This window comes from Vipera berus, assembly GCF_964194415.1.
Source record: "Vipera berus genome assembly, chromosome: 6".
NCBI lineage: Eukaryota > Metazoa > Chordata > Lepidosauria > Squamata > Viperidae > Vipera > Vipera berus.
In genome coordinates this window covers 71,549,234-71,679,751 of record NC_138208.1, presented here as the reverse complement: position 1 = coordinate 71,679,751, position 130,518 = coordinate 71,549,234, and the positions used below count along the sequence as shown (strand labels likewise).

At 38.9% G+C, this 130,518-nt stretch overlaps 2 protein-coding genes and 1 long non-coding RNA gene across 3 annotated transcripts; 1 reads left to right on the top strand and 2 right to left on the bottom strand.

Annotated features, from left to right (window-relative positions):
* Positions 1–11,438: 11,438 nt before the first annotated feature.
* Positions 11,439–16,066, bottom strand: LOC308669943. Its single transcript, XR_014026890.1, has 3 exons — positions 15,992–16,066; positions 13,444–13,582; positions 11,439–12,204 (listed from the first exon to the last, which is right to left on the bottom strand). It is a non-coding gene; the product is annotated as an uncharacterized lncRNA (long non-coding RNA).
* A 140-nt stretch (positions 16,067–16,206) lies between these two features.
* On the top strand, positions 16,207–77,942 carry KDM7A (lysine demethylase 7A). Its single transcript, XM_081330992.1, has 20 exons — positions 16,207–16,408; positions 43,611–43,696; positions 49,643–49,760; positions 50,309–50,469; positions 50,847–50,988; positions 52,393–52,579; positions 53,228–53,390; positions 54,431–54,518; positions 56,582–56,688; positions 62,249–62,340; positions 62,474–62,563; positions 63,037–63,243; positions 64,161–64,285; positions 65,095–65,237; positions 66,010–66,107; positions 67,796–67,944; positions 68,083–68,288; positions 70,622–70,704; positions 71,541–71,814; positions 73,431–77,942. The coding sequence occupies exons 1-20, from the start codon at positions 16,290–16,292 to the stop codon at positions 73,523–73,525; spliced, it is 2,733 nt and encodes a 910-aa protein (XP_081187118.1). The 5' UTR covers positions 16,207–16,289; the 3' UTR covers positions 73,526–77,942.
* A 1,437-nt stretch (positions 77,943–79,379) lies between these two features.
* On the bottom strand, positions 79,380–100,674 carry LOC308669739 (cystine/glutamate transporter-like; the record flags this gene model as incomplete). The annotated part of the gene is made up of 12 exons (XM_081330614.1): positions 79,380–79,741; positions 80,967–81,144; positions 81,852–82,001; positions 82,393–82,489; positions 83,163–83,266; positions 85,905–86,028; positions 88,572–88,616; positions 89,617–89,716; positions 91,544–91,669; positions 95,391–95,506; positions 97,231–97,357; positions 100,461–100,674. The coding sequence occupies 12 exons, from the start codon at positions 100,672–100,674 to the stop codon at positions 79,677–79,679; spliced, it is 1,446 nt and encodes a 481-aa protein (XP_081186740.1). The 3' UTR covers positions 79,380–79,676.
* Between the last annotated feature and the right edge of the window lie 29,844 nt (positions 100,675–130,518).

Here is a 130,518-nt window from a genome sequence, read left to right as displayed (position 1 = left end):
AGTCCTTGTTTACCAACTGCCTCATTTAGTGACCAACCTTTACAATTACAATGGGGTTGAAAAATTTAACTTCATGACCAGTCCTCACATTTGTGTTGGGAAACGCTCAGCCAGACAGGGATCAAGTGGATAATTAGCCTTGAATCATTGCACAGCCATAAGAGATCGAGGACTGACCCTTCCTGCCAAACTCCACCTTATCTGACTGTTCCCAAGGGAAGGCAAGCAGTCTGGGGAGATTCCTGTATTATAGGCAGAATACAATAAAGTAGTTAACCTGAACCTTACATATGTGGATCTGGTTGCTTGCACCTGATATTTTGCGCCCTTTGCCCTTCTGTAAAGCAAAGGGAAGTTGAAGTAAGAGCATAAGCACAATCACAGTTTCACTTAGTATCCACTTTGCCAAACAACTGAGATTGCTAAATGAGGACAACTTATATATCAACATTACGTTTTTCAGAGAGACAAATACTGGATGAGATCTGTTAATTCACAATTTATTATGCATTTCAGAGATATGATGCAACTCACCAAGACAATTTTAATAAAAAGGAGCAGAAATTCTTCGTAAGGTTTGAAGGGCAGCTGGTGAATATATGTACTATCAAGTTAATAAGATTAAAATCCAGCTGCTTTAGGTTTTGGTATTTCATAATACTAATAGCAATGCTATTAGCTTAACAGTAGAGTATTGATTCTCTGATGGACACGAAAGCATTTTTGTTTTTGATATGCATGACACGAGGCCACTTAACTGTTTATAAGAATCTCTTCAGCTATATAATTCATTTGTTGAGGAAAAACATAGATATTCTGAAATAATATATTTTGATATATTTCATTCTTATTTCTTTAAAATAAACTGACAGCAGCCAAAATTTCCTGGGTGATTTACAATAAACCCCTGCATTTTATTAGAAGTTTGTATGGGTAATTCTGCCATTGGGCAGAATGAGGCAGGGGTCACCAGGTAAGCAATGCAGGGGGTGTGAAACATAAGAAGTTATATGCTAAGGACAGAGTGTAGATGTCCCACATGCTGTCTGACTCTTAAACTAGTCTGTTGCCCTCAGGTGCAGTGGATTTTGTCCTCAATAGACGTTGAAACTGCTATGAACTGCAGCCTGTGCTACCCCAATTGGAGTAGCACAATATCCTAGTTTAAAAACCTGGTTTAAAATATAGATCTCTAATTTCTTCTCTCTTGGTTGTGTAACATAACTACACTAAGAGTGCCAATTATTTAAGCATCACTTGCAAGCCTCTGAGAGAACAGCAGGAAAGTCATTTACACACAGTAGTGCTTGCTCATTAATCTTTCAGTAAACACCTGCCATTATAAGGAGTAAATGGTTTATTTGGTCAGCGAAGCCTGAATAAGAAACTGATTTTGCACTTGATAAGATAATGTAATTAATGAAATAGTTTCACCAGGGAAAAGAAATGAGGAAAAAAGAACAATTTTCTCCACTTTCTTTCTTTTTTTAAACAAGTTTTATTGATTTTTTAAAATATTTACATATACATGTATTTGTGAAACAATATGGTGGTTGGGTAGTTAAAATAAGAAACAGTTGTAAATAGTTCAGGTTACATCAACAGAGATGCCCTCTCTACTTCCCTTAAGTTATTACATAGTCAAAATAGGCAAGTTAGTACATTTCTAGTTGTAACCTAATCAATCAACAAAACTTAAAATATATTTTCAGTAATACATATGAATATCCTGTTTTTAAATTTTATCTAATTGCAATAGAATACTGCAGAATGGCCTATAGTATATAGGAAAAAGCTTGATTTTTGGGTAACCCACAATTCCCTATTTCAATAAAGAATAATTTTTTTGTCTACAAAACTTATATTGTTCATTACAAAGCATTCTTATGTTTTACCATTAAAGTCTAATTTTCATCTTAACACTCACCAGTTATTAGAAGTATGTTTTTTGCCTTAACCATTCAAGAATTATTAAAATACTATCTTTTATATATAAAATTCTAAATTCTATAATATGGTTCAAAAGTAACCACTGAATATTCTATGTCATCTTAACCGTACATCAATTATTAAAATACTATCTTTTAATATGTCATTCCAGATTCTAAAATATACTTCAGAGTTATATTCTAAAAGCTTACATTTGTTTTCCTTTACAGATCTAAAAGCTAAATGTAAAATCAGTGATATTTTTAGGGATTTCCCTTAATCCATAAAAAAGATACTTTTATAGTCTATCTTTAGGAATCCCAAAAGCGAAACAAGTTCAGTTTTTTTAAAATCTAACTCTAGCCTTCTTTTTGTGCCAATCATGCTTCCCTTTTGGCATCTTTAAAATCTCAAATGTATCTTCCTTACTTCCTATACCCCTTATTTGAATCCAGGGAGCATATCCAAATGTCAGTTTTGCAAGGAAGATGTCCCCTTTGTAACCATTGTATTTTTGGTTTGATAATTCAGTTTCTGATGATTGATATAATATAGTTGTCATTAAATCAGTCAGATCTTTTTGTTCTTCCAATTCTATCTGGGTTAGGTAGAAAGTAGTAGCTGGTATTATGATTGTCCTTTGATTAATTAAATTTTCAATATATTGTATTTGAAGGCCTTTAGTGTCTTCAGTCTTGGTGTTGTTTTCTTCAGGTGCTGCTGCTTTTAGGGTTGCATGTTTTGTAGTTGCCATTAAAGTTTGGACTTTAAGGTCTTCTGTAGGTTGCTTTTGTTGTTCTTTGAAATCTCCTATTTTAGTGTTAGTTTCCACTTCTTCTATCTGATTTTGGGTTATCTTTTCCTCATTTAAAGTCAAAATTTGATTTGGTGGCTTTAAGTTTAATTGCAAGATTTTTCTTGCAATTGGCTTTAATTTGCTCTGTCATTGCCAAAATTGTGTCCAGTATCAGCTTATAATCAAGTGGTGGGATGTATTCATTCATTTCATTGTTGTTTGTAGTTAAATCTTCCATGGAGGCTGTTTTAATAATAGTCTAAGATTTTCCACCTCCTGAAGAGTTGTATTCAGTGCCAGGTGTTCCCACCCTTATCTTAGTATCAAGGACAGCTCTGTTATTCAGTGAGCTCTCACAACAACAAAAAGGAAATTTACTTGTTGTACCAGGTTTTGCCACAAGATGTCATCAGTAACATATAACATGCAATGTAAGAATTTTCTTTTCTTTTCTTTTTCCAAATTAATATAGAACTTTTGTAGGATTAGTCCAAATTTTTTCCTTAATTCACAGCTTAGAGAGAAGATAGGGTAGTGGATTCCCAGCAACAAATAGAAGCTTTTTAGTAAATACAGATGAAATAACTTAATTTCTTTGCTGAATTAAAGTTCTTTTGTAGATTTGAGGCTTTAAGATTTGTTCCCAAAGTAAATATTCGCCATTTTCTTAAAAAATGGGGAAAGAGATTTTCAGGAAAGTCCCACAGGAAGATGGTTAGGGAAGAAGAAAGGTAAAAGCTCACCCAGGTCCTCCAGATTGCTTCTTAGTGCTAGGTAGTGCTTTGGCTTTCGGCAGGGAGCGGCTTAATGATTGGCCATCTTTATGGCCAGTCTCTTCTTCGGGCCAAAGATGATGATTCCGGATTCCAGCAGAGGGCTGCCACCCTTCCGCGATCGCAGGAAAGTCCTCCTCTCGGTAATTGCCCCTCCAGGGCGGGTTTTGACCCTTTTCAGGGTCCTCCAAACAAGAAAGAAACGGAGGGCAGGAAGCAGGCTGTTCCTGCACATCCGGAAGCGCCGCGCGCACAAACCGGAAGCCTCCACTTTCTTTCTGATGTAGCAGACAAATCTTGTTGTTTTCATAAATGTATCATTTAATAGGACTATGAAATAAAAGTATTTAAGTTAAGCTGCAAGACAGAAGTCTCTAACCTGCTGGGTCTGAATAGCACATCTGGGATTTTGAGAGCATGCTACTGGCATCCTCACAAAATGGCTGCCTTGAGGGATATGTCTGGTCCAAAGACAGTAGGCAAACTGATGAAGATGTTTCCTGGTATTTAATTTACTAAAACTCTCCTGTCTGTCTGTTTGTCAAATTCATTTGGGCTAATGGTGCATTATAAAGCTACAGTTTTTGAATCAGCATACTTCAATTGGGTTAACTTAAATAATACATCCAAAATCTGGATATCTATTATTCCCTTGGAATTGAAATTTATTAATTAATTAAATTTATATAGCCACCCATTTCACAAGAAGTGACTCTGGGTGGCCTACAACAGTCAATAAAAACAATACACATATAAAAATAGATATTTTAAAATAGAAGAATCGGCATTAGAAGTAGAGATAATTAAAACTAAAATAGGTACAAACTTCAAGCACACTATCTCAGTAGTGGAGCCATCTAAATGAATCTCTGGTTCCCTCTGATTATGCCATCAGACACCTAGGTCTGACGGCATAATCAGGACTTGAGGGACTTCCAGAACATCCAAAGTGATGGAGATAACTTAAAATGTTCCATATGGCTGGTGCCACAGCAAAGAAGGCCTTCTATCTAGGACCCACCAAATATAGGTTCCTGGCAGAAATTTGGCAAAGTTGTGACTGCTTCAGTGTCACCATGCTGCTGCCCTCAGTCATGATTACATGATTGTTTCCAATATTTCCTGACAACTTCCCATAAGGAAAGTCAATTGGGAAGCTGGCGGGAAATCAGAAGTCACTCCTGCCCCTACTGCTTTTTTTGCCCATCCATAGTCATTCTGTTTCTCTATTTAGGTAAGGAAATATGTTTGAAATAATGACCCAACAGGTCATAGGTTGTCTAGTCCATTCTAGCACCTGAAGAAACTTTCCTGTCCACTGCTGCCTACTGTTTGTTTCTGGGCTGACTCTACCAAGCAAAGTATTTGCCAAAAAATAGCCATAGAAAGACTATAAGGATCATGTGAAGTCTAGGGACATTCTTGGAAATAAAGATAATGATGGATATGAAGTTTTGCTTGGATCATGTCAGCTTCCCATTTATTTATGTATTTCTGAAAGTTCCAGTATACATTGGGTAGGCACCAAACCATATGTCTGTGGCCACAATGGTGCCCATGAATATCATAATAATGGCCCAAGCGATCTATATACTACTAAAACTCACATGGCTGTAAACCTTAACTGGCTTAAATAGTGTATCGTAGGGCAAAATGTTTTGAACTGATCGCCTGTTACCCGTCCCAGCTTCTGCCAACCTAGCAGTTCGAAAGCACGTAAAAATACAAGTAGAAAAATGGGGACCACTACGGTGGGAAGGTAACAGCGTTCCGTGTGCCTTTGGCGTCTAGTCATGCCGGCCACATGACCACGGAGACGTCCTCGGACAAGCGCTGGCTCTTCGGCTTTGAAACGGAGATGAGCACCGGCCCCTAGAGTCGGAAACGACTAGCACGCATGTGCGGGGGAACCTTTACCTTTACTTTTTACCTTACCTCAAATAGGCCAATTTACAGTGTGTGTCCAAAATCTGGGACCCATGGCTCCCGTGGAATTGAAATTTAAACATCTTATGACATAAGAACTATCATAAAACATTTTATGAAATAATACAAAATGTCATAAAACATTTCCTAAAGTCAACTCCTGAAGTTTGACTATGCTATGCAGTTCAACATGGACTACTTTCAAGGCAGCTACATCTCTGAATATCTCTCTGAATTTTTAAGAACTTTTCCAGTATCTTCCAAGTTCTGCCATTACTGAAGGCACTGAGGAATTTGGCATCTCTGAAACGATGACCCAAGGGGTCATGGGTTGTCTAGTAAGTTCTAAATTTCCAATTTTGTACTACATATCTACTACCATTTCACAAAAAGGAAACCTCAATTCTCATATTATGGATAAGAGTTTTAGGTATCTTTCTTCTCTCATTGTAATTATGATTAATAATTACTTTATCTTAATATTTGTTAGCATGACATTTCAAAGATCTAGGCTTCTATGCAACTAAATTTAGAGAGGATGCAAGATACAGCCACTGGATTGTTATTCATTGGGAGATTCACTTCCATACTTTGAAAGAAAAATGCCCTTCGCCCAGTGCGCTCCCACAGGGAGGGTCTGCTCAGGGTCCCACCGGTAAGAGATTGCCGGCGGGTGACACCCAGGGATAGGGCCTTCTCAGTGGGGGCGCCTGCCCTCTGGAACCAGCTGCCAGTGGAGTTGAGGACTGCCCCCGACCTCCGGTCATTCCGCCGGGGCCTGAAGACCTGGCTCTTCGAGCTCTCGGGCCCAGGCTGAGGAGTAATTTATTTTAATGGGGTTTTAACTGCACAGGGCTAGTTTAATCTTTTTTAAATTGGTTTTAACTTTTGTATTGCTGGTTTTTTAACTCCCTGTAAACCGCCCTGAGTCCTCAGGGAAAGGGCGGTATATAAATGTAATAAAATAAAATAAATAAATAAATAAGAAAAATGGTACTGAAAGAAAATTACTATTTCTAGGATAAAATGTTTCTGCATGTGCTAAGTAAATCATGTTGTAAACAATCTTTGTCAATAATATAACTCTTTGTATTTTCATTTCTCTCTGATCTTGTTATGGACACTTCTACTACTGCCACCACCATTATGATTGTGAGAAAGATATGTGTAATTCAAGATACATTCCAAGCATCTGAACAAATGGATTGATATCCACTAAAATGAATGTCTAATAAATTTATTAGTCTTTAAGATGCCACAAGTTTATTAGTCCTCCTGAAAATAACATTAATTGCATGGGATGTACACATTATTAAATATTACAGAAGATCTTGTTCATAAAAGATCCTAACTAGGTAATAAGGATATGCAAATCTGTGCATAATTGTTTTAATTTCTTTTCCAGCTATTTATGGAACAAACAGTGTCTCAATGTCTGAAGAGATCTGTTGAATAGGTGAATGATACAAATAAAACGAAAACATACTGTTTAAGCAAGAATCTTTGTATTTTCTTTCTTTCTACTTTTGCTTCCTGATATTGTAATTGAGTGTTGCCCTTTGATGCTACTTCTTTTTAAAACTGGCAGTTTCAGTTCTTGCTCCCATTTTAAAGTTTTATTATGTGATTTGTATTTCTGAGACCAGTGCAGTCTTTTGTGATGTTGTTGTTAAACAGAAGTGGTTATTTCTTGCCCTTTCCTTGCCTCCTCTACTAATGCGCAATCAAGACGTGCTGTTGAATTAGACTATGTACAGTTATTTTCAATAACATCGATGTGTAGGCCATGTGTGGGAGAGAATTTCTTTCATTATAATTTAGTATTTGCTAAGAGCAATCTGCAGCATGGGAACAAAACTGTGAGACATTTTTTTTTCTTCACCAACATGTGGGTGAATCTTGAAAATTTTCAGCTTTTTTATTTTTGTGAGGAATGTGTGGGTGGAAAAATATGACTCAGTATTTTGCTTCATAGATAAAGACATCATAGCTGAGTTTTGAAGGTTTTTAGCTGATCTTTAGATAATTCCTTTATTTCTAATCTTGTCTTTTTAATAAAGGAAAGCTTATGTCATTTACAATTTAACTAAGATATGAATCTTTTATTTATTAAAGATACTTTGATACCTTCACTTCTCTTTCTAAAGTTTAAAGCCACTTGTATTCATGTTATTCATTTAAATTTTAGCCCAACCAGTCCTTGAATATCACAGCTATGTATAACCAGTATATGCAACAATGGTTTGGGCTAATTTCTCTGCCATATAACCTTTGAAAACTGAAAGGTTACCTTTGAAACTAAATTACAAGTAAGGGGAAATTGCCATCAGAGGACTTTGTTGACATTATTGGCTCATATCTCTCCCCTCAGTAACACATCATTTAAAAAATAATATTAGCCTTGTCCCAAATTGTTTTACTTCCTTGGCTTCAGCTTGTGAGAAGGAAAAATAATCCAAAACTCAATCCAAACTTTTTCCTTGTTAATGCAACAAGGGGGCATATGTATGAAGTTTGCTTACTTGAAGATTTGTTTTCATGACATAATTATTATTATTACCCTTGATTAACTAACACACCTATTTCAATTTCCATATCATCTTCCTCAAAGAAGAGTTGAGAGCAGTTAACAAAAGAATAATGGAAGCCACAATAAAACAATAAAATAAAAGTGGTTCAAAACAACCGTAAACATATGAAAATACTATGTTCTTTGTAAAAAACAAAAACAAAAATGACAATCAAAATATGGGTTGGGTCCAAAGTACTTGTTCTGTAAATGTCAGATTGAACAGATATGTCAACTGTTTTCTATAAGAAGAAAGCATGGGGCAGCTGAACTCTTTGGGAGACAATGTTCCCTAAAATCAGGCTGTAAATTGCTTATAAATTGTTTAAATAAGTAAATAAAATAGGATGCTGTCAATGAGAAGGTTCTGTTGCTAACCTGTCCCATGAATTAAGCCCCTCAACTGATCTTTATGAGGTAATATCCTCACCTCATAAAATGCTCATAAAAATGGCTCAGCAATTAAATATACTGGTGAGCTCCCACTACGTGGCCCAGCTCATGCCCACCTAGCAGTCTGAAAGCATGCAAATGTGAGTAGATAAATAGGTACCATTTAGTGGGAAGGTAACAATGTTCAGTGTGCCTCAGTGTATAGTTATGCTGGCCACATGAGCACAGAAATGTCTTTGGACAACTCAGGCTCCCTCAACTAAGAAACGGAGATGAGCACTATTTCATTATGTTACTTACATTTTATTATTTCATATAATATGCTCTAGGATGGGAGTAAACAGTCCTGATCTTCTTCTAGGACAGGGGCAGGCAAAAAAGAGCCAAGGTTGCCTACCTCTGTTTTAAGACATCCTTTCAGTTATTTGAAGATTATTTTTGCAGGGTCCCTCAGCTGTCTTTTTTAAGGCTAGACATGCCTAGCACTTTTAACCTCTCTTCTCTTAATTTCTAGTCCATTCATCATTCTCATTGCCCATTTCTAAATCTTTCCAATTTTTAAAAAAATGCAAAGTATGGTCTCCAGAATTGGACACAGGACTCTAGATGGAGTCTGATCAATGTATTATGAATTATTGGCTCACATTCAGTTTACAATAAGCTGTATTTCAAGATCTTTTTCCCATGTACTATTACCAAGCCAAGTATCTCCAATCCCATAACCAACCATTTATTTGTTTATTTTGTTCATTCATTCATTCATTCATTCATTCATTCATTCATTCTGAAGAACTTTGCTAATTACCTGTTAAATTTCATTATTATGTGTTCTTGAGTGTATCAAGATAATTTTGAAATCTATTTCTGTTATGTGTGAAATGTATCCCCAATTTTGTATCATTTGCAAATTTGATAAGCAATTTTTCATTTCTCATCACTAATTTACTAATGAAAATATTGAAGAGTACAGGATCCAAGGCTGATTCTTATATCTCATTTGATATTGTCCTCTGATTTGATGGAAAAACATTAATAAACAGTCTTTGCTTATAATTTTTGAGCCATTTGTGTATCAATTTGCTATTTTAGCTATCTCACATCTAATCAGCATGTCATGAAGTACTTTGTCAAATGTTTTGTCACAAGCCAAGATTTATTATATTTTCAATGAACTACACTATGTAAATCTGACAAGATTTGTTCTTGAAAAAATTAGATAGACTTCTACCAATTCCCACATTGTTTCCAAAGTGTTTATAGATCAACCTCTTTAAGTTCCAGAATTTTCCAAAATATCAATGGCAGACTAATTGGCCTGTAGCTTGTTAGTTTTCCCCTTTCCTCCAAACACCTGGCATGTCACTAGTACTATAATTTATAAACAATGATACATAAAGTATCAGTGCAACCACCAGCTAATTCCTCCAATACTCTAAAATACAACAATCATCCCAAGGTTCAATCTTGTTCTTTCATCCTGCCATTAACATCCCTGGTATAACTTCACTTTTTGTGGAAAAAGATTAAACCAAAACAGCTCTGTATTTTGTTATCAGTTAGCATCTTGCACTGTTCATTGCATAGCTGCTTTACCGATTATTTTCATTTGGAACATATCTAAATAAGCCCAGAACCAACTCTACAATTCTAGTCAATCTATATGCATCTTTTTGTTGTTGTTCCTTGGTCTCCTTTCTGTCCCATCTCTGTTATGCAGTCATACTGACTTACTGTATGCTTTTTTCAGTGGGGTGGTGGTGGTGGTAGCAGTGGGACTGAGGAGAAAGTCCAATGGATTTTTGACTGAGGTTTGTGCCTTAACATGCGCAAAATAAAAAAAGCTGTCATCTTGGATATCTATAAACTGGGGTAAGAAACTGTTGCAACTTTGAAGTGTTTTCTTGTAGCAGTCTCTGGAATAGTGTCTCCCTAGAGACCTCTACTCCTACCACATTACTGATTTTTCACAAATTGTTAAAATCTTGGATACTTTCCCAGGCCTTGGGTTAGGATGGTCACTGAGCCCTCTTGGGATTTTGGTGTTATTTGGACTTTCTGTGTTATAGGATCAGGTTTCTGTTGTTATATTTCTTCTTCTTTGATACACATTGCTTTCCTTTAAATGCTTTTTTCATGGGAAACCACTCAGAGTCATTGGGGCCTTGGGCAATCTCAAAATAGAAATATTATATTAAACCTTTTGGTCTGCATGACACAGTAAACCATAAATTTCATTTAACAATATGCAATTGGATAAAACTGCAGTTCTCATAAGATCATTACATGAGTCTTATAATTGGCATGTAGTAGAAAAACCAGAGAGCTATAGTAGACGGTTTTATATTGTTTAAGATGATTAAAAAAAGGTTAAATCCAGATGAAATACACTTGCTTTTAATCACTGCAAAATCTGACTCAGGGATTTTGGAAAGTGTTGTGCTCTTTCTGAATGATCAGATATGTTGATGCACCCTAATTTTTATCTCTAAAAAGATCTATCATATGGAAAAGATGAAATATACAGCTCACTTTTGTCAGATCTCTGAGCCAGTGTCACACACTCAGTACCTACATTTTTTTCCAGTATTCATGAAATCTACTTTCTGGCACACAGGGTCTATACCTCGTAGATCAGGTTTGCCCAATATGTGGACCACCAAGCAGTCTTGTGCAAGGTGATGGCACTTTCAAAAAAACAATCAATTGCTGCCAAACTTCACAGCCACCAGGAAAGAGGCACTGCTGTCATTTTCACAACTACTTCTGTTCTGAAAGATACACTGTCTCTAGGCCTTATGGACCTTGCTAGCTTCAATGTTTCCGTCATACCACTAAGCACTTGGTACACCAGGATTCCTTTGTGACCCACAATTATTTTGGGCACCAATCCTGTCTTTCTCCCTCTATGAATTGTGCAGGCCTACTTATAAACTTTTAATTATCCCATTTTACTTTTTTGTAGCAATCATAGATTTTTATTTATGTTTTGTTATTTAAATGTGATCCTAATGGTAGACCTTTATTACATTTGTTTACACAACAGTATTAACAATCTGATCTTAAGCCTCACCAAAGTGATGTACTTTTGATAGCTGATATAGTTTTCTCCGTTGGTAATCTGTGGTGTTTTATTTATTCTGTTTGTCATGTCCTAATATTTGGTTTATTGTTTATTACATTATATTTTTTTCTATTACATTACATAGATCATCACCCACAAATTTAATAACAGGAAAAACAATAATGTGACGATGTTGGCAAAGGTTTCTTGTTCTTAAGCTGTTTCTGGATCTTCAAGCATCAAGAACTTAACCTGCACAACCAAATTTACTTTTTCCACCTTCAACTACATTCATTTCTATTTAATTTGGCAACATTATTCAAATCCAGGTTATGTCATTTCTAGTTATAAAGAATTTCCAATTGATACATTAATCAAAACATATACAAAGCACATTAGAACTTCACAGTCATATATTAAAATATCTACCACATACTTTTGGAGACATTTAGTCTGAAAGAATAAGTTGTTGTGCAGTCTGCAGGAGTACACAAAACTATTATTTGAGAATGTAACATTAAAGGGGAAGGTGTATGTGTGTGTTAATGTGTCTGAAGGAAAGGAAAAACCCTAATGAAGCCTGAACTATCTATAATTCAGTCAGGAAAGTTCTGAGTAAAGGTAAATTGTCAACAGGTTTGTAAAATAAAGGTGCTGTATGGACTTCAGAACAGATAGAATTCCAGAGGATAGGTGCCAAAGAATGACAATGCCAGCTGAGGTCTCATCTACCAGTGATCACAAGGTCCACCTATAACTTGTTCACAAGATGATATTGTCAATTGGACACACAAGCACAATACAACCTTATTATTTTAAAAATCAACTGATGCTCTAGCTTTGCAACTAAGATGATAGATATCATGATCCCAAGGCATCTAGAAGCTTATACAGCAAAAGCATTTTGAATATGACTTAGTAGCCAATTGCTATGCAAAGCACCAGAATGACATACTGAAAAACTAGTTCAACATCTAAGACAAAAAACCACCTTTCATGGAAGAGCTCTAGTAGCTGTAAAGAATGATAGAGAACATGTTCATATGGGGCATCTGCTTGCATTGCTAGTCTGATCGCTTCTTCTAGGCATACTGAATTTCCCATCAATAGCATGGCTTCCTTCCTTGTTCTCTTAATGATTCCTAAAGATTAAACTTAATTCAGACACAGGATGCATGCTACTTTTGGTTTATGGAACCTTAACTGATCATTGATAAGCCAGGCCAGAAATAGAATTTGTTGTGTTCAGATGACATGCTTAAGAGTTATAAAACATAGGTGGAACTACAATATGTTTCATTCCTTAGCCATCTTATTATAATAGTAGACATGTAAATGTGAGCAACAGCTTATTTAGATGTGCTGATACAATACAGTCAATCCTGCCTCTGGGTACAATATTCATCCATGTATCATCACTGTTCACAGGTTTTACAAGTTTTTGTAGTATTATGAAACATGCAACACCTGCTTAATTAGAAATGAGGCAAGCCACCTGATCATAAAACATTAGGCAAGGAAGAGCTAGTAGTAAGAGTCAAAAGTGGGTAAAGAAACATATTTGTCTGGAAAAGTAGTTTCTTCTAATAACTAGGGCTGAAGAAAGGATCCACAAAGGCTATACTCTTGTCCCAGGGAGTTCAACCCAACTGAATTCAATGAAATTTATTTCTGAAATTATTTCCAAAATCTGAAACACAACTCTTGTAAAAGATGGTGGGATTCAACATTTACATAAAAATTAAATTTTCAGAATAAAAATACAACCATTTTGAATTTCCACTAAAATTTCTACTACAAAATCCATTACAGAGCTTGACACAGAAATTTGTCAAAAAATTTGTAAATGGTAGCCAGAGACATTTGCTCTATTGCATATTCCAGATGAACCAAAGGGTGAGATGATATGTATGGCATCTAGGCATTCAAATTTAGTACATATCTGTAGCAGCTGCACTGGCAGCCTACCAGGTGCACAAATGCTATTTTTAATTACCATAAAATGGAGCAGATTGCAGCTGGCCTTATTGAATAGCAGGTTTTGGTTTATGAGATGGTGAGTTTCTTGCAGCTGGGACTTGTCACACTGCAAAGAGGACTGGTCTCAGAGGCAGGATCAGGCTGTCAGTCACCATCTAAAATGGCAGAATACTCTTAGAGATTTTTTCTTAACTGAACAATACAACAAGTGCAAGAACCACCATTTCACTGAACAAGAAGCTGGTTTAAATGAACTTTAGAAATCAAGTACCCTGCAAGTTCTGGTCTCAACAGTGCCATCCTTCTTAACAGCTCACAGATTAATATGTTGATATCTATGAGAATTCCAGAGTTTTCTTTTTCTGCTCCTAAATCCTGAGTGGGAAAATCAATAACTTTTCCTTTGAAAATAAGACAAAGTGATAACTTGAGAGCTGTAGGAAATTTGAGGCTATCTATGAAACCTATAATAATATTTGCAGGCATAGTAGCCATTTCTAGAACAAAGTATATCCAACAAAATAAGCCAGAAAGATGTATTAGCCAGAATCACCTAACTTTGCCCACTGAATATTCATACTCTATGGCTGGATATAAAGCTTATAAAGAATTTCATTGTGACTTTAGGGTTTCCATATTTGTGCTGCAAAAAATCCAATCACTACATAGTAGCAAAGATATGCAGAAAACCTTTGATTACTATCTATTAGTCATCTGGATTTTTGCAGCATTGCTATGATAGCACTAATGTAAGTTCTTCATAATTTTGTTCTGACAGGCATAGCAAGGTAGGATTTACATTCTGAACAGTTATCATATTAAAAGCCTTTAGCTCAACTTTCTATGCTTTTACTATTGAAATTTCAATGCTGGTAAAGTTCACCAAGCAGGATAGTAGCTCATTTAGGACATTCAAAGTTTCCCAAAGCATTATTTTTTAAAAACTTTTTATGAAAGGTCTTTGCTTTAATTTAAAGGAATATCTCCTTTTATTCATGTTCACAATATGGTCATTCATTGTAAAATATTTAAAATAAAGAGGCTTTATTTGCAAAGATATTTACTTAGAAGTAAATCTCACTGAAATCGATAGGCCTAAGTGTTAATCCTTTGTTGTTGTTAGTTGTGAAGTGGTGTCCGACCCAGCGACCCCATGGACAACGTTCCTCCAGGCCTTCCTGTCCTCTACCAATCAATCCTACGTTACTTTAAAATTATCATATTGTTCCTAATATCAATTGTCCTTTCTTTTGAAGCATTGGTATTTATAACTGAAATATCATTTCAAAATATGCAAATGGATTAGTTCCTCCATTTGTTTTTCTTCAGAATATATTTCTAAAAAGGTCAGACAAGGCGTCCCTTTAAATCTGTAGTACAGGATTGACTGGAAATTCTAAATTTCACCGTCACTCTTTATTCTAATGCTTCAAATCCCCTCACCTGCAGCTAAGAGAGCGCCGCATAAAGCTACAATGGCTAATGTAACATCGAGGCGCTCGACGTTAAAGCAGCATCTCCAGAATTCCTTAAAAATATTGACGAGACAGGGAAACCCCATCCCAATTGTGTAACAACCTATCTTACGGGCAGTGAAAAGTGAAAGGACAGATAAAATACTGTTAAAAAAAACACCAAACGTTTGGCTGGAAGGCAGCCCGCAACCCTAGCGCAGGGGTAGGCAACCTTGGCTCTTTTATGACTCGTGGACTTCAACTCCCAGAATTCCTGAGCCAGCACAGCTGGCTCAGGAATTCTGGGAGTTGAAGTCCACGAGTCATAAAAGAGCCAAGGTTGCCTACCCCTGCCCTAGCGGAACCTATTTACAACCCAGTTGTTAGGGATTGTCTTTCGGCTCAGTTCTGAGTGAAAAAGTAACCAACGGGGGAAAATACGTTTATGCTCAATCAGCTATGCTGTCAAGAGATCTTTCAGCCTCCCCCAGACCGAAGAAACCAAGTCAAGAGCGCAATTTCCGCACGGCGCTCTCTTCTGCCCGTCCTCGGCTCAGTTGCGTAAGAGGGAGGGAGCGACCGACGCTTGACAGTGCCTGCTTTTTTGTTTTTTTTTTAAAAAATCATTTTCTATGTCCTCGCGGCACCTTCCTTCCCGCCTCACGTGACGACTTTCAAGCAGGACGAGGCGGAATGGGGCGGAGTCAGCATGTGCCCGAGACATCATTATCCGTTTGTTCCAGCCAGCTAGAGCCCCGCCCACCCAAAAAAGCAAAAAAAAAAAAACACACAAAAAAACCAGAAGGGAGGGGGGAGAGGGTTGTGTGGTGACACGTGCTCTTCCCTGCTGTCTGTTTCAAGTCCGAAAAAGAGTTACTTGTACACACTTCCGGCAACGGTGCACGCGCCCCTTCTTTCACGCAAACCACCCCCCCCTCTTCTTTTCTTCGCGCGCGTCTCTTAGAGCCGAAAGAGACGCGCGAAACCTTCTACGTTTCAGAGGTGTTTCCCAGCATCTCGCCCTCTTCGGCTCCCCCGCACCCGTCGCCGTCAGTGTCATTCCCCACAAGCTTATTATGGTGTCTTTAGAGCGCATGCTCCAAGATGTACCTTACGTGACGGTTCCTTTTTTATCGCGCGTGCCCTCGCCGTTTGTTCGCTGGCCAGGAAGAAGGGGCGGCCGCGCGCCTTCAATGTGGGAGACTGGGGCGCGGGCGCGCGCGCGCCGGCGCTCCGCACGCGCGCTGTTGTTATTGGTGCTGCCGACTTGACTGGCTGGGCCGGCGGCGGCTGTTGGTTGGGGCTCGTGGTGGTGGGGAGGGGGAGGAGAAGGCGGAGGGGGGAGCGCGAGAAGGGAGAGCAGGGTGGCTCAGGCAGTCACTCAAGAGAGTGAGCGAGTTCTTTAAAGATGGCCGGAACGGCGGCGGCGGCGAGCGCGACCCCTGTGTATTGCGTGTGCCGGGAACCCTACGATGTGAACCGCTTCATGATCGAGTGCGACATATGCAAGGACTGGTTCCATGGCAGGTAAAAGGGCTGGCTGGCAGCCACGCGTCCTTTTTCGGGGGAGACGACAAAAAAAAACCAAAACAAAAACAAAAACATTGTCCCACTTTCTGAGGGGGGGAGACCTTCGGTGGGCGCTGAGGGGAAAACAACGAACAACGGAGGACAATGAGGAAGAGGCGGCTCAGGGCTTTCGGCTAACCAGGAAGCAGCAGCGTTTAAGCGGCGGTCGCCCTCCTCTTCTCTCTCTCCCCCCCCCCCCTTCTTCGGTGTGGAGTTATATAAGGACTCCGGAACTGAGGTTAGCGAAGAGCTCTCGGAGGTTTTCGGTGGGCTTTAGAGGGTACGGAAAAGTTAGGTGCCGTAATTCAGTTTCTCGTAACGCTGGGGAGGGAGGGAGGGAGGGAGGAGGCTGAGCTGTGTTCTCGTGTCTTTTGTGCGTGAGTACCAGTAACGAGGTTAGGGGTTAGTGCCTGTGCCTCTGTCCTCCGCTGTCTAGGTAGAGGGACTTCGAGGAGACTTCTCCTGCCTTTCTGAGTCAGAGTGCCCGAGTTTCGTGGGCTTCGGGCTCTTTCTGACGTGGTACCCGTCCTCCGCGGAGGCGCGTGTCTTTTATGCGTGGGCGCGGGAGGGAGAAGAGCCCTGCCAAGTGCGAGCCTTGTGGCGTTTCAAAAGGCTGGGTTGCTTCTGCCCGGAGAGAGAGCGAGCGCGGGGTAGTGGTGGTATCCACGGACCTTGAAACAAAGGAACAAGTTTCAGAGCTGCCTCGCTGGTGGCGCAGGGGACACTCTTGTCTCTTTTCGGCTTTGATCTTCCAACTACCGGGCTGGAACCCGTCGCTGGCGGGTGGAGGCGGCGTTGAAGTTTCGGAAGAAGAGGCAGCTTTCGGAGAGTATTTATCCAAGGAAACCCCTCGCTGCTGTCGCGGCTTTCAGGGGAAGTGCTCTTTGATTGACAGCACGACATTTAAATACCCCCCATTTAACAAAAACAAGAGTCACGATGGAACTGGCGAGACGGTCTCATCGCCCTCTGCTGGCTTTCAGTGGGAAATTAATTTTAAAGGGGCAGACCCCGGAATTCAGAATTCAGAGAGTGGGAGAGGAGGTGCTGGAACACCTTAAAAATAAATAAATAAAGCCAGCACTGAACCAGGTCTGTAGCGGTGCCTTGGCTCCAGTCTTTATTGCGGTTGCATTGTTCATGGTTTGCTACCGCTCTGACGAGCCTTCTTTCAGAATGCACCTGGCTGCTGCTGCTGCAGATGCAGCTTCACCGCTGGGTTATGTGTTTGTCTGCGAGGGTAGAAAGGTGCATGCAACTCTACAATTTACGTGAATGTAGTGTTCAGGCTTCTTAACAGGTATGCGTGAGATGGTGCTGTATATTAATAGTTGCTGTATTGAGGAAATACGTACAGCAACATTTATTTTGAAAAGTGGTTAGTTCTTGGGTAAAAAAAATCATTCTTTAGTGTTTTTCGGCATACTCATTATGGATGGGCATGAATAATGTGAAACAGTTAATTATATGTAATTGGCATACATCCAATATGCATGTGAGTGTAAGGACAGCTACATTTAGTTGTGTGCAGTTAAACTAAAATATTACCTGCAAGTTTTGGTGAAATCACTGGAGTTTAATTCTGCATAAACATATATAAGAATGTGTTCTAAGTAGCTTGTATATATTTTATTATGCGCTTTCACATACAATTAGCTCCTGAACGTAGAATATAGCTGGCCAAGAAGAAAATTGCTGTTATTTCCATGCCATGTTTAAGTTTATGTAACAAGGACTAATAATGTTGCTGTCTGCTAAATTTGTATTTCCAAAGTTATAAACATTTGTTAGATGCCTATTACATTTCTTGATGATTTCTTTCACTGCAATATACTTCCATTCACATTATCTGGAAACAAGTGTAATTGTAAACAATCATTTTCAAGTTAATGTGATTAAGTTCTCCAAAAGAGCTTATGACCTTTCCATGCTTAATACATATGTCTTGTACTTATTGTAAATATTTGCATTTTATGTTCATTAAATCATTTCATAGGTTTATCCACAATGTCTTAAACTGCTCTAAATTTTAACATTTTACTTAGGACTTCAACATGCAAATTGTTAGATAAAATGTGATAAAAATAAAAAATAAATTAGGCCAGGAATTGTACCTTTATTCCTTGACTAAGATATTTTATCCCACTCCTGTGTTATCTGCAGTAGAGATAGTTGCATCTAGCCTGTATGCAAGACAGAGGAAGACACATGCTTACTTTAAAAAAAACCACAATGTATATAGAATATTTACACATGTAGCAATTTACAAATCTATTGTTTTATTTAAATTACATAATTGGCATATGTTTGCAGGTGGATCCCATGGTCATTTATTTATTTAGTGTATTTTTCTTTGACTACTGTGTTATATGTCTCTGTATAATATGCCACACAATTGTTGTGACTGCTTCTTTAATCCAAAAGTCTGTTGAATTTCCAGATACATGTTAGTATCAGGTTTAAAATGTAAATGAGTTTTGCTATTCCTGCAAGACATTTGTGCATAATTTGATTTGTCAACTACCCAGAGTTTGGTTCAAAATGGGCAGCTGTGTAAATATTTTAAATAAGATGAATAAATAATTAGTATCAAATATTTAGTCCATAATGCAATACTGACAGAGTAATTAATCAAATCTGCAAAACTGAGAGTCTCACTTTAAATAATAATTTTATCCATATCATGATCTCCATGACCCATTGTTACATACCACCTTGCTATTTTTTAAAAAAGAAAACCTCCAACGTGTACTGGGCTTCAAGCATGAATGTTACTTGGTACATAAGATAAATTTATGTATGTACAGGTAGAAGTTTAAATTGAATTGTCTCACAGTATTTATATATTTATTAGATTTTTATCCTACCTTTATTACTTTAACTCAAGACAGCAAATTTACCTAATATTTCTTCCTCCTCTTTTCTCCATAATAGAAACCTTGTGAGATGGATTGGGCTTAGAAAGAGTGAGGGTCCCAACATCAGCCAGTTTTCATACCTAAAATGGGAGTAGAACTTGCAGTCTCCGGATTTTTAGGCCAATACCTACACTAAATTGCCTCTCCATTTATTTATCCATTTCTGTCATTATTAATGAAGTCTATTGTTTGCATTGAACAATCATTTATCTTAACATTATTCATGGAAAATCTAGTATCAGTTGGGAAGAATTCATATTGCCTTTCATATACTTCATATGAATGAAAAATTATGAAAAATTATGTTTTCTTAAATAGTTCTTGTTCTAAAATTTCTTTTGTGAAATAATCATTGGGTCCTTTTTTGTCTTAGCCTTTTTATGTGCAATTACTTTTTGTGCAATTAGCAGGCAGTCTAGATTTTTTTTCCTAGTAGAATTAAACTGGAACTTTTTAAATTTGTTAGGCTCTACAACTTCTTAATGCCATGTCATCTTACAATCAAATAATATATATTTATTGGTTCTGTTTAATTTGTTGAAGTTTATTCCACATTAAATATACAGAAAATGGCAACATAAAGATTTCAGTAAGAACTTGCATTTTGGGGTAGAGGAACAAAATGTCTTACATAGGAGACATAGTCTACTGTATATGCCTACTTAAGTGGCAGTTGTTGCAGCCTAGGTATATTAGCACACACTTGACCATGCAACTGAGAATGGATTCTGACTAAATAGAAGGGCTTTATTAGACTTATTCCAGAATGTGAACAGATAACCTGCCCTATGAACGGTCACATTTGTAATTCTAGGGCAGGGGTGTCAAACTCAATTTCATTGAGGGCCACATCAGCATTGCAGTTGCCCTCAGGGGGCCGGGTGGGTATGGCCTGGGTGGGCGTGGCCTACTGGGTGGGCGTGGCTAGAGTGCGTATGGCCTACTGGGTGGGCATGGCCAGCTCTACATCGTTCGCATCAAGGGTGCCTATGGGGGCCTGGGCAGGAGTGGGACAGATCTGAGGGTCTCTGGCAGAAGGAGGGTCTCTGGGCCAGGCCAAGGCAGTGGGGGCCGTTCCCTCACTGTTTCCAGGATGGCTTCGCGGGCCACATGAAACCACTTCGCGGGCTGGATCTGGCCCCCGGGCCTTGTGTTTGACATGTCTGTTCTAGGGTGTACCTAGATATATCTTCGTTGTTGGCCACAGTGCTAAGATACTTATTTCTAGTTTGCTAGCAATGTGCTTTTCCTCATTTGGGATATTAGATTAGATAACCTTTATTGTCAGGTGCAAGTAACCAGGAAGAGTTTAGTTCAAAGTGCTTCAAGCTTATTACATGCTACCTATACACAATAATCAGATCATCTAACAAGGTCAGTTGGGTCTAGATAAGAGTCAATGGCATTCAAGGGGTGTGTGTTAAGTCTCTTGTAGGAGTACAGTGATTCCAAACTGATTATGCATTTGACCCCACCCTCAGGATCAGCCTGGTCATCTTCTACAGATACCTGATGTCAGTGATCCTGCTTTAGTAATATGTCTGAGTAACTACAGTAATAATGGTTATTGCCTTTGAAAATGGATGGCATTTTTAGTGGCTATAAAACTTGGTTAATAATCAGGTTACAAGGCCAGAGATCTATGACACTCAATTTGTTTAATCTGTACCTAATGCTTATAAGACTCTGAATGGCTTGGTGTAGATAGTTGTTGAATCAATTTCATAACAGAATGTTTTCTAGTTCTTTGGTAGACTAGACTGAAAGTAGACAGTACTATACAACAACTTAAATAATAAAAAGTAATACAATATTTAACACTGAATATTTCCTTTTTAAAGTTTGATTGGCAGATTTACTGCTTGATTTATAACACACATACTACGGTAACAGAGAACACTGTATTAACACTGATTCTCCAACTTGGCATTTTTGAGGTGACAGTTTCCATTACTGTGGTCAACATAGGCATGATGATAGATTTAATTGAACAGTTTTGGAAATACCACATTCAAAAAATATGAGTAACTCTTAAATGTACTTTGAAATCTATAGAATTTGGGAATGACTCTGAAATTCATTTAATCTTCTAGTGTGGAAAATTCAGTATTTCTACTGTCTAGTCATGTGGGCCTCTAGCCTGGTAATAAACTCAGTCAAGAAGGTATTACAGGTAGTCCTTCATTTGCTGCCATGATTGGGCCCAAAATCTCATACATTGAGTGAGGTAGTTGTTAAGCAAGACACCATGGGACTGCAACAACCACAATCTGAGCTCTCACAGTTCTGGTCATTAGGTGGTTTGTCAAATGGAGTGCCAAGGAGAAGGCCCAGGCTTTCCCTGCCCCACCAAGGAGTATGATTGCAAGAACACTGGTGTTTAGTGTTTTCGTAAGATTTCATATCTATTCCTCCTGCCTAGTGGAAGGATTTCTCCCTGAATGGAAGGAAGGAGATACCCTCAGCACACTGGATGAATGATCCTCAAATCCAACATCCCCTCCACTTGAAACCTGCCCAACGGGTTTTCTCATTGATTTTTTAGGGAAACTGGCAAAGAAAGTTGCATGGCACTTGACAACCAGTCATAAACATGAACAGGTTGCTAAGTGCCTGAAATGTGACAAGGGGGCTCACAGTACAATGTTTTATGAAATGATTATGAGTCATAAAGCATCTCTTCCAGCGCCATTGTGACTGTGACCAGTTGTTTAGTGACCAGTCATAAGACAAGGTGAATCTGTATCACTAAGTTTGTTGGTTCCTTCTACAATTATCAGCTTGTGTTATCAGTAAGTTCTTCCTGAAGACAATTTGAAAAATAATGTCATATGGACAGTTTAAAATAAACTTGTTAATATGATACATAAATGTCACACCATTAAAAATCTCATGTTTGTATATTATATTTATAAATTAAACACTAGGTTTGGCTCACTTGTGAAATAGAATCATGTTACTTTAATTGAAAATATTTTATATTTTTCTCAGTTTACAATAAAATTTTGATTAGATGCTTTTATTTCCCATTTAGCAGGATTCATTCAGAAGGACCAGACTTCTGTACTGACATACAAGGGCTATTGTACCCTAAGTAGCAGGCAAGGCAGTTAAACTTGTTAACATCTATGATATTTTATTGCCTTCTACACCATCGATCCCCAACCTCTTTGGCTCTTGAGGAACAGCAGAAGTGGCGGGGGTGGGGTGGAGGATATGGTTTTGTGAGTGCAACCTAATCCCCCACCTGCGCAAAAAATCTTGCACTTGCATAGACTGGTTCCCTTGTATGCTACCGGTCCACGGCCTGGGTTTTGGGGACTTCTGTTGTACCTCACTGAAAATGATTGAGGTGGTTTCAAAATTAATAAAATTTTGTAATGGGGTCTTTATGAAAACTACTAGAAATTACATTAAATAAAGTCCCTCAGTGTTGAATGGATAATCAGGAATAATAGGCACTACTTTCAATTGCTCTGTTAAATCATTGTTTTATTGTAATTGATAATAAAACAGTTCTTGTTTATTACATTCAAGGAGAGAAGAAATGGGTGGAAGAGGAAAATGGTTCAGAAAAAAATCTTAAAATTGCTATTTGTATTCCAAACAAGGTAATCTGTTGGAAGATTTGTGGGGTCCCTGATGCTCTCTGAGCTTGGTTATTTCCTTGCAGACATTTCATTGCCAAACTCGCTAACATAATCAGTGCTAGTAGGATGTGAGGTTTGCTGTCATTTTATATACTACTAACTTGTCTTCTCAGTGTTGGTGGGAGTAGTCTTGGAAGTTCCTTGATTGGGCTGTTATTTACTGTTAGCTTGTTTGTCCAAGTTGGTAAATCTTAGATTGGAGTATTGTTTGCTTCTTGATCATTAGTCTAATGTTAACCTTGGTGTTAATCTCTGCTCATCTACTTCCTAAACTGACAATTTCCTTGAGTTCATATTGAATGAGCAAGGTGAAGCATTAGAATATTCTTCGATAATTTTCAATATGTTTGTTGTATGTGCTCTGGTCTTTTATTTCTTTTTTAGCTTTTTATTGTCTCTTCTGAATGCTTTGTAAATGTGGTTTATCTGTGGATCAACTGATGACTGATTTGTCTGAATACCAGGCTTCCAGGAATTCCCTAGCATTTTTGGATTTAGCTTGGTCTAGGATGCTCATAGCTTCCCATTTGAAATAATGTTTGAGTTGTTGTGTGTTATGAGATTATAGTATCTTCATTATGTCTTATTACCAGTTCGTGTTCATGGATGTGCTCTTCTAGTTGTCTGTCCCACATAGTGGCTGTTACAGTCCTTACACTGTATGTTCCTGTTGCCTGTATGACTTTTTAATATTCCTTTTTTCTTCTTCTTGGGTTCTTTTAGTTTACTTAATACATTTAATTAACACTGATCTTACTTCAGTGGGTAACTCTCTGAAATCTGCTTTTTGGGTTTGTTCGGAGTCTGTAATTTTGATCGGAAATAACCAGAACACTTCCTCTCCAGCAGGCTACACCTGGACAAGCAGGGATCAATACCAGACAAACAATCATGCAGGAAATAATATTGTAATCAAGGAACTATCAAGCAGAAATAACTACCAAGCAGTGCAAAGATAACCCCTTCCCCCAAGTGGCTTCAAGACTCTCAGGGAGAGTGCTAATGATCAGATGACTGCAAAGAAATACATTCCTTCCATCCCTCCCCCCACCATCCAGTCAGAACATATCCTTCCAGCCCCCCAACATCCACTCTCAACAGTCAGTACCTATCCTTCCGGGCCCCCTGCCATCATAATTGATGAAGCTTTTTGGATGAGAAGCAAAATGTTTTGTTTTTCTTCCTGAAGGGAAAAGCAGTCTGATTGCCTTTTGAAAAAGCACCTTTGAGACAACGAAACTTGCATTTTGTGCTTGCAATACTTTAACATTCATATAACAAGCAATAGTAGCTCTGAAAACTAAAAGGAAAGCACATCTTAATCCATAGAAGCAATACTATAACTGAAGTTATAGTTATGGCAAAATACGTTTCAAAAGTTTCAGACAAAGTAGCTTAGAAAAAAATGAGAAAGAAAAAGGAATACAAATATATTAGAATCATACCTGTATTAGATCACACTGATGAAGTAACAAATAACCTTTAAATATGCAGATAGAGTCATACTAGATTATAATATAGATTGCATTAACAGCCTTTCCAAAATCTGCAGGAAAAGTAAAAGCAAATAAGTTTTTGTAAATTCTCAAGTTTGGAAAGATATATTCCATCGATTTCCTTCTTACCAAGACATTGTTCCCTTGCTTAGTTATCAAGAAAAGTCTTAGCTCGCTATAAGGAAAATATTTTTTGTGTTTAAATAAAATAGTTTAATACAGCGTCTGGTTTATTTTATATGGAAGATAGTTCACCAAAGCTTGACAGTTCACTTGGGTTCAATCCTGTCTTTTAAATTTATATTCAGCTGAGCAGTTTTGCCCTTTCTGGTTTATTCCCAACATCTGCATGTGATGCTTTAAATGTAGTCACTTGGTGGTGCTGTAGTAAATATGTTTCCACTTAAGCATTATTTCCGTTCCCTATATATATTATACAATACTATTCCGAAAATGGTTCAGTATTCTTTATTTCAAGCTTTAATTACAGGCAAACTGAATTTACTTTCAAAGTTCTGGGCATTATCTCAGCTACTTTTTAGTAAACAACATTCAGAAAGATGATCACTGAGGTATATTGTCAGTATAGCAGATTGTCTCAGTTTGATCTTGTTTGAGAGGTTCTCAATAGCCACTTGTGCTAATACAGGTTTAGACTGCTACATTGTACTAATTCTGTACTTTGAAATGGAAGTGTGAAGTTGTGTTATAAAATATGTAATAGTGAAAACATTTCTTTGATGGGTGAAGTACCTATGCACCCTAGACAAGTTCAAATCACCAATGCCAGATGGACTACACCCCAAGGTTCTGAAGGAACTGGTAGATCTCAGAACCACTGAACAATTTCTTTCAAAGATCCTGGAACACTGGGGAACTACCAGAGAACTGATGTAGTTCCCATCTTCAAAAAATGAGAAAAAATGGATCTAGGAAACTACATATCTATCAGCCTGACCTCAATATGTTGGGAAGGTTCTGGAAAAGATAATTAAGCAACGAATCAGCAAACACCTAGAGGCAAACAAAGTCATAACCAAAAGCCAAAAACAGATCATGCCAGACAAATCTTATTGCATTCTTTGACCAGGGACAAAATTAGCTGATATAATTGTTGTGGATATAATTTACTTGGATTTCAGTAAGGCATTTGATAAAGTAGACCATAACCTACTACTTGATAAGGGCTCTGTTCTGGGCCCAGTGCTCTTCAACATCTTCATCAATGATTTGGATGAGGGGATAGAAGGGGAACTCATCAAATTTGCAGATGGCACCAAGCTGACAGGAATAGCCAACACTCCAGAAGATAGGCTTAAGATACAGAAGGTTCTTGAAAGATTTGAACATAGGGCGCTATCTAACAAAATGAAATTCAGTGGTGAAAAAAGTAAGGTTCTACATTTAGGCAAGAAAAACCAAATGCACAGGTACAGTATAGGTATAGGTGGTATCTTGCTCAATAGTAGTAACTGTGAGAGGGATCTCACAGTTCTAGTGGACAATCACTTAAATATGACCCAGCAGTGTGCTGCAGCTGCCAAAAAAAAACCAACACAGTGCTAGAGGGATAGAATCAAGATCACGTGAAGTATTAATACCACTTTATAACTGCATCCAGTTTTGGTCACCACGATGTAAAAAGATGTTGAGACTCTAGAACAGAAGTCCCCAACCTATGGGCCACGGCCCACTACCGAGCTATGGTCTCTCGGCCACTGTGCTGTGTGAGTGGCTGGCCAGTGCATGTGCATGTGTGCATGCGCTCACCTCCCATGTGCCGGCACCAGGTGAGCTGCAAGCCCTGACCTACGCACCGGTCCTAGCTGAACCCTGATCCACACGCCAGCACTAGCTGACCCGTGAGCTGCGTGTCTTGCACCAGCGCTAGCCGAGCCACGAACCCTGATCCATGTGCTGGCACTAGCCAAGCTGTAAGCTGCAAGCCTTGCACTGGCACTAGCTGAGCTGCGTACTGGTGGTAGCCAAGCTATGAGCCGTGAGCCTCACACTGGCGCTAGCCGAGCCACAAGCCACACGCCAGCTCTCGCATAGCCGCGACCTGCTAGCCTTGCACTGGTGCTAGCCGAGTCACAAGCCGCATGCCAGCAGTAGTCGAGCCATGAGCTGCGAGCTGCATGCTGGCGCTAGCAGCCCCATTTGCATATGGTTGTGGCCCTGTTCACACACACATTCACTCAGCCTCATGTGCACATAAAGGTGCCTGCCCCTTTTTTCCCCATTGGGCCTCCAACCCAGAAAGATTGGAGACCCCTGCTCTAGAAAGAGTACAGAGAAGAGCAACAAAGATGATCAGGGGACTGGAGACTAAAACATATAAGGAACGGTTGCTGGAATTGGGTATATCTACTTTAATGAAGAGAAGGACGATGGGTGACATGATAGTGTTCCAATATCTCAGGGGCTGCCACAAAAAAGAGGGAGTCAAGCTATTCTCCAAAGTACCTGAGGGAAGGACAAGAAGCAATGGATGGAAACTAATCAAAGAGAGAAGCAACCTAGAACTAAGGAGAAATTTCCTGACAGCTAGAACAATTAATCAGTGGAACAACCTGCCTCCAGAAGTTGTGAATGCTCAGGACTTGAAATATCCATCCTAGCAAATAAGGTGTTGGAGCTTAAAGATATTTGATATAATATATTTACAAGACATCTTGATGCATTCTCAAACAAAGTATACTTCATCTGATCCAGTTTTGGGGGATCAAATTTGAGTTCTTGAGGACCAAAGAAATGGATAAGATACTTGAAGCTGTGCAATTCACTACATGTCTCCAAAAGTTGTGGTTGCCTCAACACTGGAAGTTTTTAAGAAGAGACTGGGCAACCATTTATCTGAAATGGTATAGGGTTTCCTACCTGAGCAGGGGGTTGAACTAGAAGACCTCCAAGGTCCCTTCCAACTCTATTATTATTATTATTATTGTTATTGTTATTGTTATTGTTATTGTTATTGTTATTATTATTATTCACACAGCCAGATGTTCAGACTGGATTTGGCATTTTTGTCTACCTATCGAGTCCTTACCAAGGACCTGGGATAGGCAGATGTTGATGTTTGATGGTATTAGAGATATCGTCGCAGGATGGAAGCAGTTCCTAGTAAGGCCGCCTTTTGCAGTTGACTAATGGTGAATTTGTTAATGCCAGTGGTGTTGAAGTGGTGCTCCAGTTATTTTGGGATTGCACCCAAGGCGCCTATTACTATTGGTACTATCCTTGCTTGCCTTTGCCACAGTCTTTCTATTTCTATTTGTAGGTCTTTGCATTTTGTTATCTTCTCCAGTTCTTTCTCATCTATTCTGCTGTCTCCAGGCACTGCCACATCCACTATCCAGACTTTTTTGTCTTTCTTATTGACAGTTGTTAAGTCCAGGGTGTTATGTTGCAGGTGCTTGTCTGTTTAAATTCTGAAGTCCCAGAGCAGTTTAACTTTATCATTTTCTATGACTCTCTATTTTATTTATTTATTTATTTATTTTATTATATTTATATACCGCCCTTTCCCGAAGGACTCAGGGCGGTTTACAGGGTGATTAAAACAAAAAATACAAAAGTTAAAAACAGTTAAACAAATTATATCCGTCCCTGAACAAATAAAACCCCATTTAAAATTAAAATTAAAATTAAAATTAAAATTTTCAGCCTGGGCCAGAGAGCTCGAAGAGCCAGGTCTTCAGGTCCCGGCGGAATGAACGGAGGTCAGGGGCAGTCCTAAGCTCCACTGGCAGCTGGTTCCAAAGGGCAGGCGCACCCAATGAGAAGGCCCTATCCCTGGGTGTTGTCTGCCGGCAATCTCTTACCGGCGGTACCCTGAGAAGACCCTCCCTGTGGGAGCGCACTGGACGAAGGGAGCTTGATGCCGGCAGCAGGTGTTCCCTCAGATAACCCGGACCCTCGCCATTTAGGGCTTTATAGGTCATCACCAGCACCTTGAATCTCACCCGGAGGGCAACCGGGAGCCAATGCAGCTCGCGGAGTAGAGGTGTTACATGGGAGTATCGGGAAACCCCCATCACAACTCGCGTGGCCGCATTCTGCACCAGCTGAAGCCTCCGAGTGGTCCTCAAGGGCAGCCCCATCCCATGTAGAGAGCGTTGCAGTAGTCTAAACGGGAGGTCACGAGCGCATGAGTGACTGTGCGTAGGGCATCTCGGTCCAGATAGGGTCGCAACTGGCGCACCAGGCGAACCTGGGCAAAAGCCCCCCTGGTCACGGCAGGAAAGACACCCTCCTTCAAAGAAGCAGTTATTACTGCCTGGAACCAGCCTCGTGTCTCCTCCCGGGCTGCATAAACCAGCCAGGAGGGGCACGGATCCAACAAACAGGTGGTGGTGCTCAGCCTCCCCATGATCCTGTCCACATCATCAGGGGAAACAGGATCGAACTCAGTCCAGATAACATGCTCAAGACCGTCCGATTCCTCCACGTCAGACTCTGCCCAGTCAGAGTCCAGACCGGCCCGGATCTGAGCGATTTTGTCCACCAGATGATGACTAAACTCCTTGGCTCGTCCCTGCAAGGGATCTTCCCTCACCTCCTGGTTAAGGAGGGAGCGAATCACCCTAAACAGGGCGGCCGGGCAATTATCTGCGGACGCGATGAGGGCAGCGAAGTAATTAGACTTCGCCATCCTCATCGCCGCAAGATAAGACCTTATAAAGGTTCTTAACTGCAATCGGTCAGATTCGGATCGGCTGGACCTCCAACCGCTCTCTAGACCCCGTTTCCGACGCTTCATCTCCCGGAGCTCCGCAGAGAACCATGGAGCCCAACGGGATCTGCGCTGGGTCAGAGGTCGCAAGGGTACAACACAGTCAAGTGCCCCGGCAGCTGCCCTTTCCCAGGCATCCACCAAGGCATCGACTGGGCTGTGGGTGAGGGCAATGGGTATAGACCCAAGCGCCATCTGGAACCGTTCAGGGTCCATTAGGCGCCTGGGGCGGAACCACCTGGTCGGTTCCGCAGCCCAGCGGCAGGGGGTGGCATAACGGAAGACCAGCCGTAGGAGATAGTGATCTGACCATGACAGGGGAACAATGGTTGGTAAACCCCCTCCCAGATCATCCAACCACTGTCCAGACAGGAACACCAGGTCGAGAGTGTGACCCCCCACATGAGTCGGGCCCTGAATCACTTGGATCAGGCCCATGGCCGTCATGGAAGCCATGAACTCCCGAGCTAACTCAGACAACCCTCCCAGTGAAGGCAAATTGAAGTCCCCCAGAACTATAAGCCTGGAGAACTCCACCGCTAACCCTGAGAGGGTGTCGAGCAGCTCGGGCAGGGCTGTTGCCACACAGCTGGGCGCCATTGCATTGGGTCAAGTTATCGGGAAGCCTCATATATCAGATATTTGAAGAATATACTAGATTGAGTGATGATATAAACACTGTGCTTGGTATTTTTGATAATTATATTAGCCTGCTATGGAATTGAAAAGAACAATACAATATCTTGTTAATGTATAACTTGTGATGTAATATCAAAGATGTACAGAAACTTTTGAAACTTAAAGAAATTGCTGACCATCCATAGGTTTCATAAATTATGTAGAATAACATTCAATATATGTAATATTTTTTTGTAGAATGTTTTTTTAATAAGCTCATCTTGCTGGTGGCAATAGATAAGATGTAAAAAAATTCTGGAAGCCAAGACTTAGTCATGCCATTTTCCCCAAATACAGCAGGGATGTGCAAATTCTTTCTCCAACAAAAGATATTTGTGACATTATTTTAGTGTGGGGATAGTTAATAATGCTTCTGATACAGTTCATGTGCAGACTAGATTTTTCACAGGAAAGTCAAAAGGACGAATCAAACTGTCCTAGATTGTTTCAGAAGTAACAGGAGGAGGATTCTGTCTGATGCTTTCCACACTATTGCTCTTTGATGTCCAGGCACCTCGCTCAGATAATGAATTCTGTGACCAATGTCCCAAAGGTGCTTTTTCAGGAGGCAACTGGACTTACTTATTTTTCTTTGAAGACATTTCGCTTCTCATCCAAGAAGCTTCTTCAGTGCTGACCGGATGGTGGGGAATATTCCTTGCAGACAGAACTTATGTTCAAATCCATAGCAGGCTAATATAATTATAAAAATACCAAGCACAGTGTTTATTTCATCACTCAATTTAGTATATTCTTCAAATATCTGATACATGAAAAGCTTTCTGATAATGTGACTCAATGCAAAATATTAAATATAAATCCTTCCATTCCCCACCATCAGGTCAGAGCTGAAGAAGCTTCTTGGATGAGAAGTGAAATGTCTTCAAAGAAAAACAAAGTCCAGTTGCCTCCTGGAAAAGCACCTTTGGGATAACTATGACCTGAATGACTGAGAATCTCCTTAGACATCTGTGACCAATGAAAGACCTTATAGCAAATTCTTTTTTCATTTCTCATGAATTCATTCTCTTGCACATAAACCTTACAGAAGGGTATGCAAAATAAACCAAGAGATACAGAAAATCTATAGTTACAAATAGTCTTAGCAGTATTATGTGTAACTCTGTATAGTGTTGATTTGTGGAATGGTGATCTTTTTGTGATTTATTATCCTTTTAAGGAAAAAAATCACTTTGCCCACATCATGTTTCATTGTCGGGCACTTTTGAATGTATCATAAAAGCCTCAGACAATGAATTTGGGTTCATAGCAATTATTTTCCTAGATTAGGTCCTGAAAGAGGTTATATTGATTGATTGACACTGAACAATCTTAAAACTCTAGGCAAGTTACAGTGCAGTATGGGAATCATAACAACTCAATAATAGATATAGATAATAGGTATAATTAGTATATGTTTTCTAGATTTAGTACTGGTAGCATTGAATTGACTGACTTTCTTTCTACTTAGTAGCTTGAACTCTCCTCCAGCTGAAATTGGTGATGTTGGTATTGGTGAGATATCACCTTCAAACTCCATTGTACTACTTCAATTGTTCAGCACAAATTAGTATATCTACTTCATTTAAAACAGTTTCCTATGCCTGTAATGTGATTCTGTACATGTATTGCAGATTTGTAGTTTTTAATTCCTAGGGTAATTCACATTATTATGATTTATTGGGTTTATCTACTTATGTTCTTCAGGAAGCTCAGCCAGAGGTTTTTAGTCTTTGCAAAAGCCATATATCAGATAAATATATGCAAACATCCCCCTCCTCAATAAAACTAATGATTTTATGGAGAGAAGTGTTGGGCAAGAAATTATTTATTAAATATTCTTTCACATTATACTTTCCTGGCTAAGGTTTACTTTTATCAGTAGTCAGGTAATTTTTTCATCTTATCCCGGTATCTAGAGGCTGTGAGATTCTGGATCAGAAACAGAAGGCTTCAGCTGAACCTTGACAAGGCTGGGTGACTCTGAATTTTGAGGCCCACTGGTTCCAGGACTATACCATCTTTGTTTATTTCATGTGGCGTAATAAAATATAGCGTTAATGCATAAAATTCACAAAACAGCATATAAAATGTGCATCAAAATATAAAATTAATAGAGTAAATTATTTTAAAAATGCACAATAAAAGTGACGAATAAAATTAAATTATGTATGAGCAGTTACTAGAGTGGCTAAGCTTATGGCCAGATATCTAGATCATTTAATCATTGGACAGCAGTGCCCTCAAGATGATGTAATTTTTGCAGGGATCTAGGAAACCTTCTGAGGGGGCATTCTGTCACAATATAATGTAAAATTTGTACAATGTTCCTACAGTCACAGCCCCCATTTGTATTTCCAGTATTGTCACCTGCCATGGTTAGTTGTAATTTGTTTGAGTGCTATCTAGGATCAAAGCTGGAGGGATATTTACTGTATCAGACACTAAATTAAACAGATCTGGGTTAGAAGTTGCCCATTCCTGGTGCCATACTATCTCAATATCAAAGCCTTCTCTGACTAATTGCTGTCCACATTTCCACTGCTGGTTCCAAGATTTGCAGTATTTGGAGTCTGAGTATTTGATTGTGACAGTCCTTGTGTCTAGGTAATAATTGGTTTGCCTTGCATTTCTGCCACTCCCCTTTTAAGGCTGATTTTCTTCTAAGGTGTAGGGTTGGTGTATTAGATAGTAATGGTAGCCATTCAGAAGGTCTCAGTTTAATAGATCCTGATATTTCTCTCATAGTATGATTAAGCTGGGTGTCCACTGCCTTTGTGTGAACACTATTTAACTATACAGGGCTGGAGTATTCAACCACCAAATATACCAAAGCAAGAGCTGATATCCTGAAAGCTGTTACACTTGCTGGTGCCAGAAAATTTATGTAGGGTATTGTTCCTAGTTTTTATTTTATCCATCTTTTTTCTTAAGTGTTCCCTATAGATTAAGGACCAGTCAAGGGTCACTCTTAAATTCTTTGGATTACGATTAAATTTCAGCACCTGCTTCCTAAATTCCACTTTTGGTATATAGTTAGCTTGTCTGTTGTTCAAGTGAAAACAGATGACTTTGGTTTTGTTAATGTTGGGTTTCAGCCTATGGATTTAAAAAAAAATTATACATTTCTTTTAAATAATTTTTGAGGGTTTTTTCCGAAATATTAAAGTCTTCATATTGTTTTATCAGAATGATGTCATCAACATATATAAACTTTCTTGCAGCAATACCTGGTAGATTGATGTGTATATATTAAAAATTAAAAATAGTGGAGTCAGCATAGAAAACTGTGGCAAGCCATCATTTAACCTATATTTCCGACTAAGATGTACTTCAGTGTATCTGTTTGAAAGTATACTGTTGAGTAGAAGAGCTGTTTTCTTACAAGGCACAACGCGTAAGAATTTTAGAATCAGCCCTCCTCTCCACACTGTATGGTAGGCCAATGATAGGTTGATGAACACGGTGACAGATACAGTGAGGGGAAAAATTATTTGGTTCCCTGCTGATTTTGTACGCTTGCCCATTGACAAAGAATTGATCAGTCTATAGTTGTAATGGTAGGTTTATTTTAACAGTGAGAGACAGAATAACAACAAAAAAATCCAGAAAAATGCATTTCAAAAAAGTTACAAAATTGATTTGCATTTTAATGAGTGAAATAAGTATTTGATCCTGTATCAGTCAGCAAGATTTCTGGTTCCCAGGTAACAAATTGAGATTAGGAGAATAAAGAATAAGAGCACTCTCTTAAAGGGTGTATAAAATACAGAAGCAATCGATCAGTCAGATTCCAAACTCTCCACCATGGCCAAGTCCAAAGAGTTGTCCAAAAATGTCAGGTACGGGATTGTAGACTTACACAAGGCTGGAATGGGCTAAAAGACTATTGCCAAGGAGCTTGGTGAGACGATGACAACAGTTGGTGCGATTATTTGCAAATGGAAGAAACACAAAATAACTGTCAATCTCCCTTGGTCTGGGGCTCCGCGCAAGATCTCACATCGTGGAGTTTCAGTGATCATGAGAACGGTGAGGAATCAGCCCAGAACTATACAGGAGGATCTTGTCAATGATCTCAAGTCAGCTGGGACCATAGTCACCAAGAAAATAATTGGTAACACACGACGCCGTGAAGAACGGAAATTGTGCAGCACCCACAAGGTTCCCTACTCAAGAAAGCACATGTACAGGCTCATCTGAAGTTTCCCAATGAATAGCTGAATGATTTAGAGGAGAACTGGGTGAAAGTGTTGTGGTCAGACGAGACCAAAATCAAGCTCTTTGGCATGCACTCAACTCACTGTGTTTGGAGGAGGAGAAATGCTGCCTATGACCCAAAGAACACCATCCCCACCATCAAACATGGAGGTGGAAACATTATGCTGTGGGGGTGTTTTTTGCTAAGGGGACAGGACAATTTCACTGCATCAAAGGGACAATGGATGGGGCTATGTACCATCAATGTTAGGTGAGAACCTCCTTCCCTCAGCCAGGGCATTGAAAATGGGTCGTGGATGGGTATTCCAGCATGACAATGACCCAAAACACATGGCCAAGGCAACAAAGGAGTAGCTCAAGAAGAAGCACATTAAGGTCCTGGAGTGGCCTAGCCAGTCTCCAGACCTTAATCCCATAGAAAACTTGTGGACGAAGCTAAAGTTTGAGCTGCCAAACGTCAGCCTTGAAACCTTACAGTAAGTCAACTGACTTACTCAGTAGTAGAGTTGATGGAGATAATAACGTCATATGGGAAAGTTTCTGGATTCAAGATAAATACACAAAAAACTAAAATATTGTCTAAAAATATGACTGTAGAACAACAGGTTGTTTTAGAAGAGTTAACAGGATTTGAAATAGTTAAAAAGACTAAATATTTGGGTTTTATCTCTCAGCCTCAAATGTGAAATTATATAAAAATAATTATGGATTGTTATGGTTAAAAATACAAAAAGAGCTAGATGGTTGGAAAAAAATACAACTATCTTTACTGGGAAGAATTGCAGCAGTAAAAATGAATGTTTTGCCAAAAAAATTATTTTTGTTTCAAATGATACCTATACTTAAAAAGGATTTAAATTTGGAGGAATGGCAGAAAGGTATTAATAAATTTGTTTGGGCAGGGAAAAAGCCACGAGTCAAATTTAAGATAATGCAAGATACACGTGAAAGAGGTGGTCTTAAAATGCCTAATCTTAAACTATATTATGAGGCTGCTGCTTTATCATCAATAATTGATTGGTTTAATTTAACACAAGGGAGATTATTAAATCTTGAGGGTTATGATTTGTTATTTGGTTGGCATGCATATTTATTGTATGATAGGAAGGTGGATAATGTATTGAAGATACATATATTAAGGTATGCTCTGTTGTGAGTATGGAAAAAATATAGACATAAGTTAAATTACAAGATACCAATTTGGGCAATACCTAAACATGCAATAGAAAATATAAATGTGGGATTTAAACATGATGAGACTACATATAAAGAAATTTTAAGGATAGAAACGAATGTATGGCAATTAAACTTTCGTCCAGTCTCCAACCTTCGCTTTCTTGCAAAGGTTGTTGAGAGTGTGGTGGCGCATCAGCTCCCTCTGGTTCTGGATGAAGCGGATTATCTAGACCCGTACCAATCGGGCTTCAGGCCCGGGTACAGCATGGAGACGGCATTGGTCGCGCTGGTGAATGATCTCTGGAGGGCTCGGGACAGGGGATATTCCTCTGTCCTAGTCCTATTAGACCTCTCAGCGGCTTTCGATACCATCGACCATGGTATCCTGCTGCGGCGTCTCAGGGGATTGGGAGTGGGAGGCACGGTCCTTCAGTGGTTCTCCTCCTATCTCCTGGGACGCTTGCAGTCGGTGTTGGCAGGGGGGCAGAGGTCGACCGCGAGGTCTCTCATTTGTGGAGTCCCTCAGGGGTTGGTCCTCTCGCCTCTCCTGTTCAACATCTACATGAAACCGCTGGGTGAGATCATTCGTGGTTTTGGAGTTGGGTATCATCAATATGCTGATGATACCCAGCTTTTCATTTCGACCCCAAACCACCCCAGTGATGCCCTCGACGTGATGTCCCGCTGCCTGGAGGCGGTTCGGGTCTGGATGGGGAGGAACAGGCTTCGACTCAACCCTGACAAGACTGAGTGGCTGTGCGTACCGGCATCTCGGGATATTCAGGATATCCCATCCCTCTCTATGGGGGGGTGAGTTATTACCCCCCGTAGATAGGGCTCGCAACTTGGGAGTCCTCCTAGATTCACAGCTTTCCTTAGAAGACCATATAGTAGCTGTGACTAGGGGGGCCTTTGCCCAGGTCCGCCTGGTGCGCCAGTTGCGGCCCTATCTAGACCAGGATGCCTTACGTACGGTCACTCACGCGCTCGTGACCTCTCATCTGGACTACTGCAACGCTCTCTACATGGGGCTACCCTTGAAGACCACTCGGAGGCTCCAACTGGTACAGAATGCAGCCACGAGAGTTGTGTTGGGAGTTTCCCGACACTCCCATGTTACACCTCTGCTCCGCGAGCTGCATTGGCTTCCAGTTGTCTTCCGGGTGAGATTCAAGGTGTTAGTAATGACCTACAAAGCCCTACATGGCATGGGTCCGGAATACCTTGGGGAGCACCTGCGCCCAGCGTCAACTTCCCTCCGCCCAGTACGCTCCCACAGAGAGGGCCTCCTCAGGGTGCCACCGGTCAAAGAATGCTTACCGGTGGCCCCCAGGGGGAGGGCGTTCTCTGTGGGCGCGCCGGATTTATGGAACCATCTTCCGGCCGAGCTCCGGATGGCACCTGACCTCCACTCCTTCCGGCGTGATCTCAAAACCTACCTTTTTGAACAAGCTAGCCTGGCCTGATGGGATGGGGTTGGGTTTTATAAATCGGTTTTAACTTTTAATGTGTATTAATTTATTCATGGACATTGTTGTTTAATCGTTTTTAATTTTTGTATCTTGTTTTTTAATATGTGTTGCCCTGTTCACCGCCCTGAGTCCTTCGGGAGAAGGGCGGTATACAAATTAAATTAATAAATAATAATTAATAAATAATATTTTAAAAGAAGAAAAGATTGTGCAAACTTGGTTTCAGTATGGGCAGTTACAAGCAAGATGGAAAGAAGATCAGAAAGTTGGCATTTTGATATTTGATGAAAATTTGGTAAAACAAATTAGAGATCAAGGTCAAGCACTTATAAGAAGAATATATAATGCATTGATAGAAATTGACTCAGAAACAGAACTTGTTAAAGATTGTATGACAAAGTGGGCCCAGAATTTTCAGGAGGTTATAACAATGGATACTTGGGAAGAGATTTGGGTTAGAAATGTAAAATTTACACAGGCCCAAAATTTAAGAGAGAATTTTTATAAAATGTTTTATAGGTGGCGTTTAGACCCTAAAAAACTAGCAAGTATGTATCCGAATTGCCAGCCCAAATGTTGGAGGTGTGGTTGTGGGGATGCAACGTATTATCACATATGGTGGACTTGTAAAAAAGTCAAAGCTTTTTGGATTAAAATTTGGTGGAATATGCAAAAGATATTTAAGAAAAAGATAAGGTTTTCTCTGCAGTTGTTTTTGTTGGGTATTATTACAGATTTTACTGTTACAGACACTAAATTGATGTTGAATTTAATTACGGCAGCAAGACTTTTAGTAGCACAATATTGGAAGAAGGAGGAACTGCCTACTATAGAAGAGTGGACTTTGAAAGTTTCCAACTTGGCGGAAATGGCAAAGATTTCAGCATACTTGAAAGAACAATCGCAACAGAGATATATTGTGGAATGGAGAAGATGGATCGAATATATTCAGAATAAACATGGGACTAAAAAGTTTCATTTAGCATTTGAATAAGTAGTGGTTTTATACGATGTATTATTAGTTATTTGTTATTTGTTAGTAATATAGTTATGTTTACAGAGAGTTAAAGTGCGATAGAATTTAATGTTTTATTTTTGTTGTTAGCATATTTTAGCTTAAGTTTGTAAGTTAATACCCTGTATTCAGCTCTGGGAAGTCGGGGAGGGGGGAGGGGAGGGTTGGGGGGGAGGGAAGGAGTATGTTTTTTTTAAAAAAAAATGTATTGTAAAACTTTTCAATAAAAAAAAAGAAACCTTAATGACTTGGAGAGGATATGCAAAGAGGAGTGGGACAAAATCTCTCGAGATGTGTACAAACCTGGTGGCCAACTACAAAAAATGTCTGACCTATTTGATTGCCAACAAGGGTTTTGCCACCAAGTACTAAGATGTTTTGTTCACTCATTAAAATGCAAATCAATTTATAACTTTTTTGAAATGCATTTTTTTCTGGATTTTTGTTGTTATTCTGTCACTGTTAAACTATCTCTGCCTTTACACTTATAGACTGATCATTTCTTTGTCAGTGGGCAAACTTACAAAATCAGCAGATCAAATAATTTTTCCCCTCACTGTATTTTTTCTTTGCTGAAATCTATTTTCTATATGAGCAGTTAGTAATAATATCTGATCGCAGCAGTTTCTTTTTGATCCAGCCTGTTTTATAAGTATATGTTCCTCTGCCAGGGGGGTTATTTTGTTTAAGATGAGTCTCTCCAGTAATTTGTAAGAAATGCTTAAGAGCACTATAGGTTTAAAATCTTCCTCAGATTTCCCCTCTTTACCAGGTTTCATGATGGCTACAAGTTTTGTTCTTTACTACTGGATGGGGTTATAGTGCTCCAGACAAGTCTGGCGCCTAACTTGGGTCTACCAGAAAAGGTATTTATTAAATTCATTTATTAAATTTATTTGTCACCCATCTCAACCACAACGTGACTCTGGGTGGATACTGTCAGCTAGGGACCTATGTTTGGTGGGTCCCAGGAGATGTGCCTTCTCTGTCATGGGCCTGGCTCATGAACATTCTTCCCACTGAAATTAAACATAGTTATCTTATGCAAGGAAGGAAGGAAAGAAAGAATGAAAACAGGGAGGGAGGCATCTTTCACATTTATCTTACCACCTAAGGAAAAACCTTCTGGTTTTGAAGACTAGAAATTTAAATTTCTGATCTTTAAATTTAAAGAATATTTATCAAAATGGTATTGAATTTCTCTAATAGTTACTGCTGTGATTGGTGGATAGTTTTGATACATGTTTAGATTATGGATTTATCCATTTTTCAAAACTTGCTCTAGCCTTTGCTTTCCTCTGCCCTCTGGGAGATTACTGGAAGACTCCTTGATGCTCTCTAAGTTTGGTTCTTTGCAGACATTTCATTACTCAACTAGATAACATCAGTGCTAGTAAGTGGGTTTGCTTCCTGCTTACATACAGTAGTTTGCCCTGCCAGTGGTTTGCTCCTTGGTAGTTCCTTGATTAGGATATTGTTTGATGTTGATGTCTGGTGTTAATCCCTCCTTATCTGGGTGTAGGCTGCTGCAGATAATGTGTTCTAGTCTTTTTGTTTCCTTCTTTGTTTTTTTATTGTTTATTTGTAGTAGGTAAACATGGTTTAACTCTATGTGTCTATTGATGGCTGATTTGTCTGAATGTCAAACTTCCAGGAATTCCTTAGTGTTCTTGGATTTAGCTTGATCTAGGATGCTCACTGTTTCCCAGTTGAAACAGTGGATGAGTCTGTCATGTGTTGCAAGATAAAGACTTTTCATATGTCTTTTGACTGCTAGTTGGTGTTCATGGATGTGCTCTGCTAGTGCTCTGCCTCTCTGTCCTACATTTGTTGTTGTTGTTGTTAGCTGCGAAGTCGTGTCTGACCCATCGCGACCCTATGGACATTGTTCCTCCAGGCCTTCCTGTCCTCTACCATCTTCTGGAGTCCATTTAAGCTCATGCCTACTTCTTCAGTGACTCCCTTCAGCCACCTCATTCTCTGTCGTCCCATTCTTCTATTGCCCTCAATCTTTCCCAGCATTAGGCTCTTCTCCAGTGAGTCCTTCCTTCTCATTAGGTGGCCAAAGTATTTGAGTTTTAGCTTCAGGATCTGGCCTTCTAAAGAGCAGTCAGGGTTGATCTCCTCTAGAACTGACCGGTTTGATCGCCTTGCAGTCCAAGGGACTCGCAGGAGTCTTCTCCAGCACCATAGTTTAAAGGCCCCAATTCTTTGGCTCTCAGCCTTTTTTATGGTCCAGCTTTCACTGCCATACATTGCAACTGGAAAGACCATAGCCTTGACTATACACACTTTTGTTGACAGGGTGATGTCTCTGCTTTTCAGTGTGCTGTCTAGATTTGCCATGGCTTTCCTCCCGAGGAGCAAGCGTCTTTTAATTTCTCGACTACAGTCCCCAACTGCAGTGATCTTGGAGCCCAGGAAAATAAAATCTGTCACTACCTCCATTTCTTCCCCATCTATTTGCCAGGAATTGAGAGGGCCGGATGCCATGATCTTGGTTTTCTTAATGTTAAGTTTCAATCCATGTTTTGCACTCTCCTTCACCCGCAACAAGAGGCTCTTTAGTTCTTCTTTACTTTCTGCCATTAGAGTGGTATCATCTGCATATCTTAGGTTGTTGATATTTCTTCCGGCAATCTTAATTCCAACTTTTGATTCATCTAGCCCTGCCTTTCTCATGATGTGCTCTGCATATAAGTTAAATAGGCAGGGAGACAGTATACAGCCTTGCCGGACTCCTTTCCCAATTTTGAACCAATCAGTGGTTCCGTGTCCAGTTCTCACTGTTGCTTCTTGACCCGCATATAGGTTTCTCAAGAGACAAATAAGATGGTCTGGTACTCCCATCTCTTTAAGAACTTGCCACAGTTTGTTATGATCCACACAATCAAAGGCTTTAGCATAGTCAATGAAGCAATCAAAGGCTTTAGCATAGTCAACATCAAGTAGATGTTTTTCTGGAACTCTCTAGCTTTCTCCATGATCCAGCGTATGTTAGCAATTTGATCTCTAGTTCCTCTGCCTCTTTGAAATCCTGCCTGTACTTCTGGTAGTTCTCGATCCACATACTGCTGGAGTCTAGCTTGTAGGATTTTAAGCATAACTTTACTAGCATGAGAAATGAGTGCAATGGTGCGATAGTTTGAACATTCTTTGGCACTGCCTTTCTTTGGAATTGGAATGTAAACTGATCTTTTCCAATCCTGTGGCCACTGTTGAGTTTTCCAAATTTGCTGGCAAATTGAGTGTAACACTTTTACTGCATCGTCTTTTAAGATTTTGAATAGCTCAGCTGGAATACTGTCACCTCCACTAACTTTGTTGTTGCTCAGCTTTTCTAAGGCCCACTTCACTTCACATTCTAGGATGTCTGGCTCGAGGTCATTGACCACCTCATTGTGATTATCAGGGACGTTAAGCTCATTCTTGTACAGTTCTTCTGTGTAATTTTGCCACCTCTTCTTAATCTCTTCTGCCTCTGTTAGGTCCCTGCCATTTTGGTCCTTTATCATGCCCATTTTTGCATGAAACGTTCCCTTCATCTCTCCAATTTTCTTGAAAAGATCTCTGGTCCTCCCTATTCTATTGTTTTCTTCTATTTCTTTGCACTGTTCATTTAAGAAGGCATTCTTATCTCTTCTAGCTATTCTCTGGAATTCTGCATTCAATTGGGCGTATCTTTCTTTTTCTCCCTTGCCTTTCGCTTCCCTCAGCTATTTGCAAAGCTTCCTCAGACAGCCATTTTGCTTTCTTGCATTTCTTTTTCTTTGGGATGGTTTTAGTTGCTACCTCTTGTACAATGTTGCGAACCTCTGTCCATAGTTCTTCAGGCACTCTGTCTATCAGATCTAATTCCTTAAATCTATTTGTCACCTCTACTGTATATTCAACAGGGATATGATTTAATTCATACCTGCGTGGTCTAGTGCTTTTCCCTACTTTCTTCAGTTTAAGCCTAAACTTTGCAATGAGAAGCTCATGGTCTGAGCCACAGTCAGCTCCTGGTCTTGTTTGTACTGACTGTATAGAGCTTCTCCATCTTTGGCTGCAGAGCATATAGTCAATCTGATTTCTGTGTTGACCGTCTGGTGATGTCCATGTGTAGAGCTGTCTCTTGGGTTGTTGGAAAAGAGTGTTTGCTATGACCATCGCATTCTCTTCACAAAATTCTATCAACCTGTGCCCTGCTTCATTTTGTACTCCAAGGCCAAACTTGCCTGTTATTCTGGTTATCTTTTGGCTTCCTACTTTAGCATTCCAATCACCCATTATAATAAGGACATCATTTTTTGGTGTTAGTTCTATAAGGTGCTGTAGGGCTTCATAGAACCGGTCAATTTCATCCTCTTCAGCACCGGTGGTTGGGGCATAGACTTGGACTACTGTGATATTGAATGGTTTGCCTTGGATTCGAACTGCGATCATTCTGTCATTTTGAGGATTGTATCCCAGTATTGCTTTTCCTACTCTTTTATTGACTATGAAAGCTACTCCATTTCTTCTGAGGGATTCTTGCCCGCAGTAGTATACCTGATGGTCATCTGAATTAAATTCACCCATTCCTGTCCATTCTAGTTCGCTGATACCTAAGATGTCGATGTTCAGTCATGTCATCTCTTGTTTGACCACGTCCAGCTTGCCTTGATTCATGGATCTTACATTCCAGGTTCCTATGGAGAAAAAATCTTTACAGCATCGGACTTTCCTTTCACTACCAGACACATCCACAGCTGAGCATCCTTTCGGCTTTGGCCCAGTCGCTTCATTCTTTCTGGCGCTACTAGTACTAGCCCTCTGCTCTTCCCCAGTAGCATATTGGACGCCTTCCGACCTGAGGGGCTCATCTTCCAGCGTCATATCGTTTTGTCTTTTGGTATTGTCCATAGGGTTTTCATGGCAAAGATACTGGAGTGGGCTGCCATTTCCTTCTCCAGTGGATCACGTTTTGTCATAACTCTCTGCTATGACCTTTCTGTCTTGGGTGGCCCTGCACGGCATAGCTCATAGCTTCATTGAATTACGCAAGCCCCTTCGCCACGACAAGGCAGTAATCTATGAAGGGGTTGTCCTACATAGTGGCTGTTAATAGTCTTTACACTGTATGTTCTGTTGATATATGACTCTGTAATACTCCTATTTTTTATTCTTGGATCTACTGGTTCTTTTGGTTTATTTAAGATATTTAGTTAAGTGAAGCTAAGTAAAGTTTCAAGTTAAAAAAGAAACAAAAGGACAAAACCACACCTGCTCTAACACTGACATGGCAAGCTACTGTATATAAACAGGGAACAAACCCCACAGATAAACAACTTGAGTACTACAGGAGTTTGGGCAGTGTTCCTGCATTACTTCCACATGTCTGATCAGATTTTTTTTAAAAAAATTAAACCACCTTAAAATCCATTGTAAAAATCCCACTCTACAAGGCTAGGCTGTGAGGTAGTGATTTTCCTCAAATGATCATTTGAGCTAATTAGTGGAATTATATTTGAATCTAAGTCATTCTGGTTTATTTTAGGGAATTAGCTCTAGTTTAAGAAAATTGTGCTTTAATTAGTTAAAAACATTTGAACTAATTTCAATAGTACAAAAGCACAGCTATTTTGCAGTACATTCAATTCAGCAGAATATGAGTAAATCATATTTTATTTTCTAGATGGTCTTAGTTGCCTCGAAAGTGTTTCTCTCTTTGTCATCCTGGATATGGAAAAACTAAATAAGAAATTGCTGGTATAACGTATGTAAGGCTGATACTAAAATAAAGTTCCTGAATTTTGTTTCTTCTCTTTTTTTTAGTTGTGTCAGAGTAGAGGAACACCATGCTGTTGATATTGACCTTTACCACTGTCCCAATTGTGCAGTTCTTCATGGACCCTCCTTAAGTAAGTGATAAATTTTAAAGCATTTTGCACAATTTAGGTTATGGTGGACTCAATACTGAATATAAATTATGTTTATAGCTGATGACATTATGGCTATCCTTGATAATTATGTAATGTCATTTTGAAGTTATATCTCATTGTGGTTTATACTCTGTTACATCATTAACTGGAACAAAGAAGTATACATTTCTTCCAGTGGTGGGATTCAGCCAGTTTGCACCACTTCGGCAGAACTGGTAGCTAATTTTTTGTTGCCCAGGCCCAGAATTGACTTCCGGAAGCGGCATCCACACAGAGAACTGGTTGTTCACATATTTGAATACCACCACTGATTTGGTCCCTTTGGAATCTACTATTTATTGATTACTGCAAGAGATTCAGCTGTATAATGTATAATAGCAATAGCAATAGCAATAGCACTTAGACTTAAATACTGGTTCATAGTGGTTTACAGCCCTCTCTAAGTGGTTTACAGAGTCAGCATATTGCCCCAAACACTCTGGGTCCTCATTTTACCAACCTCAGAAGGATGGAAGGCTGAGTCAACCTTGAGATGGTCAGGATCGAACTGCTGGCAATTAGCAGAATTAGCCTGCCATGATTCATTCTAACCACTGTGTCACCACAACAGTAATATGCTTGGTTTATATCTTTCTTGAAACATACCATAATACCTTTGGTCAGATATGTCTAAATGTATAGATGCAGTTTCAGTAGATAAAACCTAGTGTTAATCCCAATCTCTGAAAATACTATGGAAGATATTTTACCAGAATGCTTGAGCTAAACAAGAGATCAGTACTTCAGATCACTTGATTTCTAATGTTTTTTTAAGACTTGAGAGATTATGTGGAATATGACTTATCTACAACATTTGCTTGGCAGAATACATAATTAAAGCATGTAACTAAAAATATGGCCATTGCTGCAACACCATGATCATGTGATTTGCATGCATGGCAGCCTGCTTGATGGTTTGCGACTTGCCTGCTGGCTTCCTACAGGCAGTCAATGGGGAAGCTGGCAGTTAAGGTCATAAGTTGCTTCTGCTCTTGTTACAACCCACTTATAATGTTCAAAACAGTCAGAAATGCATCACATCAGATAAATACAAAAAGTTTCTTTTAAAAAAACACACATGATCTTCCAAATAGTTGTAAGCTTGTTTCAGATAAGCTTACAACTATTTTGCTGTCCTTCTTTGTTGTATTCCTGTAACCCAACAGCTGTTTGTCATTGTTTATACTTCAGAACAATAATGATAGCCAAGGGGTTATTTTGCAGACTGAATAGTATATATCTATCTATTTAAGTAATGAAAATTAGAATTTTTCTTCTTATTTCTTAAGTAACTTGTCTGGTCAGATAGCTGGTTATCTTCTGGGATTCAAGCCAAGTGAACTGTCTTTTGTTCCTTTTTCTTTGTTCTTCTTTCTCTTAAATGCAAAGAGCCTGGAAAGATAAAATCAAAGATAATTAATTTTTTTCCTTTACCACCCCTACTTCAAATGCAAAACTAAAATTCAGAAGCAGATTTTTTTTTAAAAAGCAGTGTTTGAGTTTTGTCAGATATAACAACAACACATTTTATAATTTCTCCAACCCTCCCCCAAAATGCCCTAGTTTTCATGATTGTCCATCTGAAGATATGACACTTAAGCTGATTTTTAAAAATAATTATAATAGCAATAATTCTTCTCTTCCTCCTCCTCCATTTCAACCTACTTATGGCTCTGGCCATAAAAATATTACAGCTTACCTACTGCTTTATCTTGATAATACCTTGGTATGGAATATGAAGGAATACATATAAGACTGCTAAATACAGCAAAATCAAATAACTCTTTTTTCTGCAAACCATAGAAATTATTTTCATATGTTGTATAAAGTAAATTTGCCATTATACTCTCCACAAAGGTAGCTTTAATTTGGGAATCACTCAGCCATTTTTTGAATTTATGGGAAATGCTTGACATGATAGCATTGAATGTTTAATATAGTCCTTGGTGTGGAAATGGCTTGTGTCCCCATAAATAATATTTACTCGTAAGTGCACCTCTAAACTATGCACCTTTTCTCTTACAACTTTATCCAGAATAGGCACTCTTCCAAATTCAAGGAAACTCTATTCAGTGTAACATAATTTTCAAAATCCAGTTTCATTTTACTGATTTCCATCCAGCCCATGCTACACAGTTTCTGCTTGGGAGATTCAGGGAAATACAGTTTGATATTGTTAGCAAACTAATGAAATAAACATTTCTAGCACTTTCACATATATGCTAAACAATGCTTGGGACAGAATGGATTCTTATAACTTCGTTATGATAAGATTGAGGTAAGGTGCCCCTACTCCCTAAAAAATGTTTTATATTTGGCCTTGAAGTTAGGTGTTTCCCACTTCTAATACATTGAGCTGATTCAGTTATATCAAAATTGCACCAGTCCTGAATCCAAATGAACTGTTTTTGATGAGTATCTGAAATTGTACAGTTATTTTCTCAGACGATTTTCGTAAGAAGGAGAAATTGTAACTAACCAGCAGTTATTCAGTAACTGTTAAGAATTGTAACATCCAGAGTGGGTTTCTCGAGGTGGACATTTTGTCATTTCTAGGTAGAGGCATGCCACATTGTACTTACCATGTAAAATGGGGTGAGTGTGGAATGTTGCAAATACACCAGGGAACTGAAGAACAAAAAAGGGCATTGGAAGAATATCTGAAGGACAGTGAAGAAGATTTAATGAAAGTAGTACACCATGAAGGCTTACTGAGTACTGGAAAGACCAAGCTGGCCTACAAGAAAGACCAAAATAACAAAATAATAGAGTTGAAAGGGATCTTGGAGGTCTTCTAGTCTAACCTCCTGCTCAAGCAGAAAACCCAATGCTATTTCTGGCAGATAGTTGTCCATTCTCTTCTTAAAAACCTCCAGTGTTGGAGCAACCACAACTTTTGAAAACATGTAGTGAATTGCACAGCTTCAGGTATCTTACCCATTTCTTTGGTCCTCAAGAACTCAAACTTGATCCCCCAAAACTGGATCAGATGAAGTATAAAGTACTTTGTTTGAGAATGCATCAAATTAGGATGTCTTGTAAATATATTATAACAAATATTTTGACCTCCAACACCTTATTTGCTAGGATGGATATTTCAAGTCCCTGAACCACATAAAACAGCTACACTGGACAGCTATATGAAAGTGCAGTGATAACAATGAAGAACATTTTTACCACTTTTTATTGTCATATGAAAAGCACAATAATGTACTTTGATCCTTAGTTGATGATCTTCACAAGATACAGTATCTGCCACTTATACTTAATCTACTTCATTTCTTCTAAATCCTCAGGAGACTGTCTAGGGTTCACAGCAGTAGTGACAGTGGCCCATCTCAGTTTACCATTCCATATTTCAATGGTTCTGTCATGTCCCAGAGCTTTTCATAAATCTTTAGGGCAGATCACCTTAGTGAGTTTCCTATATCTGCAAGTAGATAAAATGGCCATCAGTCCAAAACTTACTAAAAGTGGTCTGAGAGTGACAAATGAAGTAATGACTACTTCCTTCTATTTTTAAATTACCATTTCCATAGTCTTGTGCAAAATTGAAATTGAGCTCTGCTTCATGTGCTGGGAAAGGGACTTATTGAGATAATCCAACAATTCTGGTTATCAGATAGTGGGTATTGATGAAAATACCTTTTAGAAAGAATCTATGAATCCCTGAACAAGTCTTTTCATTGTGGTTCAGTTGCTAAGTCATTCAAACTCATTGCAACCCCATGGACCATAATATGCCAGGTTCCCCTGTTCTCCACTCTCTCCCAGAATTTGCCCAAATTCATGTTCATTGTGTTGATGATACTATTTGACCATCTCACCTTCTGCCATCCTCTTCTCCTTTTGCCTTCAATCTTTCCTGACATTAGGCATTTTCCAATGAATCAATTCTTCTCATTAGGTGGCCAAAGTGTTTGAGCTTCAGCTTCAGTATTTTTCCTTCCAAAGAATAGTCAGGATTTTAGGATTGGCTGGTTTGATCTATTTGCAGTCCAAGGAACTCTCAAGAGTCTTTGAAAACATCAATTTGAAAACATCAATTCTTTGGTGCTTAGCCTTCCAAATGATCCAACTCTCACAGCCCTACATTAGTATTTGGGGAAAAATATAGCTTTGATTATATGGACCTTTGTCGGCAAGTTGATGTTTTTAGTATGCTATCTATGTTTGCCTGAACAAGTTTACTATGGAGATAAAGCCAATATAATTTTATGTGCATAATTCATCTATGCTAATATTGCCATCTAAATCTCAAATTGAGTCACTATTCAAATGCCGAAATGATATAATGCTGATTAATGTATGTTATGTTTATCTGTGCAACAGATGTATTCAAACCTACTAGGATCTGCAGCAATAGTAATTTAGTTTATTAGTGCAGCATTGTTGAAATGGTACTTGTTATTAAATCCACTCAAATCTTTTTAGTGTAAATATTGAGCACCTTGTATGAAGTAATGATTTATCTTTTAATATATAATTTATATGCTGGCTGTTAATAGATATTTTTAGCTGGGATCAGTTACCTCAGAGGCTTTGTTTTACATTTTCTGTAGTTTTGCTGCCTGTCTAAAAAACTGTCAGATGCCATTGGCTATTTTCTAAAGTGTTGGTTGAGTTTGAAGAAACAGTTGTACACATTTGGATAAAATGATATGTACAGTTTACATACAAATATGCACACCGAAGTTTGATAAATACAACATGGATATGACAGGGCTATGGCTAAATATTTCTTTTGCAGCTGCTATTGAATATAAACTGTTTGAGCTCTTGAAGGTGTGGCATTCATCCCCATCTGCTGTGATATGCAGAAAATACTGCAGTTCCCATGACAAGCTGTTAAATAAATCAGTTTACACTGAGGACAACTTTAATTTGAAAACACTGAAAACAGTTTTCAGCTCAGACTATCTTGTAATATTGGTTTTTTATAGACTTATCCAGACAAATGTAAATCTTTACTCTGAAGTTGTGTTCACAACACTGGTAAACAGAATTTGCTCAGTATGGATTTTAAAATTAAGATTTCAAAGTTACTTTTTATAGCAAAATTTAACCAGTACATTTGAAAGGCAAGTTTTAACTTTATAATACAATTCTGTTCATTGACATAATTGTAGTGATAGAATTTATCAGTTCTGAAATAATGGATACTTTAGTGAGCAAGAAACATCTAGGTGGGATAGTCATAGCCTACACTGAATGGTTTGCATGAATATTGAAGACTGCAAATGATTAAAAGTGTATCTTTGGAATACATTCTGGTTGGCATGGTATGGAATCTTATCATTTAACTTTTTTAAATATAAAGTTTTTGTTTAGGATGTTGATATAACTACAGTCATTTGAATGAAGCCATACTCAGTTTTTCTTATATCTTTAAAAATATTTCCTTTAATTTTGGATGAAGGAAAAGAAAGATTTTAATAATAATTTACTGGTGGCAGGACCTGATCTGAAATTCATTTACATTTACTGGGAGAAAATAGAGAGCCTTAATTCAAATCCCTATTCAACAAGAAATATTCTCTCAGTGATCTTGAGGCAATTATATGTGCTAAAATGAACATCTTGGGGATAGTTAGAAAAAAAACCAGATTGACTGATCTGACTACAGTATATTGAAGAAAGGGTAGATTGGACATTTGTATTATGTTCCATGGTATTGCGCTTATTCTCCAAAAAGTTCAGTGTGATGTACTATACATTTTTTATTTCCTCATTCTTTCCCCCTTCCAATGAGATCCTAGCAAAAATCCTGAATAATTCATTACTAATAGAGAAATAGTTTTGACTAAGGCCCCAGAGAATGTCATAGCTAAATGGGATTTGATTCTCTCCTATCATAAATTGATGCTTACATTTTTCACCATGTAGTGAAGAAGAGGAGGAACTGGCACAGACATGACTATACAGAACATGATGATGGTTCAAAGCCAGTTCAAGCTGGAACCCGAACATTTGTTAAACAGCTACGTGCGTGTTCATTCCCAAGGTAAGATCAGTTGCGTTACAAACTATGTAAGGTAGGAAAATTCAAAATTATATGTAGTTGCTTCAAATAGTGATTCTGATCCTTTAAACTATATTACTTTAGAGCAGACATGTCAAACTCGCGACATCACGTGATGTCGCGCAACGTATTGGGAAGGTTTTGCCATTGCCGGCAATGGGGTGGGTGCGGCTTCTGCATGACGCATCCAGCCTGCGGGCCGGCAGTTTGACACCCTTGCTCTAGAGGATATGAATCTCATCAGGATTTCAGTGTTTATTTGAGGAAATTAAAACTAGATATCTAATAATACTAAAGACATTCTGGAAGAATTGTTTCAGTGACATTATGATCAATTAAAGCAAGCTGCTGAAAATGATCAGATATAATAAATGTTGGGAAGGACAGAAACTTTATATTTCACTTCAGAAAAAATTCTACTGCTGGAAAATTCACTCAGTTTGTTTGAAAGGGGAATGATACAGCAGTTTTTTTTAATTCTGTTTCTATTTTTAAAATAATATACATATATATATGTACTTCCTTTCTAGTGCTGATGAAATAATTTTGAAAATGCATGGAAGCCAATTGACGCAAAGATACCTGGAAAAGCATGGTTTTGATGTTCCCATTATGGTACCTAAATTAGATGGCTTAGGTCTCAGACTCCCACCTTCTACGTTTTCTGTTCTAGATGTGGAACATTATGTAGGTATGCACTTTTGGTTTGAACACGAAAGGGCGAGGAAAAGTAAATGGGTTTAAATAATATTTTTCCTGAAATATTTTATGGTTGTGACACTTTCTGAGAACACTTGAAGATGAATTCTCCAAAGAGTATAGCTTTGGTTTCACTTGTAAGCTTTAAATATCATGTTTTGAGATTAATCTAATCTGAATGAATGGAATACTTAAAACATTAATGGTTCACTTATCTATATTTTTTTCTTTAACAGTTTCAGGATTTTCAGAAAAATTAATATAGTTATTTAAGCATAAATTATTATATTCCCATAATCCTGAGATGTAATTTCTACAGACCTTTATTAGACTGCTTTATGCAGTGATTTAAATGTTTCATTTTTACAGGTGGTGATAAAGTGATTGATGTTATTGATGTGGCAAGACAAGCAGATAGCAAAATGAAGCTCCATAATTACATTAAGTATTTTACAAACCCTGAGAGACCAAAAGTATTAAATGTGATAAGCCTTGAATTCTCAGACACAAAGTGAGTATACAATTTTCATATATGTATCTGGAATGAAAAAGGCTTTTATTTTAAACTGTAGCATATAGCAATAATTGCAGATTTTCTGCATAGTTGCAATAATGAAATATGAAGTTGAAAGGTGGAATATGACAGTTTGGAGATAAATGAAAATAATTGATTATGATGTATATTTAAAGCTTAGGTTACCCTAAATAACTAAGGTTAAAAGGATGAATGAATGCAATTGCTTTTTCTTCAGAAAGGGCTTATCTATATATTTTTCTTATGTTTAATGGACTGTGGGAATGACCTTTGGGAAAGAAGGAAAGAGATACAACCTAGGAAATAATTAGACAAGAGAGGCAGGAGCTCCCAGTAACTTAAAGGTCAGAGAAAGAAACTTAGAAAGGATATTTCCTAATGGATGAAACAGTTAAAAGAGGTGGCAGGAAGTTTTGTACTTTCAAACTTGCAAAATTTGTTAATGTAGCCTCAGAATAAAGTAAATTCAGCTCATCTAGTAGTGTTTCCTATCTGGTTTATCTGAGAGGGCTGACAAATATAGGCAAAACAAACGAAAATATTTTTAAAATGTGTGTTAGAGGTTATGTTACTTTAAAAAGTACCCTTTATTTTTTAATAAAAAAATGAAAATGATATCTGGGTTTATGTCTTTAAATCAAATCTATTTGCAGATGCTAAGAGGTAAACACATTGTATTTAACTTTGTAGCTCTGCATAGAGATCAACTTTTGTGGGATATTTTCTATTAGAAATTTCGTACTGTTGCATGACAATTGCATGATTACTAATTATTTAATTTATTTAATTACTTTATTTAATTTATTTAATAATATTGCATGACTTCTAATTATTTAATTTATTAATTAAGGCTTCTGATATAATTTTTTTTACAATCCAAGCATCATGAAAAAATATTTTTTGTCATACAGAAAGGTACTGATCTTCCCAATTTGAAACTACATATACAAAAACATAATAACCATATTCCTATGAGCAATAATTTAAAATATACAAAAATAGTTGATTGAATTAACCACTAATCTCTTCTTGAACATTTTAACCACTTAGAAAAACAGTTTTAATTTGAAATAAAATACCACTAACTTTGGTATATAACCATTATATTGTGTTGATATACAATAATTTAACTTTCATTCTATTTTTTTCTTCATTCAAATCTCATTATAGTCCGTACAAGTTCCACTTCAGAGAATATGTAACATAATTAAATATGCTATATAATGGACTAATTATCTAGCTTTGCTGTTAACTGTTCAATTAGATAGCAATATGAATCAAAATATTACTAGAGGGGAATTTTTTTTCATATTTGCACATATTAAGAAATCCTTAATCGTATTCCTATTCAAATTGCATTTTCTGTTTTGAATTTTAAAGGATGTCTGAGTTAGTGGAAGTTCCTGAAATTGCCAGAAAACTTTCATGGGTTGAAAATTACTGGCCAGATGACTCGGTCTTCCCTAAGCCTTTTGTTCAGAAGTACTGCTTAATGGGAGTTCAAGATAGCTACACAGATTTTCATATTGATTTTGGGGGCACTTCTGTTTGGTATCATGTTCTTTGGGTAAGAAAACTGTTAATTTCCTTAATGCACAAACGTAACATATTCTCATTTTGAATGTGTTCTTTTACATATCACATTGAAACCACTTTTTCAGTAAAAGGAAAAAAAGATTTGTCATATTCTTGGTGTTAATGTTGCAATTTCTAAAAAATTCCTATTGCAACAGGCATTTCTAAAATTTTGTTTTCTCTTTGTCATTATGGGGAACTGAGTGTATATTAATGAGAAAAAAAAATGAATTTCAACAACTGTAGAATCAGACTGCAGCAAAACAAAACTGATTAAAGTAAAGAGGGTCTGAATATTTTCTGAATGCACTCTCTGTCTCTGTCTCTGTCTCTGTCTCTGTCTCTCTCTCTCTCTCTCTCTCTCTCTCTCTCTCTCTCTCTCTGTGTGTAAGAGAATAATGGTTGGAGAAAATAATACATGTTTCTCACTTAACTTATTGAATTGCTTGTTTTGCTATCCACGGAGAAAATTGCATAGATTTCTGATTTTGTCTAGCCAACTGGTTAGATTTGATAATAGTAATTTCCTTTTAAATAGCAATAAAATTCTATGCTTTCATTATGTTGTAGTGATATTAATGGTTGTAATACAAAATTGTCGAAGATGTACAACATGTAATGAAATGTATTCTGTGCATAGGGTGAAAAGATCTTCTACTTGATCAAACCTACTAATGATAATCTGGCAATTTATGAATCCTGGAGTTCATCTGTTACCCAGAGTGAAGTGTATTTTGGCGATAAAGTTGACAAATGTTATAAATGTGTTGTGAAGCAAGGACATACCTTATTTGTTCCAACAGGTAAAAAGTTCTTTCCCTGTCCATTAACATATCAATGTATTGGAGCTTGGTGACTAATGTTCAGAGAATTTTTAATGTAGTTTAGCAATTAAGTTTAAATTTAGGGGATAGACTCAGATATTACTATGCATTTATGGAGATAGAAGTTGAGACAGGTAAAGAACTTGAAAGTTAGAAGATAACTTATGTGGAACAAAGGGAAAAAAGCAACTTTTGAGGTTAATGAAACAAAATACAGGTAGTCCTCAATTTATGACCACAATTGGGACCAGAATTTCCATTCCTAAGCAAGGTGGTTATTAAGTGAGCTGACCCCTGTCTCCAATCTTGGCAACTCCAATCCTAGGATATGAAGTCCACAAGACTTGAAATTGCCAAAGTTGGAGATCACTGTCATACAGGATAAAAGATTTTTAACTGTGTAAGCAAGGAGATTTATGATAGAATACAAATTGATGAAATATTTCTGTTATATTCAGTAGTCCAACAGCCTTTTAAGTTTTGAGATAAAACTGGATAAAAAAATGAAAGTTGGCTTTCAATCTGATACTTCAGTTATGACAGGAAGAGTTGTTTATTATTTATGTACATTAGATGTTTATCCCACCTTTATTACTTTACAAGTTACTCAAGGTGGCAAATGTACTGAACACTCCTTCCACTTCCTATTTTTCCTACAACAACCACCCCATGAGGTGGTTTGGGCTGAGAGAGAATGACTGGCCCAAAGTCACGCAGCTGGTTTTCAGGACTAAGGCAGGACTCAAATTCACAATCAACCACTTTCTAGCATAGTGCCTTAACCACTAGACCAAACTGGCTGTTGATTTTATTTTTGAGATTTTTGGTTACGCTTTTGAGCAAGCAGACCTGTACTGCACAACTGAAAGTTATTGATATGTTGATAGTCCAATAAGATAACAGTAATATGATGATAAAACTTTGATTTGAACAATATGTGGGTTGTTAAAATAACTTGCCTCTCTAGTGCTTTTGGGAACAAAATATTGTGGATATATAAGCTTACCTTTTTATTTCAGGATGGATTCATGCCGTACTCACTTCTCAGGACTGTATGGCTTTTGGAGGAAACTTCTTGCACAACCTCAATATTGGCATGCAGCTCAGGTTAGACTTGGAATTCCCTCTTTTACCCAACTATTTTCTTCTAAAAATGTAAACACGTCTTTTTAAATTGGTCTTAAATAATTTTCTGGTGTTACGAAGACAACATGCTGATATTTTGCAAAGAATACAGGAATTATCATAATCTGATGATCTCCAGATAAAATGAATAGATTGTTCTGAATTGCTTGCCTTTTCTAACAAAATTACATTAAAAACAGAAATTGGCTAAACAGGTATGAATGTCCTGGGGTGCTGATGCTAACACTCTATGAACAACAGCCTTGGTTTTGGTTTATTCCACAGCTGAATATTGTGCCAGCATGTGGCTTAACAGTGCCTACACCCAAATGGTCGATGTCCAACTCCAACAGATAATACATATTATCTCTGGCACATTGCATCTCATTCCTATACAGTGGTTACCAATACTTAGCAATGTAATACTTCCCCACTTTAGAAGAAACGCCCCCCCTCTCATTTGGCTATGGTCAAGAATGCTGAACAACAAGGCCCTCCTTATTCATCATGACAATGCACAGCCCATCACAATCTTGAAATCCCATAGGCCAACCTGGAAAACAGCTATTCGTTTAACTTCTACACAGCTTAACCCTGAGAATGCTTGGTGAGAGGAATGGTCCAAGGTATCTTCTTGTGGCCTGATCATTAGTGATCCCTCTATCCAGCCACCTGGTTTTGACCTGCCTTGTTCTGTCTGGTCGAAATTGAACAGAATTACTGGGATACTGGAAAAAGTGCCTCTGTCCTGTATCAGTGGAGATGGAAGGATTCTTCTTGTTGCAATTGTGGTGCTGATATGTAAACTATTTAACATATTGGGCAAGATTGCCCACAACATGTGTTCTATAGTTCCCTAGAAAACCTGCATGAAGCAACGCTAGAGGTAATCACCTGCGTAGCTGAATTGGACATCTAGTTATGAGGCCACTGCCCTACCCCTATAAAAGTTTTATATATAATTATGTGAACTATGAATATATGTTACTTCTCTTCTGTTATGTTCTCATCATACACTAAAATAATAAATAATAGAGTTACTGAAAATATTATTTTAAGTTATTGGTAGTCCTACACTTATGACTAAGGATAATCCTTCACTTATGACTAAAATTGGGCCTAGAATCTTGGTTGCCACATGATCACTTCACTCAACAATCACAATCCAAATTCTCCCAGTTGCGGTTGTTAAACTGGCTGTTGGGGAAAGAGGCCTGGACTTCATGGGCTTCGTAGGGCAGGGAGAGGACTTGGACTTCCAAGCATACCAGGGAGACTTGGGCCCTCTTTTTGCCCCTTCGCTCCAGGGGCAATGATCACGAGAACACGGGAATTTGCTAGTGTTTTCTCCTCTTCTACAAAGCCTTTCAGAAGATTTCCAGAGGGGTCGGGAAATACTAGTAAATATCAGCATTCTGATCCATTCCTCCATGTGGGACAATTTCCCTCCCTACATGGAGGAGAGGGGACATCCGCTAGTGTACTGGGAAAATGGACCTCAAGTGGAATGTCCATTCTCCTTGCAGCCTTCCCTACCAACTTCCCCATTGACTTTCTGGGGAAGCTGGCAGAGTAGATAGCATATGGCAATCATATGATTTCAAGGCACTTAGTCATTAAGTCATAAATGTGAACAGGTTCCCAGCCACCCAAAATAATCATGTGATTGGGGGAGGCGGAGTGGCACCCCCACCAATCACATGATTATTTTGCCTAGAAATGCTTTATGGACATTAAAGCACTTCTGGGGCTGTCACTTTAATGCTGTCATTAAAACATTGGTCAATAGGCAAGGACTACTTCTAATAGCTAATATCTGTCTCTTAACAATTGAATTCATGGAATTTATAAAAACATACTTCATATATCTGAATGCAGTGGTTGGAACTCTTAATCTTAGAACATGAAAAAAATTGTCAAGTGGGCTTTACTACAATTCACCAATTTTGGTTGTTAGGGTATATTTTATTTTGCTACATATCATGAACAAATTGAGCAGTGATTGCATATTCATATAAAATAATCCTTCTGAATCATTTATTTAGGTGTTATGAAATGGAGAAAAGACTAAAAACTCCAGATCTTTTCAAATTCCCTTTCTTTGAAGCCATCTGTTGGTTTGTGGCCAAAAACTTAATGGAAACTTTGAAAGGTAACTAATTTAATATTTTAAGAAGGATTTGAGAATAGGCTTTTTTACGAGGATTTGGTGGGTTTGTAAGCATATCATAGTCAGAGAAGCAAGTTATTTATACTTTACAATTAAGAAAAATCATGGTAACCAGTTTATACAGTCTTAAAATATTATGCAAGCTATATTAATTTAAATATTTGCACTTGAACATTAGTAGCAATCCTTCACATATCATCCTTTGCAGTTGAATACAAAGGCTTTGACAAAGGAAGTAAATGCATTTTCCCCCTGTGGGATAGGTCTTCAAATAATGATGCCGATTACAGTTTTATGGATATGAAAATAAGTATTTTCCCACTCTAAAATGACTGCTGTTTAACTTCCACTATTTTTTCTTAAGTACCTACTCATTTTCACCTCATCTACACCATTCTTTTTCTGGAAGGATTGAATATGCTATTATTATGTTGTAAATCCTGATCCCCAAGCATGCCAGGTAACAGTTTGGTTAGCACAATGATTCACAGTGAAGATACTCTGTGGAATAGCTATCCCCGCTGATTATCCTACCATGCACAATTTTAGTGATTTGTACACCCATAGTGCTGGCACAGATGGCTGCACAGATGGCTTCCCATAGCTGCAGGATTGCCCATGCATGATTTAGAGTTCTAGCCAGTCTCTTTGGCTTTTCCATGTTGATGATAGTAATAATAATAAACCTTGGCATGGCCTTGGGCTTGTGTGCACTGAGGAAGATGAGAGCTATGCCAGAAGTTCAACTATTCTGGACAGGTCTCTTGAGAGTCAGACAAAGAGTGTCTTTCCCATAAATAATATCATAAGATATAATTTACAGAAACTCATACCAGCTCAGTTGTCACTTAGGTCAACAAGGACTGCGCTTGGTTTTAATGTTCCTGGACATTTGGATAGGTTGCAGGACTCAAGACTGTTGGCTGAGCAACTAGGGCCAGCAGTTGCAGAAGTATTAGAAGAAAAGACATTTACCTGTCACAAACATACAAAGATAGAAAACAAAGAAATAATGATCTGTTATTATAGATCAAATCCACCAAGATGAAAATACTTGAAATGAATGCACCAGTTCTGGAAAGAGCAATATCCAGAAACAGAAGTAATAAAACAGGCTAGCAGATCAGCATTGATTTATAATATAAAATAAAATATTCACGGAAGCAGAAATGGAAGAATTGCAAAGGTCTCCGGAGGATAAAGAAACCAAAGCCTTGCAAGAAACAGCTCAGGCTGTAGAGGCACACCAGGGGAAGTTGACTGTAGAGGAAGCCAGCACAGCAGTTTAATTTTTTTCATTCCAACTCCTCTCCTCTGCCTCAGAAAGAACAGAGCCTTCTGATTAAAGAAGTAGAAAAATTGAAACTGTTCAACAGCAGAGGAACAAAAAATCAATTCCTAATTGACAAGATGATTCTGGAAAACTGCAAGAGAAGGAAAACCAACTTGAATGTGGCATAGATTGATTTAAGCAGGCATTCAACTCCCTGCCACATGACTGGGTAATCAAGTGTTTCAAAATAACAGGAGTCAGTAGAAACATTATAAGATTTGTACAAAGATTGATGGCACAATGGAAAACATGGTTCCTGGTCAATAGTGATAGACTGGGAAGGGTTAATATCAAGACAGGAATCTTTCAAGGAGACTCACTATCACTACTACTGTTTGTCATTGCACTGATTACACTGTCAACAATACTGAATAACGTAGCCCCCTGGTGGCGAACCTATGGCATGTGTGCCACAGGCAGCCCACAGAGCCGTCCCTGTGGGCACGCGTGTCATTACCACGGACAGAGGGACCTAGGGCTGGGCTCCTCCCCTCCCCCTCCATGCATGTGGAGTCCAGGATCAACTGTGAGAGTTGGGTGGGGTGACAGAACCTATAAAAGGAGCAGTTTTGGCGGGAGAGTGAGTGAGCGGCCTTTGGAAGCGACCATTGCTGGGTTTCAAATCATTTAACAACCGTTTCTCTGCCTCACCTTCTTTCTGTCTTGGGCTGGAGTGCTTGGGGTCGGCTGGGGTGGGGGCAGGAGGGTGGGGGTCATCAGGTCCTGGCTACGGGAAGGTGAGGGGGCTGGCTGGGGGGGATTGGGAGGGCTGGGACGCCTCAGCGGAGGAAAGTTGCCCACCCCCGCTGGCCGGGCCTCTCATCCACACTGTGGTCCTGTAGGATTGCATAGAAGGGCCACTGGGCAGGGGGTTGGGGGGCAGCCGGCAGGTTCTCCTGCTATAGGTATTTCTTCTGGAAATTCCAATAAATTAATTCTGAGACCGTGTGAAGATTTTCAATCCACCTTGTTCTTCAGCCCAGCAACTTCTCTCTTTTCTCCCATTCTGCTCTAGTTCTAAAAAAATAATAATACAAATTTTTCTTTCTGGGCAGGTTAGTGGGATTTCTTAGTGCCAAAATACAGATAGTGTGCCCCTGCACACAGAGGCCAGCGAGCACATGGGGGCCAATGGTGTCCATCAGCAGTCACAGCATGAGGGCTGTCCTATATAATGGCGAATTGGCCATGGAGCCCCATCAGCGTGGGCTGAGACAGCCCCGGGACGGCTGGAAGGGAGCTCAGCCCATCCACTTGACAGCTCTGACGGGGGTGGCTTCTGCTGCTGCTCTGACCGGTCAACCATACAGTGAAGTAGCAGCTGGTGCGTGAGATCCGCTTTTTCATCGGGCTGCCAGTGAGCAGCCGAGGTGGCTCCAGACCCCCAGCTGCCCCTTCACCTCCTCCTGCTTTCCTGCATGGTTGACCGGTCAGAGCAGCAGCAGAATCTACCCCCATCAGAGCCGTCTACTGGATGGGCCCAGGCCGGACAAGGGCTTCCTTCCGGCTGTCCTGGGGCCATCTCTGCCTACACCAATGGGGTTCCATGGCCAGTTTGCCATTATGAAGGACAGCCAGCATGCTGTGTCTGCTGACAGACACCATCGGCCCCCATGCGATCGCTGGCCTCTGTGTGTGGGGGCCGATGGTGTTAGGTAGCAGATCCAGAAGTGAAGCTGTGCCACCCATCCTCGTGCTGGTGGGGGCAGCAGGGGCGGGATATGGCATGTGCTCACCCTTTGCTGCTGCTGCCCCACATCGTCCCACGTACACCTCCGGGCCGTGCATGTGGGACGATGTGTTATGGTAGCGGAGAGGGGTGGGCATGTGCCACAGCTCACCTTCCCCTGCCACTGCCTCCACCAGCGTGAGTATGGATGGCACAGCTTCGCTTCCAGATCTGCTGCCGGCCAGGCTTGGCGATGCAGGGATCACCGCCGCCACCTCCTACTTCTCTGTGTAGTTGGCCGGTCAAGGGGCTTGGAGCAGCAGGAGGAGCAGCAGGAGGAGCAGCAGCCGCCGTTCCCGTCAGAGCCACCATGTAGACAGAGCCCGCACCAGGTGAGGGCTCCTTTCCAGCCATCCCGGGGCTTTCTCCACCCACGCCGATGGGGCTGCCCATGATGCAGGATAACCAGCAGGCTGTGGCTGCTGACAGACACCGTCGGCCCCCATGCGCTTGCTGGCCTCTGTGTTGGGGCCGACGGTGTCAGGCAGCAGCTGCTCTGGCCCCTGCCTCACCTCGCCTCACCCCGCAGGATGAGCTGCCGGCCCCCACAGGCGTCCTTCCGCACAAGCGACATCGAGGTGACCACGCCCACCCAGTCAGCCGTGCCCACCCAACACCCGGCAATAAATAAATGGGTTTTAGGTTGCAGTTTGGGCACTCGGTCTCTAAAAGGTTCACCATCACTGACTTAGGCCATGGCTATCAGACATCAAAAATATCTGCAGGTTAGCCCATCTTTTTTACATGGAGAATCTGAAACTGTATGGTAAAACATTGTCTGAAATAAAATTGCTGCTCAACACTGTCCATATAAATAGCCAAGATATTATAGTGGAGTTTCAACTGGACATATGTGCCAGGCACACTACCAAATGGAAAAAATAGTAAAAACTAAAGGAATCAAGATGCCCTGTGGAAATGTCAAGATCTGAATGAAGACGATCACTACAAAGCATACCAGTATCTTCAAATGGTATCTTAACTGTCCTAGATCCTTGGGAAGGTTCTGATAGTTAAAAGTACATTCAGAATTATCTAGTAGGGTGTGTGAATAAAATCAACAACAATAAAAATATAGTTCAAATTGTAAATGTATGTATCACAAATTCAAGTTGCTGAGAAAAAGTAAGGAAAACTTCAAATATCTGGTTTGTTTCATGATGATAAATAACAATATAGCCGCAGTGTGGATGAATGCGAAATAAATTGATCATCACAAAGGAAGATTAATAGGAAGTTTTGTATCAAATTTACTTATAAACCAAAATTGTTCATTACTATGATATGGAAGAGATACTCTTGTGAGCATGCAAATTTCTAAACAATGAATCTGGCTACCATCTGTTCTTCAGAACTGAACAAGACAGACATGCCCAATTTAAGTGCAATTTAAAAACCAAATTGAGAAGCATTTTCATTTGCAGGTGAAACAAATTGGCCCTATGTCCTTTCTGTCAGTCTGTGTCAAAGAACTGGAATCGTCTGAGAGTAGGGGCTCATTCACATCAGTAGTATTATCTAAGTAATGAAATGGAACATCTGTATTTACTCATTGCTGTAATTTCTGGAGAGCTAACTATTAGTTGCATAAAAACCAACAGAATTTTATGGTATATTAACCAATTTGCATAAGCTTTTATGGACTATATACTGTATGAGATGCAGATAGAACTACGAATGCAGTTATGGTTTAATTGATTTTTCTTTTAAGGTGCCACAAGTAACCTTTCAGTATTGTTTGAGTTATCAAAGTAAAACAGTTATCAACTTTTCTCCTTATGACAGTCTTGAATCATTGGATAATAAGGCAAATTAGATCGATTATATATTGATACTCAGCTATCATGTAGTTTTTTTAGAATGTTTCAGTGCCTAATTCTTCTAATGTTGACTTGCAAATGTGCTGATTTGTTATTCTTTATTTTTAATCTGTGTTGATAAGAAAACAAGAAGTCAGGAATTCTGTTTGGGGTATAATAATAAATAGCAGGTGTAATTGTAACAAAATAGTCATTTAACACTGTGTATACAGTACAAGCACTGCATCAGTTTATCATTACATGGAAAGTGGAAATAAAATTTAATGGCTATATATAGTCTGAAAATTTCAGAGGTACCTCACTTCTAAAGCATGCAGTTCTGGAATAACCTGTTTAAAGCAATTGAGAAGAAAAGGAATTGCTGTTCAGTTTTTAAGATAACCTTTGAGACATTATATTTAAATAATCTTCATCTGTTTGCAACAAGAGCTCTGTCCTTTCTCTGTAGTTTGAAGGATACTTTATGCTTTAATTGCAGTACATTTCTGGTTTTACTCCATGTTGTGATTATCCTGCACTGGTGTAGAAAGGTTCCATTTTATTTTCATAATAATTTTAAATATTTGGGTCAGATTTTACCAATGGCTGAGATACAGTAGATACTGCTTGATGGATCATTACTGAAACAATATTAATCTAAACTTAAATTCTCATTTCTAGAGCTGAAAGAAGATGGTTTTCAGCCCCAAACATTCTTAATACAAGGAGTGAAAGCTTTACTTACTGCTTTAAAACTATGGATGAAAAAAGATGTAAGTTTTACTTTTAAAAATGCAGTAGCATTTTTATTTTTCATAATGCAGTAGCATTTTGTAGAAATGTATGACTGTATCATTTTTCATTTATATTTAGAATTTAGCTGATTTTCTTTTATTTTGCTTACAGCTTGTAACAGAACATGCCTTTGAAATTCCAGACAATATTAGGCCTGGACAGCTAATTAAGCAACTCTCTAAAGTAATTCGATCTGTAGAGGTATGAATAAAAGACATTTAATTGTGGTGGTGGAAATTTACATCATTTTATAGGGAAACAATTAGGGTGGGACTGGATAATGGTTTGAATCAAATAGAAATTAGTTTGATGAGCTGGATTGTTAAATTTTCTATTATTTCATACTGCATACCGTCTGAAAATGCTGTTTTACAAGAAGACACATTACAATAGGGATATCCTTTTGGCATTCAAAGGCTGCATTTGGGTTGAGACAAGAGTTATACTGGGAAAAATATGATACAAGATGTGCCAGGATATTTTCCTCTGGATTTTCAAGGGCTCCACAATTGTATCTTGCCCTTCCTGCTGCTGTAATGATTGTCCAGTCTTACAGCGAAAGAAAAGGAAGGAATAGCCCTTTCCAATATCTTTTCCTTCTTATCTTGGTACATGATTATCTGAATGCGAAATTATAAAATAATCCATTCTAAATGGCTTTATTTTACTTAAAGGAAGAGAACAACAAACCAACAAAAACTCAGGGAACTGGTGTGTGTCAAGTTTCACGGTCATCAAGTGAGTTGGCCTCCATTCATCATTCCAGAAGGAAAGCAAGGAAGCTACGAGATCAGTCTATCAAGACACCTTCTAATCTGGACATTCTGGAGCTCCACACAAGGGCAGTTCTTAAGAGATTAGAAATGTCCCCATGGGAAGAGGCAAGTATTACAAGTTAGAATGAAATAAAGTACAAAAAGCCTGGGTACAAAATACCGTGATATGTTTGTGATTTACTTTTGCTAAAATATTGTGTGCTTACATAATAAATCAGCTCAAATAATTTAGCAAATGTAGATTAAAAGAAATATAAGAGTTTAGTATTAAAGATTATGTTATACGTTTCCAGCTCCAACTCTGTCAATCTGATACCTCAGTATACCATCACCATTTCATATTATTGCTTACCATTAAGATGCTAAGAAAATTATGAAAGACTCTGATGTCTAGATCAATTTTTCCTATGGTAATATATTCTGTATGTGAGTTCTAAAAGTTGTTTTTATAGTCCCACATTGTGCAATGCTAGAGGTCATCAATTCTAGCTTTACTTGTCTCAGCTAACTTCTTGACATGTTTTATTTCTTTATTTCATGTCCATATTAAACCTTAAACTGCCAAAATGAGGTCACCTTTTTGGCATTATCATTGGCCAGAAACAAATCACTTTTGGTGCATTCTACTGGTAGTAATCGACAGACCAACAAATGGGCTGGACTCTTGTCTCTCCACATTCGCACAGCATGTTGCTATCTGCCAGCATCCTCCACTTGAGCATATTGGTCTTACACTTAGGTCTTACTTCAACCTATTCAAAATCCTTCTTGACACATTGATGCAATATGTATAATTAGGTGTGCTAAGCCTCATTAGTCCAGAGAATGGAAGTAGGTTCAAGTATTATAAAGTACAGAATTTAGTAATTTCCTATTTGTGCATAATAATTTGTATATATAAACCTGTGTTATAGTTATTAATAATGCATTTTTTCTTCTTTTGCTTATAAAGTTTGCATCACCACTAATGTGAATTACACAGAGCTTTTTAAAATGGAATCTTTTTTTGTCTCTTGCTTTAGGACACAGCAAATTATAAATTGAATGGGAGGTTTAACAAGCCACTTCAACCATCTTCCACTGTTCCAGAATGGAGAACAAAAGACAATGATTTACGGCTTTTGTTGTCAAATGGAAGAATAATTAGGTACCAAACAAATGTTACGTGACTTTTGCTTTATTGAATTTTGCTAATTCTGTTCACTTTTCACTTGATTGATTGAGGCTGAGAAATGATATAATTGTATGTAAGTTTTTAAAAGGTAAAAATTTAGGCCAGGAAATGTGTTGTTAACTTGTAAGGCCAGATTCAGGTTTGTGCAGGCTCCTGCTTCTCTATTAATGAACTTTGGCATGGAATAGCAATACAGCCCTCTCTAAGCAGTTTACAGAGTCAGCAAATTGCCCCCAACAATCTGGGTCCTCATTTTACTGACTTTGGAAGAATGAAGCCAGTGAGACTCGAACTGCCGGCAGCCAAGTCAGATAAGTAGCCTGCAGTACTGCATTCTAACCACTGCGCTACCAATAACACTCCAGGAAGTACTGTGCAGGTTTGGTTATAAAAGGAAAGCTGAATCCACCTAGTTTATGCTGTATGGAGTGCTGTGTTTGGAAAAAATATTGGCTCAAAGAACACATAAAGGCTCTGATAGCTACTCAGTATACCAAGTGTTAATAGTAATGTTACTGATACGGTAGTGCTTTAAAGTGATTTAAAAGGACTTAAGTCAACCTTTTATAAAGGAAAAAAATATCCCTAACAATTCTGCATTCTCCTCAGAAATTCATCAATAAAAACACAGTATGACCACATACAGGAGAAAAATATTTAAATTGATTTTTAGTTTAGAGTTTTTAGTATTTATAGTGAAATAAATACTCTTTTAAAAGATGAGAAAATAACAAAGGGAAAACTCCAATGGATATCCTTTATAACAGATTATTTTGTGACAGAGATGAACGGCAACCCTTCAGAGATCCAAGTCTATACACAGCAGACAGTGAAGATGAGGATGAGAAGAAAAGAACTATTATGATAGAAGAGCCGAAGTCCCAGGAGGCAGATGGCCATGTGGATACACAGAAACCACTGAACAGTATGTCTATTTTTTTCTTGAATTAGTAATTCATACTTTTTCTTCCTCTATTTTTATACATCCAGTTGCTATATATATTATTGCTGGTTGTGACTTCATCATCTGGCTAGCTTCACTGCCATTGACAATGCCACAAAAGAAAGAGGGATAACTTTTTCACATGTTAAATGGGAACATTCTTTCATATACCAAACAGAGAAACACTGATTTTGTTATATCTGACATATAATTTTTTTTACATATGCTGAGCAAGACTGTGTCCATATATTTATTAGAAATATACTGTACTAAATGCTGCAAAGATTTTAAAGATTTTTATATTAAGATTATTTAGGATTTTAAAACAATAATATTTATTCTCATTCTAGTACTAAAATGGGTACCACCAGTGAAAACTAAGTCAGAAGAATTCTAAACACAAATCAGTAGAGTTTAAAATCCGTTAGAACTTTAGCAACATTAGATTTTTACATTCTACCTAAACCTAGACAGAGATGGTATTTCTAAATACTAACTCATCTAGATGTGTGAATTCATTCATATATGGGGAAATGGATCTGAGTTTGAACTTATGAGAATGAAGCAAGAGAGAAAATTCTAAAAGAAATTTAAGTACTGCAGTTTATTAGTATTCTTGGCTTTACAAGGTGATCCCAAATTCTATTTGCTTCTAAGCATTGAACTGTTATGGGATTAAAAGATTGGCAGAAAAAGAAAATATAAGATAATGAATGTATATAATGAAAAATCTAATGTCCCTCTTTCTTTCTAGTGTTTTTTGAAAGTGTGAAATCAGAACTCAGGAATGGCAGCTCAGAATATTCTGATATTTCTGATTCAGAAGAATCTGAACCTGATTGCACTAACCAGGTAAATAACATGTTTCAGAATAGTAATCAATGAAGAATTATATTTTTAATATCCAAAGAATATTTAGTTTCAAATGAAGTATGGAAAAATAGTGAAGAATACTTCTATGTATGACTAAAAAAATAGAGATTAGCTAAAAGATCAGTGAGTTAGACTGAATACAATATATACAATATTAGGAGTTTTACAAAATAATCCTTGTTTTTCCCCCCTGAGTCTAAGCTTCTGCTTTCCTTTCCTGTAAATGGTTTCCTTCCTGTTCAATGTTCTTGATTCTTGATTGATCATAACATATGACCATGATTTAAAATATGAGTAACGTCATCCATAGGGTCGCGATGAGTCAGACACGACTTCGCAGCTAACAACAACAAAATCCATAGTGAATAACAATTGAGGGTCTGTACAGTAGTGGGTGGATATTCTCTTTAAGTCCATTCAAACCAAATGCAAGTTACTCCACCCCCAATTTTTATTCAATATAGCTTAGTCATGTATATGGGGATATTTTCATTTTCTTTTCCATCATACTTGACCTTTATATTTATTTATTTAAATTTAGGATAGCAGCTAAATTGACTAAACAGTTCACAATATATTAAGCAATACAAATAAAAAAGAATAACAAGCTGTTCAATCTCTCACTGCAAAAACGTAGGCAAAAATACATCTAACAAAGGAATCTATCCATCTTAACTCAAGACTTGGGAGAAGTTTTTCAAGACCTTATGAAATGCTAGCAAGCTGTATGGATGTAAGGGGAGATCACATTGCAGAGGGTAAATGCTGTGACAGAGAAGGCATGCTTCCTAGGGCTTGATAAACAGCACTATTTAACTGAAGAGGTCTGGAGCATGTCTAGTCTGTCAGCATCAACAGACCAGGCAGAAACTATAGGAGATAGGTGGTCCCTCAAATAACCTGGCTCTTTGTCATGTAGGGTTTTATATGTCCTGTCTGTAAGATTGGTACCTGTAATCGCACCTGGACTCATAGAGGCAGCCAGTGCAATTTAAAAAGGTGTGTCACATGGGAATACTATTGCTGTCTGTGCTATTGAATTCTGGATCTATTGGGACTTTTGAGTTGCTTTCAAGGGCAGCTTCATATGGAGTGTATTGTAGTAGTCAAGTCACGAGATGACTAGAGCATGAACAATTGTCCCAAGGGTTTTCTGATCAAAGAAAGAGCAGAACTGGTACACCAAATAAAACTGGGAAAAGGCCCTCTAGGCCAGGGATCCCCAATCCCCAGTCTGTGGACTGGCACTGGTCTGCAGCATGACAGGAACTGGGCTGTGCAAACAAGCAAAGCCCCATCTGCAGGATGTAGGGAGCACATGAAACCATGTCCCCTCTGCTCCATGGCAAAACCCCTCTTCACGGGAACCGGTCCCTGGTGCCCAAAAGGTTGGGGACCATTGCTCTAGACCACAGCTGTCACCTATTTGATCAAGAACTGTGAGTTCAAGAAAATTCTTAAATTGCGGACTACTCTTGAATGGGTTGTTCCAAATAACTGTTAAGGCTAGGATTTCACACTAAGGCATTTCAGCAATCTATTCACATTTATTACAGTATTATTTGAGTGAAAAAAACACTGCCTATCTTTCTGTGATTCTTAACTATAGTTTAAATCACTGATTATATTTAATCAGTGGAATGCTTAAATAATTTTCTCTCCCTCAGCAAAAGCACTCCTCACTGGAGGAATCAGAAAGCTCAGGAGATGATGAAAAACAAGAAGTAACTTCAAATTTTAAAGAGGAAAATAAAGTAACAAAGGACTTGTTTCAAATCACAGAGAAGCCATTTAGAAATGAAAATGCAAATAAAACGTGAGTAATTGCATAGGAGATCTATAGTATAAAAATTATTGGAGATAATTTGAGCAAAATGATATTGAACAGGAATACACACACATGTATGCATGTATGTAGGTATGTACCTGTACCTTCTGTTCTTTCCTTTTTTAGGGAATGTCCTACCTCGACAAGTATGGAGGAAGAAGCTATTCAGGGCATGCTGTCAATGGCAGGATTGCACTATACCACTTGTTTACCTACTTATACTCGGAGCACAGACTGCACTGACCGAAGAAGTTTTGTTCCAGATCACAGAAGCTATTCCAAAAATAGACATAAAGATAAAATGTCTTCTCAGATTTATAAACCGGAATATGGTAAGTTGTCCTGTTGCTGGATATTTCAGGGTGGCTAGAAGATAAATTGTAATCTGGTGATTTGCAATGGATCAGTAAGGTTTTTCTAAGTCCCATTTGTTTGACAGTAACAGAAACAAAACAGTTTCCATTTATAAAATGAGATTGCTCCAGCTACAAAGGTTTTAGGTAATTAGTTGTGGATTTTATATGTAGAAGAATTCCATCCTGATTCTCAAAGCCTGAGTTCAACGTTTATTCTAACTCTGTGTCTTTTGACCTGGCTCCAGTACTTCTAAGTGAAAAGGAAACAATTCAGCACATTCTGAAAGCCAATAATCTGTCTAATTTGGGGTCATATATCTATCCCAAAGTTGGTCTTCAACAGTATCATTAATATCCTATTATGCAACTTTACCCTAGACCAAATAAGTGATGTCCTTAAAGTCCTACCTCAGTATTAGGAAGTTCTATGACTTTGGAGGAGGCAGAACAGGGCTGTTTCCTTATAAGACCAAATGGCATTTTTTATTTTGGCCTTGTGGTTCTGGTATATTCTGCTGGTAGTCTTCAGTGAAGATTGCATTTTCTCTTTCCTCATTTGTCACAATTTGACGGTGCTGTTGGAGTCACAGCTTCTGTTGAAAAAGCAGGTGGCAACTGTGGCCAAGAGGAATATTCATCAGGCACTGAATATTCAGAATAGAGACTGTGGTCTCTATGACAAAAATGATCCTTCTGAACAATTTCCTAGCATCAATAGATATCTCCATATCAAACCAGCCTATATATACCCTCCAAGTGTTTCAGTTTTATTTACAGGAAGGAGGACTTTCAATTCAGAATTCTTCTATACAACCATTGCTTGACTCTTTAAGAGACTTCAAAGACATCATCTTTGCTTGGGTATAGTACTTAAGAACTCAGGGAATACACAGACAGACAAAACTTTCTTCGTGGACCATTGATCAGACTTTTCAGTGTATGTGACTATGGATTTGTAGTAAGTAGGGAGAAAAATTCTCTGGGAATCATAGTAAGAATAATGGAAAAAGGCTTTCCTGTCTCAAGAGTGCAGACCAATGATTCAGATTGTGATTCAGGAAGTGTTGATATGTAGCAATCACTTGCCCAGAGAAACTTGCAGAATATGATTACTGTAGTTCAGGAATCTGTACCTTGGTTTTGATTGTATGCAAGGACAATTCAATGCTTTCTTCCATGCACGAATTCCTGCCAATTCCAATTTTAGCATAGGGAATGCACCAAGTATGCAAGCTCAGTGTGCAAGTGATAGGGATCATTCCCTTTTGGCTCAGAGGGCTTGAGATGAGCTTTGAGGAACTGTGACACCTTTCAGTGTGTTTAGGCACTTTGAACCAGGGTGAGATTTAGCATCTAGATCTAGAATAGCTTTATATCAATGTGTGGAACATAAAAGAAAGCCAAATCTTAAGGACTTCCTGCAATGACAGCAGATATCAAATATGGTTTACATATATCATTTGACTTGGGGAGTCTTAGCCTGCTGCTCAAGTGAGACTGATGTATTTACCACTTAGGATATTCTTAAAATCAGATCCTTGTTTTATTCTAAACACTAGTTCTATATTTTCTCTTTATCCAGTTTTAGAACTTACATAGAGAATAGTTTGTGTTTTAGATCATATTTATGCAGAAATATTGACAATTCCAAAGGATTTCTTAATGTTTAAGCAGTACTGTATATAACAGTACAGGTAGTCCCCACTAAATTGTGACCACCATTGAGACCAAAATTTCTGTTGTTGAATGAGACATTTATTAAGTGAGTTTTGTCCCATTTTACAGCCTTGCCACAGTTGTTGAGTGAATCACCACAGTTGATAAGTTAATAATTTGGTTGTTAAGTGAATCTGGCTTCCCCATTGGCTTTGCTTGTCAGATGGTTGCACACGGGGATCACATGACCCTGGGACATTGCAACCATCATAAGTATGAGTCAGTTGCCAAGTGTCTGAATTTTGATCATGTCACCATGGGGGTCCTGCAACGGTCATTGATTTTGCTTGTCAAAAGGTTGCAAAAGGTTATCATATGACTTTGGGACACAGCAGCGGTCATACATATGGGTCAGTTGCCAAGCATCACATGATCATGGAGATGCTACAAAGATCATAAGTATGAAAAATTGTCATAAGTCATTTTTTCAGTGTCATTGTAACTTTGAATGGTCACTAAATGAACTATTGTGAGTTGAGGACAATTGTATATGAACTGTGGATAAGAAATAGAGTATAGGGAAAACAAGAAATAATTCTTTTTCAAAATTAGAATTCTTGAAATGTTTCTGAATATTTTAAATTTCCATACAGGCAAGCACATAAAAGATGAAAAAGAAATGGGAGCTTCAGTATTTCTTACACCATTACATGCAGTTTCTAAAATCAGTCCTCAGGTGAGATACAGTATATTGAATGTTCAAAAATTTGACTTTTTAAAATAATTGTATGCCACATTTTACATATTCATTAATTATAACTCTTTAGTTCTTTCCTGATAAAATATGTGGTCCTCTATACCAGCCAAGGTTCTGGTCTATAGAAGTTTTGATTTAAAATTCTCATAATCCACTGAGATTAACAAAGCTGAGACAGTATAATTGAAAACCACAAGATTATCCATTTCTGTTTAATATGAACGTACACATTGTGAATCTTGCTACATTAACTGAAAGAGTGAGGTGTTTCTGCAATGTTTTTAAGTTGTAGAACATTCCAATAATAGAAGAGATTAACAAATGGGATTATAATAGGGCACAGGGTTCAGTATTGTGTTGTTGTATAAACTAAACTGTAGATGCAAATGTAGGTATGAAGTAGGAGATTTAACATTTTTAGAAATCTGTTGTGTTAATAGAAAGTAATGAAATAAATAAGTTCAGATAGTTATAAACAATTTGTTCTGATTATAGCTTGCAAATCTCTGAAAATATACTGTAATAATGTTCAGTATCTATCAAAATATATGAAAATAAATTTTCTAGTTTTAATATCTGTTGAAAGATGTAAAAAATTTAGTATTCCTAATTTCATGTCTTTTGCATCACTTCATGTAATAAATATTTAGTTTGTAAAACCCATCTACCATATAACTTTGTAGATAAATCAAGTTACAAGCAATCAAGTTAAGTTTTTTATAATAAATGTTGGTGTTGTTCGCATAAATCTACAAAAATACATTCAACATTTTATTAAAAACATTATGGATTTAAATGCTTTTCTCCATCTATAGGAGACAAGTAAAACTCAGAAACATGTTAAGAAAGAAGTTGCATCTGAAACCTGTTACAGAATTCAAGAAAACAGGAACCATGTGCAAAATAATGGAATAAACTTTCAGCATAGCAAATGTATGCAGGACTGCAACTTAATTGATGGGGAGTGCAGATTAAGTGACAGCAGTCTCAGCTCCGACCGACCATATGGTGAAGCATCCACTGTACCTCTTCATCCAACCAAGCGGCCAGCATCAAATCCACCCCCCATAAGCAACCAGGCAACAAAAGGTAGTCTAATCATCCAATTTACTTGCTATTGCCATTTGTACCACATGCTTACCTTAAAATGTGAATATTGAGAAAATGGGTTCAGTGTGCATCCCTGTAAACAGTTCTGTCCATTCAAATGTGATTTGAAATTTTCAACTTCAGTTTTTTTCATTCAGGATTATTTCACACAAAGTTTTTATCAATCTCAAACTTCAAAGTGATCATAATGAACAAGTTGGAAAACCATCAGTTCAGATCCGGCCTCGATGAAAATTTCCTAAATAAATTAGAAAAAAATTCCTAGCCCTAGGCCTCATCTATGCATCCATCCTCTTTGTCCAAGTTCTGAGATAATTTACTCTCTTCAGAATAGAGCCTCTTTTCTGAAGCTGGAAACTGGTATTTATTTTCCATTAAAAAACATAATACAACCTCCTATGAAAACATTTTGGTTCATTAGAAGCATCCTTCCTTCATTCCTTCCACCCACCCACCCACCCAATAATTAAGTGTTATTTATTTATAACACTTAGATTGTGTCCTAGACACAATGATTCTAGATAGTTCACAAGAATAACCAGTAAAAACAGAATGATATATTTTATCATTTTATTACGTGTAATACAGTCAGTGCAAATTTCCATGGGCCGGCTTGGCTGATAGTATATAAATCCATTAAATAAACAGCTGGCCAGTTCTTCTACAGGAATATGTGGTATCTTTGCTACATGATGTCAGAACTGAATGCAACTAGATGATGGACAGTCTGTGTCATCTCTGTTCATTTATTTTGTTTTAATTTCAACATGTGCCACAAGACTGTTCCTATGGTGTTTTTATACTGTGCATTTTTAGCAGTTACTGGATGAGGGGGTTGAGGGAAACACTTAGAAAGCATTCAAATGCTTAGATGAAAGAGAGAAATCTAGACAAAAAGATCCACATCAGTGTAAAGCTGCTACTAAAAAGGTAAATGCTCTTTTGTGGCACAGGAGCATAGAATCAAGATCATTGGTGGGAATTGCCTCACTCTACTCTGGTTTGGTCAGATCCCATTGATGTATGGGTCCAGGTCGTGGCACTAGAATACAAAAAGGACAGTGACAATGACAGATTGGAACAACAGTATAAAGTACCATAGGATCCAAGAAACAGTCTTGTGGTACATGTTGAAATTAAAGCAGACTAAATGTACAGAAATGACTGTCATCTTTGTCAGAGGTTGTGAGGGATCTGGAAAGGCCTTATGAGGAATAATTAAATGTCCTGGATATGTTTAGTCTACAAAAAGATGATGGGAAATACAATAGCAGTCTTCCGGTATGAATAGTTTTCACACAGAACAGGGAGGCCCATGAGTTAACATGAAGAAACTCCTAGCAGTTTGAGCTGTCAGCCAGTGGAACAGTCTGCTATATAAATATAAAGTTGTGAGTTGTTTTTTTTCTAGAGCTCTTCAAACAGTCTGGATGCTCATCTATTAGAGATACTATTGTAGATAGAGCAAAGTTGACTAGGTGATCTCTACATTTAAACTCTTATGATTCCACAAGACTATTTTCTTGAGTTTTGAAATTATATGTAAGGACTATAATATAATGTTAATAAATATATGTGTTTCTTTCCTCTTTCAGGCAAGCGTCCAAAGAAAGGAATGGCAACTGCCAAACAACGGCTTGGGAAAATTCTAAAACTGAACCGAAATGGCCATGTACGATACTTAGTTTGATGTAGTGGCTGCTTCTGCTTTTCTTCGTTCATAGACCAGTATTGAGGGTAACAGTGCCTGGAGCTTCTGTTTTATTCCTCTGCTTGAAGCAGAATGCATGCCTCTTATTTGAACACTGCCTGATGAACAAAAACCCAATGCTGCATTTTCACTGTGCCACATCTGCTGAGCAATAACTTTTGGGAAATGAAAATATTTGAAAAGACTATGAATTGGAAAAATGATCTGTTTTTCAGGGCTCATTTTGATGCTTTTAGTAGTGTCTGAGCTAATTCATGAACAGAAGTGTGTGATGGTAAACAATAATTTATTTGTCAGATATTGTCAAGGATTGAATTCATGTTTAAACTATTTATTTTGAAAACTTTTGGGGGAATTATTTTAATTTTAAACTGTCAAAATGTGAAGGTTTTATTTGTCTTTAATGTCTGTCTGAAAGTGGAGAGAGCTGCGTTTTTTGTTCTGAATTCAAGCATTTGATATAGAGATAATAGATTTAAAACACGGATGTGATATATGATTTATTAAGTTAAGGATATGAAATCACATCTTAGATTCTGTTCTTCTGTACAACATCATGGATGGCTTTTTTCCTGAACTCCTAAAGTACAGATTCTCTGGTAGTTTAGTTCATTGAAATGTCTTCCTTCATTACTTTCATTTCCTCTTCATTTTCACCATTTATTAGCATAATGTGAGCAGCATTTGCTTTAGTCTTTCTCTTATTTTATTTCCCTGGGGAATATGCATTATTCTGGAGAATAATGCATAGCAATCACCCATGTAGAACTACAGATATTGATTTAAGTATAGAAATATAAATACATTTTCTGGAGAAAGACTGTTATAGTGGCAGAGTATTGTTTTGATTGTCTACACATGCCAGCTGATTAAAGGTCTTAAGTCATTTTTGTAAATATGTAAATATGTTTGATAGCTTTTGAATTTCAGTATGACATATTTTATGTCATGCTTGGCAAAGATCTGGTAGTAAATGCTGATTCTAAAATGCATGTATATAACCTAGATGAAAAATCATATTTTTGTAAGATAAAGCTGAATATTTAAGCTCTTTCGGGGAAAAATGGGAAAGCATCTGACTACCGCTTTACTAAGAGGGCTATTCAATACCAGAGCAGGAATATTAGGGATACTGCTTTAGTAGTTTGGTTTTCTTATTGATCAAGGGTTAAAGCATGGCCAAAGCTACTCAGCTGCTTGACTTTCTTAAATAAACTTCCCAGCCTTTAGGTCATATCTAAAATAACATATCTAGAAGTCTCAAAACAGGACCTTTCTGTGCGCTACAGTTTTATATTCAGTATTTTCTGCATTTGTGTGCAACATATCTGAATTAAACTATGTTCTTGTTGCATATCAAACTAGTCACTGCAGGTACTAGGACTTAGCTAAATTTCAAGGTTGTAGTCCTCAGTGAGGTTGCCACTGTCCCATTTAAATGAACAGATTGTTTCTTTAATTGTGAGGGAATGATAGCCAAAAATTTAAGCTAGTATTCATTAAGGAAAAGTAGGCTGATTCTCTATCCCACATGTAGCAAGTCCCTTTCAAATCATTTTGGAGGGCTGAGGTAATTTCTAAAACAGATCAGAAAATTACAGAAAGACTGGTGAAGGAAGTTCAATTGCATGAGTGCACTGCATTTGTGTGACAATGGATTTCACCTTTCATTAGGAAGTAGGCTCTGTTGCAATAAATAGAAAAGATTTAAGAATACATTGAATGAAACTGAAGAATAAAGGAACAAAAATCAAACGGATATCAGCCTGTGGTATATCTGAGGTTTTGAAAATAAGTCTGTTTTTCTTGAACTTCCTTCCTTCTTCAGTTTTCTTAGCATACAAATGTCAAATGTAGAAAAAAACAAGACTGGAAGAACCTCTTCACTGCTGGCTTCGCCAAGATAATTGATTACAGGGTGAAAAGTCAACATTTTTTTTAAAAAAAGAAGACATTTACTTATTAGTTTCAAGAGTCATATCTTCTAACTGGGCTATGGTACATTAAAATAAGTACTTGTACTGTGTATTTTCAATGTATTTTAAAATTATTCTGTCTTTTAGGCAGAAAAACTGTTAGAATCTGGTTTTGATTTAGTTCTAATTTTCATAAGCCATATTTTTCAAGCAGTTTATTTCTTGTGATATCCTAGCATCATCTGTAATGCAGAAAACATTGAGGCTACAATTAACTGAATGATAAATACATTAAAATTATATGTTCTTTATTGATCAGAATAACTGATAAGTGTCACAACTGGTCTGATTTCTCTGAGAACCATAATCATTAAAATGCATGCCTGCAGAAGAGAGGTAGTAATGAAGAGAAGGGGTAGGTTTTGGATACATTATATTTTAATACCTATTCCATTTTTCTCATTCTCTTCACAGAGGCCTATCCCCATCAAATTGTTCTTCATTGTTATCAGCATAGAAATATATCTTCTTAGATTATTAAAATAAAAATGCTGATTATAAAATTCTGGCTTTCCATGTTTCAAACACAATTTGAAGCAAATCTTCTGTTACCACTTCAGTGAGGCTATTTCTTAGACTTTAAATGTATTGAGGAAGGCAAATATAGCTATCAAAATTAATGGTTTTGAAGAAGCAAATAAATTATTTTAGTAATATAATGAAGAAGTTACAATGGGCAGTCTTGTCTGTATGCTAGTTGCTTCATTTATACAAATCATTACTGTATTGCACCAGATTTTACATTTGTAGCAGATATCTGAATTTAATTATATAGCCCACTAATTGTTTTATTTTCTTGAGAGCAAAAAAGGATATTTAAGCCAAATTTGGTAAAAGTTGTTCTATCCTCAGTAGAATCTGTATTCAGAGAAAGATTCTTTTATATAACTAGACCAAGTATTTCAGCTGTATGCTAGAATTACTTTAGACCTCTTCCTCCCTAAACCAATAGGGTGAAATAAAGTATTTTGGATTATGTTGAAGATGGAAGAAAAACAGAATTTCAAAGCAGCAATTTTAGCAGCAGCATTTTAAACCACATTTCTCATTATTCCATAGTCTTTGCTTACTGAATTCAGGCTGCCTCAATTCAGGCTGTAGCTTCAAATGATCTCTGTGGTAGATTTACCTATGCAATCATTGTATTTGTTGTATGATTTTCAAATAATTTTGATAGGATTGAATAATACAAGGTTAAAATACATTAATGTTCTTCAGTGTAGCAACATATGTCATAATCAAATTAAAGATACATTATTTTACTGAAGTTTTTTATATACTTCAGATTACTTTGATTTATCAGAATGTCCATTATTAAACTTAGGAATATTAGGATGGAAAGCAACTCCAGTCTTTCTTCCAGATTTTTCCAATTTTATAGCTGGTAACTGGAAGGAAATTGAGAGGCATTACTTTCTACACAGTTCCTTGCATAGTGCCTCTTTGATCACAATTTCTGTGCTGCAATAAATAAACAAAAACACCACTAACACCTCTTCCCTTTCACTTTTTTATACTAACATGCATTCATACTTCCAGACCATAAAAATCTGTTCATTAGCTTAAGCAGGTAAACCCAGGGCAATTTTATTTTGTGAAAGAAATGTAAATTGAATTTAAAGGCCTTACACTTTGTAGTTTAAACTGGATTAAGAGCTGCAACTCCATTTTTTTTCCAAAAGAGCAACGTTCTGTATACAATAAAATGACTGTATTGTGCAGAGCAGGATGGTAATAAGATTAGCACTGATTAAAAATGCAGCTGCTGATAAAGCTGCATTTTTGCCTGGAAGAAAACTTTGAATATAAATTTTAAGCCATAGTAGTTTCTTGCTGTAAGAAGGGAATGAAATAATTCACTTTAAGAGATTATATTAATATGAATTATCACTTCTGCTGGGAAAAGTTTAACTTTGCCAGTGCTTTGGCATTTTTAAGATATTCATTACATTTGCAAAAAGGGGATAAGTCTTGGCTATATTTGCTAGTTTTGTAGTAGTGTTTTGCTGATGTGTCTGTTTCCCAACACCTTTTTCTACTGTCAATCTAAATTCTCAATTTTTTCAGTGTGGTGAAATAGCTGTCTTTCTGAATAGAGATTTGTGTGTTCTTTGCTCCTTTTTATACAAACACACTCCTATGTGGAGTTTTTGGTTGGAAAATGGGAGGCTGCAGCTTTAAGAGCTCCCCCCCTCCCCATTTACTCAAGTTTCCCATTCCATTTTTGCCTGCTGGCAGGGAAAGTGTATGTACAGTATTTATTTTGTTTCAATTTTACTTTAAAATTTGTTTCTATAGGTAGTTTACTGATTTACTGTTTGGAAGGACAAGTGGCTTGTTTAAATTTGTATTTGACCATAGATTTCACTTTCTGTACTTTATAATATGGAAATTAAAATCTGTATTACTTATGTTTCTGATCGTTGCATTGAAGTGTTTAATTTCTTTTTGTTTGCTTACTCAGATTAAGATAAAATATGGTGCAGATTTTCTTAAGTATTGCTTAATTCCATCTCTTCTATTTCTGCAACTTTTGTTTTGGTGATTTTACCATTTCTCATTTTGAGCAAACCTTGAAATCAGATTTTATCCCCCAAATAATAATTATTTCAAAAATAGCGGATAAGTAGCTTCACCTTCACTAGCTTAATTCATTAGCACATAAACTATCAATAATTTGCTTGAACATACAAGAAGGAGGGCTTGAAAGTCATAACATCTGAAAGCTGATTTGCCACAAATGTAGCAAAATATTGAACAATTGTATCAATAAAAATTCTAAAACTCTGTTTTCTTTTCTCAGCTTGTTAAATTCAGTTACTGTTCATACTGTGGGAGGTAGCTATTTAGGCCTCCAAGCATTTACTAGCAAAAAGGTGAAAGTTTAGATTTTAGGGAACTCCCATACATAACTGGTAATATGACTATATGCTCTAGTGTGCTAAAACTTGTGCAGTTTCTCTTTTTGTTAGACCATGATAGCATACTCCCAACCATATTTCTTAAGATACAGATTTTACATACAAGCACCTTGTTTGCTTTGTGTTTTGTTTTAAACGTGACTTTGGTGAGTGCTTCAGCTCTCTTTAAGGCATGGGTGTCAAACTCAATTGTGTCACGATGTATTGGGATATATTTTGCCTTTGCGGAGCTGGGGTGGGCGTGGCCTGTGTGTGATGCATCTGGCCCTTGGGCTGCCAGTTTGACACCCCTGCTTTAAGGCTTAAAAGCAATTATTTACAGTAGAATGGACAGACAGTTATTCATAATTTATTATTGCCAAGGAATTAAAAAATCTGATTACCTCCATTACAAAAATTACTTACAAATACAAATCATTGCAACACTTGTCCTAAATCTTTAGGGCCATACCGTACATGTAGAATATTTACTTGGGATATGTCTCTGTATCAGCAGTGTGCAGATCATTTCAAGATTTAAATTGCCAGATTTCAGAAACATCAGTCTCAACAGAAGTATTCCAATCTTAGCAAAATGTTCTGGCTTTGAAAATGGAAGGCAGAACAGCTTATACTGTTTTTTTTCTTTTTTAGTAGAGTCAGAGCAGGCTGTTCCAATGGCAGACCATTTCTGATAAGGTTGGGAATGGTTTTGAGGTTGGAATATTTTGGATGTGGAGATTTTAACCTTAAAACATTTTCAACCTCTATTTATCAGTCATTTTGTGAACTGAATTTTCATTTTTAACTAATTATTACTATACTTTTGTGCAAGCTTGAACATTTCTAGGGTGAGCAAGACCCACATTTCCTATGACAATAGATTGCTTATTGTCATAAGAAGGAAGTGCTGTAGACAACAATATTATGGTTACTATATACTGTATACTGAACTAAGACTTGCTTAAGGTTCTGCAGATATTGCTGATGGGTTTTTCATAAAGAGTTTTGATTTATTTTTATTCCTTATAAACTGCTTGTTCAAGCTTCTGGGCAGGAGAAGATCAGTCTTATACCTTTGAAAGACAAAATGAAACATGAGGTAACTCATGGAAAGAGATTCTCACATACTGTATCTCTTGCTCCTTGCTTTAAAATGGCTTGGAGGTATGTTTCTTACAGTAGTAGCGTCAGGAGTTTGCAGGTTCCTTGCAGTCTAAATATTGTTTTCCTTACTCCAAATACACAACTCCTTCAATACATCTGGACTTCCTGAAGAGTCACCTTCATCAGGATCTGTAGCTTTACTGTCATGGAGTCTAAATAGTTCCAAAGAGGAAACAATAAAAAAAATTCTTTCAGAGAGCTATCATCTGATGGTTTTCAGTTAAAAAATAATAATTAGATTGCTTCAAATATTGGCTTGGTAGAATCTTCTCATGTTAGTACATTTTACTAAAAGACATATGTTTTTATGAGCTACACAGCTATTTTGAACCATATATTGCCCTGTGAATACATTCCTATTTTGCTTGATACTGTCTTTTTGCAATTAAATTTTAATGCAGTTAACTGCTTATGGCTTATTTGAATTTCAGTACCACAAGTCATAAAGGGGCCATCATTCCCCACCCTGTTCTACACAATCTTAGCTTATAAAGACTGGTGAAATTTTGCTTGGCTTCACAGGTTATGTGGTCTATCCTGGGGTGGGTGGGTTATTGCTACATCTATTGCTCATTTTGCTACTAGTGGAGTGACCAGCAAATAAGATAAACATTCAGTAAAAGGTCAGAGAAGGGGCAAAGAGGGTCCCATTTCCCCAAAGTTTTTAAAATATGCCGAACAGTATAGTGTTAGCATATCTATTTCTGCTGGCTTTTGCTGTTCCACATGTTTATTTATAGTTCATATTTAAAATGCCCATTTCCCTTAAAGTGGGCTCTGTGCTCTGTTAAAATGAATATAATTGATAAAAACAACATATAAAAATTAACGGTACAATTTAATTAGGATTAAAAAATTTAAAATTATGTATTAATGATAAACATCAAAAGGTAAAAATCCTAAGATTTAACATTGGTTATTACAAGGAGGGGCTCTCATGGGACTAGTCAGGCACACAGTTGAATGGTCCTCTGCGACCCCCCACAAGGATTCAGAACCAAGATTCGACCCCTTTTGTAGAAGGCCAAGAGATTGGGGGCTTTCCTCACCTCTGAGGGCAGGAGGTTGCACAGTGGGGGCAGCAGCAGAGAAAGCTCTCTTCCTAGACCCTGCCAGTCAAAATTATTTAACTGATGGGGTCTGTAGCCTGATCGATTGAGGCTGGCTGATGAGATAGGGTGAAGCCTGTTCTATAAGTAATCTGACCCTATGTTTCTTTCCCTACACTGCCCAAGCAGTGGTGAAATAGAGTGCAAAGAAGCACATGGAAAGAATGGTATGGAGTAGGGAGGTAAAAGTTAGACAATGAAGTAGCCAGAGTAGTGAGCATATGACCTGGTACCTCCCCAATATAGTAGTACTCCTGGCTAAACTTACTGAACTTTGATGTACAGCAGCCTGGTATTCTAGTTTTCTGAACCACCAGATAGTAGACAGGTAAGCCAGATAAAGTTAAAGCGCATCCAATACTGGTGTTCACAGGATCTGAATATAGTGATGTCCCCACAATGAAGAAACAGGCTACTGTGAATACCAGTGGGAAGAACAGAGGCACCTAAAGGAATGAGTCAGAAGGTAATCAACAGGCCATCTTTAAACCTGCAAGCAACTATAATGTTTACAACACATGGAAGGACATGCAAGCAACTATAATGTTTACAACACATGGAAGAACAATCAAAATATATTTATATAATCTTGCCAATCAAAGGGCCAATAAATTATTCATGTGCTATGCAGGATTTTCTTTTTTGTGTGGTTTTATGAATCCTTGGTTTGCTTTTGGTTTGATTTCCAGAGAACATGGGAATAGAAATGAGAACATAAATTGATGTTTCTGTTGACAATGCACAATTACAGTGTATGTAATTATGACTGTTATATTTAATCCTGATTAAATATTAAACATGAATGCATATTCTACAGTTAAAAATCAATTGTAAACTAGAATGATGGAACTTTATGTTTTAAATATTTCATTAGCAAACTACAGTCAAGATTTAGGGATCTTTCCTTCTGTGCTTCACTCCAGAAAGAAAGGAAAGAATAAATAATTATGAATGAATGTGGATGGTCATGAATAAAGATACAACATTGATTTACTAGAAATAGTATTGGACAAGAAACAATTTGTTTGCATTATGTCTTAACGGAATCAGTGTTTTATTCCCCCCCCTATATCTTCCTATGTTCCTATGTCAATATCTTTCTTCCAGAAAAGTAGAAGCAATATTCTGGTTTCCAATTTGATATTGATCCTACCTTAAAAGGTCTCACTATTGTTGGATGTTGGAAGCAATGTATCATGTACCCCAGTGTGGTAAGTCCTAGGAAGAACCAGCGGGAGAAGCTGTAGAAGTTTAAAAGTCCATAAAGGTCACCAATGGACACCATCAAGTAGACCAAAGGTAACTGGGTCAATAAAGAAAGCCAACAGAACATATAAATATTTCTTTTTGTTCCTTTTATTCAACAAAATTAAACATTAGCAACAATTTTCTTTCAATACAGATATTTAGACCTGATTATAGGTCAGGTCAGAGAAACCAATATAGTTTGGATTACTTGCTAAGCACAAATTTTAAATTGAATTATCTAAGTGATAGGAATATCAGTTATGAGAACCTGTACCAAATGTTAGCCGAAGGGCTTTTTTCTTAGGAATTATTTAGAAAAATGAAACATCTGTGATTATAACATAGGATTCTGATAAAAAAAGGGGATACGTATAGATTTCATTCTCAAATTCTTAGTTCCTTCATTTAAGAACAGGGAGGTAGAATTCCGAAATTTAAGCTCATACCATTAATATTAAAGCTGGGACAGGAGTGTGTCTTTCCAGGTGTATCATTGAAAAGAGGACTGGCCACTGTCCTTCTCGTGCAGCTGCAAACAACATCCTGCATAATAAAGATAGCTTTTAAGTAGAGCCAATGTTTTGTAGTATTGGTTACAGTGAAGTCACGAAAATTAGTTTGGTCATTGTTGTTTTTAAACCATAGCTTATTATGCTAACTATTACTTGTTCATTTAAAAAACCCCATAGTATCCTACATAAGTCCAATGATTGAATTATATTTTGCTTCTTGAAAGTTAGAATAATGCAAGATTGTTAAAATGCCCTTTGCAATGTTAGTGTTTGTTTTTTTTTAAAAAAAAAAACGTTATTCCCCAGAAAATCATATATTGTTGGAATCTAACCATCTCTGGCTTGTGGCACATGTAAACTTATGATATGTATCTGTTTACTGTGTTTTTAAAAACTTATAGTACAAGAACTATAGTGTGTTCAATGCTATATCATTTTTTTCTTTAAACTGTATCAGAACTTTACATAAATTCATGTCTTTCTTTTTTTTGTTTTTCCTATAATTTATTAGGTTTTAGAGGTTTCCCTATTAAATTGCTATTTGAAAAAAGGAACAAAAATGTATATTTCTAATGTTATACCTCTTGCATATATCAGTGACACTTTCCCTTTTTATTTATTTATTTTTATATCTTTTTATTATTTTGATAGTTCAGGAAACAAAGTCAGAATCCAATTTATTCAAAATGCTTTCAGGACTTTACCTGGATGCAGCAAAGATTCCTCCATTTAAAGCACCAAAACATGAGAGAGCTACAAGTATTAGAATTGCAGAGGAAATGTTCTTGAAAACTTTATCAGTGAAACTCTAGGAAAAAAATAAGGAATCTTTATTTTTCCCTTCCCTTTACATATTTGTATATCATTTAGAAGAAGGAATTATCACTCTTTTATTTTACATATTTTTTTCTTTCTGTAGTTATCTTTCAAGAGAACTAGCACAGTAATAAAAGGCAAGACAAATATAGTGTTCATTTTATTAACTTTTTAAAAAATCGGTTAATGGACCTCCCCAAATGTATTTTTATTTATTTTATTGACATTTTTTTTAAAAAATGGTATAATTTATCCACTGCTTCAATTCTAGTAACTGTAAGTCTAGTTTACAGTTATTCACATAATAATCATGAAATTAATTCAGTATAATGGAAAACAATAACAAATCATAAATGAAGTATCCATCCATTATTTATGGTCCAAGATCAAATACAATCAAAAGACCAGAACACAGTACAATTAACTGTAAAAGTAAAATTTAAAATTGCAAGATAGCATGAGGGAAGCACCAGACAGTTTTAAATAGCTATATATATTGACAAGAATTTTGCAGGGCCTTAGAGATTTCTGAAGAGTGGTCATCCAGAAGGATAAGTGCCTCCTGATTACAATGGGCAATTAAGAGTCATTACCAATTGGAAGTATTAATGTGATTACCTTTGGGTGCACAATGGATATTTTCATGTATATGTGAGACAATTATGTCTGAGTCTGAACAGAAACAAATTCAACTTTCATATGGGACATTTATATATCTACCAGTTGTTGCCCTAAAAGGAACTACCTTGATATTACTATAAAATGTGATACAAATATGTATGGATAGACTGGAGAGGAGAAATATTTGTGCTATGAAAGGGATGGGAGACTTTGGCTCTGGCATTTTGGATGTCTAGATCCCAATTCCTCTACTTTAATTCAGCCAGATTTTATCAAGTCCCAAAGCAGGTGTGTAGACAAGTTAAGACCACAACATGCCAAATTGTCATTAATTTGCCTTTTTATATTGGAAGATAATTTATCAGGCAAGATGAAATAAACTAAGGAAGTTCCCCAGTAGATTTGCTTCAACCAAAATTTAAGAAAAAATCTTAATCAAGCTCCAAGGGAAATGCAGCCTAATTCTAATTGTGTCAGGAGATGGGAAATGGAATAAACTTGTAAGCTTTTCAAGAATTTTGATTGGATTGCTTCTAAATTAGGAACTTTCTTGTAAATACACAACTGAATATTATATAGCATCAAACCCAGAACTTTAGCTTTAAATAGTTTAATAGCTGCTGAGAAATAATTGTTACCAAATTGACCTGTATATTTTAATCACAAGAGACACTTTGGAAACTTTTACTAGAAGCTCTATTGTTTGAGTAGATCAGCAAGAGAACATTGAAAATAGAGACCTAGATATTTAAAGAGTTTTACCTGCTTGATGAGTTTGCTGTTAACTGTTCATTTAATGGAGCCTTAAAGTATTTCTTACAGAATACCTGTACTTTTGTTTTGGAGCAATATCTAGATCAGACATGTCAAACGCAAGGCCCGGGGGCCGAATGCGGCCCGCGAAGTGGTTTCATGTGGCCCGCGAAGCCATCCTGGAAACAGTGAGGGAACGGCCCCCACTGCCTTGGCCCTGGCTCAGAGACCCTCCTTCTGCCAGAGACCCTCAGATCTGTCCCACTCCTGCCCAGGCCCCCATAGGCACCCTTGATGTGAACGATGTAGAGCTGGCCACGCCCACCCAGCAGGCCATACACAGTCTAGCCACGCCCACCCAGTAGGCCACACCCACCCTGGCCATACCCACCCAGCCCCTTGAGGGCAGCCGCAATGCTGATGTGGCCCTCAAAGAAATTGAGTTTGACACCCCTGATCTAGATGTTTTCCAGAGTAGTAAGGTGGTAGAAATTTAAGACATTTTTGAAGGCTTACAGTTAAAATATCAAAGATATACATGTCCATCATTTTGACAACTAAAGATACAGCTACATTATTACTTTGCTTTGAAGAGTATTGGGGAAATCAATTTTCAGATGAATGGACTATATAATAGACAAACAGACATAAAGAATGCGACCTTGCAACTTCTAGCGCACAGCTGTCTATTGTAAGTTTTTCTAAAAACATTCCCATTAGAACCCCTGAACCTCAAGATGCAAATTTCTTCACTCAGACTATTGTTCTCTGTAAACTGCAGGAGGGCAGAAAGTAGCCTTAAATCTTTTCATTATTACTTATGAATATGTATTACTTATACATGCATATGCTTATATCATTCCCCCCTCCTTTCCCCTCCTTACGAGTGTATTTCTTTGTCTGCAGAATGTGTCTTCCACGATTTGGAGGAAATCCCTCCAGGATGTGCCATCTAATCTACGCTGCAGTGAGCTTTGATTTTTTTGGGTTGTTGTTTTGGATCCTGAGTTTGATTCCACAAGAAGCAATATATTCACTAATATTATGGAAACCATTTGATTTTTATTATTTTTAGGCACACAAAGCAGCTTTTACTGACTCCTTTATGTGCTTGTTTCACGGTCCATGAGACAGGTGTTTACTTTGGGCATTCAATTTGTTATTTTTTGGATTAAACCTGATTTTCCCCCCAATAAGTCTTCTGATCTTACTAACAGCACTTAAAGAATTGCAAATAATGAGCAAAGTATACTCACCACAGCTACTGCATCTGAACTGAGAATTTCTTGCGGTGTCAAGACAGCATAGTAAGATACATTAGTAAGGATATAACTGACTGTAACAACAATTAAGGAAACGATTATTGCCCGAGGAATGTTCCTGAAAAAAAAAGTTTAATTTTAATACGGTCCAGCAATAATTGTACATTATCTTTTGGCTATGTCTAGTGTCAGATTAACCAACTCATATGCCATGGCGGGCTTTATATATGGTAACCATTATTTAAGCTGCATATAACCAGCATTGCTCCTACAAATCTACTGCCAACAGGTGCAAAGCACAGAACAGAGGTTGTTACATGGGCAGGTTGAGGCATGCTTACAATTGTGCCTCTGCAATCTGGACTTGCTACAGCTTCCTAGTAGTCTTCAAGGATATCCCATATAAAGTGGGTTGCAACAGTCCAACCAGAAGATGACCACTTATGAGTTGTGACAGTTTTGGTATGGGAACAATTGGTGCACTGCATGAATTTGTGTAAAAGCCCACAAAGGTAGAGCTCCTATCTGGTGTTTGTGCAGGATCTGTGACTAAGAAACACACACACAACTGAAATTGCACACTAGTCCTGAAAAGGGAAGTGCAATCCCATTTAGGAGTAAAAATGGAACCACTCCAGATACAGGAGGTCCAAACATCAACAGCCACTCAGACTTGAGCTTAAGTGTTCCTCCCCATCCAAAGCCATAAAGCCTCCATGCATTGGGGTAAAACCTTGATAGAATTTCCTGGCTGGCACTGGGGTTAGATTTATAGTTGGGTATGCTAATGATACTGGATATTTATGATGTCATTCTGGAAAGAGTACAGAGAAGAGCAACAAAGATGATTAGGGGACTGGAGGCTAAAACATATGAAGAATGGTTGCAAGAATTGGGTATATCTAGTTGAATGAAAAGAAGGACGAGGGGTGACATGATAGCAGTGTTCCAATATTCAAGGGGCTGTCAGAAAGAAGAGGGAGTCAAGCTATTCTCCAAAGCACCTGAAGGCAAGATAAGAAGCAATGGATGGAAACTAATCAAGGAGAGAACCAACCTAGAACTAAGGAGAAATTTCCTGACAGAATCAGTGGAAAGACTTGCAGCCAGAAGTTGTGGGTGCTCCAACACTGGAGGTTTTTAAGAAGAGATTTTAATAGATTAAGAACCGTTTGTCTGGAATGGTATACTGTAGGGTTTCCCAGTTGAGCAGGGGGTTGGACTAGAAGACCTCCAAGGTCCCTTCCGACTCTGTTATTGTTATTCTGGATTCCAACAGATGACCTTACCCAGTGGCCTCACTTGGATGATAAACTGTGAAGCATGTTACGTAAACAGGAGATTTGGAATCATCAAAAATGTTCAACTTTTTTGGCAGCATAGTTTCATGTGTATTACGTTTACTGTAACAGCATAAACTGTAGGCTACACTAAACTACAGCCTTAGCTGTACAGAAGTAAAAGGCAAGCAAACCAGTTAACATAATCTATTATTTTTGCCTTTTCTTCCTCATGCCCCCCAAATAAGTGCTTTTATTTTTCTGACTGCCTCCACTGAAACAGCCCTTTAATTATGGCAATTTTGGTGATGCCAGTAGATTTCCTTTCTAATCCAATGAACTCATTCTGCTAAGCAAACAGGAAAGGCTGTTAAGTTAAAAAAAGAAAAATTACATCAGATTAAACAAGGGTCAAGTTCAATTATAGGAGGCCACATCTCTCTGTGGATCTGACATAGAGACAAATCCAGGATCCAAATAATAATTTTGTTATAGTGAGGTGATAAATAAAACCTGAAAATAGGCATTTACTCAGAGGAGCTGCTGAAGTGATAAAGAATAATGGAGTCTTCACAATGAGAACTCTGGCAAGAAGGAGGAGATCTTTGATGGAAGAAGTTAATGGATGACACTCTAAGATAGTTCTAGATAGCACTGGATCTTGGTTTTAGGACTGAACAAAGTTAGCAGGTAAACTTGATAGATTGGTTGCAGATTTGAACTGAGCCCAATCAAGACATAGGAGCTATTAGGCATGGGCTTTGTCAGGACTATTTCAATTAAGCCTTAATAACAACTCCTTTGGGTTCATCCTAGTCCTTTGGTAAAAAGGACAAGAAAACCAGATGGACATGCCAGAGTTGAACTGACTTGACAGTTCTTTGCCATCCAGCTCCCTGTTTTGAGTTCAAATTTTGTCCTGGGAGTTTGTCCTGTCTGCAGCACTCTTCTTCCTGACCTCAGAACAGCAAAGTTTTTCGAAAAAGCCTTGGGATTGGAACTGTAGCAAGCCCCGCATCACGAATGTGTAATACAAGCATTTTTGGATTAGCATGACATATAAATCCACTCCATATTATAAATATAAATCCAATATATTATATAAAGATATAACATATTCCTGGACTCGAACAAGTACTAATTATTCAGTTTTACTCATCTACAACATTTCAACTTCCTCCTCGGATTTCTCAGTTGTCCGGCAAACTTCTGAGTCGTCTAGTCTTCCTCTCCCCTCTTTAATTGTTTAGTTGTCTCCTTGGTTGAGACTGTAGTTTGTATCATCCATAGCTTCTGAATTTCTTTGGCAAGAACACCCTCTAGACGTCACATATTATAACAACAATAAATGCAAAATGGGTGATTATTCCTGCACACTTACTTTTTAGGATCTACAATTTCTTCAGTTACAAAGTTGATATAGAACCTGAAATAAGCAAACAAATAAAAGAGTCAAAATATGCTCTGATCCACTTCATGCCATATAGGTTATTCTAGTCGAGAGTTTGCATTTCATCTTAAAGGAGAGCCATAATTTTTGTCTAACGCCTAACCACATAAACAGCAGCAAGCCAATTACAAAACTCCTTTATAATTTAAAGTAAGGTTTCTGTCCTCAGAAATGGAATTCACAGTTCATTCAGACAGGCTTTATCAACCTTAAAAAGGCATCTTATCAGGGTTTTTTAAATGTTTAAAAAATGTCAGTGGGTTAAATGTCAGTGGGTTAGGACGCTGAGCTTGTCGATCAGAAGATCGGCAGTTTGGCGGGTCGAATCCCGAGTGCCACATAGCAGAGTGAGCGCCTGTTACTCGTCCCAGCTTCTGCCAACTTAGCAGTTCGAAAGCACGTAAAAATGCAAGTAGAAAAATAGGGACCACTACGGTGGGAAGGTAACAGCGTTCTGTGCGCCTTTGGCATCTAGTCATGCCAGCCACATGACCACGGAGACGTCCTCGGACAAGCGCTGACTCTTCAGCTTTGAAACAGAGATGAGCACCGGCCCCTAGAGTTGGAAATGAGTAGCACGCATGTGCGGGGGAACCTTTACCTTTACCTAATACATTTAGGGAAAATTAGCAGACATACTGCAATTGAGAGCATTAAGGTTACTAATCCATTGCCAACTATTGCTTGAGCTGATAAGTTGCATGTTTGCTCATACAATATGTTAAACTCAAATCCCAGAAAAATTCTCTTTGGAATATCAACATACATAATTTAAAAATAAATAAAAGCAAACCAATCATACGGCTTAACATATTTACACACTGCTATAAATTTGATTGAAAGTTGAATAAATGTAATGATTTCCAAATAGATATTTTTTTTAAAAAAATTAGTTACAACTTTGAGGGTGCATCAGTGTCCCTTCTACCATTTAGAAAAGGAAAAAAGTTAAAAAGTTCATAATTTAGAAACTTACCATCCTCCATAAGCAAACATCCCGGAATAAAAAGCAAGAGGCAGCTTTTCAAGTGTTAAGGAACTTGTGTCAAAACTATCCTGGAAATGTTCATTATGACCTAGTAAAAAAAAGACATATTTTTCCTCTTTCTTGTAACAAACAATACAGATAGTCCTTGACCTATGCCCACAACTGAGGCTAGCATTTCTGTTGCTAAGTGAGACATTTGTTAAGTGAACTTTGCCCCATTTAATGACATTTCTTCCCATAGTTATTAAGTGAATCGCTGCAGTTGTTAAATTAGTAACACTGTTGTTAAGTGAATCTGGCTTCCCCATTGGGTTTGCTTGTCAGATGGTTGCACACAGGGATCACATGACCCTGGTACGCTACAACTGTCATAAGTATGAGTCAGTTGCCAAGCATCTGAATTTTGATCATGTCACCATGGGGATGCTGCAATGGTCATAAGTGAGAAAAATGGTCATAAGTCATTTTTTTCAGAGTTGTTGTAACTTTGGATGGTCATTAAATTATAAGGCAGGTTGAGGACTACCTCATAATTAGCATCTTTCTAATGTAGGCTTTGGTATCACCTGAACAAGAAAACCAGGTAAAAATCTAAGATCTAAGATTCCTGGAGTTTAAGGGCTACATAAATCAATAGCACTCTTTTAAAAAACCCAAAGAAATATTCTTATTCTGTACTAGTGTTTGCCTTCTCCTTATCCCATAGGCCTTCTGAAGATATCGGGGTATCCACAAGATGTAATTAAAAAAAAAAGATGGCAGCTGTGATGATGCAAAATCCTACACATTTATTATTATTATTGTGTTGCACTGAAGGTTTGCAGCCTTGTGTTGTGTTGCAGCCGTCATCTTTTATTAACCATATCTATGGACACCCCTGCAAGAAATGAAGTTGTTGGGCATGACAATATTTCAATCTGCGTTTAGAGTAAATGGAAGAGAGAGAGAGAGAGAGAGAGAGAGAGAGAGAGAGAGAGAGAGAGAGAGAGAGAGAGAGAGAGAGAGAGAGAGAGAGAGAGAGAGAGAGAGAGAGAGAGAAGAAGTACCAACATCAGTGTCTGGCAAGGAAATTAATATGAGAACTTTCTGTTATTATTACTACTATCATCACATTTATTTGCTGCTCATCTTGCAGTTTCAGATGACTCTGAGTGGAAAATGCCCAGAATAGGAAACAGGAAAAGGGAGAAAGAATTGCTGGTGAAATTTCAGAAGTACGTGTGAAGGATCCTTGGCCCATGGGTTCTGCTTTGACAGCTTCATTGAGACTAAATGTAGCCAATTTAGTTGAGTTGTTGCACAATTCCACTTCCCTTAACAGTGACCATGTTAGTAGAGACTAAAAGCTGGAATCTAATAATATAGTTTTGTGGAACTCTGGGGGCTATAGAGGTATATCTCTGGAAAAGAACAGGTGGGGAATGCTGAGCTAGCTGAAACTACATAATTTCAATGTATGCATGAATCTTTAAGAATAACAGAAAGGCTCCTGTCAACTTAGACCAGAGGTCCCCAACCCCGGTCCCTAGATTGGTACCAGTCCACAGATGCCAGAAACCAGTCCACGCAAACAAGTAAATCTCCATCTGCGGCATGCAGGCAGCACACAAAACCACTTCCCCCTACGGTCCATGGAAAAAAACCTCTCTTCATGGAATCTGTCCCTGGCGCCCAAAAGGTTGGGGGCCCACTGCTTTAGACTAACAAATTAAGTCTGACTTGGATAAGATAACCCTTCAAATAAAGAACCAAAGAGCAAACATTCAAGTGTGTCTGAGAGTGGGTGTCTTCTATCTCTCTTTATCTTTCCAATGCCAATATCCCCTTGCTTTTTCTTTTGTTAATTTTGGCATCCTCCACTTCTTCTGGTGCTCCATGTCATCCCATTCCTCATGATATTTCTGATTAGTCTTACCATTTCCAAGTGCCAACATCCCAGGAACAATAATTAGACCCACAGTGATCATCTTCAGGACAGTGAGCACTGTCTGTACTTTGGCAGCCCAACTCACACTCCAACAGTTCAGGACTATGGCTAAGGCTGAATTGAGAGAGAGAGAGAGAGAGAGAGAGAGAGAGAGAGAGAGAGAGAGAGAGAGAGAGAGAGAGAGAGAGAGAGAGAGAGAGAGAGAGAGAGAGAGAGAGAGAGAGAGAGAGATGATCAGAGCTGCATAAGCTGATTTAATTATGCTTTCAATTAGGGCTTTCCTATTGCAAAACTAAATAAAGTGATAACAATCAGTTTGGATAGGAACACTCCGTAATCCTGAAAGCAAGACAGATTCCCTCGCTGCAAGTAATTTACCTTAACAATTATGCAGGTAAAATCTTTTAAGCTATTATATTAAGCTAATTAATAGGAAAAATGCACACTGAGTTAACATGATAGAATAAGAAATGCAAAATAACAGAGAATGGCCTACATAATTAAAGAAATAACTAAACATTAATCAGATTGCTTGAAACGCTTTTTTATTTAGTTTTGGGGAAAAAACACTAATGAAAATAATAGCTAGCTATATATAACAAAAATATGCTGCTGCTTCCAATGTTTTTTGATAGATTTATGCAAAGAGGTGGCTTTAATCTGCTTTGAATAAGCAGCTACATTCCAGAGAGTTAACATGACTTTCTTCACATCACCCACTCACTGAATATACTGATCCATCAAGGTGCTTATACATATGCTGTCTGTTCCACAAATTCTATACCAATTTGAGGGGACTTTCCCAACAGTGTACCTCTTATGGGCAAAGATACCACCTTATAATATAGGGTATTTATAGCCCAAGAGTTTTTACATGTTTTTGCAGCTTGAATGCAACTATTAGAATTCCTGGCAATATTAGTAATAACAAAGATAACTAACAAAAACAATTTGCAAAAGGCAGAAGCTTACACGAATGATTCAAATGTAGCTGTACTGGCACTCCACTCTAGTAATGAAGATTTCATGGGGAAGGACGTTCTGATGGAGTGCACAAAAATTAATCACTGTTCAGGATGAAACTTTGAACTGATTTGATAGGAAAACTAATTAAGCAACTCAACAAATATTAAGGTGGAATGTGGGAAGTCAGCTAATATGATCCAACAGATGTCAGTAAATATGTTACTAATGAATTCAGTGAAAATAATTTTCTTTTCAAGTTTCAGAAGTTGCCCAGACTTCTGTTGCCTTTTAAAAAAAGTGTGTTTGATATTGAAAGAGTTCAAAAAGATAATTACAGACATTAAACTGATACCCAGGATCAAAAGAAATGATTTTGAAATTAGAGAACATGCAGAAAAGACTGATTAACTGAATATTTTATCTCCAAATATTATAATCTGGCCATGTTACAAAGAAGGAAAGCCTTCAAATCTTTAACAGAAGAATTATAAAAAAAATGGAATAAGGTGTAAATGGAGGTTCCTTTCAAGATAGTTTTACTTCAACCACAAGAAAGAGTGACTGTTTCTATGCTTCCAGAGATGAACAGAATTTTAACAAGACTATTTTATAAAGAATGTGTGAAGAATTAACAGAGCTGATGCTTAAAGAACTGATATATCTTTTAAAGAAGAAAATAGGATAAAAGGAATTTCTGGCATTAGGGACTTACAGGATGGCTGGTAGTTATAAAATGTTCAGTATTGTTTCATAAGACTGGAAATAGGAAGGAAATAAATAAGATAAAATACAAAGAATGGAAAAGAATTATATAGAAGTTAATAGGAAGCAGGAGAAATTAGAGCTCAGAATAGCTCTCCTGTACCCTAGAACAGGAGTCTTCAAACTTGGCCCTTTTATGACTTGTGGACTTCAACTCCCAGAATTCCTCAGCCATGCTGGCTGAGGAATTCTGGGACTTGAAGTCCACACATCATAAAAGGGCCAAGTTTGAAGACCCCTGCCCTAGAACAATTAGAGGATTTAATTAACTCTCTGTGAGCTTCTGTTCATATGGATCTAATTGGGTTGGGAGGGTGAGAAGTGGGGGATAAATGGAGAAGGGAACTGAGGGAGAGTTTGGAAAGGGCTTTGGGGAAGCAAGAAAAAAAAGATAGTAAAAATGATGTTGAAGATTTCACAAGTAATAATAGCAATAGCATTTAGATTTATTTACCACCCCATAGTGCTTTACAGCACTCTCTGGGCAGTTTGCAAAGTCAGCATATTACCCCCAACAATCTGGGGTCTCATGTTACCGACCTCGGAAGGTTGGAAGGTTGAGTCAATCTCAAGCCCTGTTAGGATTGAACTCCAGGCTGTGGGCCCAGTTAGCCTGCAATACTGCATTCCAACAACTGCACCACCAGGGCTCATATAATCATAAAAATGCTTATAATTTAAATAGGGTTCCAACACTGGGGCTAAACAAATGTAATAGCCGGGTGAATTTGGTTGTAGTGTGTGATTTAAATGTACCCAGCTATGTGTGCAGATGGAACAAGTTTAAGAAAATCATAAAACAATTGCAAAGAAATATTGGAGTAGGATTCATATTCTAATACAGAAGATTCTTAAAGTGAATATTAAGATAAAACCAGAAACTTTTCTTTTGGGTTTAATGGAAAAAGACTTGGGGAAAAATTGGAACTTTGATGTTATATATGTTGACGGCAACCAGATTACTTTATGCAAAAAAATGGAAGAACACTATGATTTCCACAATGGCTGCAAAAGTTGCTGGAATTAGCAGAGATGGCTAAATTGACACTTTTTGATAAAATAATAAAAAAATAAGTACATTTTTTTACTACTTGGAAACCACATCTGGACTTTGTGCTTGAGGTAGAAAAAAATGAAACTTTGATTTTTGAGATAGATTTGTTGATATAGAAATGACTAGTTTGTACCACTGTGGTTTGATGTTACTATCTTAGTTTACTGCACCAAAGGGAAATGGAAGTCAACACCTTTTCTCCCCCCCCTTTTCTGAACTTTTCCATTCCCTTTTTCCTATTTCTTTTTGTATTTTATACTATAAACTAATAAAAAAAGAAAATCATAAGACAATTTTGGGTATTTGAGAGACTGCACAGTTTAAAGCATCTGCATGAGCTTATTGATATCTGGGAAGATAATAGATATTTCTGTTAACAAAGGGATTTATATTTCTTTTTATTTATTATATTTAGAGGCCTCCTGATTCCAAAGTGATAATAGGCAGCTTGTACTTTAAAAGAGAAGAAAATAATAATAATAATAAAAAAAGATTATGTATATCTGGAAAAAAACACAATTCTCGCTTCCACACTGAGAACTGAGAAAAATCCTGAGTTCACAAATTATGCTAAACGATAGTTGGTTGAACAAACCACTATTGGCTGAATACAGATAAAACATGAAATAGAAGACCTGGTTTACAAATCGCCAAAGCCTTTGTTCACACTATATACTAAACTAAAACCAAACAAACCACATCATTGTTTATCATGTGTGTTAACCCACAGTCAAAATAAATGAGCTAAGAATGTACTAATCATTGCCACAGGATTTTGACTCTGCTCTGGCCTGATTAAATGTTAGAAACAGAAAGTGAGACATCAGCTTAGCAAGTTTTGGATTCTGTGTTCATCAACTATCCCTACCTGTACAGGTAGCTTCATAGATTTTATCAGATTCATTGTGCAATAAGTGACTATTAAATCTTCCAGTCGTTTATCTTACTTCAGAGCAAAGATACTTAAAAAAATTGATACTAAAGACTGTAGTAAATACCTGTTTATTGATAATAAACTATAAATACTTTGATCATGCATTCACTGATACTCACTAATTCCTGCCATAGTGATCAGTTTCACAGCCAGAGAAGGGACATCACAAGAATCAAAGAAAGGCTCAATGAGGTATCGACCAAATGCCAAAGACACCACAGCTATATTTGCAGGGCTGGAATATAAAAGCCAGAATATCAGATACAAATCTTTCACTTTTTTGTTGCTTTCTCTCATCTTTGCTTTTGTTGAAGGCTTGTGGGTTTTCCATTGTGAAAAAAATCCACAAGCGAAATGAAATTAAAAGTGAAAAGAGTGATTGCTTTCAGAAATATTCATCTGGAAGATTGGATAGAACATGAGGAGAACTCAAGTCTGAGAAATGTCTACTTTTAATGTTTGGCAGACCCAAGTTTATCATTTAATCAAAATGGTGGATTTAGTCCACACCTTGCATAGAGCCTTGGTGGAGCAGTGGGCTAATGCCTCCCTAAGTAACACCAGCTGCCTGCAATTAGTGCAGGTTCGAGTCCCACCAGGCTCAAGGTTGACTCAGCCTTCCATCCTTCCGAGGTAGGTAAAATGAGGACCCAGATTGTTGGGGGCAATTAAGCTGACTTTGCAATAATGCCGCTTGGGGTGTGTGTGTGAAAGCCCTAATAAGCAGGCATATACATAGAATGAAGGCTATTGCTAAGCACATTGATTTGTGCTTTAAATTGTAAGCCGCCCTGAGTCTTCGGAGAAGGGCGGGATATAAATGGGATTGAAAAAAAAAGTCATGGTTTAGTTCAGTTATAGTTTGTGGAATAAGCCACTTCTGATTTTAATTATTTTTATTGTTCTTAATATATAAATTAAATATACTATATTATTTAATGTTTAAATATCGTGAATTCTATAAGCTACCTAGAGCCTAGCAGGTTTCAGTCAGTAAATAAATCACATAACTAACTAAATACAAAGTCCAAGTCCTAAATCATCAGTACAATGTTACAAAGCATAATGTATTAATAATAGTTTTTTTACAAAACTATTATTTTGTGCTATCCTCTTCTCATTCTTCTGGCTTATGACCTTCATGATAATATAATAATAAAAAGAAAAGGAGCAGGATTGTCAATAGGATGTGGTCAAAAGAATCAAGATGACTTTGTGATTATAGCTACGTATACATCACATATAAAAGAAGCTAAAGTTTTGATGCCACATCACAACTGCCATCTTGGGTTGTTTTTTTTTACCATACTCTGTGGACTCTGCTGAAAGGAAATAAATCTGGATCTTCTGACCACGGTGAGGTAGGATTCCTTCAGAATCATTGTGTTGGCCTGCAATAGGAATGGATCTACTCTATTGATGCAAGATTTGCCATCCATCAGTTGCAGGGATCTCTGTAGCTCTTAGATGTTCCCTGGAAGACAGTTCAGTTGACTGAGGAATGATTTGGTTTGGTGGGAGAGGACAATGTCATCCAATCAATCCCAAATTGATTTTTATGGAGTCAGAGAGGCAGGCCTTTAGCTTATTGCAAGCCAGGCAGTGGTATCTGCACCGTAAGAAATGAAGAAAACCATTTATCTTATGACTGAAAGGAAGACGTCTTTGGTTCGGGATTGTTTTTGACCTGGAGTCTTCCTAGAGCTTTCTCTATTATTGCTTCCATTCTTCGTTCTTCCCCACTGTTCCCTGTCATTCTCAGATGCTTCCCCCCACTCCCTTCTTCCAAACATTTGTTAGATCTCAGTGGTGCTCCATTCACCAGCTGTCTGCCTTTAAAAACACAGCTGGAACATGCCCCATTGAGAGATTTAAAGAGACAAAGCTCCCAATAAATCTTCCCATCATCTGCCATTCCTTCCTTTTCAGACAAGGAAGGCAAAGAAAAGCCACCCTTACCGTATCATAATAAATTCAGCCCACAATCGGAGGAAAGCCGGCAATGGTCCAAGTGTCTCTAAAAGATAAATATAATGCCCGCCTGACTTTGCAATACATGTTCCGATATCTGCATAGGACAGAGCACCTGGAAATCAATAAAAAACCTGAGTTGTAAGTCATATCCATTCTCCTGGGACTAAGCTCCATTAAACTCAATGGATCTTTCTGCACATGTAATGTGGACATTTGGGGCCATATTGAGGCATATTTGGTCCTAACATCTCATCTTGTTCACCACTGCAACATTTTAAACTAGAGACACCTTTGTATTAAAACTATTATTAGATGTACTGTTTAACGTAACACAGAGTGATATAAAACAACTGAGGTGTTATCATTAATAATTTGTTATGTTTAAAAGTAAATGAAATCAAATTCAGGGGGGTATTCTGGCTCTGAGGTAGTCCCTTGGTTTTTATTTTATTTATTTGGTTGTTTGAATATTTCAGCATCCCAGTTTTGGAAATGATTCACCGGTAAACTATTAAAAGAGCAAGAGTGACCCTTGGACCAGAAAAGGTTGGACAGTAATTTTCACCCAAGTCATAACTAACTGAACACCATGACATGAAATTCATTTCTAGTAAGATGCAGTACTTATTATCACTGAGAATATATTTTTTCCCCAAGAACTTGGCTGCGCTTCAAATGGTGCAAACATTTATCTGTGCATCACAGCTGTAAAGTGGTTGGAATTAAAACACAATGAGTGACACAAGATTGGTGGGGAGAGAGGGGGATTTTTACCTGGATTTCTCCAGCTCAGTCATTTTATTTATAATAGTGTTTTAGTCCCTTTTACTATTGTTCCCTAGCCACCCAAAAGCTTAAACCATCATAAAAAAGAATATGTTACATGATGGCAAAACAGGTATTAAAAATGCAACCAGGATTCAAACAAACCTCAATAAATGAGTTATAATATAAAAGGCCATCTCCTATTCTTCCATCAATGTTTCTGCATCCTTTTAAGGCAGAAAATACCTCACTTGAAAGCTGTGAGTAGATCCCAGAGTATATTTTCGTAGCTGCCACAATTACAAGATTTGAGCAGGGCATGGTGTAGTCCACATGCTTTGCAGGCAGTCCTTGACTTACAACCATTTGTTTAGTGACCAGTCAAAGTTATAATGGCACTGAAAAAAGTGACTTATGACTGTTTGCCATACTTATGACCGTTGCGGCATCCCCAAGGTCACATGGTTAAAATTCAGATGCAAATGACTCATACTTATGACAGTTGCAGTGTCCCGGGGTCATGTGATCCCTTTGGAGCCCTTCTGACAAGCAAAGTCAATGCGAAGCCAGATTCCCTTAACCGCTGTCTTGCTAATTTAATAACTGCAGTGATTCACTTAATAATTGTGGTGAGAAAGGTCATAAAATGGGGGAAAACTCACTTAACAATTGTCTTGCATAGAAACAGAAATTTTGGGCTCAACTGTGGTTGTAAGTCGAGGACTACCTGTATTCCTCCAGGAGGTCCCCAACCACTAGTCCATGGACCAGTACTGGGCCGCGGCATGCCAGCAACCGGTCTGCACAAACAAGCAAAGCCCATCCATGGGATTCAGGTAGCACACAAAACCATGCACTCTCCAGTCCACAGAAAAACCTTTCTCCACAAAACCGGTCCCTGGTGCCCAAAAGGTTGGGGACCTCTGCTGTATTCCTTTGAGCTCCTTGTGAAAATGTTCTACAGTACTGTGAAGCAATGCTATGCCAGGTGTACTATGGGCAATTTTAGAGGGCTACACCAGACTGCCAGTCTGACTTACCAACAGGTGTAGGATGATCATCTGCTTTACTTTTCACAGGATAAGCTTCTATTGGAGCATGTCCTTTTAATTGAAGGGATACCTAGCAATGTGTGATTTTTAAAAATGAAGAACCACATAAAAGGGGATCAGGGGCCTGGCTCATCAAACCCTAGCATCTGAACACACATAGCCTCTTCCTCCCTGTAGTAAAGTGCATTTTATCTCTATTTAAAGATAGAAAGGTTGCTAAATTTACATCAGACATATAAACCAGTAAATGCAAACATTTAAAAAATTGCTGCCCACTTTCATCCATTTTCTTTGGCAATGATAAACAGCGTAGACCCCTGAGGCATATAGATGCGAAAAAGAGGGAGTTGTTTTGAGCCAAAGAAAAGAGAAACCTCATATGCAAATGGAACTTCAGGGAACAAGGCATACAGTACCCATCTGAAGGGAGTGAGCCTCTTAGTCTGTGCCATCCAAAACACATTAAGTCTCCAACACAGGATAGGCAAACTCAGAGGGGTGAGTGATAGGGACGGAAATGTTCATTTGGAAGAATTAGCATGGGATAGAGGGGAAATGTCTGGCATATACACTGTCCTTTCTCAGTTTTTTCTTTTTTCTTCAACCCCCATGCTTAAGATGAAATTGATGGATTGAGAAGAAAAGAAGCTATTCCGTAGGGCGACAGAAGGCTATTACCAAGGGGAACAAGCAGGCCCAGATTTCTGTGGTAGACATGCATGCATTTTGTTTCCACATTCTACTAGCAATAGTTTCTTACTGCCCTGTGGTCCATAATGGCTCCCTGCTGTTTCACTGGCACAAAGTGATCATTATAAGCCAGCAAAAGCCACAGATTCCACATTAGTTCAAATATTAGATTCTTCCTCTTCCCATTCGAGCCCCTCCCTTTTTTTAAGGAATTCACTCTGCCAAGTCCTTGCTTGGATATTGCTATCATCAGATATACTATAAGGATTATCTATCTATCTATCTATCTATCTATCTATCTATCTATCTATCTATCTATCTATCTATCTATCTATCTATCTATCTATCTATCATCTATCTATATCATTATCTATCAACTATATCTATCAACTACATCTATCATCTATCTATCATTATCATCTATATCTATCTATCTATCTATCTATCTATCTATCTATCTATCTATCTATCTATCTATCTATCTATCTATCTATCTATATCATTATCTATCAACTATATCTATCTATCAACTACATCTATCATCTATCTATCATTATCATTATCATTATCTATCTATCTATCTATCTATCTATCTATCTATCTATCTATCTATCTATCTATCTATCTATCTATCTTCTAATAGTTTGAGTTTCTCAGCATGTAAAAATCAACAAGGTTTTTTTTTAAAATGAAAACTGCACAACTCACCAAACAGAGACAGAATCCCACAAGCGAGCCATACAAGTAATGAGACCCCTACATTGCCTGAGTTTTGCAATACCCCTTTAGGAGAAATGAAGATCCCACTGCCCACCATGGTGCCCACAGCCAATGCAATGGCCCGAGTAAGGGTGATCTTTCTCCTCAGAAAAACAGCATCCTTCTGCTCCACGGAAGCTTTTCTCTTCCTGCAAGGTCCCATATTTTCGCTTCTCTGTTTCCTCCAAATCACAGGAGTCTCGATGTCAGGCACCGCTTGAGTTACTGATTGTGTGGCAGTTCTGCTCTGTGCTGCCAATTCCTCTTCCTCTTCTTTTCTCTTTACTTAGCTAACAGCTCAGTTTGGCCAGGAATCCTGTGGAATAATGGGAGCATGTGTAAACAAATATTTAAAGAAAAATATCATGTGGAATAGCAAGTAGGGGCCAAAATCCTAAAGAATAATGTATGCTGGTACTTCCGCTTCAGTCACTGATAAAATGGGGCATGCGTGTCCTCTTCTCAACTTTGCACCCAAAGAATTTGGTAGTATGGACTCTTCTTGGCTTCATTTGCAGTATGTGTAAGGCCAAACTCCCAGACAGGGTATTGACCCAAAATGTATTGATAATGGGCATATTTCAAAGAAACTTCAATCAGATTACAAAATAATTCCATACCTTAATTTAAACAGGATGGTAGGCAGGTTTAAAAATGGTCACAGAGGTTGATCTTTAACAAGGCGAACCATTTTGAAGATAAGCCATATAAACATTAGGAATAGGGAAAAAATGTTTACTCATACAGATAGTCCTCGGTTTACAACAGTTCATTTAGTGACTGTTCAGAATTACAATGGCACTGAAAAAAGTGACTTATGATGTTTTTCACTCTTACAACCATTGCAGCATCCCCATGGTCATGTGATCAAAATTCAGATGCTTAGCCAACTGACTCGTATTTATGACAGCTGCTGTGTCCTGGGGTCATGTGAGCACTTTTTGTGACCTTCTAACAAGCAAAGTCGGTGGGGAAGGCATATTCACTTAGCAACCGTGTTACTATCTTAATAACTGCAGTGATCCAGTTAACAACTGTGGCAAAAAAGTCGTAAAATGAGGCAAAACTCACTTAGCAAATGTTTCAGTTAGCAACAGAAATTTTGGGATCATTTGGGATCATAGGTCGGGGACTACCTGTATTTAAATGAGAATTACTTAGAGAAATACATACTGTATTTCCCAAATATTTTAAATATTACGCTGATGGTGTAAGGCATAAGGAGGATCTGTACTTCCATAATTATTAATTAAATTAAGCTGGAGAAATAATTGGAGAAAATATGAGTGTCAATCAACTGTTAGACATGGGGATGCTGATAACACCATGGATGGATTATACTTCAACTATAACATAGTTCAAAAACCAGGTTATGAATTGGAACAAAACAGATCTTGGAGTAAAGTTAGAACCTGTTGCATTCTGAAATCAATTACAAAGATTCCAGAAGGAGCTGCAAGGTGACAGATTCTGTATAGCATAGTGCCAGAGACACCCACCACCAGATCCAGCTATTTTTGTCACCGTGAACAAAAGTGGCGTTGTACTGTTGTGATGCAAACTTCATCTATTCAAGGCTTGGTGCAGTGACATGATGCATGACTAACTGGGCAGAGCTTTCATTGCATCACTGCAATGCTGCTTTTATCATTTGTAACAAACACACACAAATACACACATTTCCTCAAACTTGCCCTGTGGTTGCCTTTTTTGTATATACAACTGGAATCCAATTTTGGGGGAAAAATATAATAACTGTTACTTGTTATGTAATCAATACACATATTTTCCATCTCAAAATAATTCTTAAAAATAAAAACAACATACTAAACTGAATTGTTTATACAGAAAATCTCATGTTCACTGAAATTTAGTTTCAGAAATAACACTAATCTTTCTTGAATGTTTGGACTGTTGTGTGCAAATGTAAAAAAATGCAATTCTTTCTATCTAAATAAGTATCTGCTCATGCAAATACTTATTTAGGAAATTCTTTCATGCATCACAAGGTGGGTAATTAGTAAATAATGCCACAATTATTTGTCAGCCTTGTACTCACAAAATAAAACAACACAATTAAGCCTGTGCAAGTGTCCAATAATATGATTTTGTTTATTAAATTCTTGATTAGTTTTTTTGACACAATAAAAATGTTTGCAAAGTATCCTTACCTGTTCAAGATTATTCCAGACATAACTGGACATGGGAATAAAAAAGCATATCAGAAAAAATATTTGTCTTAAATTCCTGGGATTTTGCAAAGCTGACCTATCCTGTTATTTCAGGTAACAGAAGAAAGAAGAACAGATTTCTTTGTTGGTGCTATGGAGAACATAGTATTATTTCCATAAAATGCAACAGCTTGTATCTTAACAAAGTAATGAAAATAGTGTAATATTTATTAAACCCAACCACCACTAGTGGTCTCCTGTGGCAATCAATACTTCCACCTGTGGATCATGCAAGCTTCATGCCTATCTGCCAGGCTCTACTATTTACATCACATTCTGTTTTATTTATTCTCTGAGTATCTTCTGTTAATGATATCAGTATGTTCACAAACAACAGCCTGGAGAAGTCTCAAAGTCCAGAGGGGGAAAAAGAAGTTTCAGAATAAATACAGGAGTCAAAGAGACAGATAAAATTACTAGGAATTCAAATGTAGTGGCCTAGAGAAATAGGTCATGGCATGGCTTTTTCAGAAAAAAGCTTAATCTTCCAAATTAGATTTTCTTCTAAACACGTGCAGTTTGTGTTGTGTTTAAAGTACAGGACTTGTTCCAAAAACAGAGGAACACAGCTTTACCAGAAGTATCTAGATGGCCTACTATTTGTTCATTTGCATTGATTTTTTTTTCAATTATGGGAATTAAGAAGGCAGGGAATGTTAGTCATCAAATTTTTTGTTTGTGTTGTTGCCTTCATTTAGGTTGGATAAGTTGGCTATCTAGCTCTGAGATTAGAGAGAGAATTGTGATGTCAGAGATGAAAATCTAATTATTTTTTCATTTTGTTTTCCTGCCACTATCTAAGAACAGTTTTCCTGACAGTTGAAAATTGACCTCAGATGGATAAAACAAAACAACAAAACAAAGCAAAAAAAAAAAAAACTAGAAGAGGATGTATGCTACCATTCAATTCAATAACCCTCCCTCGCTGATTGACTTGAAGGCACAAATATATAAAAGAAAACACTATTATATTCGTAGACATTTACACACTATATTATCTGACACAGATTCAGTGTATTCTCTGCCCCCACAACTGAATGTTGATGTAAGTAAAATGAATCTGTTTTCATATTCTCACTTATTTTATGAAATTTCTGTACTTTCCTCTCAAAATGAGCAGTGTAAATCTAAAATGCCTCCAATCGAACACTAAGTTAAAACAACTTTTCCTTCCCAAAGCAGCCTATCAATTCCTCCCAGCATAAAAACACATTCAACCTAATCCACAAAGGCTATGCAGTCACCATCAGACTTAAATATCAAATGCCAGCTTCAAAGGATCTTCAAGGCCTTCCATAAAGTCAACAACTAGGGGACAATGGATATATATCAAATAAATAGTTTTTTAGATCCCGCCGGAAGGTACGAAGGTCGGGGGCAATCCGGAGCTCAACCGGCAAGCGGTTCCACAGGTCTGGTGCGCCCACCGAGAACGCCCTCCCCCTGGGGGCCACCAGTCGACATTCTCTGATCGGAGGCACCCTGAGGAGTCCCTCTCTGTGGGAGCGCACTGGACGGAGGGAAGTTGACGCCGGCCACAGGTGCTGCCATAGGTAATCCGGACTCATGCCATGTAGGGCTTTGTAGGTCATTACCAGCACCTTGAATCTCACCCGGAGGGCAACCGGCAGCCAATGCAGCTCGCGGAGCAAAGGTGTAACATGGGAGTATCGGGAGACTCCCAACACAACTCGCGCGGCTGCATTCTGCACCAGTTGAAGCCTCCGAGTGGTCTTCAAGGGCAGCCCCATTTAGAGAGCATTACAGTAGTCCAAACGAGAGGTCACGAGCGCATGAGTGACTGTACGCAAGGCATCCCGGTTCAGATAGGGCCGCAACTGGCGCACCAGGCAAACCTGGGCAAAGGCCCCCCTAGTCACAGCTCCTATATGATGTTCTAAAGAGAGCTGTGAATCTAGGAGGACCCCCAAGTTCCGCGCCCTATCTACGGGGGTCAATAACTCACCCCCCATAGCAAGAGATGGAGTAATCTGAATTTCCCGGGATGCCGGCACGAACAGCCACTCAGTCTTGTCAGGGTTGAGCCGAAGCCTGTTCCTCCCCATCCAGACCCGGACCGCCTCCAGGCAACGGGACATCACGTCGAGGGCATCACTGGGGTGGTTTGGGGTTGAAATGAAAAGCTGGGTATCATCAGCATACTGATGATACCCAACTCCAAAACCACGAATGATCTCACCCAGAGGCTTCATATAGATGTTGAACAGGAGAGGCGAGAGGACTGATCCCTGGGGAACTCCACAAATGAGAGGCCTCAAGGTTGACCTCTGCCCCCCTGCCAACACCGACTGCGAATGTCACAGAAGTAGGAGGAGAACCACTGGAAAACTGTGCCTCCCACTCCCAACCCTCTGAGACGCCGCAGCAGGATACCATGGTCGATGGTATCGAAAGCTGCTGAGAGGTCTAACAGGACTAGGACAGAGGAACAACCCCTGTCCCGAGCCCACCAGAGATCATTCACCAGCACGACCAATGTCGTCCCCATGCTGTACCTGGGCCTGAAAGCCGATTGGTATGGGTCCAGATAATCAGCTTCCTCCAAGAACAAAGGGAGCTGAGGCACCACCATGCTCTCAACAACCTTCGCAAGAAAGCGAAGGTTGGAGACCGGACGAAGGTTGTTTAATACTGCTGGTTCCAAGGCAGGCTTCTTGAGGAGGGGTCTCACCACCGCCTCCTTCAAGGCGGCGGGAAAACTACCCTCGCTCAAAGAACCATTTATCACTGCCTGGAGCCAGCCTCGTGTCCCATCCCGGGCCGCATAAACCAGCCAGGAGGGACACGGGTCCAATAAACACGTGGTGGAGCTCAGCTTCCCCATGATCCAGTCCACGTCTTCAGGAGTCACAGGGTCAAACTCCTCCCAGATAACATCGACAAGACTGCCCGTGTCCTCATCGTCAGACTCTGCCCAGTCAGAGTCCAAACCGGTCCACATCCGAGCGATTTTGTCCGACAGATAAACTCCTCGGCACGACCCTGCAAGGGCTCCTCCCTCACCTCGTGATTAAGGAGGGAGTGAGTTACCTTAAACAGGGCGGCCGGGCGATTATCTGCGGACGCGATGAGGGTAGCAAAGTGGTCAGACCTTGCCACCCTCATCGCCGCGAGATAAGATCTCGTGAATGACCTTAGTCGCAACCGGTCGGATTCAGATCGGCTGGACCTCCAACAGCTCTCTAGGCCCCGTCTCCGACGCTTCATCTCCTGGAGCTCCATAGAGAACCATGGAGCCCATTGGGATCTGCACCGGGTCAAGGGCCACATGGGTACAACTCGGTCGAGTGCCACTGTGGCTGCCTTTTCCCAGGCTTCCACTAGGGCATCGGCCGAGCTGTGGGCAAAGGAGGCAGGTGGGGACCCAAGCACTGCCTGGAACCGCTCAGGGTCCATTAAGCGCCTAGGGCGGAACCATCTCGTTGGTTCAACAGCCCCATGACGGGGGGTGGCAAAACAGAAGACCAGCCGCAGGAGATGATGATCGGTCCATGACAGGGGTATAACAATTGGAGAACCCCCACCCAGATCATCTAACCACCGTCCAGATAGAAAAACCAAATCGAGCGTGTGACCCCCCCATGAGTCGGACCCTGAATAACCTGCATCAGGTCCATGGCCGTCATGGAAGCCATGAACTCCCGAGCTAATTCAGATGATCCCCCCAGGGATGGTAGATTGAAGTCACCCAAAACCATAAGTTTGGGGAACTCAATCACCAACCCTGAGAGGATTGTATATATATATTGGAGAGACCACAAAACTGGAACAATCATAGAGAACATGTGGCATTTAGTCTAACATTGTCCACTCACATGGAGCTGGGGCTTTAAGCTAGTTCTCTTCTGCAGTGGGCATACAGCTCAATATCTGTGTAAGCTGGATCTTTTGCTTTCTTTTTACAAAAGACATTTAAAAATGCTTCAAGAAGAACATATTGAAAAGACTTGAATTTATCCTTATTTCTGAAGTTCAGGAAAGCAGGAGCACTTTACTCAGTGTCATTAAAATAAAAGAGCCCATCTATGGTAGAAAACTGAGATTGAGCAGATCTGAAATCTAATGGAGAAGTTAAGAAGATGACCTTTTGACTGTCATCAAGTTTTACGAGGAAGTGTTTTACAGGGAAATGTTTTCCAACATATTTCATTACTTAGGCAAAGTTTAACTGAAAAGACCTTTACATTTCGACCAGTGGTGGGATTCAAATATGTGAACAACCGGTTCTCTGTGTGGATGCCACTTCTGGAAGTCAATTCTGGGCCTGGGTTCTGCCAAACTGGTGCAAACCAGCTGAATCCCACCACTGATTTTGACCCAGAAATACTGAATCTGTTGTGTGTTGATTTCCTTTCCTTCATCCCTAGAACCTGACCTGAATGGCTGAAGTGTTATTTATTTTACAGCAAATTTTTTTAACTCCTTTCAGGTTTTTAATTTGAAAATTTCAGTTTTTCCTGTTCATAATAATAATATGGTAACAATACAGAAACAAACTACATGTTACATAATTACGTATACAAAGGGGTGGAATGCTCTTTGACTGTTTTCGTAGAAAGAAAAGATGAATAATGAAGAGAAAAGGAACTCTAAAATTAGCATATTAAATTAATATAAATCATCCAAATAACATTTCAATGTAGCCTCCAAATGTGCTAATAACAATAGTCAACAAGGAAAAGAATCTCCAACGGTTGCAAAATTAGATTCTTGGAAATGTTTAATTTAATTTAATTTAATTTATTAATATTTCTATACCACCCTTCTCCCGAAGGACTCAGGGCGGTGTACAGGGCAAGAATAAAAATACAGAATTACAAAATAATACATAATACATAATACATAATACATAATACATAATAAATACATAATAAAAAATACATAATAAAAAAAAACCCAATAAAAATAGTAAAAAACCCCACCAATCCCCCCTCAGGCCAGGCCGGCTTGCTCGAACAAGTATGTTTTCAGATCGCGGCGAAAGGAGCGAAGAATTACATGTGCATAAAAAAAGTGACAAGAATGCTACTAGGAGTACCAAAGCAGGACCGCAAAACTCCAGTCATTGGCTAGATACCAGCAAAGAAATCTTAAGTCTCTTCTGCGATCCAATGGCTAGCAGGATATTTGCAACCCAAATCCTGCGATTTGATTTAACAAAATCAGAGCTAAAAAAATCAGAGGCTAGTAACTCCTTTTCTTACTAATAAATTTAAATAAAAGGCATAGAGTGGCAGCTCACATCGGGAGGAGACACGAGGCTGGTTCCAGGCAGTAATAACTGCTTCCTTGAAGGAGGGTATCTTCCCCGCCGCCCTGAAAGAGGCGGTGGTGAGACCCCTCCTCAAGAAGCCTGCCCTGGACCGGGCTGTTTTAAATAACTATCATCCGGTCTCCAACCTTCACTTTTTGGCGAAGGTTGTTGAGAATGTGGTGGCGCATCAGCTTCCTCTGTTCCTGCATGAAGCTGATTATCTGGACCAGTACCAATCGGGTTTCAGGCCTGGGCACAGCACGGAGACGGCATTGGTCGCGCTGGTGAATGATCTCTGGCGGGCTCGGGACAGGGGTTGTTCCTCTGTCCTAGTCCTATTAGATCTCTCAGCAGCTTTCGATACCATCGACCATGGTATCCTACTGCAGTGTCTCAGGGGGTTGGGAGTGGGAGGCACTGTTTTGCAGTGGTTCTCCTCCTATCTCCTGGGCCGCTCGCAGTCGGTGTTGACGGGAGGGCAGAGGTCCGCCCCAAGATCTCTCGTTTGTGGAGTCCCTCAGGGGTCGGTCCTCTCTCCCCTCCTGTTCAACATCTATATGAAGCCACTGGGCGACATCATTCGTGGTTTCGGGGTGGGGTATCATCAGTTGGGGTATCATCAGTATGCTGATGATACCCAACTTTTTTTCTCCACCCCGAACCACCCCCGTGATGTCCCGTTGCCTGGAGGCGGTCCGGGTCTGGATGGGGAGAAACAGGCTTCATCTCAATCCTGCCAAGACTGAGTGGCTGTGCATACCGGCATCTCGGGTCACCCAGACTATTCCATTTTTAACGATGGGGGGTGAGGTGTTACCCCCCGTTGATAGGGCTCGCAACTTGGGCGTCCTCCTGGATTCACGGCTCAATTTTGAAGACCACATAGGAGCCGTGACCAGGGGGGCTTTTGCCCAGGTTCGCCTGGTGCACCAGTTGCAACCCTATCTGGACCGAGATGCCCTACGCACAGTCACTCATGCGCTCGTGACCTCCCGTTTAGACTACTGCAATGCTCTCTACATGGGGCTGCCCTTGAGCACCACTCGGAGGCTTCAACTGGTGCAGAATGCGGCCGCATGAGTTGTGATGGGGGCTTCCCGATACTCCCATGTAACACCTCTACTCCGCGAGCTGCATTGGCTTCCGGTTGCCCTTCGGGTGAGATTCAAGGTGCTGGTGATGACCTATAAAGCCCTAAATGGCTTGGGTCCGGGTTATCTGAGGGAACACCTGCTGCCAGCATCAAGCTCCCTTCGTCCCGTGCGCTCCCACAGGGAGGGCCTTCTCAGGATACCGCCGGCTAAGGAATGGCGGCGGGTTATTCCCAGGGGAAGAGTGTTCTCTGTGGGCGCGCCAGCCCTATGGAACCAACTCCCCATGGAACTTAGGACTGCCCCCGACCTTCGCTCATCCTGCAGGGACCTGAAAACTTGGCTCTTTGAGCTTTCTGGCCCACGCTGAGGGGTTTTAATTTTTATTGGGTTTTAGTTTTAAATTTCAGGGACTTCATTTAATTAATTGTCTTAATCTGATTTTAATTTTTGTATGTTTGTTTTAATCCTCCCTGTACACCGCCCTGAGTCCTCCGGGAATAGGGCGGTATATAAATTTAATAAAATAAATAAAATAAATAAATCATTAAATACAGGTTTGTATTTGAAATGCAAAAACTGCCCAGAAGCCAAAACCAAATCTGTAGTTCACAAAAGATTATGGCTTTTAATAAAATTGGTTTGTAGGAAAAGGTGCTAACAGGATCCTTGCTGTTTATATGAATATGCCCTTCTGAATATAGTATTTTAGTTACGCAGATGTCTCATTTATATCACAGAATTTGATGAAGAAGTGATTGATCTGTGGTACATCTGCATTTAGCATAAACACTAAGCATATTTTCAAAGAATAGAAGTATCTTTTGCACTAATGTGGTAGTACATTAGTAGCCAGAAGATTCAGAACTGTCTAATTGTCTTCTTTTTGCCCTCAGCAGGCTGGTAAATAAATAAATAAATTTAAATTAAATTACAGGCTACAAACATTTATAGGCTTATTTAAAAGACTGATGGATTATAGACAAATTATATGTTCCTTCTCCAGGCTCTCTCAGTTGAGCAATTACATGGTTTGAATAATTGAACCCCTGAATCATTCAATCATTGCATTCCTTATAATAGTGGAGTGCATTTCCCCCCCCCCAAGCTGAAAATTGCACTTAGACTTTAAGCGATAAGCCAGGATTCACATTCAAAAAAGTACCAAATGCAATGAGTGGAACAAGAAAACAAATAACATTAAATATAACCAATATTATGGCTTCCTAACCACATATATAATACTTTCCCCTTTCTCTCCATTAAAAATTACAATTTGGTAACAGCTTTTGGAAGCTTCTGTAAATTGAACCCAAGGCTATTGGGGCCCACATGAAAATCTGGAACCTAAGATTGTACTACTTTGTCTTACTAAATGCTCCCTTACTGGGAATGTGCAAAACCTACCATTCTGGGAATAAAGTTGATTAAAAAACAACAACTCCCAAGGGCAATTCTTACCAATATAATCATTACAATATTATTAATGTTGCACTCCGCTAGCATATGCCACAGTAATGAAATGTAACACACCAGGCAACTTCTTTCGGTGACAAATGAATCGCAAGACTACTTAGTGTGTGTGAGTGTGGTAGCAATTGCATGGAAGGCAGCAAGTGACTGGTTTCTTCTAATTACTTGAGTGCCAGTAGAACAGGGTCTTCAAACTTGGCCCTTTTATAACTTGTGGACTTCAACTCCCAGAATTCCTCAACCAGGCATGCTGGCTGAGAAATTCTGGGAGTTGAAGTCCACAAGTCATAAAAGGGCCAAGTTTGAAGACCCCTGCAGTAGGAGGACTCTGCCTAAGGGACACTTCATTTGCGTGAAGGTTCTCTAATTTCTGTTGCTTTTAGTTTGAGCATTGTGATTAACTCCAAGCATTGGCTTATTCTAGTCTGCCAGGGAAAATAGATGCCTGAGGCTGAAATGAACTCTCACCTACTGTGTCCACTCTAGACAGTGTCTGTAGTCTGGGCATTCACCTTTAGAAGCTGGCAAGCTGTCTGGGAGCAATAGGAGATTCACATCTGAACTTTAACTGGCTAATTAATGTATGTTCTTGTTGTCGAGATGCCTTCTCAAAATGTTGAATTTCAACTCCCATGAACCCTAGTTCATACACTTTTTCCAGGTTGGTGATTAATGAACATAACAAATGGAGATAAGTCTTATCTCCATTCTGTGCTTCTTTCACAGAGAAGCAAAGGAACAAAATCAAGGCACTGTAAGACAGGGAAAAGAAATAGTCTATCTCAGTGTTTCTCAATCTAGGCAATTTGAAGATGTGTGTGTACTTCAACTCCCAGAATTTCCCTGCCAGCACTGGTATTCTGGGAGTTGAAGTCCACACAACTTCAAGTTGCCAATGTTGAGAAACACTCATCTTTCCCATGTCTTTGGTGCTAATCAGGATACCTTGCTGTGTTTTATGGCTCTTTGTCCTAGTTCCATCACCTATCAAACCATTACTGATCAATTCTCCTTGATTGCAAAATGTTATTCATGGATATTCATAAAATGTTCTGAAAACGTAAGGAGGTTGTGTTTGAAAAAGATAGATTTATAATGAAAATGGGAAAATGGGAAAATAGTAAATGAATAACAGCCTCCTCTTACTGTTTTTGTTAAGATACCAAAGATGCTTTTTCACAAGGCAACTGGATTTTCTTGTTCATCTTTGAAGACATTTCACTTCTCATCCAAGAAGCTTCTTCAGCTCTGACTGTGATGCAGAAAGTTGGTTCTTAATAACAGCCTATACCAGGGGTAGGCAACCTCGGCTCTTTTATGACTCATGGACTTCAACTCCCAGAATTCCTGAGCCAGCAGGCTCAGGAATTCTGGGAGTTGAAGTCCATGAGTCATAAAAGAGCCGAGGTTGCCTACCCCTGGCCTATACTAATGACTTCAATCAAGAAACCACAAGATTCTTTGAGGAGTCTATAGCTCATAAGTACTTCATCAGTGGTTCATCATTGGAGGCTTTCAAGAAGAGACTGGACTGCCATCTGTCAGAAATGGTGTAGCGACTCCTGTTTGGGCAGGGGGTTGGACTAGATGACCTACAAGGTCTCTTCCAACTATTCTATTCTATTCTATTCTATTCTATTCTATTCTATTCTATTCTATTCTATTCTATTCTATTCTATTCTATTCTATTCTATTCTATTCTATTCTATTCTATTCTATTCTATTCCATTCTTCTCCTTGTACAAAGGAGATCCCAGGTGGAATGACTGGGCTTTCCAGATACAGCAGAAAAATCATACCTGAAACCTTGATATGTGGCAATGAGTCAATGTAAACAATACACGGCTAGATGGACTTATGATATAATACAGAGTAATGCTTATTTCTATGTTCCTGACAGCAGAATTTTGTTTCTAAAAGTGTTGATCACTTTAGCTTTGGGAGGATCATAAGTCAAACACAAGAAAGACAAGTCTGACTTGATGCCTGTTCCCCAAATGTGCCAAAGTTAGATGGAGATAGACATGGGATTTATTCACAGGCATCAAGCCCTCTTTGATCAGTGTTTCTATTTATTTAGTTTTGATTTGTTTTAACTACTAACTGTTGCCACTTTGTCTGGCAGGAAAGTCTTACTTTCTTTTTATAGTTATTCTGGGAGATTTTCTTTTTAAATTTTAAAAAGTAATAACAGGGAACAATTTGTATTGTCTTTGAATAGTAGCATAAATGAATAATATACAACATTATGCCCAGAAATAGACCTTATCCTATATGGGTATCTTTCATTAATGATGAAAGAATAGGATAATTATGAATAAATAATAAGAGCCCAACAGTATTTTGGTGGATTAACAGAGATAAGCAAAGATTATTCCAGTCTCAAGACGATCTCAAGACGTTTCTGTTTGTACAAGCCGGCCTAGCCTGATGGGGATTGGTGGGGTTTTCTATTGTCTTAATTTTTAACTTGGTGTTTTAGAATTCTATGTCAACTGTTTTAACATGGGCAATTATTTAATCTCTTTTTAACGTTTGTATTCAGTATTTTATTCTGCCCTGTAAACCGCCCTGAGTCCTCAGGGAGAAGGGCGGTATATAAATATTATTAAATTAAATTAAATTAAAATTAAATTATCTAATCATAAGGAGAAATATACTCATTTGTTTTAAATTTTCTGGCATATAGGGAATAAACAACTACTATACACACATATATTTATTTATTTATTTATTTATTTTATTCGATTTATATACCGCCCTTATAGTTGAACCTTAATGGATTAATAATCTAGAAAAGAGGATGATGATGATAGCAGCTTCAGAGTTAAAAAGAAAATATGTTTACTCAACTGCAACTTGTCCTTTTGGTTTATTTTTTTTAATAAATAGATAACAGCTGAGCTAAAAGCCAAACAGCAGAGAAAGCATCCAGTAGAGCTCTGTTTTTGGTCCTGGAGGAGAATTAAGGTGCTCTGCCAAGCTAGTGCCTGGACATCTGCAAAGAAAAGTGAGTAACTTAGACATTCTGAAAGAAATAACTTTTAGATACAAAAAATGTCAGATTAGCTCTCCAGATGTGTTGGATTACAATTCCAGGAATGTTCAGCTCGTCATGTTGGTTGGGGAAGATGGGGGTTATAATTAAGAGATTATAGACTGGGAAGGCTACAGAAGCCTCTTGAACAGGTAGCACAGAAGCAGAAATTGTCAGAAGGCTAGAGAAAAACCAGGGAGAGGACTGCTGTTTAAAAAAGAAATGTTCCTTTAATTGCCACTTGATAATGCATGTCCTGGTGTGGTGAAAAACTGCAATGAAATTCTGTAGATGAAGCTGATACAATGGCTCTGAAAGAAGCTACTTTTATGGGCAGTAGGCAGGCATCCTTAGCTAGAAAATCACAGTCCATATGTTTTGGGGAGGGGAGAGTTTGAAATTTTGTCAGCACCCTGCATACTCCTATTTCATAAACATCCATGCAATTGGAATTGTGTTTGAATGTCATCTGCAAAGCTGATGTAATAATATGGGGAGCTGCAAGGATATATTTTTTTTTAAAAAAATAACCTTTTTCTTTTTGGCTGTGTAGATATTTGTTTTATTTGCCTTTCAGATTTGAGGAACGTAAGAGCTCTTGCAGTGTCATTTTACAAAGCCCACATGCAAGGAAATAAAAAAGGGCTAGCAAATATGGCCTGTGAAAAACAAGATAACCACTAGGCATCAAAGGATTTGATGATTATTATTTTTTTGGTGGTGCTCAAACTATATATCGGATTTTGGGAGTGGGGTTTGGGGGATAGGTGCCTAATTAGGAGGTCTCATTTTATTGTCTAGTTTTTTCATTACTGGGAGCCTCTGAAGAGTCTGGGGTTGTTGTTGTTTTTTTTAAGAAAAATACCAATTAAGAATATCTTCACCACACTATCCGAGACCAGCTCTTGGTTTCTTCAAGCAAACTGAACAGAGCAATAGAGCAGCTGCTTTCCTTCCAGTCTATTTTTAGCATTTGGTAATGTGCCTTTGAGTAAGGAAGCTCTGTTGCAATGTTCTTGTTGTTTGCTATTGATACACACATTCTCTGCAATAAAAGTGTTACCAGCTTTGAAAATCATTCTAAGACAATGAAGAGGCAGGTGTTTTGCTTTTAAACAGAGCTTCAGCCAAATGTTCCTACGACTTAGGGAAGCTTGCAGGATCACTCTTGGTGCCTTGTTCACATGAGAAATACTGCCATAGTGCTAGTTACTGGAGCTGAAATGGTTAACAGAATAAAATTTTCTGGGAAGCAGTTGTTTGCTACAATATTGGACCCCTACAGAATGCTGGCCTTTATTTTTGTTTTCTTCAACACAGCTAAAAAAACAGTGGCAGGATGAGACAGAAACCTCTCCTGTCCTTGCATGGAAAAGGGTTTGCTTATTTTTCATTTGTTACCAACAAAATGGACAGTCATGAGATTCGTATGGGAAAAGGGGAGATCTCTTTGGGAATATCTGGAACAGATTCTGCTGTTCACAGAAGGAACTGGCCTAGAGGCATCAGCATGCTGGGTTTTTTCTCTTGCCTGCCTCAAAATAACATGATTGGTTGGCTGAATGTTGAAATCAACCAAACAAGCAAATTTTGGGGGTTGTAAATTTTTTTGAATCATCAAAGTTTTCTTTCGAAAGAGACAGATCAGCTTTTTTATTATTCAAGTTGTAATCATTTTCATTCCTAACTTTCTGTTTTGCAGGAAGGCAGATTTTGTGTCCATGATTTTTTTTAAAAAAATCTCAATAATGAATAATTCAACAGTAGAACCAATTATTCTCAGAATAATTGGATATTGGGAGAGATATTATTAATTCCTTTGGTGTTTTGTTCTTTTCTTCAATTCAGGGGCCTTGGGAAAGGTAAGGAGTAAGGTTATTTATGCCACTGAATGGTATGTCATGAATTATACCCCCAAACGTTGGTAGGCCCAAGACATAAAAAGTAGATGGGGACAGAGAAAAGGTTATGATTAATTTTAATTGAATTAAAATTAGGACCAACTAGTTACATGAGCTACTATATAGTTACTACCAGTGCTTTTTTTGTAAAAGAAAAAGGTGCCGGAACTCACACATGTCATACAACCCGCCTTTTCATCCAAAAAAGGTGCCGGAACTCCGTTCTGAGCATTCTATGACAAAAAAAGCCCTGGTTACTACTAATATATAGCAATGCATTTATGAACAATTATTTTCTCTTGGCATCAAAAATCAAAATTATGCAGCAGCTATGGAAATTACATTCAGGTCTTTGGGAAATTGCATCTACTCCTAGGAAACTATTTTTCCTACAAGATGAAGGCAGACTCTTTCATATGTTTATCACTAGGATAGAGAACTGTGCCATTATAGAACGATGGCTCTCTTGGTTGAAGTTCTGCCAGCCAAGATGAGGAATGGACTATAAGCTTCTATATGCAACTGGCTTTGTTTCACCTATTTTATAGACAGACTCTAGGATTCAATGTAACAGCTTGAACAAATCTCCCCCAATGGGGTCCATTTCAGATATAGTTTCCAGAATTCTGAACCAGCACAGCTTTGCATTCACTATTTATCTAGGAGACAATGTTTGGGAAGGTTGGCTTTGAGGGTTGCACTGGACTAAATCATAAATATCTCAACAGGTTATTGCCTATATTTATTATGAACACAGTACTCTGAATGTACAGAGGTTAATGGATATTTATGGAAGAATGGGCTTTTTTATTTGTACTGTTACTTTTTCTTCATAGAAAATCCAGTTACGTTCCTGAAAAACTTTTTTTAAGCACTTATCTACTGTTAATGATAGCTTGGCCATTTTCCATCAGTGGAAAAACGTGATATGTAGAACTTAAAAAGATATAGGGATTTCCATAGCATCTCCCTATGACTGTACAGACTGATATATTTCTTAGAAAACATTAGTATGAATTTAATAGAAACAGAAGCCTTTCTTAGTCTGCCAGCTGAGATCAAAACGTGCTAGCTTTTGATAGTAACCTTTATCCTAACTTTTTTGGTGATTCTTTATACTGAACTTTGACAGAGTAATGTTCAGTTAGAATAGACTTCAACTAGAGGATTTTCCTTTGATGACTCTTTAAAAAGAAAACTATCTTTTAAAGCTGAACACACAGTCATTCTAACAATTATAATTCAAACTGATAATTATGTTAAGCTTCTGATAAATTCCTGAAGGATTCCAACTGGTTCCAGAGTTCAACGTGCACTTAAAAAGTGTGTGGTTTTGGAGTTTTGTTTTTTGTGGGTTTTTTGTTTTTTGCTAAGGGACTTGTGTCTAGCTCTTAGTTTACCAGTTCTTATTGTTCAACAGCTCTGTGATCCTACTTATCTACACTGCTTAATGCTTTCACATTCCTTGCTTATTTTTCTAAAGAAGTTAAGATTCTTTTTAACTCTTTGCTAAATTAGGGGAGTCTGAAGTTTGATGTTTTTGCCCATTCTTGTTGTTAGAGATTACTTAAATGAGAGAAGTCATTTTCGGCATTGTTCAGTGGATTAAGTAATACTGCATCAGTTCATTTCTATAGGTTTCCTTTAATTGTTGGGTAAGTGTCTTTTCTTATGTCTGAGCTGTTGTTTCAGTTGATGAATGTATGCTAAATATAGTGTAGCTAACTAAGAAATTATGGGAATGGTGTGAAGTTTAAATGAAAAATGAGTGCTTGTCAGGTTAATATAGTAAAGGCTTTCATAAGATTGACTCTTAGATTGGAAGTGAAGCCTATGATCTCTATGAGGAAAGTCCAGACTTCAATATCTGTGTTTATAACAGGGGAAGACCTCAAGCGACACTCTGAACAACATTTGGTGTCCTTCAATTCATTACTTGTTGGGGAAAATGGAGAGCATAAGTTTCCCTGACTGTAAAGAAGAAAGATAAACAAGTAAAATGTCATGCTTCTCTTGTGGAAACCTGGAATAGAAAAGGTTAATCCAAAAAGCAAGTAACTCAGAAAATGATAAATACTATTTATTAGAAAGAAGGTTAAGTGTGTGAGACAAGAATTCCAACCTGTCCTCTTATTTTCTTGTGAGAAATATTTATTTTATTTATTTATTAATTCAATTTGTATACCGCCCTATTCCCGAAGGACTCAGGGCGGTTTACAGGGCAAAATTTAAAACAATACAGTATGAAATTAAGTTAAAATAAAATTAAATTAAATATGGCCCCAAGAATTAAAATCCCAATTTAAAATCATTAAAACCCCTCAGTCCAGGCCTGATAGCTCAAAGAGCCAGGTTTTTAGGTCCCGGCGAAACGAACGAAGGTCAGGGGCAATCTGGAGTTCCGTTGGCAATTGATTCCATAGGGCAGGCGCACCCACAGAGAACGCCCTCCCTCTGGGGATCGCCAGCCGACAATCCTTGACCGGTGGTACCCTGAGGAGGCCCTTCCTGTGGGAGCGCACAGGACGATGGGAAATTGACGCTGGCAGCAGGTGCTCCCTCAGATAATCCAGGCCCATGCCATTTAGGGCTTTATAGGTCATCACCAGCACCTTGAATCTCACCCGGAGGGCAACTGGAAGCCAATGCAGCTCGCGGATAAGAGGTGTTACATGGGAGTATCGGGAAACTCCCATCACAACTCGCGTGGCTGCATTCTGCACCAGCTGAAGCCTCCGTGTGGTCCTCAAGGGCAGCCCCATGTACAGAGCATTGCAGTAGTCTAGCCGGGAGGTCACGAGCGCATGGGTGACTATGCATAGGGCATCTCGGTCCAAATAGGGCCGCAAGTGGCGCACCAGGCGAACCTGGGCAAAAGCCCCCCTGGTCACGGCTCCTATATGATCGTCCAAACTGAGCCGTGAATCCAGGAGGACGCCCAAGTTGCGAGCTTCTGATATACATTTAGACAATTTAAGGCAGCAAGATTCTGGGCTCTTGTAATTTTTCAGTACACCAGGAAGGAAGCTTTCTTTTACAAATCTGGGCATTCTGCACTTGATTGTTTTAAAAATCACTTATCAATGTGAGAAACAGCTGTCATACAGAGGAAGAAAATGACAATGTCAGACTCTTTATTTCAATGAATAGGCTTCTAATTTATTTCTCTGTCTTGTGGATATTCATAAACTTCAATGCTCCAGCATGGACCATTGATTCATATATTCCTGGTCACAGATCTCTGTGTTATAATTTTTCTAAGAGGTACTAAAGTTGTATAGCTCTGGGGCACAGGAGGAGACTTAAGATGGAGAGAGAGCCATTGCTGTTATCCACTACATTTGTGGCAATGTGTTATTTCACTTTTGAAGAGATCAAAACAACTTTGTTGTGAAATTTCTAGATCCAGATCTAGTTGCAACTCTGATATCTTTGAAGTATCAGAATGATTAAAGTAATTTCCCACCATGAGCTTGCTCCTTTTGGGTGAATGTATGACATCAGAACACATGTTTTAAAATGGTAGAGCTTGCATTGGGAAGGTGCAATGCTGCTTTCATCTTCCTGCCTCCTTTACTCCTTCTGTGGATGTTACTGTATTGGTGGATTGCCTGGTGCTATTTCTCTCCCCTACCACCAAATGTCACCAGCCAGCAGGAAAGAATAAACATGAGATGGGGAATGAGCTTGAGAACAAGCGAACCCTGACAGATGGGCAGATTAATCAACTTGGTCATCTATCAAAACTCACTCCAGGTTTTGCACATATGGATCAAAAAGTAGTTCACTAACAGCTGACAGGTCTTATGGGGGATTGCAGACCAAAATGAGAGGATCACTTCCTCTGCACTGCTCTTTTAGTTGGGTCATTTCCTTTTCCTGCCTCCATTCCCAGGCTGGGAAAGGAATTAGGTTTCATCTGTGGAATTGGAGAGTTGATAGCTTTGAGTTTCCCTACTTTTACCTGTTGTCTATGTATAAATAACCCAGCTAACAACTAACAGCTGTAGGAAGGTGGGTTGCATGGCACAGGAACCCTTGCTATATCAGCAACCTCTTCTCCATGTCTTTAATTGGCTTAAAATGACTAACAAAGAATAGGCATGGGCAAATGGGTGATCTTCTGAACCACATAGCCCCTGGAACCAATTATCAGTTACTAGAGGGCTAAATTCTCTTTCTAGTACATAACTCTAAGTTGTGGATTGGCTTGAAGACTTGGACTTTGTGGGAACAGCTGATTTAAAAGATTCAGACTGTCCCACTACTCATATTAGGTTGGCCAGGGACACAATGGACAAAGCCCAGAGTGATGGCTAATAGGATCCCATCCCTACAAGTCACTGGTTCCGGTAGGTGAAGAGCAGGGAGAGCTGGGGGTGGAGTTAAATGTATCATCAGCTTAGAGTCTTTGTGTTGCCATAAGTGGTCCAGATTCCCTTAAATTCCATTGACCACTATCAGGCTCCAATTGAGATTTGAACTTTAGTTGACTAAATTCTTGCACGTAGGCTTGAACAATAAATATTTCTGGATGGCAACTTATAGTCCTGATCCTTTGAGTCTGACAGCTCAATAGCAATAGCAATAGCACTTAGACTTATATACCGCTTCATAATGCTTTACAGATTTTACAGAATATTGCCCCCAACACTCTGGGTCCTCATTTTACTGACCTTCGAAGGATGGAAGGCTGAGTCAACCTTGAGCCAGTCAGGATCAAACTCCTAGCAGTGAGCAGTGAGTTAGCCTGCAATACTGCATTCTAACCACTGCACCACCATGGCTTTTATTATCATCAAAGACTGATAATATCCTTTGCTGGACAAGAGGAACCCATTCATATTCAGATTAAGGCTTAAACTTAAATTTAAAGTTTCCTCAGATTGAGGATCAGATGAAGACATGGTCTTGTTCAAGCAGAAAACCCTGGTGTGTGCACTTGAACTTTGGGTTCTGCTCAAATTATTGTTTTCAAATTTATTTATTTCACATAACAGCTAAACCTATGATATCCACCTATGAACAAATATTTTAGGTCAGATTTTGTCAATGTATTTACTGCTATTTTAACTTGGTTCATTTTCTATTTCTGTCACATTCACACACATGAGAGAGAGGGGGGGAGGGAGCAATGAGTACCCCTTTGCCTATAAAATGCTTAAATTGATTTCAATTTACATAACAGAACTGGGGCAGCCATTAAAAACCTGATTCTTTGAGTAAAAATACAATATACAGTAATATGATGGAATAAAAGCCAAAAATCCATAGTAGTGTGAACAAAAAAGATTTTTATAAATGTTGCATTTATACCATTCACATACAGAACAGTATTAAGTGTAGCCATAAGGATTAACATTCTTGAATTTTAATCCATTTTATAAAAGAATTCGGCTTTAAAAGCGAAAGCGATTTGCTTTATTGAGATATTTCACTTTACGAAAAGTAAGCAATAATATCCATCCCTAAAATAGTAGAAAAGAAACAGACTTAGGTTTCATGTTTTTAAATGCCTGGTATATAGGCCAATGGAGAACAGGAAAGCAACACTTTTGAAATGATAAATGTTTCTTTCTTTCTGATTTCTGATATAACAACAACAACTTTATTGATTAGCCCTTGGGCCATATCAAAGTACAAAGTTCCAGCAACAAACCGTCACCAAAACTTGATAAAAGCAATCCAAAATGGAATTTGATAAAATACAATTTAAAATGGAATTAAAATACAATTTAAGTTGAAATAGTAATAAAATACAAATTTAAGATATAGATAAAATATGATAACATTATATTTCGGAGTCGCCCTTACAATCTACCCCAATCAGTCCCACATATGCAGATCTTAACCGGATCATTTTGTTTAAATACTGTGCTACGTTGAATGTTATTTTCAAGTTCTGGCCGGACATAAGGTAAGTTATTTTGATATGGGGGGATTTCTGATATACTAAATACAGAACTGATGTTAAAGGAGCTATTTTTCTTATAAAAGGGGTCATCCATTTGACGTGGATATATGGATGTTGTATAATAAGATTTTTGATGTATAAATATCACATTTACATATTTGGTTTCTTTAAAATCCCACAAAAGGTGAGCTCTGATAGTTGAAATGAGTAAAAAAAAAACATGAGAGAAAATTCTTAATTGTAGGACTTCTTGTCACCTGAAGTTCTGCTGTGGTGGAAGAGAGAGACGCCGTAACATAAAGCCAACATATGTTCATGGTGAGAATATGGAATATGGAAATAAGGACAATATTGGAAGAGATCAAATTGTACGTTATGAGATTTATAAAGCTATAACAATTAAGAGTTTTTTCAGGTTAACCAAGCAACCTGAAAGTATGTCTGGAAATTTAAGCTTAAGTAACAGTCCTGCCAGATGCATATGATTTCTCTTAGATAGAAAAACAAGGCTCTCTCTTGCTCTCTGAGATAGACAGTTTTTCAGCTCAACTTTTCTTATGTAAACAGTTCAAAAAAGTTTGCTTTGTCAGTAGCCTAGAACTCAGTGACTCAGAAAACACATCTCACAAAAACAGAGGCAGTTGAAACGCTGAGATCCAAACCAGAAGCAGATAAATAAAGAAAAACAGGGAGCAGATCTCACATAAACTTGGCCTAAAGACCTTTCTGAACAGTTGATTTCTGATGTGGGGTGAAAAGGGTCTTCCTAAGAACAGCTTTCCATATTTATTTATTAAGCATATGGCTGGTCACACACAGAATTAAAAGCACTTCATATTTACAAGTTAGAACAGTTAAAACATTTTTTTAAAAAAAGAAGCAATTATAAAACCTAAGAGGAAAGCAGAAATAACATTTCAGAGTTTAATGTCGAGTTTGGAGATCCAGTCAGTAGCTGCCGTTGTTACGCAGAGGAAGTCCTTAAAATCTCCTGGGTATCTTCTTTTAGTGCATTCCCTCACTATATGTTGGATAGTCTGTCGGGGAGCCCCACAATCACATTGTGCTGAAGGTGTCTTTCCCCATTTATACAGAGAATCGGCACACACCCCATGAGTCGTTCTAATTCTATTGTATGTCACCCATATGTGTTGGGGTAGATTAAATCCTGGAGGTATACTATTAGGATTAATATGCTCAGAAATATCTTGGGAGGTATAGCTACTCCATGCTTCCATCCACTTTTGTATAGTGCTCTGATGTTCGGCCAGCAGCTTAAGCGCTGTGAGGAGTGGTGGATTTCTTGACTTTAATCAACATCTTAAGAGATCAGAGGTATAGGTATGAATGGGTAGAGAGGAGTTTAGCAGGATCTTACTGTTGTGTTCGGTCGGGTGACAGATGACACGGAGATGGATTGGGGTTTAGACTGTTTATTTCACTGCACGTGGTCGAACTGACCTCGCATGGTCCTGTATTGCTTATATGTCCGGCAAGTGCCCGACGCTAGCCAACCTCCTGGCTGGAATCTCCCGCCTTGCCTCAGGCACCCAACCCCGTGTCCAAGAATTCCCGCCGGCTGGATTAGCCAATCACGAGGCTGTGCAATTGTATATAGAACACCCCTTCCCCCCAATTGTTGATTAATCAATACCCAGGTTTCCATAGTCCCTTGATTATTTCCTTACATAGTCCCTTAGATATGCCGGAGGTCTATGTTCTCTGACAGGGTATCTCCCTGGTGGGCTGTCTGGCCTAGTCTCCCGCCCCTGGACTGGCCCTGTTGGCTCTGGCGACTCCCCCATCTGCAGGTGCCCCGCTGGCTGCGATGTTCCTGTGAGATCCCTTGGCACTGTCTCTGTGGCTGGCTCTGTAGACTCTGACCCCCTTATGGTGGACCTTGGTGATCCGGCCTCTGTTGGTCCGGCCCAACCCGTTGGGTTGGGTTGGGGTGCTGTTGTTGGAGATGGGAGTGGTTCATAGTGTGTGTGGCTATGTGACGACTGAGTCTCTCTGGGTGCTGGTGGGGTGTTCTCAGGGGCCCTTTTCCTGAGTTGGTCAACGTGTCTCCTGACCTGGCGTTCCCCTTCCCCCTCTATGATGTACGATAGGGGTCCCAGCTTGTCTATGACCACTCCCTGTGTCCACTTATCCCCTTGGCCATAGTTCCTGGCCCACACTAAATCCCCAATGTTCAATGATCTGGCCAAGCAGTCCTGTTCAGTTTCAGCTGTTATCCTATCTGGGTGGAGCCTATCTAATTTGGTTGTCAGTCTCCTGCCCCACCTCATTTCCGCTGGCCTTTTCCCGGTTGCTGTGCACGGTGTTGTGTGTTGTGCCAGCAAAAACTGGGCCAGTCTTTGGTGCCAGTCCCCTACAATAATCCTGCGCAGTAATAATCTTTGGTTGATCTCACGTGTCTTTCTGCCAATCCGTTGCTGGAGGGATGGAAGGGTGCCGATGTTGCGTGCCTAATCCAGTTGGCCTTGAGGAAATCCTGAAATTCAGCAGAGGTGAATTGAGGGCCGTTGTCAGATACAATTACATCAGGTAACCCATGAGTGGCAAAGAGTCCCCTCAGGACCTGTATTGTCTTTGCTGACATCATGCTCTTAACAGGCACTACCTCTAACCACCGGGAATAGCTGTCTACCACTATTAAGAATGTCTGACCCTGGAAGGGCCCCGCATAATCTACATGTATTCGGGACCAGGGGTTGTGTGTCGCCTCCCACCTGTGTACTGGTGCGTGGGTTTGTTCTGGCCTTGACCTCTGGCATTGATAACACCCTGCTACCCTTTCCTCGATGGCCTTGTCTAATCCTGGCCACCACAGGTAGCTCCTGGCCAGGGCTTTCATGCGCACTATTCCCTGGTGCCCTTTGTGTAGTTCACAGATGACCTTATCTCTTAACTTCTCTGGCACTATTACCCTGTTTCCCCATAGTAGACAGCCTAAGTGTGATGACAACTCGTCCCTTCTCCTGAAATAAGGCTGGAATTGTGGTCCTGGGCTTTCCCTTGTCCACCCCCCTTGGACCCATGATGCTACTCTGCTAAGTACTGGATCTTTGCTGGTGGCTTTGGCAATGTCTTTGGCTGTTAGTGGGCATTCTGGGAGTTCTTGTAGTGTGAGGATTTGTCCCATGGGTGCTGGGTCTGTGTCTGTGTCTGGTAGTGGTAGCCTGCTTAATGCATCTGCATGGCCCATTTCTTTCCCCGGTCTGTATTTGATGGAAAACGTGTATGCTGATAGGAATATTGACCATCTCAGCATCCTTGGGGACATTATTTGTGGGTTTTGTTTGTTGGTTGTGAAAAGACCTAAAAGCGGTTTGTGGTCCGTGAATATTGTGAAATTCTTGCCATAAAGATAATCGTGGAATTTCTTCACACCTGCCACGATTGCTAATGCTTCTTTGTCTATTTGTGCATAATTCCGCTCTGCCTTGGTCAGGGTTCTGGAATAATATGCTATGGGTCTTTGTTCCCCCTCACTATCCAGATGGCTGCCCTCACCCCATATGGTGATGCATCGCATGCTAAACCAATTGGCTGTCCCTCAATGAAGTGGGTGACTGTGGACCTACTGGATAGTATCTCCTTCAGTGTTTGAAAACTTCTTTTGTGCTGTTCCTGCCACTGCCAGGTGGCTTTTTTGTCGAGTAGCCTGTGCAGTGGTTCTGCTATGGCAGCTTTGTGTGGTAAGAACGTGTGGTAGAAATTTATGAGACCCAAAAATGCTTGTAACTCTGCCTTATTTTTGGGTGCAGGGGCTGATCTGATTGCTTTTATTTTGTCCTCTGTTGGATGTATGCCTTGAGCATCAATCCTGTATCCTAAAAACTCAGTGGATGTTACTCCAATAGAGTATTTTTCCTTTTTCAATTTAAGCCCTGCTGCTCTAAATCTCCCCAGTACCCTTTCCAACCTCTCAGCTAGGATTCCCTCAGTTTTTCCTGCTATCAGTACATCATCAAAGTAAGGGCACACCCCAGGTATGCCCTTCAAGGTCCTCTCCATCACTTCTTGGAAGATGCCTGGGGCTGCTGCAATGCCAAATTGCAGTCTGTGAACTCGGAACGCCCCCTTGTGGGTAACTATCGTTTGTGCGTCCGCGGCTTCCCTAGAAATTGTTAGTTGCAAATTCGCCTGCGCCAAATCAAGTTTAGCAAAGATGGCGCCGTTCTGGATCGTCGCGAGGACCTGCTTCACCGTTGGGACCGGGTAAGCATGCTGTTTTAACGCTCGGTTTACTGTCGCTTTATAGTCGGCACATATCCTCACGTCCCTGTTTGGTTTAAGGGGGGTGACGATGGGTCTCTCCCAGGGGCCCCCTTCAACCGGTTCCAGTACCCCTTGGCCTACTAACCTGTCTAACCCGGCTTCAATTTTTTTGTTTAAGTGTGAAGGGAACCCTCCTAGCCTTAAGTCTTATGGGATTTACTGAGGGATCTAATTTAAAGTTAATGGGCGGCCCCCTGTACCTTCCCAATGTCCCGTCGAAGACGTCTGCGTAGCTGTTGCAGACGGATTTTAGGGTTCGTTGCTGTATTGTGTTAATTTCCCCGACCCAAATGCCTAACGGACCGAACCAGTTGAGGCCGATTAAGCTGGTTCTCTGTCCCTCTGTGACTAGGAGTTCTAATGGCCCCTTAAACCCCTTAAAGCAGACATTGATGGTGACCCTTCCCTTCACTTTGATGGGTGTCCTTTGGAAGTCTGCTAACTGTATATGAGTGTGTTTAATGGGTACTCGCCGCCCGCTTCTGGCCTTGATGTGTGTCAGTGTTTCCCCCGAGATGATGGACACTGCTGCCCCCGAATCTACTTCCATTCTGCATGGGATGCCCTGCAGCCTGAACTCAATTTTTAGTTTCGGGCTCAGTAGCTGATTGATTGCCACCCCCACTTCCCAGCTAGGGTTCTGTGCCAGTGGCCTGTGGGTCTCTTTGCCACCTTTGCAGGGGGTTACTTTACCTGCGGCCCAGGCGTCGATGTTGTGGAGGTTTGCCTCTACAGATTATTTAAATGTGGCCGGTTTTCCCGCAGTTCCGGCATTTCGCGTTCCGGAACCTGCAGCTAGCACGGGGGTGATTTCCCCCACAGCTTCCACATTTGGCTTCGGGGTCTCTATGTCTGTTCGGTGTCTCTCTCGGCGATTTGTGTAGTTGAGACGGTGGTGGTCTTCTGCGATGGTCAGCGCCGTCCGATCGGTTTGTCCTCGCGGGGATTTTTCCGAAACACTGGGTGATCTCATCGATGTCCGTCTCCCAAGGGTAGTCCTCCACCCCACCGTCCACAAGGTACTCTTGGTTGATGGCTCCAGCTGCGCCGTTGCTGTTGTGGGGGGAGGGTCGCGTTGTCCGGTGGCTTTTTATGTGAGTAGTTCATCCAGGACTTCTTGTACGTTTCCTTTGGGCTTTGCAATGATTCTGTTTTGCAATTGTTCATCGCATAGCCCTAGGACCACTCTGTCCTTAATTCGCACCTCCAGATTATCGTACTTGCAACAGAGTGCGGCTTCCCTCACTGCAGCCACGAATTCTGTTATGGATTCCCCCAGCTTCTGGTTCCTTTTCTTGAAGATTCTCCTCCAGAAAAGTTCCGATCGTTTGGGGGTGAAGTGCTCTTTGAGCTTTGCTAAGAGATTGGCGTACGACACACTGGCGACTGCAGCTGGCTGGCACAAGCCCACGGCGACCTGGTAAACCGGTGTGCCGCTGATCGTCAGTAGCGCGGCAGCCTTCTTTCAGTCTTCAGTTATGCCGTTCACTAACATGTATCCTTCGACTTGGCCGACGTACTCCTCCCAGTCTTCCGGGTGTCTTGGGTCGAATTCTCTCACCGTGCCGACTTGAGCCATTCTTGCTTCCCGTCCGCGATTCTGTACCGCTGGGCTGAAGACTCGTTGTGCTGCTGACGGCTTTTTGAATTTCCCGCTCCGCGCGCTTCCTGCTCACGCGTCCTTTTCTCCGCTGTTCTGCCGCGATCCCACCTTCGTCGCCACTGTTGTGTTCGGTCGGGCGACAGACGACATGGAGACAGATTGGGGTTTAGACTGTTTATTTCACTGCACGTGGTCGAACTGACCTCGCATGGCCCTGTATTGCTTATATGTCCGGCAAGTGCCGGACGCTAGCCAACCCCCTGGCTGGAATCTCCCATCTTGCCTCAGGCACCCAACCCGGTGTCCAAGAATTCCCGCCAGCTGGATTAGCCAATCACGAGGCTGTGCAATTGTATATAGAACACTTACTATACTCCCGAATGAGAGCTTCTTGTCGTCGTAAGTGCGGGGGAAGTATGTGGCTAAGAACTGGTAGCCAGTGAATAGGTGTAGATTTTATGCACCCAGTAATTAATCTCATTGTATGGTTGAATCATTGTATGGTTGAATCATTGTATGGTTGAATCCCGAGTGCCGCGTAACAGAGTGAGCGCCTGTTACTCGTCCCAGCTTCTGCCAACCTAGCAGTTCGAAAGCACGTAAAAATGCAAGTAGAAAAATAGGGACCACTACAGTGGGAAGGTAACAGCGTTCCGTGCGCCTTTGGCGTCTAGTCATGCCGGCCACATGACCACGGAGACGTCCTCGGACAAGCGCTGGCTCTTCGGCTTTGAAACGGAGATGAGCACCGGCCCCTAGAGTCGGAAACGACTAGCACGCAAGTGCGGGGGAACCTTTACCTTTACCTTTTATGGTTGAGTTGAACATCAGCTTTCCATAAAACTGGTGCTACAACTCTGCTCTGTTCCTAGCAGCTACACACTGAAAGACAGGCAAAAGTAACACATAGGGCAGAACTTCAGATTCACATACAAAACACACATTACATAAATCATATTGGATAATACTGTACACTTTTCTATGAAATTAGTGAATATATATATATATATATATATATATATATATATATATATATATATATATATATATATATATATATATATATATATATATATATATGTTTTCGTAGATTCTCGCGGGTGTCTGTATGTGTAGGTCTAGAGTCTCGGGTTTCTTCCCGCGTTCCTTTCATCTTCAGAAAGTTGTGGCGACGTTTCGACGAAATCCCATTCGTCATCATCTGGCCGGAGTGTTTCTCCTGCTGCTACCAGGAGCAATGCGTGGTCTGGCTGTTCCTTTCTTTCCAACTGCCGGTGGGGCTGTGTTCTGACTGGGAGGAGGCGTGGCTGCTTTCTGATTGGGTGGGGGTGTCCTCTGGCTGGGTGGAGGCGTGGTTGTCTTCTGATTGAGTGGAGGCGTGGCTGTCTTCTGATTGGGTGGATGCGTGGCTGTCCCCTGATTGGTTGGGGGCGTGGCCGTCTTCCGACTGGGTGGGGTGTGTTCCGAATGGGTGGGGTTCTTTGTTGTGTTGTAATATCCTGAGTGTTGTGATTTGGTGTCCTGAGGAGTGGGCTGTGTAGTGGCCTTCAGAGCTTTGGTTTGGCTCCGAGTTCGAGGACCTGCTATGTATCTCTGGTATGGGTCAATAAGAAGCAAATACCAACCACCAAACCATATTATAGAACTAGCAGAACACTGCTTATCAAACACATACTTCATACACAGAGGCCAGAGATACAAACAAATAGAAGGCGCACCAATGGGATCCCCTCTATCACCAGTTATCGCCAACCTTTTCATGGAAGAATTTGAAACTAACGCTCTAGAAAAGACTACAAACAAACCAAAACTGTGGCTCAGATATGTGGATGACACCTTCGTGATCTGGCCCCACGGAAGAAAGGAGCTAGAAAACTTCCTAACACACCTGAACAGCCTACATCCCAAAATAAAATTCACCATGGAGATTGAAACAAACAACCAGTTACCTTTCCTGGATGTACTTATATACAAAAAACAAAACGGCACCCTAGGACACACAGTCTACCGAAAGAAAACACACACCAACCGTTACCTCAATGCGCAATCACATCATCACCCAGCACAAATAAATTCAGTAGCCAAAACACTAATAACAAGAACCAGACGCCTTGCAGATGAAACACATATACAAACAGAACTACACACCCTGACAGACATATTGACAGCAAACAAGTTCCAAAAAAACAAAATCACCAACATGATTCAGCAGGGGACTCCGAAACAGAAAAACATCCAAGAAGAAGAACAGAACAACGGACGAGCCATCTTGCCCTACATAAAAGGAACAACCGACAGAATCAGTAAAGTACTACGCAAACATAACATCAAAACCGCATTTAACACTGACAGAAAGATATCAACCATCCTGAGAAATCCCAAAGACAAAATAGAACTGGAAAACCAGGGCATATACCAAATCCCATGCGCTTCCTGTCCAGCAACATACATCGGACAGACTAACAGAAGAATAGAGGTACGTGTGGAAGAACATAAGAACTTAGTACAGAAGAAAGATCACACATCTTCACTAGTACAACACATAAACACTACGGGACACAACATCAATTTTGAAGGTACAAAAACAATCGCCAAAATAGAACATCTCAATAGCAGAATAATCAGAGAAGCCATTGAAATAGAAAAACACCCAGACAGTATGAACAAGCGAGACGACACCTCCCGCCTACATGCCATTTGGAAACCAGCATTGATAGAGAAACGAATTACAGCAAATAAGGATTTAAAAAACCAACAAACAACCCCAAATGCCACCAGCCCCAGCAAGACTCATCCACACCCAGAACAAAAACTCTCCCACACAGAAGACAGAACAAGTCAAGCAAAAGGGCCATCACCCAAGCAGAAGAACGCACACACGAACCTGACTGACCCATACCAGAGATACATAGCAGGTCCTCGAACTCGGAGCCAAACCAAAGCTCTGAAGGCCACTACACAGCCCACTCCTCAGGACACCAAATCACAACACTCAGGATATTACAACACAACAAAGAACCCCACCCATTCGGAACACACCCCACCCAGTCGGAAGACGGCCACGCCCCCAACCAATCAGGGGACAGCCACGCATCCACCCAATCAGAAGACAGCCACGCCTCCACTCAATCAGAAGACAACCACGCCTCCACCCAGCCAGAGGACACCCCCACCCAATCAGAAAGCAGCCACGCC

What these genes read in the sequence shown, in the direction of transcription:
- KDM7A (XM_081330992.1), top strand. Translation starts at nt 16,290, where the DNA reads ATGGCCGGAACGGCGGCGGCGGCGAGCGCGACCCCTGTGTATTGCGTG. An exon ending in AAGTAATTCGATCTGTAGAG is followed by an intron (nt 62,564 to 63,036) that starts GTATGAATAAAA and finishes TTTTACTTAAAG; the next exon opens with GAAGAGAACAACAAACCAAC. An exon ending in TTTCTAAAATCAGTCCTCAG is followed by an intron (nt 70,705 to 71,540) that starts GTGAGATACAGT and finishes CTCCATCTATAG; the next exon opens with GAGACAAGTAAAACTCAGAA.